Genomic DNA, 117,566 nt, shown 5'->3' on the forward strand with positions numbered 1-117,566 from the left:
TGGCCGGTCTTGGAAGGTATCTTTCTGTCGCATCTGCCACCTCTCCTCGTGGCCTTCCTTGTGCTTTCCTCGGCCAAAACGTGCAATCCTGGAGCAGCGGCGAGGCGCCTTGGTGTGGATGCTCGACGGAGCTCAGTGGGGGTGCTGCTGCTGTGGTTCTCGTCGCGCATCCATATCAGAAACTAGACCTTCGATTTGGGCGGAGCTGAAGCCTGAAGCTGTTAGGATTTGTATGTTTTCTTGTGAAATCGGCTCTGCAAACCACTGGTAACCTGTAGTATACTGGAGAATGAGTTGCATGCTTCTTTATGAACCTGACGAAATGTTTTGCAGTGCCAATGGATGTAGGTGCTTCTAGCTTGCCTGTTCATGTAGGTGGCAATGGATACAAAATGCAGACGGCATTGGCATCTTCAGTCGGAGTGCTCGGCTATTTCACTGCATTTACTGAATCAAACAATGGCAAATAAAGTACACTAGAAAGACGCCGTATTTCATGTCGTCGGATCATAGTTAGATACAGACTTTAGTTCATGCACAGAGTATTAATTATTGTATAGGTATCATAGTCTGCAGCCCGTTATTATATTTGGTACATATTTTGTACTCTCTGTTGTCGTGACGCTGCTAGTAGGATATTATTTTTATGGAAATGGAACTATCTTTTTTTTATATGCAGTGTTTTGGGTTATAGTATTTTTGGTTATCATTTATTTTAAAAGTTTGTTGCGTAGCAAAGCTTTAGGTTTTGAAATTTTAAAAATTTTTGTATTCAAAACTTTTTGACGTAAAGACGTTTCGGTGTCCGAATCGTAGGTAGAATGGATCCTAGGTAAAGATTTATGCGGATTAATTCTAAAAGCGTTTTGAATTTGAAATTATACTATATAATAAAGCTGTAGATTTTGAAATTCTGAGCAACTTTTGTATTGAACACTTTTTATTTTATTTGAAGATGCTTTGTTGTTCATATTGTTGGTACGACAGATCACATGCAAGCATTTGTGCAAACGAATTGCGAAAGCATTTTGAATTTTAAAATTTGCTCTATAATGAAGTTGTAGTTTTTGATTGTTTGATCAAATTCTATATTGAACAACTTTTGATTTCAACGTGTTTTGGTGTTTAAATTGTACCTATAATGTTGCTCGTGTAGAAATAACGGATGGAATGGGTTGTGGTTTGATTTAATTAAAATCCGATGGTTTTTCTAAAACAATTTCTCAGAGACGACCGGTGGGTTGATTTTATAAAAACTTAATATTTTTTTTGCAAATTTCCCTTAACCGGGAAGCTTGGACTGCGGGTTGATTTTAAGAAAAGTTGTAGATTTTTCGCAAAATTACTTGAGAGGGGGGTTGGACTGCGGGTTGATTTATATAAAGTCCGAGAATTTTTTTGCAAAATAACCGGGACTCGCACGATCTGGACCGTCCGGTCGGCTGATCCGACGGTCGGGAATTGCCGGCTGCGTGGCCACGCGAGATTCATCTCTTTTGGTGCCAGATTCGTATATAGAGATTCAGAAGGGGAGAAAATAAAGAGAGGGAAGTATTTACCGGCTGTTAGGTGAACACATTTCTTTGCAATAGTAGGAATGCTGAAATTGAAGGCAACAAATGGGTCAATAACTTTGCTTTCTCTGTGGTAAGTTTCTGCACATGTTCCATCATATATGCATCAAAAATTGTTTGGATGATGTGCACGAGTGCCTAGTGTAGTGTTGGGTTCAGATCCTGCACAACTTGATTGCTATATCATCTTCTCATTGCACCGACGCCTTCATGCTTATAGAGTCGGTTTAACCGGTGCTACAATATTTTCTTCACTTGATCGCCATATCAACTCACAGAAGCACCGATCCATTAGTTCATACGTCGGCGTCAACCGACGTATGTAATCATGCTGAAACTTGTCCAAATCATCCTAGCATGTCAATATGATTCTATTCTCTGCAATTGGTCAACCACTTCTGTTATCAAGACCACGGCCATCCTTTTCATGCCATCTTGGTGTGATTTTGAAACTTTACCATTGATTCCCAGCGCCTCTCGCTCCAAGTTGATCTTGTCCAGCAACTCATGGTACCCTTTTTTTTTGTTAGGCACCATTTTCAGTCCTGCTCAACAGTTGCTAAAGAAAGCACATTGCTTTCCGTTACCACACGAGGAAATATATACTGTATGCCATAAATCAACTAGGAGCACTCCATTTATTTTCTGGATCGACTGTTGCTACAACCAAGAGCTTTCAATAAGCACTCGGAACCTCTCTCAAAGGCCTGTATGTGCCCATCGAAACAGTATTCAATTTCCTGCGTACGTACAGTAGGTGCATGCGTAAATGATACTAGTTGTCTTCTTTTTTTTTTTGCCTAGGTCGTCTTCCAGTTCCAACCTGAACAACATTGTTAACCCTGTTTTCGTGCTTGTAACAATTTGGCATATCTGTGAATTAGTAGTAGAATTCAAAGATGAGTATTGTCTAACTACAGATCTACAGTCGACTCGCAGCTGACTAGTATTATGAAAAGACAAATTGTATGCATGCAGCAAACAATCTATTCTCTATGTCAGATGCCAAGATTTGATTGGATATTTATTTCAGATATCTGTGGAGATTCATGGTTCGCAGAAAAATTTCTCAAAACTCCGATGGATGTGGCTACAGTGTTGTTGCTGCTTCTTTTCTTGAGTAGATTGAATTTCAGGTGCCCCCTCTTCCTAGTATACTGAGTTCCTGCAATCGGTTCATGTATACATTTTCACGAACTGTTAATCCGAGTTGATTTCTGGATCCCGAACAGGTGAGAGCTGACTCCGTTGCCGCGTTGCAGTGTCCAGGCAATACCAAGCAGGCGAAAGAAAGGAATATGATCTATCTAACATCTTGGCTTCAGTAAATTGCCTTGACATTGGAGTTTGAACCTTCAGTTTGGATTACCAACGCCTCCCATTTCTAGTCCAGCAACACCTCGCATTCTTCACCAGCTAGGAGCTTTGCTACAAATACTAACAACAGGTTACATGAATGAATGAGCCGAGGAAGCATGCTACCTATCCTTGGGTACCTGGTGAAGTGACTGCGACATAGAAATCTGTAACTCAGGCATGAATGATACGACAACCACATTGACGAGCTACATACGCAGGGACAACATTCATTGTGGCTGCAGGTGTGACTGTATCATCAAATCTTGTACTGCTGTGTCAGACAAAACAAAATGACAACTGATAAAAAAAATGTGAGCATAGTTCTCCAACATGTGAATGTGATGTGGATGTCACGAAAGAACTAACAATATTTTTTTCTCACAAGATCAAACCGAGCCGCTCGGTCCACTCTTATACAATTATTCCATTAAATTGGTTTCCCGGTATCTTCTTCTGTGGAACAATCTTACTTGTCTAAGTACCACATTGCACTAATTAAATCATCACCAGTTTGCTGGGGCTAAGGGACTTGTTACCCTAGGTCTCGTTAGGGTGCCAACTTAGTGTGGATGGTATTGCTGGTCCGGTCCTATGTGTGTTTCTATGTAATTAGTTTCACCTAGACACCGGCATCCTCCACTCTAGTCTAAGGTGGGGGTTGTTACTTTGTAATTGGATCATTTTTCCCTCTTAATACAAAGATACGCAGCTCTCCTGCGTGTTTAAGAAAAAAAATCATCTCCATGCCTGTCATTATCTTTATCAACACTTATTATGGAAGACATATTGTGGTGATCTTGTCTAAAATCAAAGGAATCATGAAAGCATCCTTTATATTATGATTCTTCTTATATGGTGACTGGTATTTTGCTTATCTATCAGTCATTTTTCTTGACCATTGGATCGAACAATACTGATCAACTGATAGAAACAAAACAATTTTATTCAACCTGAAATAGTTTTAAGAACTTTTTTCTGGAGCAAAACATACACAAATATATCCAATTGGCAGAACATTTCTTTTCTAGAGGGATTTTCCCCTCTCTCTTGAGCGCAACATTCACAAATTCAGCTGGGAGAACAATTTACTCTCGAGTAGAAAATTCACAAACTCATTTGACGAGCCGAACATTTTGTCTCAAGCACAACATTCATATATCCGACTCATGGATATGCAAAATATGGGTCAGGTTGGGATCGAGTAAATCTGTTAAATCAGTTACTGTGCACTAGCAAAGTGGAATCTCACCAATCAACAGCTCTTTTCCTTGTACAGTTTACACTTTCTATACCACATGAGCGAGCTCACTGGCTGTCCTGAACCTGAACACAGTTTAATAACTACAGTGCCATTGTAACATTCCGTGATCTACTGTGCCAAATTTATCAACATAGATTTAGACTTGGTCTCCTAGAACCGTGCGTAGCGTCTATCTTGCACAAACGGCACTGGCTATAAGAGAATTCACCATGATGCTATGGCAAATGAGGTTCCATTGACGTGGCAACTTCCCTCACTCTGTTTGCGGACAGAGCAGTTTCGATTCCCGACGCCTCCCTTTCCGAGGTGACAATTGAGATCAACCGTAAGTCGGCTCATTTTTTTTTGAGCCCATTGTTTACTTGTGCAGTTTCTCTTCTCATCTTTGTTCTAAATATACAGGAGAAGAAATGAAGAGGCTGCTTTTTTATAGCTGATGCAGTGCAGACATGCATGTCTCTGTTGGTTAATTTTAAGCTTGAGCTAGTCACCAACTGCAGATTACGATGCATTTATTGGCCAGTAATGTGAAAAACAAGATCATGGTGGTTTGGTCGAGGACTCCAGCAACAGAGATACTGCGGTGGCCTCTGCCTTTTGTAGATGTGGCTGACAGAACTGCTCCTCATCCAGAAACAGAGGAGCGTCTACAACAAACAGATGTGCCAACAACCGTGCATGATGAAGCACTTACACGGCAGAGAAATCGTACACGCGGTCGAGAATGACACATGCAGTTTCTTTTATCAAATATTGAAGTAGGTTGATCAATCAAAGACCTGACAGGGCAGAAGCTCTGACCACCAGCTATCAGTTTCTTTCATCACAGTGTTTGGTGGTGCCAGTACTTTATTAGCAAAGACATACTCAGGCACATTTTGCTTTAGTTGGTCGCTAGGTTGTTGGTACAGTTAGCTTTAAAAACATAGCCACCTCCAGGAAATGTATGCAAAATAAATGATAATGCTCGCTTCGATCTCAGGCTTGGAATGAACCAAGGCAGTGTCCACAGAGATCATACGAAGTGGCTGATCGCTGATATCCATCCATGCACGGATAAGGAGGATCGTTTGGAAGCTTCCATTCACGCAGATGCTAGTCCTGGCCAGGCATAGCAAGCCCTCATATCTCCACACAACGAACTAGGCATCAGATTAAGCTGGCACTGCAACTTTCTGTGAATATTAGTGCCCCGATCTGAATGGTCAAATCTTCAATCAGATGCCTCTTAGCTACAGCGTCTCAAGAGAGCGCTCTCTGCGTGCCTGAATATTTGGTGTATGTTCCCAGTGTATCCCATTCCATGTCGAGAATGTCTCATTCGCAGAGGTAAGTAGCAGCTCATGTCATCACCCGGTGTCACCTGCAGCCACTTACTAAGATATGAGCTTCACATATGCAGAGGTAAATAGCTGAAGAAGCAGTGAACTATTTATAAAGTAAGGTGGTCTAGTCAATGCACAGTTACACAGAAATTTATAGGTAACCCATGAATGGCTTCCCAATCACATTGCTGCAGCTACATATTGAGTAATCTTGTAGTTTTGCACCAGGAAAAAAAATAAAGGCTATGTTAACAAGCCAGGGGTCATAAAGTGGCACAAGTGCTGATAGGAGTAGTTCTTGGCTATTGTCCCTGGCGGACATTTTGTTGCATGCATTGTTGTCTAGACACATATAACCACTAAAATAATTTATTCATCATTGGAAATGTACAATAATTTTTGAGGAAAGAAATGTACAATAATTGGTCCCATGTAGAAAATAAACTGTGTGTTCACCTTTGCAATGTAAGATATTATCAGAAAATGAAGTTTGGAAATAATTTACTACAATAATTGTTGGTCCAATGTATAATCAAAACTATGTCTGGATAATCTTAATTTTGGATTCCTGTATAGAGCTTCATTCTCCGACCTAGTCTCACAGAATCGCTGGAAGGGTCTACCTCACGTAGAGGGCACTGGCTACAGGGCATTTTTCCATGTATCAAGCGGCGCGGCAGTTTCAGTGACATGGCTACCTCCTACACTCTGCTTGTAATAAACAAGACAGTTTGGATTCCCAAAGCCTCCCTTTCCGAGGTGACAACTGAGGTCAAAATGCAGTTTTTGCCCATTGCTTACTTGCCAAGAAATACAGTCTCTTCTCCGCTTTGTCCTATACACGCGAGAAGAAATGAGGAGAAGAATCAGGTGCTTTTTATATGGGTGACACAGTGCAGACATGTATTTGTTGGTAAATCAACGCAAGCGTGAATTAGTCACCAACTACAAATTATGCTTCTTGGGTGCGAGCTATCGCATATTCGCATCTGTGCTACTTTTATTGGCCACCAACATTTGCCTAACGTTCTGATTACTGCTTCTGGTACTCCAGTTGCGTACATATATAATGGAACGCTCTGCTTAATTAGGGCATAAATATCCCACCCAACAGATAGCTTGTTTCAGTTTCCATGTTTTGGTATCAAGCTATGTAACTGCGAACTAGCAGCTGTCACAGCCCAACTGCGCATGACCTGAAGACTCGGCATGCCCATAACGAAACAGATGAACGGGATCGGAATTATGCTGACAGTAATTTGCGCCACCCTTCCTAAATGGCTAAATCGAGCTTCATGACGCCTCTCTTTCCTAACGTGTAGCACGTGATTAACCTATCTGAACAAACTAACACTTCTATATAGTCTTATACATTCCAAAAATGTGGACCTCGCTGAAGATGGGACAGAGAAGAGGCATTTCAATTTCCAATGCAGGCGTAGATTGGCGAATGGGCTGCCCATTTTTATCGTGGAGTAGGATGTACATCAAGTTGATGGAAACAGCACTAAGCACATTCAGACGGCTGTGGTGCCAAAAGAGTAGAGCTGAATGCAACGGCTGGGGAGCCATGCAGGACGGCGTGTTATCATCGCACGCCTGTTGGGATTCTCTCAAGTCTTATTAAGAGTACTGCTGCAACAGATGCGTGCGAAAAGCATGGAACTGTGCGATGATTCAATGTCAGATGAATAATAAGAATGGTAGTTCCGTGCCAGGAAGAAAATAGTAACCGATGTTGAGAAAATGTTCAGACGACTGGAGGTGATGTGCATTAAGGAAGATGTGCATTAATTGATTGCTTGAATATTGACCTATTAACAGCACGAAAGCATAAGAAGTGATAAAATTTTCATGCAGCAAACTCTACTAAGGAGGCACAACTAATAAGTTACTGGACTTAATTTTGTTAAGAAAGGTGTCTGCCCGGACTAAATTTGAGAAGCTGAACCCCACTATATATGCTATGTATAACATTGAATTGAATCCAACTGATGTCACTTTTGCATAAACATAAGATCCTTAATTATTTTATGCTTGTATGTAGTGCATAGCTATTTTTTATCTAGTTAAAAATCTGTACGAATTACTAATGGTAATGCTGTACACCAGTATGATGCTGCACTGCCAAAAGAGGAGAGGGTGCAGATTTCAGGAAAACCAATGTTTCGGAAAAACGGTGACTCAGATATGCGCAGAGAGCACTAGCGACGGCCAACTTTGGTGTAGTTTCTTTGGAGAGGAGTTATACCCAATACAGTCTGAACCGCTGCTCTCACATTTCTTCCATGCTGGTAGGTTCCTCTCGAAGAGACTAGCACATGTTGTGAACCCAAAGTGTATGCTCTGAACAGAGGAGTCACTCCAAACCTTAGAATCCTAGCGAGCCAAGACTTCCAACCAGCAAGCCTGATCGCCCCAAGCAGCCAGGCACACATTCCTGGTGCCTCCCAGGCCCATGTGTAGCAAGCTCGGTCTCCCTTTTTCATGGTCCGTCAAGAGAAAGCTTAGGTTTTGTCGAGGGTGGATGATGAGTTGATGACTTTCCATGCGTAGGGGCAGGCTGTAAATAGTGACAAACGATAAGGTGTCCATGGCTCATATATTTATGGACGATATATAATAACTATATATGAGTGCAATCATGACTTATATTTAATTAACTGCGAGTATGATTTTACCAACCATTTATGCTCGGGTTGGATGCTCACAGCAGTGATTTTGCATCAAATGAAAAGTAATAATCTGGTCACCTACCTGGTCTTGGCATGTTGAGCTCGCAGCAATGACACTATTTAAGCAAAAAAACATATATTATTTACTGTCTCTACCAGTCAAGTACAAGAAACACGGAGGGAAACAAGCTTACGAGTTTTTTATTTGGCTGGAAAGATCCTTTGCTTTTATCTGGATTTAGCCACGTTCAGAAAAGTATTTACAAGGTAATTTACTTGAAGGTATAAATCGATTGAAATATCTAGCAGCGACTTGGGCACCGTATGGCTGTGTCCGCAGGACAATTTACTCAGATAATTCAGAATAAATGTTGCTAATTTGCAGTATATGCCCATCCTGCAAATGCCCCATTTTAAGCTGCGAAAAATAGCCCTACAAATGGCGTTTCAACCGCCCCTAGAAACACTTTCTACAGTAGTGGGTGTCTTGACAATTGACCACAGACCTCAGTTGTACTCTATGTAAAAGCACACTAGAGCAGCCGTTGTTGTCTGCATCATTCAATCTATGTCACAAATGGCTCAAATGCACAAGAGGCCCGCCCATACATACAATAGCCAAGCATTCGTGTCACGGACCACATAACTCATCCCATGCAAACATGAATCTTGTAACGCGGAACGTAGAGACACGGATAATCTCCTTTGTACTGATGGTTGGAAGGCTGGTAAGCTTAAGCTCTACTTGGGTTCGGTAAGCTCAAGGCACGCAGAGCGAAAGGAAGCTCCTTGGCTTTGATTAGCTCAGCAGGTTGTTTCAACCCAACTGCCCAAGGGCATGCTCAACAAATAAGGCCAACGTAAAGGCATGGTATCCTTCAGACCAAAGATTGCTAGCCAGGTGTGATTTACTTAAGACGCATGTCACACACTCCTGGTTCCTCCCATGCCCATGTGGCCATGTGTGTTGGTAAGTTCTTACTCTCGATTGCTGGCACGATCCTTTGCTTGCTCTCGATTTGTTCACTTCCAAATATTTTTTTTACAAGGTTAGCATTTGCCAATTTACTTAATTAGAAAAAACATGGCATCTGGAGCACGGCGTCACGAGAAAACATATGAACGATGGCAAGGATGTCCGAGCAGCGAAAACGCCGTGACGGCCGGGAGAGGCAGAAAAATGCTAGACGTCCGTGTCTGTGTGTCGGCGCAACGTACTCTGAGCGGTGGGCAGGCCTTCTCATCTGTCGCGGGGGTGTCAAAGGGATCCTCAGATCTTCTGTTGAACGCTATCTCCTCAGCAATTTCTCAAGCTTCACCAGTTGGGTGTTCCGTTCCCTCCTCGTCTGTGTCCATGTTGACTTTAGTTTGGCTTCCTGACGCCTCTCAGCCTCAGTTCTCATGGGAAATAAATCTCCTTCACCTAAGTTTAGCATTTTCGTTGTTTCTGTTTATTTTTACCATGAGCTTAAGGTATTGTATTTGCCCTGGGCTTTGCTTATATGCGATGAAGTTATGAGCTGAGAGGCAGCATGTCGTCTTCTATTTATCAAAGGAGGCAGTGAACTATTTCTGTGTACTTCACAAATCCATGGTATTTTTCTTTTGGCACAGAACAAACCCATAATGATTGGCATCAAATGATTTCACCAAGCCGGATAAAAATCAATTTTCACAGACAAATTTGTTAAGAGATTTATTGCTAAGGTAAACATATACTCACTTCATTCTATAATATAGATTATTTTAATTTTTTTCTAGATACATAGCTTTTGCTATACACCTAGATATACGCTATATCTAGGTACGTAGAAAAAACTCTATATTCAGAAAAGCCAAAACGATAAAACGGAGGGAGTATTTACATGGAAATGTTCCATCAGCATTAGTTAGCAGATAAAACTTTTGTCAAACTAATGACACGGTCAACATACAAAAAGTAAACCAAAACTGAGTTTGACCATTCCATTACATCCTGGTAAAGACACATGCTCTTGGTATAAATACAGAAATAGGTCCCGTAACAAGTTCAGAAGTATGAAAACTATAATGATTCATTGCTGATGTCAAATTTTCTATGACGGGTCAATCTAAAACCGGTACGGATATGTACAATGGTAACTCAATAAGCACCAAAAATATAAATTGTCACCAAATCCTCCAGCATATATATTGTTATCCTCCGAGTTGTATAGGTTGCTCTGCCTTTCTCAATTAGGGTAGCAGAACCGAAAATCATGTTACAACTGAAATAACGAAGTTGCTGATTAATCACTGTTAAACAAGAAGAGCCTTAGGGTGTCTCTCGGCAATTGACCACAGATCCCTGTTGTACATCTGTACTCAATGTAGAAGCAGACTAGATAGCAAGAGTGGCTGCTGTTGTCTGCGTCATTCAGTCTATGTCACAATGGCTCGAATGCACAAGAGGCCCTTACAATAGTCGAGTGTTCTTTCAGGCACGCAACTCATTCCATGTAAACATGCATCTGATAACGCTGAACACCAAGACGTGCAAACGCTTGTAGTGATGGTCAGATGGCCGGTAGCCTAAGCCTCTGACTCCTGGTTCCTCCCATACCCATGTGTGAGCATGAGCAAGCTTCACTTTGCTCATTGCACTGGAGCACTTGTGTAACCTCTGTGCATCGAGTTGTGCTGCACATCAATGACAGCAATGAGCGGCCGTCCATGGCACGTTCCTTATCAACGACAACGATGGATATGTTTCACATTTACTGGTACTGTGAATTTACCGACCAGGTTACAATCAGATTTGCACTGAAATGTTTTAGCATTAAACAGCGTTGGGATGATTCTGAGGGGAAAAAAAGATGGATCGCCGGACGGTACAAGATTGCTTGATTTGACTTTATTTAATCACTTCCAGAAGACTACACACAAGTTTAGCATTTTATTTCCAAATTACTTGAGTTAGTAAAAAGGTATAACCAAAGAAGCCGGACATGAACCTTCTGAAATATCTAGCAGAAACAAGGAAATGTGTGTTGTTTTTATCCAACAACACCATAACAGAGCACTTTGAAGTATATATGTACCGTGTTTCCAGTGTTAATTATTGCATAAGCACCCACATAAGCTTCCTAACACTATGGATGAAAATCACTAGTATATTTTTTGAATTCAAACATTGCTACGACAGCCCCTCAAAGTAGAAATTTGTAAGGGTTCCTTCTTTGATGACATCATTCACTCGCTGTTACCACCCTTCAGTATACTGTGATGGATAGCCCTGGGGGGAACAAGCAAGAACAGTGAAGTTTTGCCGAGGGAACAAGACTGCTCCAAGTGCAGTGCGACTCACCCTGAAGTGCATGATTCTGAAAGATTCGAGAAGAATACAGCGGATTGGGAGGTCTCATATTTTTCCACATGAAGTCCTGCTTGTTCCTGGTACAGGATACTGAAACTGCTGCCTCCCAATCCCATGGTGAGGAAGCAGAGTGGTGAAATCCATCAGCCAATGGTGCAGCATGGAGATGCGTCTCCCAGGAAAGCATTGAGGAAGGGAGCTAACGATGCATAACTCTCTTCATGTGCCTAACTAGCTGAACGGTAGAAAGTACGCACTGTCGGCAGCTACCAAGGAGATGGGATGCTAAAGTAAAGGCATAGGCGTCAGCGAGTTTGAGGCACCGGCCATTCTTGAAACTGAATTCTTGATGCCGCCCATGCCGACTTGAACACATCAGGTTTTCCTTTAATATAAGAGAGGGCTGGATTACTTTTCTTGCTTTCCAATAGCGCATTAAGAGGTGTTATCTCCATTTTCAGAATACCAAGACAGGCCATATATAAGGAGCACTGAATATTGAGAGCATTTAGATTTGCATCACACCAAGGGCCCGTTTAGTGCGCCTCCGCCGGCAGCTCTTGCGGGAGCCGCACCAAACGCGCCGCTCCGTGAAGCGCTTCTGCAGGAGCTCGTGGGAGAGCAGGAGCCGTTTTATGAGGTGGACAAGCGGAGCCAAAAAAGTGGCTCCGCCTGCTTCAGCTCCGGCTCCGCTGTCGCACGGAGCGCTTCCAAACAGCCCTTAATTGAGATAGCATGTTGTAGTCGCACCTAACAGTTGGTGCTATATATATGGTGGTCCTTACCTAGTGAAAAAAAATTTGCATGACTGTTCATTGCCACTGCAAATGTACCCAATTGAACGTGAAGATTTTTCACAATGAATTGCGTACACAAATATTCTGGTCTTCGCATCAAAACCTTCATTGTACATTGGTGTATCCAAAAAATATTCATACGTACGGGAGTAACACAAAAGTTGTCCATAACTTGGTCCTCACATGCAACCTGAATTAATGAATGTTTATCACCTGTATTGTTTCTCTTTCAATTTGTTTTTGACTAAACCTATTTAGTGTTTGTCGATGAATGGGTTTATCTTCCTGTGAGATAAAACACAAAAGCAACAATATGGAGATAAAACACAAATACAAGCGATTTTGAATGATATATGGTGCATACACAAAGAATTTGCCTGCTCATCTTATGATTATTTTTCATTAATATTTCATCCCACGGGATATCTTGTGGATATACACCGAGTATACCATCGCAGGGAAGTTTCATAATCTGAATCTTCTAAAGATGCCAGAACCTAGCCACTTTGTTTGACCACACCACTGAGCTTAGTATTAAGCTGTCCCAGTAAATATCAGCTCTCAACTGTCCTGTCTTGCTGCAGTTGGAACTCCAGGTGCATCCCATTCCCATGACCCAAGAACTTATTGGACTATAGGTATGAAATTTCGCTACTGCAAATGCCATGCCTCCTCTCGCAACGCACTGCTTGTGTGTTATCGGTTGATGGATGCAACAGATGAGGCGGACTCTCTATATGTCAGTATGGAAGCAGAATGGACATAGGCACACTCTGCCTCACATAAATGTTTCACCGGCAAGGAATGTTAATGTTTGATGGTACACAAACGTACGTTCTAATGCCAACCAAACAGGCACAGATAATAGATGCCCTAATTTTTGCAATACTTTTTAAGTGACTGTTTGAAAATCGAGAAGAAAAGAAATTATAAAGGATGGATTAGAACATGAATAAAAGTGCATTATGTTGAGTGATAACGTTTATCTATCATGCTTCAACCGACCAATTTTCTCTTATAGGCTCTAAGCCTCAGAATATGTTTGCATCAAAATATCATAGATTGTCTTGCTCCTAGTTAATTCAAGATCTGTTTGTAAGGAGGAACTGAGTGGTCTGCTCCTGTGGTGCTCTCCGAATCGCTCAGCATTCAACCGAAGCTGGGTGCCATAATTCCTTGGTGCTGCAACTACAAGTTGGGCGCCATTCTTAGGACACATTTCACATAATAAAACTAGCATGCGTGCATATAATTTTGCATTATCTCAGAGTCCTGCTATACATGGAGGATAACACTTTTACTTGTGTTCTATCGATACAGAAGCAGAGTCTCAAAACTTATGTTGAGCTTCTTCCATCTCTATGTTTACCGAATCGTAGGATGTTAGTGAGAGACATCGAGATGCACGCAACAGTTGTTTTGTATTTATTCTCATGTGATTCATATACGGTTAAATGAGCACAACAATATCAATTCGGAAATGCTACCAGCTTTTGCACTGAGAGAGGACACAGAGGGTGGAGCCTTAAGACTAGGGCCAGCAGTTGCAAGGTACAAGAAGCTGCCAGCGATAATCAGTGCTATAGTCCCGCAAATGGAATTCCTGATGCTTCCCACCCCATATAGGTTCGTTATCCAATTGGAATAGCTCTCTAGAATCAAGCATCGCCAGGTTGTTGTCTCCGCTAAATCTATGACCAACTGAAGAATCAAGGTGTCTAGCTCCTGCCAAAATTCAAAGCCTGATTTCATCCTTCAGGCCTAACATGAACCTTGAAACTGAGGTTTCTTCCTTGAGCACTTTCAGAGGGCCTAGAGGTGTCTAGTTCCTTTGCAATACAGAAAAGGCCATTTGGAAGGTGTCGAGACGAATGCAGAGGGCCTAGAGGTGTTCTCACTACAGCACCTTCAGCAGCAATGTTCCTGATGAGGGAGCGATTTGCCACGTCATAGCACGCCACTGATCCCGGTGCCTCCTAGTCCCACAGCTATATATCGAGTGATTTTAACTTCTGTCTAATAGCGAAGCACAGAGTTGGGAGAGCTTGGATCACTAGAAGTGGAGTCATGTTAGCTTCTCTATATGTAAGTGTTTGCCAATAAGCCAAGGCAGCCAATGCTTATACACTTCTGACTCTCAGCGACAACATTGAAGCGTCTACCAGTCGCCATTTATCAATAATAGGAGCTCATGGTTCTCTTTAAAAGTGCAACTACTGTTGCAAACAATTTAGCAACAACGATGTCTGGAAGTCGCATAGCAGATTCCAACCAATATAGCAAGCAATTTGCCAGCAACCAAGTACCATGACAGCTCCCAGCCCACTGTATAGATGAGCCCAAATGGGAGAGCGCATGCAGATGGCGGCCACTCAAGGCCAACAACACGCAGGATGGGAAGCAAGAATCTGGAAGTAACTTGGCAATGCCTATGTTTACGAGCACTGTTGAGTGTTGAGTTTGCAACTCCTCTACCAGATCAACAAGAGAAAAGGTGATCAAACTGTAATTTGACTTTATTGTAGACAGAGTTGTCCATGCTGCCTCAGAGCCAATGCTTTCTGCAGCATTTTCGTTCCCGTTCCAATACTGAAGCCAGCCAGCCAGCCAGCCAAGCATTCCGCCGAGGAGCATGCCCTTTCTATGTTAGAAAGCAGGGGTCAGTAGTGTTCCTGTGTTATGCTTGGACCCATGCATCCCAACTATGCATGATAAATGTATACACAATATCAGCTCGATGTGCAATTCCTGAAACCTCCTATACCCAACCCAATATGCAAGCATCATACGATGCGTTTCGAATGGCCTATAAATGTATACTATGCCTTGCCCTTGCATGAAAGGATCGTAATCTAACTACTAATAGGATCCCTAGCCAGACACAAGGCATGGAGGGCCATGTTGTCTATCAGTAGCAACAACGAGAGGCATGCATGGCATCCAGGCCTCTTCTTTTATTTATGCTCATCCTGCAATCCCCAAGCTCCTTTTTTTATTAATTCCTGTAACATTAATTCAGCGTTTTCTAGGTATCAATCAAAACTAACAATCATGCATGTCAGTGAGACTCAGGCATCAGCACTCTTTTCTATATATGTGAAACTGATATTTCAACAGAGCTCATGTTTACATATATACCACTCCAATCCAAGTCGCATATATATATATATATATGTATGTATGTATGTATATATATATATATATAACTGTTCCACCAAGCATGGACGGAGCAGCGGTGCACAGGATCTAACTACTTGCTCCTTTTTTCTATTAATATTTTACTTTTTAGATACGAAGTTTCTCTCTCTACCAAACCTAATTTGTTACTAAAAAGATTGACTAGAGTAGGTGAGTAGCTCATTATCCCATCTTAAAAAGTTGGGTTTGTACCATGATGCCAACTTGTAGCATGCAAGATATGGAGGTGCTCAGGTAGATTGCAAGAACAGTGTCTCAGTATCCCCATTAACAGACAGTTTCAAAGAAGGCAACACAGCACTGGAAAACAAGAACAATTCACCTAATCTACGGGGGAAAAAAGTTTATCAGGCCGGGAAGAAGACCCCCCAGACCAAGACCCAGCAATGATTCGCTACAAAGATAAACAGAGTACACGAGTGGTCATGAAACAACGTGCTCAGGTAGATTGCACGTACAGAGCTTCATTTTCCGTATTAGCAGACAGTTTCAAATTCAAACAAGCAAATACATCACTGGGAAGCTCCAAGTGATTGTTGATTGTCGTGTGATCCGTTAATAATAACAGAGTGCATGTGAGTACATCGAGTTTGCAGCACGAGTTAGCCTCATCCTTCATGTGATATTTTATATTCCTCATCCACTTTGCAAAATTACGTCGGGTTTGAGGGAATCGAACTGGGCGCAAAGTAAAAAACAAGAATCTGAAGGCGAGCTCTGCTTTTACTGCTGCAGCATTGTTATCCTGTGAGCTATAACCAATTGGGACTTAATGTAACTGCTGCAGTGTCTACTAGTGCCAGTGTACGATACAAGGAGAAAATCACCACCGTTGTGTTTAATCTGAGATAACTAGAGATTGATAAATGAGTACAGCTTGCCAAATAATGTCAGCGGCTTAAACTCTAGTACAGCTTGCCAAATAATGTCAGTGGCTTCGTCTTTGACTGTAGTCTCCGTAAAATGCCAAGCACTCGCCGAGCGAATAAACCTGCTCCAAGACTCAGAGGAATACTGGTCGTGCTGTACATATCGCCATCTATGTCAGCATTGGGCCAATATCTGACTTCATGTTCTGTGAAGGGTCGGGACGAATGCAGAGGCCTGGAGGTGATCTCACGATAGCACCCTTAGCCCCAATGTTCTTGATGTAACCAGCCTATTTCATGCAGCACGACGCTTGATCCCAACGCCTCCAAGTCCCACAGCTACCGAGTAATTTTAACTTCTGTCCCATAATGGAGCACGGAGTAGGGAAAGCTTGGATCACTGGGGCTGGAATAATACTCCTAATCTGTCCATAAATGTTTGCCAATAAGCCAATAAGGAAGCGAATGGATATATAGAGAGAGAGACGCATACTGTATGTCTATAATGCACCTAGGTGCATTCTGCACAGAGAATGCACCCACAGGTCAGCGGGCGCACCAGGTTAGACCAATTAGCGCACCCGACCAAATATTTGTGCGTACTTTCCATACTAATTTGTGTTATCTACCTACCATACAAAGCTATGTAGCATAAAAATTCAACCAGACTGCATGCATGCATGGATAGAATCTGTCGATAAGTGTTTGCCAATAAGCCAAGAAGGCAGCCAATGGATATATAGTTCTACCTCTTAGAGACAACATTCTTCATTCATCAATGTTCTTAAAGTGCCTGACCAACTGAACAGCAGAAGTCCAACTACCGTTGTGAACCATTTAGCAACCAAGTCACACGACAGATCCAGCTCACTGCAGGCATGAATGAGCCCAGATGGGAGAGCACTCTTGGCGGCCAGAGCAAGATGGAAATCAAGAATCTGGAAATAAACTGGACCATGCCTATGTTAGCAATATCCGTCGAGTTTGGAACTCCTCTACCAGATAATGATATTCAGTCAAAATCAACAAGAGAGTTTCATAAAAAAAAATCAACAACAGAACTCAAATTAACTAAAACAGTACTGTCCTGTCTGTGCTGCCTCCAAGCCAGCGTTGGCTGCTGCAGGGCTTATATACTTGTACTATAACCTCATACTTAATTGAACAAAAACTAGGCACACCTGTTCCAGGTCACGCTTCTATCAAGTGGTCATCAGAATGTTGGGTGTTATCTTGTTACTTAGGACTTTAGGAGCACCACAACTTCCATGCATTCCTCTGTTTGACCGTACCACTTAGCCTCTGAACTGAGTTTTCCTAGCTGGTAGCTAGCTCTCAACTTACCCATGCTAATCATGTTTAGTGGACCAGGGATTCCTAATGCCTATCGCTCCCACTGCTTAAAATTAGAACACCTCTCCTACAGTACTTCAATTACTTGTTGATTGTTCGTGTGCCTTGTTGAGCATAACAGAGTGCATGTCTCCGAAGGTGAGACAAGATGAATTTTTTGACGCCAGATTTTTGCCTCATTCTCTTCATGGTCAAAAAGCATGATGCTCGATCCTGGTGCCTGCTAATCTCACAGCTACTGAATGATTCTAACTTCTGTCTCATGACAAACTGGAGTGCCTACGACTTCTCAGTAAGTGTTTACCGATAAGATGGTAAAGCTTGTATCACGGGAACTGGCAAGCCTTTCTTCATGTACAGAGCTAATGTTGCAGGCCAATAATCTGAAAACCAAAACGTGCAGGCTTGCATAGTTGCATCGACGCTCACATAAAGAATAGAGATTAGCATTATATATTGGTGTGGAAGCAAGGTAGGACCACACTGTACCGATTCTGACTCTGGAGATATTAAAAACATTTCACCAACCAAGAATTATATATTTGCATAGAAACATGTTTTATTAGATTCGATTCGACTTTATATATCTGAATTCCTGGTCATTTGTCATCACCTCATCTAATCGAGAAATTTTACAGTGCTCGGAGGTTTAACGAGCCGTTGAGGGGTCCAGATCCATTGGTTAAAAAGAGGGAGGAACCAGTTATGAAGAATTAAAGACGTGGACCAGTACCTATTATTCTGTGGGCTAGGAACCACTTATGGGAATAAGCATAAGGGTATTTTAGTACTTTTCCTATCCTTTCAGTCGATAAACAATGTATCGGTTTGGAGAATAAAAAAGGATCGATTGAAGTCCCCTATGTTCATCTTCATCGCTGCCGCCGCAGCCGACGTCCACAGGCCCCTGACGCCTCTACGACGATCAGCTCCTGTCCATGTTCTCCGACGACCTGCCGCCGCCACAGCAGCAGGCCGCGCCCGCGCCCGTGGCGAGCTCGTCGTCGCTGTCCAACCACAACAGCATCAATGACGAGAAGACGGACAGGGGCGAGAACGCAGGATCCTGGCGAACCGGGCAGTCCGCGCAGGGGTCGAGCGTGCACAAGCTGCAGTACATCTCGGAGCTAGAGCGCAGCGTCACGGCGCTTCAGATGCGTGTCGAATTATGCATTTTCAGCTGAGCTCTGCCAAGAACCGTGTTGAATTATGCATTTACAATTGAATTTCGACCGTGCGTGGATTGTGTTGCAGACGGAGGTGTCGGCCTTATCCCCGCGCGTTGCCTTCCTCGACCACCAGCGCTCGCTGCTGACGCTGGGGAACAACCACCGTCCTCGGCAAGCAGCCGCCGTCCTCGGTGCTCTACGTTGCCTGTCCGTTGCGGCGGCGTTCATGAGCCACTGCGTGTGGAATTCGACGGTGGAGAGCCTAAACCACTGGAAGCCCATCGGCCCATCACAGCGACCAGCCCTGGGACGCTGAGCTAGTGTGCAAGTACCTCAGGGCCGTCGTCCTCGTGTGGCCGTGGGAGCAGCGCCACGACGTCAACGCGGCGGCGTCGATCCGCCAGGCGATCGAGAGGGTGATGGCCCCGTGGTTGTCCAGACAGGACCTGGAGGAGCTCGTCGCTTACATGACGAGGTGATCTGTTCGGCAATTGTGCTGCATGGCGCTGTTCGATGTAACGATGATTTGTTGCAATTTAAGACTCGATTTGAGTGGTGCTGATGAAAGCAAAGGTCTAGGAAGAAGGGCCAGGCTATGTTTTTCATTTGGCACTTGTCAGGTGTCATGAGTTGACTCGAATCGATCAGCGACTTATCGAATTAGGATGAAAGCCAGAGCGCAAATTGCAACGTGACTTCTGAAACTGCAATCTAAATGTGAGAGTATCGTCCTGCAATGGAAGCGATTCTCAACAGAGGGCCGGGGGTGTCCCCGATATACAGACTACCTGCTTGACCTGAATATGACAAACGCAGATAATGATACTAGCAATAGGTTACCAACGCTCATCAGGAGACACTGATAAGTTGTTCTGAAAAAACAAAATCTGAATTTATTGGTCTATCCCAAGAACACCTCAGTGGACAGTGATGCCACCTTTGTACAAATTTTAGGAGGTGGTGATCCTGATAATTGTGCTAGCAATAACAACATCAAAGCTTTAAAGGCTTGCGAAATCGCTAGATCCATATGTCTGATCAAAGTACCTCTGACACAGGAAATACATCTTTGTTGTTTCTCCATCAGTCACGATACCAATGTGCTAAGATGGTAATCAATCATTCTTCAGAAAAGATTAAAAGATATTCTGACATTCGTGTTGGAAAAATGAGCTCTTGAAGGATGAAAATTGAAGTCCCAATATAACTGCAAGAATCTTTTATGTAAAAACATTAAAAAGTAACAATGTAATCACTAATTTGACTTCATCTCTACAAGTATAAACTAAAGCACATGATGCTCCTAGCCAATGGAAGCACAAGCTTGAACTTTGTTGGTGTGTGTATATGTAATATAGTTATATATGGAGGGTTAAAATGTAAAAAAGCAAAGGGATAAGAAAAGACAACGGGAGTGAAAAAAATCTCCTGAGTTGATTTCCCCAAAAATATTCTACATGGTATCAGAGCAGGAGTGGCCCGACGCGCGTCTTGTGGTGGCGGAGGTCCGCAGCGGAGAGCAGAGCCGGTGCGCAGCAGGCGGAGCTAGCGGCGCAGGCTAGGAGCAGGCAGCTCGGAGCGGATCCGGGCGGAGAGCGGAGCGCAGTCGAGCCAGAGGCGGGGCCGTGTGAATCTTGAGGAAGCGAGCGGCGGCGTGGCGCGGAGCTCGGGCGGAGCAAGCAGCGGCCGGCGGGCGCGGCCGGCCCGGGAGGAGCAAGCAGCGTCGCGGCCGGCAGGGGCGAGCGCGCGCGAGGCAGCAGCTACTCGGCAGCGGTGTGTGTGGCCAAAGGCTGGAGCCAGGCTGAGCTCTGTGAGGGAAGAAGAGGCAGCGACCTGGTGGGGTAACAGGCTAAGCAAGCTAAATTGGTCACTGCAAGAGGCGATTTGGAGTCTAAAGCCACTAAATTATGGCAGAGAATCAAGGAATTGAACAGGTTCTTAGGAAATTGGTGGAATTACTTACTGCAAAGAAGGATGATATCTCGTCCTCAAGTAAAGAGATTGACATGGTACAGAAATTGGAGTTGATGCCTGTTGATATTAAGCTGGAAGGCATGAAAAATTATTTGGCTTGGTCCAGGAGAGCATTGTTACAGCTGCAATCAAAGAAACTTGAGGGCTTCATCAATGGGGACATAACTGAACCCAAAGACAAGTTGAGCAGTGAGTGGAAGAATTGGAATGCCACTAATGCGTTAGTGGTTACTTGGTTATTCAATTCTATGACTCCAACAATTGCAGGTTCTGTTGACACTATTACTTCTGCTTCGGAGATATGGAAGGCTCTTGCAAGCATGTATTCAGGTGTTGGGAATGTGATGCTTTTAGCAGATACAGATGATAAGATATATTATCTGAAACAGGGGGAGCGGACTTTGATGGATTATTGCGCAGAATTGAAGCGACTGTGGGCTGATTTAGATCATTATGATCCTATTGAGTTACCTCACCCTGAATGTGTGGCTTGGGTGAAAAAGTGGGTAGAGAAAAAAAAGTGTCCTTCAGTTTTTGAGGGGTCTAAATCTAGAATTTGAAGGAAGACGTGCTGCATTATTTCATCAAGCTAATCTCCCTAGTCTTGAAGAAGCTATTGCTGCTATGGCATAGGAAGAGACAAGGCTGAAGATGATAAAGGATAACTCCTTAAATTCACCAAGTCCAGCTTATGTGGTAGCGGGGTTCCAAGAGACCAGAATCTGTTATAATTGTGGTGAAAAAGGGCATTTGATTCGTGATTGCTGTCAGCCACTCAAACCAAATCGTGGTAGGGGTCGAGGCAGAGGTATGCTGAGAGGTGGTACTAGCCGAGGTGGTGCTAGTCGTGGTGGAAGAGTAAGCTTTAGAGCTAATCATGCAGTGTTAGATGGGTGTGCTACAGAATCAGTTACAATTTCGCCAAATGAGCTAGATGAGTTCAGAAGGTGGAAGGAAATTGCAATGGGTTCTCAATTGAACAATCAAGAAACAACATCCTCGAGTAATACTGTTGCTGATGCGGTTCACACAGACTCAGGTATATTCAACAAAATTCATATATCTAATTGGATATTAGACTCAGGTGCATCAAGGCACGTCACGGGTAAACTAAATGAATTTACATCATATACGCCATACTCACATTCTTATAAGGGGACAATTAAAACTGCGGATGGAACCCCACGTTCTATTAGAGGCATTGGGACAGTTCAATGCACACCAAATATTACCTTATCATCAGTATTACATGTTCCATCCTTCCCTTTGAATCTTATTTCAATAAGCTCGTTAATTGATCAAATGGATTGCCGGGTGCTTCTTGATCGTGAAAATTGTTTAATTCAGAAAAGGAGGACGGGAAGAAATCTTGGAGTTGGAACTTGGCATGATGGGCTCTGGTATCTTGATAAAAGCAAGACAAGAGAAGAAGTCTATTTTGCTCTATCAGCTAGTGAAGATGAAGCTAAGGTGATGTTGTTGCATTGTCGTCTGGGACATATATCTTTTGATATCATGAGCAAAATGTTTCCTCATGAAATGTCTAAGGTGAATAAGAGTAATTTAATATGTGATGCATGTGAGTACGGGAAGCACACTAGAAGCTCATATGTGAGTAGGGGTTTAAGGAGTTTATCACCTTTTATATTAATCCATTCAGATGTGTGGACTTCCCCAGTCACAGCTATAAGTGGGGCAAAATATTTTGTTATCTACATTGATTGTTATTCTCGTATGACATGGGTATATTTAATGAAGCATAAAAGTGAGGTACTTGAATTGAATGTTTTAAGGCTTTCTATGCTTATGTGAAAAATCAATTTGGCACCTCTATTCAAATTATCCGGAGTGATAATGGAACTGAATATGTGAATAAGGAATTTCAGGGTTTTCTTTCAAGAGAAGGAATTTTACACCAGACTCCATGCCCCGATACCCCACCACAAAATGAAGTTGCTAAAAGAAAGAATAGGCATCTTCTGGAGGTAACTCGTTCACTTATGCATACAATGAATGTGCCTAAGTTCCTTTGGAATGAGGCAGTTTTGACTGCCATTCACTTGATAAACCGTATGCCATCAAGGGTACTTGGTATGAAATCTCCTTGTGAGATGTTATTTGGAAAAAATAAGTTCTTAGTTCCACCCAAAGTCTTTGGATGCACGTGCTTTGTTAGAGATCATAGACCAGGGGTTGGAAAGCTAGATTCTCAAGCTATCAAGTGTATTTTTGTGGGGTATTCATCTGGACAAAAAGGATATAAGTGTTGGAGCCCGTCTGAGCGCCGTATATTTGTGAGTATGGATGTAACCTTTAGAGAATCAGTTCCTTTCTATCGTGAGAAGACTGATTTAGGTTCTCTGTTCATTGATTTAGATCCTTCAAATGGATCAGAAGAAGGTGAGCAAATGGAGTCTAATGTTGAGACTAAAGCAAATGAGAAGAGTGTTATGGTTGCTTTAATCCCGGATTCAGTTAAAGTGAATGACACTATACAGGAAAGGAGAGTACAACCGTTTCCTACAGAAAGGAATCTACGAGTATATACGAGAAGAAGGAGAGAAAATCCCATACAGCCCACCACTATTGTTGATAAAGTTGAGAGTGACCAAGCTCGTTCGAGTGAAAATGAGAATGACCAGCTATCTGAGTCAGGGGGGGAGATAATGGATCACTTGAATGATTTGCCTATTGCTCTTAGAAGAGAAACAAGGAGCACTGCAGGTAAACCTCCAGTGAGATATGGCTTTGAAGATAATTGTGAAGATGACCATAGTAATGAGGAAAGTAATTATGTGTCATATGAGTCCTTACCATCTGAGTTCCGGGCATTTGTGACGACCCTGCAATCTGTACAAATTCCAAAAAACTGGAAAGAAGCAAAGCAAGATCCAAGATGGAAAGAGGCAATGCTTGAAGAGTTGGCAGCACTTGAGAAGAATGACACATGGGAGCTCGTACCTTCTCCTCCTGGGAAGAAGGTGGTTGGTTGTAAATGGGTATATACTGTGAAACAAAACCCTGAAGGAAAAGTGGAGAGATATAAGGCAAGACTGGTAGCAAAAGGGTATAGCCAGACATATGGGATTGACTATGATGAGACGTTTGCACCAGTTGCAAAGATGAGTACCGTGAGGACCTTGATTTCATGTGCTGCTAACTTTGATTGGCCATTATATCAATTAGATGTTAAAAATGCATTCCTTCATGGTGATCTTAAAGAGGAGGTTTATATGGAGATTCCACCTGGATTCACTACTGCTGAAACAGAAGGTAAGGTACTAAGATTGAGGAAATCTTTGTATGGACTAAAACAATCGCCAAGAGCGTGGTTTGATAGGTTTAAATGTGCAATGCTTGCTATGGAATATAAGCAGTGTAATGGAGATCATACTCTGTTCTATCTATGTTCCAAAAATCGTATAACTATTCTAGCGGTCTATGTTGATGATATTATTATCACTGGAGATGATACTTTAGAGGTGGTACGATTGAAGGAGAATTTGAGAAGGGAATTTGAAATTAAAGATCTGGGACAACTTCGATATTTTCTGGGGATTGAAATAGTGAGATCTCCTAGAGGGATTGTGCTCTCACAGCGAAAGTATGTTCTGGATCTACTAGATGAGACGGGTATGCTTGGGTGTCGTTCAACCACTACACCAATAGAGCAAAACCACAAATTGGGTGCTGAATCTGGACATCCTGTAGATAAGGAGAGATATCAAAGACTTGTGAGGCGCCTCATTTATCTATGCCATACAAGACCAGATATAACATATGCTGTGAGTGTAGTAAGCAGATACATGCATGACCTAAGAAGTGATCACATGGATGCAGTATATAGAATCTTGAGATACTTAAAGAAGAATCCAGGCAAAGGTTTGCTGTTCAAGAAAAATGGACATCTGAATGTGGAGGGTTATTGTGATGCATATTGGGCGAGTTGTCCTGATGATAGAAGATCAACTTCGGGCTATTGTGTATTTGTTGGTGGCAACTTGGTGATTTGGAGAAGTAAGAAACAGCCTGTGGTATCGCGCTCTACTGCAGAAGCTGAGTATAGAGCTATGTCACAGAGTTTGAGCGAATTATTGTGGATTAATAATCTTCTAACTGAGTTAAAACTTCATGAGGCCAGTTCTATGAAGCTTTGGTGCGATAACAAATCAGCTATTAACATTGCCAACAACCCAGTTCAACATGATCGAACCAAGCATGTGGAGATCGACCGCTTCTTTATTAGAGAAAGGATTGATGATGGGACTTTAAGTCTAGGGTTTATAACTTCTGAGGAACAAATCGCTGACTGTCTAACAAAAGGGTTGAGTGTTAAAAGGTGTGTGTCTTTATGTGACAAGATGGGCATGATAGATATCTACATCCCATCTTGAGGGGGAGTGTTGGTGTGTGTATATGTAATATAGTTATATGTGGAGGGTTAAAATGTAAAAAAGCAAAGGGATAAGAAAAGACAACGGGAGTGAAAAAATCTCCTGAGTTGATTTCCCCAAAAATATTCTACAAACTCCATGCTTGTAGAACTGAAAGGAAAAAAAAGGGAAGGATTAGTTTAAATTAGTTAGGGTTTGAACTAGTGATGACACCAAGCTTAAATAAGTAGGTTAATACCCAGTTATTTGTAAACATACTCACCAAGCTATGTTTGAACTAGTGATGACACTCTATAGGGTTTGTTCTAAGGACCCTTTTTGTACTGGCTTGGATTGGAGATGATTTTATTAGCACCAGGATCACGTGCAACAGTTGTCATCTCACTTTTCTTGGTTACAGTTTTTGTGACAGCCTTGGTATTCTGCCCGTCTTTCCTTGACCGTACCCGTTTCTTCTGGCCTTGTGACGGTTTTACTTGATCTTTTATGTTATCTAAGGAGAAATTGGCCTTATTATCTGACTTTTCCCCAGTCTTGTGGTTTTTGTTACCAGTTGTTGTGCTGATTATGCAGACTTTGCCATCTGATCCACCATCTTTTGGATTTGCAGCCAAGTAAAGTTCCCTCTGAAGAGAATTGAAACAAAAGGGATCAAACATGTTTCTGTAAAAAAATTAATTTAATAAAAGAAATCTTAGGTAGGTAGAAAATTGCACAAACCGTGAGAGGCTCCTTGTATGATGCTTTTCGACATTTGTTGTTTTCTAGGTGTGCTCATCAATAAAGTCCTTGACATACCACTGTCCTATCTCCTTATTGCGTGCAATTACCATTTTGGCTGCACACCCACAACGACTAATGTCACGTGGCTTCCTCTTCTTATTTGTTTTCTTCGTATGCTTAGCTGCCCGGAACCCTTGACGACTACAAACAAACCTCCTTAAGCAAATTTCTTTAGTGGTTTCATCTCTTTCCAAGTAGCAGTTCCTTACAGAAAATCCCACCCAATAGCATAGTTGTTGTAGAATTTATAACCTTCTTTCTCGCTGCCGAATGCCTTGCTGACAATTTCTCGATACTCTAAGGCTGACTCCCCATTTCCGAGAGCCATATCGCCGTTTACATAGCTTGTCCATTTTACCGGCCCGGTTTGCATCCCTGCTTCTCCAACGCACGCAGCAAAAAAGCATCAGCTGGCCCACCACGAAGGGTTGTGTTCTCCCTTGCCGTGCTCTGCAGCGTGGGTCCACGGTCGTACGGAGGCGCTTTGCATCGCGACCAGGGGAGCTCCATTTTGCACGCTCTCTTGCCTCAGATTCATTTTGCATCTCTTGTTTGCATGTCCGATTGGAGAAGATGCCTCCTGCTACAGTACCATCGCGCCATCCATTCTGGGTTTGCCTCGCCGGCTGCCTTCCCCATTGGAGTCAGCCTAATAGAGCCTCTATACTTGGATCAACCATATCTTCCTGCACCATATCATTCAATCAGTAAAAGAAAATTGCCAAATAAAGATAATAAATCTAGCCAAAGGGGATCATATCTGATTATTATTCAGAGAAATTCAATAGCAACTCGGTTCAGTATTTAAGGCATGCACTCCAAGTCTCCAACTCTGATGTGTGATTATTCCCTGAACCATCAATAATGGTTTATGGGATGTACAGTCTCCTTGATTCAAAATATTGGTCTTACCTAAACTGAAGTTATTCTTATGGCTAAGATGTCAACCAATTGTTAGCATAAATCTTCCAGTACGGTCACTAGCCGCAAGTCAAAACATAAACTAGCAAACAGCTTACAACAGCATCTCATCTGGTGACATTTTTATTAAATAATCCAATTAGCATTTGAAGTTTCAGAGGCCAGCCATGAACCCATCATTATTGCAGTTATTTGTGGCATAGGCCGCACTCTGAAACTTAATCTTTGCTTTGCCAAAAAGCTTTGCCCAGTTCCTACGCTTTCCTAGATTCCATTCATTCCCATATTCGATAAGTGCTGTAAACATTCATCTAGCACATCGGACAAGAACAAGACCAGGTAGACAAATTAACCATATCAATCATTAGGACAGCACATGATCTAGCCCAACAAACTGAAGATACCTACCTGCATCGCACCAAATCGGAATTAATCCACGACTTACCGGGCTGTTTGTCTTGCCCTCCTGATGGTAGTCGACGACAATCCGAGATAGGGTGCGTCCTGTACTGAGCGGAGCGGAGGGGGATTCCACAGGCGGAGAGGGCTGACTTCGTCCCGGCAACCAATCGCCGTAGAGCGCTGGCCGGCGAGCCCCGACGCAACGAAGCCCTGGCCTACGAGCCCCTCCGCAGCGATGCCCTAGTGGGAACCCCGTCTCCAGCACCAGGGAACTCCGATGCGCTGCGTGATGTGCTTGATGGATATGGGGGAAGGAGCATGAGGTAAGCTTCAATATATAATTGGTATCACAGGTTACAATTGTACAAGAGCTGCAGGCAATTACGAAGCAAAACCGATGCGTAGTTAATGCAAATACAGTGATAACAAGCATAAATATAATATGCACTGCAACCGCGAAGAAAACTAATGCGACTTATTAATCCTCATAGTTTTTATGAACTTTGGTTAATCGATCAATCTCTAGCGCATGTTATTAGGATGAGTATATCGGTCATAATTGTTTTCTTGAGCCACCCTGTGTGCCTCATAAAAATTTGTGGAGCAAGTTTTCTCTATTCATTTTCGTTTGGGAGCCCCTTCTGTTGACTCACCTTGTCAAGAGAAGTGCAAAATTTTCGGACCAAGAATATGCTCACATTTAGCACCTTTCATGCCCTAGATTTAGCTGGGATTATTGCAGGAGAACCTATCATGTCCCAGTACATTCCACCATGCATGCATGTAGCTAGCTACATTGAAACATTCAGGGTCCATCCTGCTCCAATAGAGCCTTTGCAAATAGATGGGGTCCTGCCAGCACAAACATCAGGAAATATTTTTTCCTGGACTTCTATAAAGCTGAAGGCCAATGCTACTGCAGCTCTAGCTACAGTGTCTGTGCAGTAAAGTGTAATGTGGCGTCATAATGTAGTCTGCCTTCTGCCATGGCAAAGCTCACCCTCAATGGTTGAGGCTGATTGCTGCGAAATGCCACGGCGGTCTCAGCAAATTGAGTGGACAATTGTGCATGATGAAGCTTCCTTGTCTCTTGACTCTTGAGGTCAGCATGGCACCCGAGAGAGTGCAGCAGTCTGTACACCTGCAGGTAGACCAGATTCCCTGTGCATCCCATTGCCATGACTGATGATGACTCCATGACAAGCATTAATTCCGTAGCACTCGTCTATAGAAATCACAGAAATTAAAAGTACAGCATGCATGCATGCATTCGTACTTGCTGAATATGATTCTCACAGAAGTTGAACATGCGTTATATATACAAATTTGTTTATATACACAAATGTGGAAGAAAGATGTACAAGCCATACTATCATTAAGTATTTTGTACCAACCAAGAAATAGTACACATTCCATTATTAACTAGTACTCCCTCCTTTCCTTCTTCGATTTTTAAAAATGCAAAAGAGTATGTTCGCCCTTTTTTACACTTCTGCTGCTAATAAAAGCACACGTCACAATACTAGAAAAATACAGCATATGAAGAAACCAAGAGTATTTTTTTATCATTAAATATTGTGATGATCTTTCTTCCGCCACTAGTTAATGACACCTAGTTTTCGTCATTATCAAACCTCGAAATCGTCATAAAAACTTAGCATGGATTACTATGCAAGGTGCCACGTGGCAGTTGAATTATGACGATTCTGATTTGTCACAAAACCCAAATGACCATTGAACTTCATTTCCAAATGCACTACAGAGCTTCTGCACACGAGCTATTGTTCAGAATATATTGACAACAGCAGTGGTAGCGAATTGAACCACATTTAATTTTTACCAAGGATTATCAGCCAACAGCTAAGAGGTTGCGACTTCTAAAATGTTACCATAACGGACTCTCAGCAGATAATGGAGTAGCCACACCGATGGCGACCATCATTTTGAGTTGAAGTATGCTCCAGATGCTGAGATGCACGTACTATATATAAGCCCTTTTGGTCGTCGGTAGGAAACTGAACCGCTCGAATGGGTAGAAAAACGGTGTGGCCCATTAAGCGATCAGATCCGAACAAGCAAAAACAAAACTGAAAACAGAGTAGAATAGACGCATATTGTCACAGCCCACCTTCATAATGATGACAATTTTAAAGAACTCATCTATATGATGCAAACTAAAGTATCCATTCATTATGTAATGAGTTTTGCTCCGGTGGTCTCTTCCATGAAACTGCACACATTTATAAAGCAAGCAGATAATTCGGACTTAATTAATTTCGTCTTGCGTCATATTTGGATCCGACTCTACCCATGCCCACATTGAGTCCCACCCATGATGCAACCAGTTGTTTTCGCGAGCGGAGAGGTTTCATCGGGACGGAGAAACCAGGGAGTAGGAACAAACTCCAGCGTGCAGTCCGTGTACATCAGGAGCCTCTATATATATGATTGTGAAGCTGCCGTTTCATTTCAGCTCATCTTGGAATCTCTGGGCGTGCGATTTTCATGCAACTGCAGCTAGGATTCCCGTTGCATCCCATTTCTATGACAAGAACTTGTTTGGTCTCTACATCTAAAAATCAAGACTCGCTTTCGTGCATACATGTACTGGTGTCTACAAGGCAGTGGGGAGTGGTGATCTTTACAATATGTGTCAGTGTGGATTGTGGAAGCAGGGAATATATAGGAACACCAATCCTGACTAAGAAAACAACAAATATTTCACCAACCAACAAAGGGTACACTTGCATAACTACAGGTTCCTTCTTCATTATTTGACACTCTTTAGAGTGGAAAAGTCTATTTGTTACTTTTCGGTGCTTCATTTGGTTTGGGAAACATGTTCGGTTTAACAGGATCATCTGCCAATCGACTTCAGAAACTAGTTTCCTTAGTAGTTACAGTGGCCACCTAGATTTTTTTAAAAAAAAAGGTAGTTATATCAAGTATTATGATATTATAGATCAAGTATTCATCAGTACAAAGGACAAAGTAAGTAGAAGACAAGAGGCCCTGAAGTAAGCTAGTAGATGCTTTTGTGCTGAAAGAAACAATATGGTAAAATTGGGCGCTCCCAAAAGGCCACCGGCAGCCCTCGCCAAAGCTAAAGCTTCGGATCATGCAGAGGTTTCATTGGAACGCCCAAAACGGACGACATGACTCAGCCTTGTTGTTCCTGACATCCTGTGCCTTGTCATTTCAAGACCCTCTTCGAGCATTCAAGCAGAGCATCAACCAATGGCTAGCCTTGAGCTTAACATCCTGGTGTCTCCCGTGTCCATAGTTGCGTCTCATGAAAGCAGCTTCATTCCTCTCGATATCAACCAATGTTCATAACTCATCAGTGTGCAGCTTTCTTTATGTCTTTGGAGCTGTGAGATGCTAAATATGTATTCATACAACCTAGGGGGAGGTAGGCGCGTATATAATTTTTTTTGAAACGAACCTGCAGGAGATCTGCCTGTTATATTAAAAAGCCGGGAGAGCCTGATGGACCAAAGTACAGAAGTGGAAAAAGTCCAGAAAAAAAAAGACAAAATATATAACTTGATTGCATTGTACTCACAAATTGACGCAGTCCAGGTGATGTGACAAATAAAGCAAGCTTTTAGGATATTTAATCCCTTGGATTTATCTGAAAATTGGAAGTCCTCAATGTAAGTAGGTTTTATCAAGATTAGTCTGATGAAAGTTGGGCAGCCATCGTATGCCAGACCAAACCGTGTACTTTCAAAATAGATCGCACGGCTATACCAACTCGCCAAAATACAGCCAAGGATTTAAATGCACTCACCTCGACTTTGACAGATCTATTGATATGGAAACATTTTTTTTCTCCTTCATGAAGAATCTGCATACAATAGGGAATCCATGCGTACAAGATGCTTCATTGGAGAATGCAAGGGCATAACGCATTGAACTTCAAAGATTTGGAGGTAAACTAAGAGATACAGTGCAGATTAAAAAAAAATCGTATGGTCCGCTGATCACATCAAATGGGTTGAAGATACAGCTTTCCATGACGATTTCAAATGCCTGTTATTATAACATTGGTAAGCTCAGGAGTTGGGAGCATTCTCGAGTCCGTGTACTGTACCTAATCTACAGAAGAAGGATTTACAATTCATTGGCATGTCCAACTGTGTTTCACCTGAATTATCAGCCTAAGAACCTAAGACCTCTTCCATGGTCACAAACCGGCCTTGCTCAATTGATAACTGACCAGCCACGCCGATGGCAACAGATAGTAGACCGTCGCTTAAGTTGACAGAAGGTCCGCAGGCACCTTGAGCCCTTATAGCAGACAAGAAGTTGAGGTGCTCCAAGTAGCTGGATCCATGATGAAGACCTTGATACCTATAAAACAAAGTCTGCTAAGATACAAACCAAAACTTCCAAACTGCTAAGCTATGCATTCTGCATCTTAACTTCAATTGTTAAACCAAAATTAAATCAATCTTCTCATTTTTCATTTCAGTTTGTCACAGAGAAACAAAATAATATTACTTTAGAAACTGCCATTTAAATTATAAGTGTTCCTTAAACTGTAAGTACAAAGGAGAGCAAAATGCTGATGATATGGTACAGCAAAATAGAACATACTTGATCCGTTCATCTTCGGCCATTATTGTTACAACTCCATCTCTGCCTTCTGTTCTCTTTCCAAACCTGACAATGCTCTCTGGAACGAAAGCTTCACCCTGTTTGAAAACAAATAATGTATCACGCACCCTAGAATTGCAAACTAAACAGAGACAGGATAGCATATAATCAAAATCCAGGTAATCAGATTCAAGCAATAAACAGAGGAGAAGAATACGCCAATTTCTTTCACATAAAAGAAACCTCAAGAAGAGGGAAAGAACCGCGCATGGTGAGCTACCAGTGATCATATGGTACAAAAAATTGGCCGTAAGGCTCAACGAAGTGCAGGGGTATTTGCAAAGGCTCCCTCACAGCTCACATTTTAAATGAAAATCTAGCTCTCCCTCTCCCACATAACAGGAAAAGGTAACTGATGAAGAATATCATAGAAGGACTAAATCTCTTAGGCCTCTTCTAGAGATAATAGATGTGCAGATTTTAAGGATCTTCCAAAACAATGCAGTCCAGATGCTTCTGTTTCCTAATTGATTCGACCATGTATCTATCTATATCAGAACCTCCAGTTTTGATCTTCATCCTGAACAATGATTTCAATTTTCATACAACAACAAAATGCAAGCGTGTGCCTTTTATCACCAAGCCTTTTGTCAACTGACACAGTCATAAATGATTCACCATCCAAATTCAGCATTTGGAATACTATACAGGTGGCATTTGATCATGATATCTCAACTAGACTCTAGAGGATGGCATGTTACCGAAAAAGGTGACAAAAAAAGAAGAAGAAATATTTTCGCTAGATTTTCCTAGACCTCCTGGTACTACAAGGAGGTGATTATCTCATCATTAATCATTGTAGTTGGTACAGAAAAACACAGCAATTTGTTGGATTTACGAGTTCACGATTTGTATAGCTATTATGAGCCTACACGGTTTGTGCTTCTGTTTTAGGCATATCCACACACTATAGAACAATGCATAGTTACTGTACCTTCTAATCTTACATAGTTATGTGCCAAAAGCTAATTCTAGAGCCCAGTGTAGCTTTAGCTTTACCCACTTGAACAACCTATTGTGTATTTCAATATTTACCTCCAACAACAAGGATGTAAAAAGTAAAGAAAGATATTAGCAATAGTGATAATAGTAAACGGAGAACTAGCCTAGGTCATGATTCAGACACATATATTGCTGATTCCCCCGCGCTCCTATCTAAGGATAATTATTTTGGGTATACATATTTCATTCTTTGATATGTCCAAAGCATCTCAACTGATGTTAGACAAGCTTTCCTTTAGATTGGGAAACCAAATATTTTCGTAAACACTATTTCGAAGAAAAAACATGTCAGTCAGGGGAACATGTGCTTCTGTAAAATGGTGATCTTTTTCCTAGATGTTTTAGGCCATTCTTCTGACGATAACATACTTGTAATCTGTACCTACACAACACTAAAACAGACACCAAAACTGTAAACTGAGTCAACTAGGTATAACTGAAGTGCCCTATATTCATATCCACAAAAGGTTACAGTTTGTCACAGCACTACATGGAAAATATAAAATCCAGAAGAATCATGTAGCTGTATTTGTACCTTCCCAGTGTCACCAACCACAGAAATTTCTTGCTCATTTCTACTTCCTTCAGCAAACATGCAGAGATCAAGCATGCCACGAGAGCCATTATCAAATTCTACAATCACATATGCATTATCAATTATATCTGGGACCTGCAAGAATATAATCAACTTTTAGCCACTACTAGGAAATTTTAAACACTGCGTTCAGATTGTTGTTTGTTTACTGTTACGGCGTAGGAGTTCCAGCTGCAACATTGCACAAATGCCAGAGAAGGGCATATAATAAGAACTCAGGCTTTTACATTAATATAGAATGCATGTCCTTGTGTAGGAAGACAAACCGAACATTACTATTCAAAATGGCATGGACATGACAACTAAGCCACACAGGTGCAAATTATGCATCCAATGAAATATTTGGATCAAACAGTGAGACATCCTGACCTTTCCATCATACTTTTCATCCTTATGGTTAACATCGATGGCTCCAGAAGCCATCACACGAACTGGGTTGGCAGCTGCAAACAATCTCATCAAATCAAAGAAGTGGCAGCACTTTTCTACCAGAGTTCCCCCACTGTTGCAATTGAACCTGTTCCAGTTATTTACCTGCAGGAGTTGTAGCAGTTAGAAACAGTAAGAAATGAATCTGTAACGTATTACAAGTAATGAAACCTTTTATGTACCTTAACAAGGAAAGGAAAACGGTGTTCACGTATGGCCACCATTCTGACTTGCCCCAGTGTACCGCTCTTAACGATATCTATCAGCTTTGCCACTGGTGGCATGTACCTGTACTCCAATCCAACTTGCACAATTATGTCTGGTCGCTGTTTGGCCGCTTCAATTACCTGTATGGATAGCCAATACAAATGTCATTACAGCCTGAGCTAAGCTACCAAAGACAATACAGTACTTTTGTATATACATTGTACTATTAGAGAGTATGGCTGCTGATCCCTCCAGGAAGACGAAATGTCAGAGCTTATGCAAGAGGCAGACTGCATTGAGGCGATACCGACAAACAAAACAGAGTAGCAGACACTAGTATGTAGCAGCGCATACGAAGATCACATCAGACAAACAGACCAGACCATGGCCTCCTCACCTTCTTGCAGTGCTGCACCGTGGTGCACAGGGGCTTCTCGACGAGGATGTGGTGCGGCTGGTGGTGGCTGATGATGTCCATGAGTATCTCGTAGTGGGTCATGTTCGGGGACGACACGATGACGGCGTCGCAGAGCCCGCTGTCCAGCAGCTCGCGGTGGCCTGAAAAGGTCTTGCATTGAAACCTTCTGGTTGTTAAGGATTCAGCAGTCTCTCAGTAATCGCACTCCACGGAGAGAAATTTGGGTATAATTTCCATAAGCAGCCTAGTGTTGCTAAGTGTAATCGCAATGCGATGAATCGAATTAATGGAGGACAATAAGACAGGTTTATCAAGAGCATCAGGCACTAGAGGTTTCACCTGTGGAGCGGGGAGACCAAGCTCGTCGGCGAGCTGGAGGCCGAGGCGGAGGGACTCCTGGTGGGGGTCGGCGAGGCCGGTGACCCGCACCTTGACGGACTGCTCCCGCCCGACCTCGGCGGCGAGGTGGGCCAGGTTGTGGAGGTGCTCCCGCCCCATCATCCCGACCCCGACTATCCCGTACCTCACCTCCGCCGCTGCTGCCTCCATCTCCCTCGTCGCCGCCGGCCGCCGGGTCTTGGTTCGTTGAATCCAGACGGGTTTGGAGCAGTGGCGGATGATTTGACTGGAGTGAGTGGTGACTGGTGACTGGTGACTGGTGGTTGCTGCGTCGCCACACGCGAATCAGACCGAATCAGGCTCGGTTTATCCTCCGTGTCATGGGCCTGTTCGGCCGTGTCTTAAAGATGGGCCTTATCTTAAAATGGGCTGACGTTAAAAATCTTCTGATTTTTTTTACATGAAACTGCAACATGAATGGTTTTCAACCCTCCCAGACCTTTCTTTTTCTTTCCTTGTGTACTTTTCATCAACTGCGGTGCCGTTAATGTTGTTCGCGTAAAACAACATTCAAGGCATAGTTAGCTAAGAAATGGAATCCCCATTTTCAGACTCCACCAAATGCTCAATGTTATTGTATTTCACGACGCCTGAAAAAGAAACCAATCTCCGTGCTAGTGTCTAGGGATGGAAATAAAAAAATTCCAGTAACATAAAAGTAAAAAGTATATAGGCAAGTATATTGGTACACGTTAGTGATCTCGTAGGTTATCTTATACATTTCATGTACAATTTTTGATGATGTGGAGGAGAGAGGGGAGGAGAGAGAACAAGGCTATTATTTTATGAAACAACCGTCTTATGAGCTAAAATTAAGAACTATAAAACCGTTTTCTCACAATTGTACAAGTTGTTGTTGTTATACTACTCATAATATTACTATTTTTCATTCCACAAAATTAAAAGATATTATTCTACTAGTAATACAACAAAAAGACAACTTATTGTAGAGTTTGTCTGTTAAGTCATCTTAAAATAACGTATCATTGCATCAGACCACTTATTAGACGGCTTCATTGTACTTGTCCTATCGGTGGCAGATAAGAAATCATTCAAATATAATACATTCGGGCCACAAGGATGACCGTGTTTATGGTTTGAGCGGAAATGTATTTATTCATCCATTAACCAAGTAGCACAACTCAACCCGTAACACGCTTAGCGAATGTAAATCAAAGACCCATTTGACATCCACCATACAAAGATGTTATGGTCCAAGAGAAAAGTTCTAAATTTTGTGGATACATTTGTAAAATTGTGGTGGAGAAATTGGACTTTTTTTAGTTTTTGAAAGCTGGAACCGCTACTCTCAATTCGAAATACATGAGTTGGCCAGTCTAAATTTTCAAGGTAACAGAAAAATATTAGGTTACAGTTATCAAGATTTCATTGGATTAGAGTCTAATTTCTAGGTGAAGCTTAAGATTCATTCAAAGGGCCTTAACGATTGCATATAAGCAAATTAAGTGGATTTCTTCATGCTTTGTTGGATTTTTTTAGCCAAAACTTGTCTTTGTTGTGGAAGATATAATTTCTCTTAAATGAAAATTGCTCCCAATCAAAGGGGAGAGAGAGAGAGAGAGAGAAGATTTAAAGATAGATAATTAAAGACAAAAGATAATTGCACATGCTTTGTTCGCACTGATTGACGCTAATGAAACTTAGCATGAGTGCTTGTATTTATAATTTAATTATTCTTTTATCAGTAAGCGATGTGTTCCTCGATAATAAGATGTATGTGCAGGTATTCATAGGGGTAAGAGCAACTCCAGCAATAGCCCCTAAATCATACCCTCTAAATATTAAATGGGGGCTACCTTTGTTAGGGGCTTCTAAATTTACTTCAACTCTTGCAATAGTCCTCAATTCTAAGTTTTAATAGAGGGCTCCCTAGAGACCCTCTAGAAATTAGAGGGTGGAGGAGGGGATTTGGAGGCCTCCCCAAAATAGAGGACCGAGTAGAGGATCTGTTGGAGTGCATTTTTTTATTTCACCCTCTAAACTTAAGATAGAGGGCTGTTTAGAGAATCTGCTGGAGTTGCTCTAACACGTACACATGTGCGATCAACTTACATCCTTCTTCAAAGTAACGTGTGCTCATTTTGGATTTTGAGTTTCATCCATATTTTTTAAAAAAGAGTCTCATGCGAAATTTCCGTCCACAATCAGAGGCGGAGCCTAGTCAGGGCTATGCTGGGCTCCGGCATCGCTTGACAATCGCAAATTTCTAAAAAATTTAGCACGTATGTGTTGTATGCAAGCTAATTTTGCATGGTTGCATGCACATCTCACACGCTGACACACATCTCTCTTCTATTAGGTCTGCTAGAGATGTGGAAATTAACTCAGCTAATGGAATCTGTGAAATGCCTTGCCAACTGCCCCCTTGTCTCTGTCACGCTCCGTCACTGTCCACAATGGCTAACTGGGCGTGCCGCCTCCATTCAACAAAACGGCCTGAGACGGCCACGAATCTGCAGCTAGGCGCTAGCCGCACCCGTGCTGGAGCGTCTGAACTGCTGAACTCGACGACGACGAGAGCACACTCCACTCCCACCGGACAGCTAAGGATGAAAACGGATCGGAACATGCAGGAAACCCTTTACCCATCATTTCCGTTGCCAGACAGCCGGAAACGGGACGGAAAACGGAATCGGCGGGTATACGAAAATGAACAAATACAGACGAGAATACAATGGGAATGGACGGGAACTGGAAACTTACATCGGGATGACACATTACAACTTGCAGGACATGAGTGCATAGTACACATTTGAAGCAACCAGCAGACGTGCTGCTGCATAGAGCATAGGCGAGGCAGCACACCAGATAAACAGAATAGCACTGGCACCAGCACCTTCACATGTCTCTCTCTTTAATTCTGTAAAAGAATCAACAGAGAGCAACCATGAGTCTAACAGAGCATCACATCACCACTAATGAGATACCAAGTAAAAAAAATTCAGAGAGATCCAATCAGACAATCCATGATGCTAATCTGCTACTAACACTACTAATCCTACTGCCTAATTCACCTAATGCTACATACTAGTTAATGTAATTGACTAATTACTAGTGCTACTGCCTATTTAACTACATGTGCAACAGTACAGAGCGTGCATACCTATTGATCCTCTGCTGCTGCCCTTGACGGAAACAGAAGAGGCTGCCTTCGGCACTAGCCGTGCAGGCAGCATCCATCCTAAGGCAAATGCTTCTACGGCGCCGGCGGTGTGGAAGCAGAAGGCCGATGGCCACCTCCATCTCCATTCTAGGAACGTGGCATCTTCAGGCTTCAGCACGTCGAGGATGGCGGCGTCCGGATCAGCAGCTTGGGGTCGTGGCCTCGTGGGCACCGGGAGGCAGGCAGAAGGGGTGGCGCACGCCGTCACGTAGCGATTTGGACGCGGCGGCCGGCCACCGGCAAGCGCGTGGCGCAGGAGTCGGGCGCGGGCGGCCGGCGGCCACCAGGCGCCAGGGGTAGGGCAGGGAGTGAGAGTCCCTGAGGGGTCTGGTGGGGGGTAGGGTGTAACGTGGATGATGGGCCTTTTGGGCTTTGTTCGGGTATTGCATTGGGCTAGGCTGGTACATGGTAGTATTTGGGCTATCCCGTATACATAAAAAAAAGGGACGAATACGGGTTCATCCCGGTCGAATACGGGATCCTGGAAATACGGGCGGAATATACCGTCCCGTTCCCGGTCACCTTCGTTCCATTTCCCGTCCTGTTTTCGGAACTTTCCGTCCTATCTCCGTTTAGCTATAAATATAAAATAAATATAGAAATACGGACCGACGCAAACAGAATTTCTTCCGTCCCTTTTCATCCGTAAACACAGCCAGGCCGCAGGCCGGGGTACAAAAGGAAGCTTCTCTTTCGCTCGCTTTCCGCCTAAATTTCCGAGCTAACTAAAGCACACAGCACCAGAGCGGCCGGCCGGCCGGCATCGACGGATCGCCTGCCAAAAGCACTCACCACCACCACCGCTGCCGCCGGCCGGCAACCCCAACCCAATCGTGCGACGTGTCTCATGCAGGTGCGGCGGAGGAGCCCCATCGATCGGCTCGACGCACGCGCCCATCCTCCTCTTCTTCCTCCTCCCCGGCCGCTTTAGCCACGCCGGGCTCCCTACTCAATTCGTCGGGCTCCCACCGCGTCCAAAGGCTGCCAAAGTCTCATCATTCCATGCCCCTCCCCTCCTCTGAAGATCGGCAGGCCCCGTTGAAAAGTTGCGGCACCTATCATGCAGTCTTGCAGTTGCAGTTAGGCTCTGAAACACACGCAAACAGGGGGAACATGAACAGTCCGGCACTAGTGATCGAGATTCGGGATGACGATCGGCTAGCTCCGTTCTCCATGCTGATGCTCCTGTAATCGCCTTCCATCAGCACGGCGATGATGGCACACTCTCGATTAACCCTAGTCCCGGATCTCCATCAGCTGCCCCTACTGCATGCCGTTGTAACCGTGTTACATTACATCATGCTTACTCGCTGATGATGGCAGATCTTTGCACGCCTTGGGAATGAGGACTGCTACTATGCTGCTTACTGATGCGCATTTAGCACCGCCTTTTCAGCATTTGTTTACTCTTGACGCTAACGGAAAGGGGTCGGCAAAAAGGCTGTTGCATACGGCATGACCTGCTAATCATCCCGTTGTCTTAATTAGGAGCTAGGCCTCCCTGCTTGTTCCAGCAATTTTAATCCCTTCTTCAGAGATAACTATACTGCTTTAGCTCTGCAAAGCGGCACATGATGGCACTACTACTACTACTACTAATGCCCTAATGCAGCGCACATGCAACACAGTAAAAAGGCAAAAGAGTTGCAACAAAGGTCAAGGGAATAAGAAAATGGGTTCACGTTGCATCCCAAAGAGAGGAGGAGGAGGCCTGGCAGGGGACCGATGAGTCTGAACCCTGAAGAAAAATCTTGTGCAACATGCATGTGCGTTGAAGCTCCTCGATCTGTCTTTGGTCCACAGTGCCAGTGGTTCAGTGAAAGCTTTGGTCTCTGAAATCCATGTGCGTCCCTAACTAAACGTTAGTTCATGTTATTTCAGGCATGCTCCATGTAATTTATGATGCTTACAGGTGTTGCTATGAGAATGATGAGACTTGAGGTAGAGCTAGCATCAAGTACTGCGTGCTTCAATAGGGTTCTGTCTTTATATCTCTGCCTTCAGTGAAAAATACTGTGAAAAACTGAAGTTCTCAGTTCATTGTTAATACAAATCTGTACATACTTTAATTTACTAGCACTCATCGTCATCCGCACAAATAAGACAAACTGGATTAAAATATCATCTTGATTATGACCACTAACTGACTAACTATTTTAAGGTCAATCATTGCATAATTCATTATATATGCTTTGGATCCAAAACTTCCAAATAAAAAAATTTTCTACTCTGCTTTGACCTACTACTATTCAGTTCAAAGGGTGGGAACTCTGCTAGCAGTTGTGGCTTCAGGTCACCAAAGCTTCGGCTTGCCATGTCATGTCGCCATGAAGACTTTCTTCTTCCTTCGGTGCTCTCTGAGACTCTGACTTGCTCGGCTTTGTCTCTCTGCTGCTCCTGCCGCATCCATTTTGCCGGGCACGGTGCAGACATCGGGCATCAAAATAAGCTCAAAACCTGCAGTTGGCAAATGGCAATGCTTAGTTTACGTAGTTCAAGAAAAACAAGATTGAGTGTTCGTACACGATGTTCTTGGTATTTCCTTGGATCATCACCTAGAAATGGCCCATAAGATCTATTTCAAGACATGATTTGTCCTGTTTTCTTCACCCAAACTCCATCGAGAGCCAAGGACAGTTGACAGTTAGTCACTATCTGTAATGTAAGTAACTTTGTCTCAAACACCCTTGATATGCGATCATTCTTAGTGTTGTATGCATCTTTTCATGCACGTAAAACTTTGTCTGTGATCATTCTTAGTGTTAATTTGCCACAAAAGCTTTGCTCTTCTTCTTTCAGAGCAGACTTGTTTGCATGGTTTGCCTCTGCTTGCTGCCGTGCACCATGCAGACAATGAGCATGAAAATAAGCTCAAATCTGTAGTTCCTAGTGCTTAGTTTATTACTCGGTTCAAGAAAACAAGATGGATGTTTGTACAGCAGAAAGATGATGATGATCGATCTTGGTAAAATTTGGGGAACAGCAGTGGCCGATCAGATCTGTTTCAAGACATGATTTGCCTTGATTTCTTCACCCGAAATGCATCGAGAGGCAGGGGCACATGACAGTTTGGTACACTCGAGTGCTCCATCTGGTACTACTGGTATCTGGTGAGATGAGTAACTTTTACTTAAACCTAGGACATGATCATTCTTAACGTTGTATGGTACATCTTTCCACATGCAGTTCAGTGCTTGAACATGATAAGAAATCAGGATATATGTGGCATGATTAAGGTATGATGTACGTACTTGTGCTGGTATAATGTAGATTAGCATCACCAAATGATCTTATACTTAATTACAGAACAAGTACTTAGCTGCTATCAGAGAACTCAATGCAAACATTATTACAAGACAACAAACAAACTGTGCAGAATTCAGAGGGGCCAGCAGCAGAAAGATCTTTGAAGGAACACAGGTTGCCCCACCTGGATGGGAATCTGCACCAACAATTGAGCATGAGCTGACACGCTCACTCAACCGAGTTGGTGCACTATCAGTCAGCCTCCTCCATACCTCAAAGTTACAAAAAGAGCACGGCAGCATGAGCATCCTGGAGGAGGAAAGGAGGAACGAAGGATCAGCACCTTGGCAGCAGCAGCAAGCTACTCGAGTGCACTCCCCCGTGCCTCGCCCAAAAGCAACCGGAGCGGCATCATCTCCCTCACTGACGCCGCGGGCCCGTGCGCATATGCCACACCGTTCACCAGCAACCCTCGAGGTGTAGGAGCCCTTTGAGAAAGGGAAAGGGGGAAAAGGGCAGCAAACCCTAGCCTAGCGAGGTAGATCGATGAATTGGAAAAGCGAAAGAGACAATGCCGGGCAAAAAGAGGTTGCGGATGTTGCCTTATTGTCGCGTACAGCAGCATGAACTGTTCATTCAACATCAAAGCCGGCTAAAGGCCATGATCCTCACTCTTGGTCTCTTGCTGCTTCAAACAGTTCATTTTCCAATGGAATCTTACTAGCAATTTAAATTTTCGTGAATTTTGAAGCTTAATTTTTTGAATAGAACCATCATTTAATTTGAAGATTCAAACTTTAAAATGTTCTCTTATTTCTTTTTTTTAAAAGATAGTGTTAGAAAACTGTCTCATGCAGGACGAGAGAGAGAGCGCACTAGTGCTAGTTGTGATCAATTTTTCAAATAATCGGCTAAGATATTTAGCTATCTATGTTAAAAAGAGACTATGCCGCCTATAGCGGGCTATAGCGGCAGATAAGAGCTAAGTTGTATATGAAAAAATTTAGCTAAAATTTCTCTCAAACAGCTATAGCCGGAGATAGCGGAAGCTATAGCCGGAAATTTAAAATCTCGGTTGTGATGAGAGGCAATAGGCATGTTCATGCACGGTACAATGAAAAAGCCTAAGCTTCCATTGCCGCAATGGTGAGAAAGCAGAGCTATGCAAATGCAAAGTCGCCGCTTGCAGTTGCAGAGCCCGGCCCGACCAGACCACCGCCATCATCACCGCCTCCACCACCACCACCATCCCTTCCTCTCCCTCCTGGAGCTCCAGTCTCCACTCCGCGCTTCCACAGCCCACTCCTCATGTCGTCCACCACCACCACCTCCTCCGCCTCCATCTCCAAGCCTCTCATCATGACCTTCACCAGTGCGCCACCGCCACCTTTCCCGCCTCCATTTTACCGCCCCCTCCCCCTGGCACCACCACCGGCACCATCTCCCACTCGGCCACTCCCCCGCCATGGCCGCCGCCACGGGCACCTCCTCCTCGTCGCCGCTCCCGCTCCACGGCGGCCTCCTGCTCCTCCTACCTCTGCTGACCATCACGACCGCGGCGTCGTCGGCGCCGCTGCCCCTCCTCGCGCTGCTGTCCCTGAAGTCGTCGCTGCGTGACCCGGCCGGCGCGCTCCGGCCGTGGACGTACGCCGCCGCGGCATCCGCGGGGGCCACGCGGTCGCTGGCCCCGCCGTGGTGCGCGTGGCCGGGCGTGTCCTGCGACGCCGCCACGGGGGACATCGTCGGGATCGACCTCTCCCGGCGAAACCTCTCGGGAACCGTCTCGGCCACGGCGGCGCGGCTGCTGGCACCGACGCTCACGGCGCTCAACCTCAGCGCGAACGCGTTCGCCGGGGAGTTCCCGCCGGCCCTGTTCCAGCTCCGGCGGCTCGAGGTGCTCGACGTCAGCCACAACTTCTTCAACGGGACGTTCCCCGACGGCATTGCCGAGCTCGGCGCGCTCACCGCGTTCGACGCCTTCAGCAACTGCTTCATTGGCGCGCTCCCCCGTGGCCTCGGCGCGCTCCGGCGGCTGGAGCGGCTCAACCTCGGCGGCAGCTACTTCAACGGCAGCATCCCTGCTGAGGTCGGGCAGCTCCGGCGCCTACGGTTCCTACACCTCTCCGGGAACGCGCTCACCGGCCGGCTGCTACCGGAGCTCGGCGTTCTCGCATCCCTCGAGCACCTGGAGATAGGGTACAATGCCTACGACGGCCGCATTCCGCCGGAGCTCGGCAACCTGACGCAGCTCCGGTACCTCGACATTGCCGTGGCCAACGTCACCGGCCCGCTGCCACCGGAGCTTGGCGAGCTCACGCGGCTTGAATCGCTGTTCCTGTTCAAGAACCGGCTCGCCGGCGCGATACCACCGCAGTGGTCTCGCCTCCGCGCGCTGCAGGTTCTTGACCTGTCGGACAACCTGCTCGCCGGCGCCATCCCGGCCGGGCTCGGCGATCTGGCAAACCTCACCACGCTGAACCTCATGAGCAACTTCCTCTCCGGCACGATCCCACCGTCGATCGGCGCGCTGCCGAGCCTCGAGGTGCTACAGCTCTGGAACAACTCGCTCACCGGCCGGCTGCCGGAGTCGCTCGGCGCGAGCGGGCGGCTTGTCCGGGTCGACGTGTCGACCAACTCCCTCTCTGGCCCGATTCCGTCCGGGATGTGCTCCGGCAACCGTCTCGCCCGCCTCATCCTCTTCGACAACCGTTTCGACACCGTGATCCCGGCGAGCCTCGCCAACTGCTCGTCGCTCTGGCGAGTCCGGCTCGAGTCGAACCGCCTCTCCGGCACGATTCCGGCCGGGTTCGGCGCCATCCGCAACCTGACGTACCTGGACCTGAGCTCCAACTCGCTCACCGGCGGCATTCCTGCTGATCTCGTGACTTCTCCGAGCCTCGAGTACCTGAACATCTCCGGCAACCCGGTCGGCGGCGCGCTCCCGAACGTGTCGTGGCAGGCGCCGAAGCTGCAAGTCTTCGCGGCGAGCAAGTGCGCCCTGGACGGCGAGGTCCCGGCGTTTGGCGCCACCGGGTGTTCAAACTTGTACCGGCTGGAGCTGGCAGGCAATGATCTGACCGGTGCAATCCCCCATGACATTGGCAGCTGCAAGCGGCTGGTGAGCTTGAGGCTGCAGCACAACCAGCTCACCGGCGAGATCCCGGCAGAGCTCGCCGGCCTGCCGTCGATCACCGAGGTCGACCTGTCCTGGAACGCACTCACCGGCGCAGTCCCGCCGGGGTTCGCCAACTGCACCACGCTGGAGACCTTCGACGTGTCCTTCAACCATCTTGCGCCGGCCGACTCGACGTCGGCGCCACCAGGCGACGCCGAGGGCAGTTCCGCTCGGCACAACGCGGCAATGTGGGTTTCCGCCGCGGCGGTGGCGTTCGCGGGGATGGCGGTGCTCGCCGTCACGGCTCGCTGGCTCCAGTGGCGGGACGACGGCACCGCCGCGCCGGACGGCAGCGGTGGTGTGGGCGGTGCGCGGGCCAACGTCGTTGTTGGACCGTGGCGCATGACCGCGTTCCAGAAGCTCAGCTTCACCGCGGACGACGTGGCGCGGTGCGTCGAGGGGAGCGAGGGCATCGTCGGCGCCGGGTCGTCGGGCACGGTGTACCGGGCAAAGATGCCCAACGGCGAGGTCATCGCGGTGAAGAAGCTGTGGCAAGCAGCGGCGCAGAAGGAGGCTGCAGGTCCAGAGCCGCCGCCGCCGCGGAAGGACCAAGACGACGCCGACGCCAACAAGAGGGTGCTCGCCGAGGTGGAGGTGCTGGGCCACCTCCGCCACCGCAACATCGTCCGGCTGCTGGGTTGGTGCACGAACGGCGAGGCGACGCTGCTTGTCTACGAGTACATGCCGAACGGCAGCCTCGAGGACCTCCTGCACGGCGCTGGCGCCGCCGCGGCACGGGCCAAGCCGAAGGCGCGGCTGGGCTGGGACGCGCGGCACAGGATCGCCGTCGGCGTGGCCCAGGGCGTGAGCTACCTGCACCACGACTGCCGCCCCGCCGTCGCGCACCGCGATCTCAAGCCCAGCAACATCCTGCTCGACGCCGACATGGAGGCGCGCGTCGCCGACTTCGGCGTCGCCAAGGCCCTCCGCGGCGCCGCGCCCATGTCCGCCGTCGCCGGCTCCTGCGGCTACATCGCGCCAGGTGGGTGAGGCGCGTCTCTGGTCGTGCCATGACTCATGACATGGACATTTTCGACGCAGAGCTTGCTAACTGAACATTTGGTCATCATGAATTCAGAGTACACATACACTCTCCGAGTGGACGAGAAGAGCGACGTGTACAGCTTCGGCGTGGTGCTCCTGGAGATCCTGACCGGGCGGCGGCCGGTGGAGGCGGATTACGGCGAGGGGAGCAGCATCGTGGACTGGGTGCGGCACAAGGTCGCCGGCGGCGGCGAGGGCGGGGCGCGCGACGTGATGGACGCGGCGGCGTGGGCAGACCGGCAGAGCGGCGAGGCCCGGGAGGAGATGGCGCTGGCGCTGCGGGTGGCGCTGCTGTGCACGAGCCGGAGCCCGCAGGAGCGGCCGTCGATGAGGGAGGTGGTGTCCATGCTGCAGGAGGCCAAGCGCGGCCGGAAGCTCGCGGCGAAGAAGCCGGCGCAAACAAAGATCATTTAGCCGCTGGCGACGAAGACGCGTGTGTAATGTATACTCAGTAAACTACCTACTTTGTCATGTAGACATGTAGTCATGTCATGTAAAATGTCTCCACTGTATGACGAGTAACAACCCTTCTTTGAGTTCACAAGGTTTTTTAAGTTTCACATGTCATATTTCAAATTCATTAGAGTCTAAATTATATCACATTTCTTGAACTTTTGCAGAATGATATGAACATGTCCACCTGGAGTATATATATGAGTGGTAGCAAGAGACTTATAGGATGTGTAAATTTCTTTTTTCATAAAGGACAAACCTTTCGTCATCTACACCAGCATGAGCGCATACGGCCACTGTTACGGACAAAGTTGCACTTAGACTACAAGGGCTCAAAACAAGAAAACATCGAGAGAAAGCTAAGCCTTAATGCTATTACTAAACTTCCAACCAAATTTGTTGAAGAGTTCCATGACGGTAATGATCTCCAACTTCCTGCTCTCAATGTCAAAGCATCTCCCTCTTCCTTTTTAAATAGTAGTGAACAAATTAAACTCTGATCTAGTAAGTCCTCCTGAATGGTAACCTGAAAATCACATCATTTCTTTTTTCTTTTAGTTTAAGGAAATGAATCCGGTCTCAGCAACGTGGAATGAGAGCTTACAACCGATCAAACAAAACGACCCTGCAGCATTTAAACTGATAAAACAGGTACCAGACACGAAACTGAAAGAAACTTGAGATGACTACAAGACTGAAAACAAAAACACTAGCTCTTGATTCTCCTCATCTTACTGAAAACCTCCATGACTGCGATGATCTAGTCAACCAAATAGCCAGACATAAAGTAGGTAGCTACACCCACTAAGATCTGGATTCTAACCTTAGAAGAACAACACTCTTGAGAAAGTATATATCCATGCATATTAGATACATTTGAAGGGTTTCAGACAAGAAAACATCGAGAGAAAGCACATGGCAAGCTTTGTCGTCCGATCCATGTTCTTTGCATGATGATGATAATTAATAATATTCCATGTCCTATTATTCCTTGCTTACGAGATAGTCCTTGTGTCCTGACAACCTTAACTTGGTCCGATCAGAAGTGGTCCAGTGGTGGGAATTAAGTGCGGCAGCTCCATTTCAATTCGTTGTCTTGGGCATCCTTTCATTCTTTGGCACGCACTAGCTGCCACCCAGCTCATACCGGGGTCTTTCTTATCTGGTGTCTTACTCTATCATTAACGAATATACGGTTGATGTGCCCAGGTATCAATTACTTTCTCTGTTTTCTTTTCCTTTCTAAACTTTTTTCCTTTACCTTCTTTATGTTGTGTTTCCAAGATGTTCTTTTGACAAATACTCCGTACAGAGTATGCTAAAATGTTATCTCGAGAAGTTGTATTTTTTACAAGCTATATGGCGAACTTATGCATTAAAGTTGTGTGAGAATTTTTCCTGATAATATTCTTGTGGAAGTAATGTTATGCGTAAAAGTTGTACATGTCATGAAAGTTGTACTAAAAAATTACCCTATAAAAAGTTGATTGGAAAAGTTTATAAATAAAAGTTATATGTATTGTAAATGATGTGCTAAAAAATTATCATCTGGTAGTTTATTCTGAAAAAAAATATCATCTCTAATAATTATTTGGAAGAATTTATACATGTACATAAGTTATAACTTTCTAAAATACAAAGCCGTGGAGAAAGATATTTTCCTGAAAAGCAAAATCGCATGTTGTCCGAGATCGAGCGCTCATAATCACCCTACCGCACGCGCCAATTAGAAGAGCCCGAAACATTATGTTACATTGTATTTGTGACATGGTACATATTATTCCTGACTTGAATTTGGCAGGAATAGTGGTCTAGCCTACTCGTGCGCTCATTGCATACCCTGGACTTTCGGGCAGCTAGCGTTCACCCGTCACCTTACGGGTGACGGGCAAATTAACAATGGGTTGAAGCCTACATATAACACCTAATTATAGGTGACGGACTTCTTCACTTGATTAAGGGATTCGGAGCCTAGTAGGTACTTATTTTTAATGACTGTTGCCAAGTTCCTTACTCGTTAATGATCTCAAAAAGCCATTTGTCTAAGAGACATTTATTTTGGATTTCTAAACCTATAGTTCCTTGTAGACTTGTATTGTAAGCGATGTTGGAGCTGCATGCATGTACGTATTAGAGGCACGCCAGAAGCTTGGGGAAGAAAGAAAGATGCAGGAGAAGCTCTAGCCTTTTATTGTCCCCCATGCTCTTTGCGTGATAGGCGATAGTATTCCCTGGTCCTATACACTAATTCCTTGCTTGGTTCTTTAGTTACACGAAAGGGACCATGCCAGCTCCAGACCACTGTAACTTTGGACTGATGCTATCTTGCTTGTTAATTCCCAGCACGCATGCGGAGCTATATATATGCCGCATGTGTTCGCAGCTCTTGCTAGCAATGTCACTGATCAAACCATTCGACCATTATTAATACATGAGCCTCTCTAGCGCGGTGCAATGGTGGGAAGAGTGGCAGCTGCGCGTCCTTGTCTTAGGCAGCCTCGCCATCCAGTTGTACCTCGCAGTACTTGCCCCCGCTCGCAAGTGGCCAGACCTCCGTTCCTTGTTCAGATTTCTTATCTGGCTGGCGTATCTTGGTGGCGATGCTCTTGCGATATACGCCCTAGCCACACTCTTCAACCGTCAGAAAGAGCTACAATGCTATTCTTCTTCTGCGGACGCTGGTAGCCACGATCTCGAGGTGTTATGGGCCCCTATATTGCTGATACATTTGGGTGGACGGCTGTCCATATCGGCCTACAACATTGAAGATAATGAGCTCTGGCTGCGGCACCTTGGGGTCGCAATCTCTCAGGTACATACCTAGTTGTAGTTACTATTATACATCTTTTTCTGCTTCTCCACTACTATCTATTACTCCAACAGTCCCTAACACCACACACACACACACACACATTGCTAGTACAAATAGCCGTAAGAGAAGCGAATCGGGTTATATTAAAAAGACAAGTGTTTCTTCCTTTTACTATTTCGAGTTATATCACCTTTATCGGTGGATCGCGGTGAGCTAAGGTTGTTTGAGCCCGCTATTGTATAAAGTTTTTCTTGTTTTATTGGAATTAGGCCAATGGAGCATTGCGGGCTGAGTTGAAGTTGTCTCAGCTCATAACTATTTGATGTTCTTTCTCTTATTTAAGCAAATCCAAACTTTGTGCTAGCAAATATACTTGTACTTGTTCTATGTTTACTTATAGTTTATCAGGGAAGAACTAAGTTACTTGTGAAGTTTGCACCTCTATTGCTAATGATTCGAATTGCTTTTCCCCAGAGTTCTAAAATTATATGTCTAGATTTTTCAACGTATTTTAGGGTATTCGTTCAAAATGTAGTATGGTTGCTCAAAATCATCAAATGATAGTAAGACAGCTAAAAACATTTCCCTCATGTTTCCACATATTGTTGGTATGGACAAACTTTGCATGAATGTTAATTGCGCCGCAAATTTGATATCTTCTTATTTTTTCTCCCCTTGTAATGCCCAAGCATATTTGCTAGTTTCTATCTATTTTTTCCATAATACTAAAAATAGAGTTGGCTTTCTGTTGTCCCATATCTCTTTAGGCCGCACTTGCGAGCTGGCCATGCATTGTGGGACTAGCCCTACTCTATGCCCGAATCGCTATAAAATGGTAAACCACTAGATCTAGTGGTCAATTCACTTGCACAGCAAATTTATACCAAAAATGAAAAGGCAAAGAGAGAGAAAAAGGGGAAGATTTGTACTTGTGGGCCGTTGCTGTCAGTGATGGTGATAACACCTGGTTAGGGATTCGGGGGTTTGGATTCCTAGGGTGGTTTTCCCCTGAATCTAAAATCTAATGGTGAAAGGGGAAGTCCATCACAGCGGAGCGTTGTATGCCATCTGTGGTAGCCGAGGGAGGGGGCATCACGACAGTGAAGTTCGCGGATGGCTAGGATGAGGCATCAATGGGTGAGCAAGGAGTGACTCGGTGAGACGCTGCCGAGATAGTGGAAGCGGGTTGCAGCACACTAGGTGGAGCTAGGGCAGTCGATTAGAGGGGACAAGATGGGGCAGCAAGAGGAAGAAAATCTCATGATCAACCACTTACAGAACTTTCCCTCCGTCCAATCTAATCCTACCAAGCCCGGCAGTAGGTGCACCCCATGTGGGACCACATACAATATCGGGACCATGAGCCGTGGTTGCCCAAGGGCACCTGCAGCGATTGGCAAAAAAATATACAGTTGTCACTACCCTTCTCCTTCCTTCACTCTCCATGTCTGAGTTTTACTGACATATGACGCATGCACCTAGCATTCATTCATGCACGTATATAATCTAAATGATTTATTTTATTTTCCCTGGTATTTTCTCACTCCGATTTCTGATTTGAAAATGGTTTTCATCACTACATTAATGACATTTTAATGCAAATTTTGAGTTCCAGCATTAATGTATTTTAAAATATTTTGAATTTATAAAAATCAATCCAAAACAAAAATATTAAGAATCGACTGCCAATCTATATAACCGTTTACGACATATTTTGACATGTGTAGATTCTATAGCGGCCATTGTATGGTTGGAATTTCAAAGAGGATAGTAACATTCATGTGGTTTTCTCTTATATACAAGAAAATCCAAAATTTGTGCCAGAAAATGTAAACTTTGTGCTATGTTTACTTATAATTAGTTAGGGAAATTTAACTTACTGGCAAAGTTTGCTTTTGCCGGTGAATTGGGTTGTTTTTCCTCGGAATTCTAATATTATATGTCTAGATTTTTCAAACTGTTTTTGAGTAATCATTCAAAATTTAGTTCCATTGCATAAAATCAAATGGTAAGAAAACAGCTAAACAAATTTCACTAAAGCTTACGCAGAATATTCTTAAAGACTAAATTTATGCGTGAACTGTGATTGTGTCACATATACAATTTTCTAAACTTTGCTAGTTGGCTATCTTTTCTCCTGTTGCACCGGAAGTAAAAATGAGGGAGTAATTTTAGCTTTGATTCTGGTTATCCCCAAACCGTTAGGTTCACCACCTCAATCTGCAACCTACCAGACTTTGAGGTTAGCTATATGGTTTCATTATAGCCTACAACGGTCGTTTTTTTCTATGACAAATAGCATGGTAAGTTAGATGAACAAAAATTAAATCAGCTTGGAACATAAATTTTTTTATATTGCAGTTAGTTGGAGGCAGATATAATTTTAGTGTCCTCGAAAAAATCTATATCTAACTTAATATGTGTGTAGATGCACCCGCACATAGACTTTATTATATATTATATATACCTTTTCCATTCCAAATTATTATATATATATGGAAAATCCATTCTACATATGCGTATAGCTATTCCCACATGTGTATTTCATAAAGTACAAGGTATCTGATCCAACAAAGAGCATGTACATGGAGTATGTGATCTTACTAGACCATCTATGATGCTATATACGTTAGGTATGTGACCATACATAGAGTATGTGGACATATGATTTTTACATACTAGGTATATCGAGGTGCATTAGAAATAGAGGGGGGTAATATTGTTGTGCCTCGTACCTTTGCATGTTTGGCATGATGTTAGGTACCAATGCTAATATTTTTGGGCACTTTATTTCTCAGGTCGCGGTAACTCTCTACGTGTTTAGCAAGTCGTGGTCGCCCGCAGCTGACAAGAGGTTATTAGCTGCAGCAATTCTGCTTTTCATCCTTGGGGTTTTCAGATGCTTTGAGAAGCCCTTTGCTCTTAGGAGGGCTAGCTTTAATAGTTTAGTCACCTCTTTCCATGCGGTCCCGATGACTAAGAGTACCAAAAGAGAAGTTGTCCTTGAAAAGTACATACAACAAGCAGCTGATTTTGTCCAGCGCAACCAAGATCCTCCAACATTGGACAAGGCTAGAAAACAGAAACACTTGAACGGGATCTCTATGCCTGACATGATGTTTGTGGACTTTGCGAATGCCTATGATTCCCGTCTTGAGAAGCTGGAATTCTTGTGGTCGCTGGATTTCGAAACAGCTTTTGACGCGCTACGCCTAGGGCTCTCCCGCACATTCAATCTTATTTATACAAAGCTTTGGCAATTTCATGATGAAAACAGAGAAATAGATGATTGGGCTAACTTCTTTTCGATCCTTTTGTGGATTAGTACCTTGATATTTCCAATTGCGCCCATAGTCCTCTTCCACATCAGCCATAAAGAAGGTTACAAGGGAAGCGACGTCAAGGTTACATATTTGTTGTTGTACATCACATACTTTTCAGAGATTCTCTCCTCGCCTGGAAGATTATTTTATCGTAGGTTGACAGGCGGTCTTTATGCCTGGTTATTTGGTTCCTCGGGAGCTATGGTTGCCCAACATAGCCTTATAGAAGGAGTCTTGGCTGGTAATAAGAAAGTGTTCTCAATTCTATTGTGCATTGGAAAACGCTTCCCAAGCTTCCAGGATTTTCTTCACCACTATATCTTCGGGTGGCACTCACCCGCTGGCGAGAGCATTACAAGCTTGGTTCATTGTCATATCAAAGATGGATGGATGTTTCATATAAGGGATGTTGAGAGTTATTGGGAGTTCAATGATTCCAGGGGCCACCAGACGCTTGAGCATAATGGATGTGAAGAGAACCTTGGATGGAGTATAGAGAAGCCATTTGATGAGAGCATCTTGCTCTGGCATGTGGCCACAGATTTTTACTTCTATCGTAGGGCCAAGGGCAGGTCTATTGATTCTATAAATGCTTCCGTGTTGCCTAGAGAGATCTCCAACTACATGATGTATCTGTTGTCTACTAAACCTGAGATGTTGTTGCCTGGAAGTAGAGCCACTCTGTTCAAAACTGCCTACAACGAACTCAATGAAATCCTTCAAGGTGACGGTGGTGCATCAACCTCCAACGAGAAACAACTTGTGGAAAAGATAATAAGTAAGGCAGATAATTTAGATGAAGAGGGTTTTCTTCGTGACGCTTGGCTGCTTGCTCAAGCTCTGATGCAATTAGGTGATGATGACAAGATGTGGAAAGTAATCAGAGGTGTATGGGTTGAGATGCTCCGCTTTTCTGCAGGTAGATGCAGGGGTTACCTGCACGCCAAGAGCCTCTGCGACGGCGGGGAGTACCTTTCCTTTGTCTCTCTCCTGATGTCGCACGCGGGATTGGAGATCTTCCCGGACAAGCAGCAGAGGGTTAAGCTTCGACTTCCGAAAGAGCTGAGGGTGTGCATCGCAAAGCAGATGATTGAAGAAGCTGCAGGTAACCAACCTGCTGCCATGGTTCGTGTGTTTGGAGAAGAAAATGCTGCTGCCACTCAGCCATCAGCTTCCCATGAGATTGTTATTGTTGACGTATAAGTGAATTGTTCCGTCTATTCTCATGAACTAGTATCAAGGTCTCGAGTGGTTGTGTCTGTTGCCGCCAAATTTGAACAGATCTTTGCTTAGCCTTTTTTCGTCTTGTTGTACTATTCAATAAAGGCTTATTATGTGATGTCTGTGTGGGCCGATGGTGGCGTATATGTATGTAATGTAAATGTTTTTGTAACCTTGTTTGAGATTTCAATAATTCACTACTACGAGAACTGTCACGTCTCACGGATCCGTTGCAACCACCGTTAAAGATTGTGTTGTTTTTCATAGTTCAAATCAAATTGAAAACTATCTAAGACAAGCTTAAAGGTTGGAATCATGGGAGATAGATCTTATGCCCAGGGTTCCAAAAAAGATTCATGAGATGGATCCGATTAAGAACCGTGGGGATAGTTGCATTATCTTTGACGGTTCTAAAATAAGAAAAAAAAAAGAGAAATATCATGTAAATTATCCCCATAGTTCAAACATATATCTTAGACGGTTTCTAAACTCTGAAAGATAATATTTTCACAATTAATAGTTTTGTCCAAAAGTAATTTTTGAAGTCAACAAAAATAAGACAATTGTTTAGAAAAATCATAACAGGCTATGTATCATACTGAAAGATTAATATTTTATTTGAAGTATAGTTATGATATATGAAGTGGTTAAGTACAATCTAACTCTTGCCATATAAGAACTAAAATGATAATACCATTAGGTAGCCGCGTTCTTACTCTAATAACAGCATAGTATAAATGATAAAGTTCGAAGTGGTTCAATAGTGTCTCGATAACCTTGGGGCTGTTGCATTCCGGAGGAGGAACATTGAAGGTTTGATTCTCCCTCATAGAACATTTGTATCCATGCCCTTGAAGAAGCGTCCAATAGCAGGCGCTCGTTATGAGACCCTTGCCCTCACTTTGGTCTCAGTGCTCTGCTCTCGGCTCTCTCCTCTCTCTCTCTCTCTCTCTCTCGCCCATTACATTTGTCATTTGTTAGCTAGTGAACGGTGGTCAGACCATCATGGACGAATGAGGCTGTGTGGATTCAGGTCTAGCTTCATCCCTGGCATGGATGATATGGAGGGCCGGGATCACCGAAAATAATCCAGATCGCACGCGCGACCTGGAGGCGGAGCATCACAGAAGCTTGCTCACTTTCCTTTTCGGGCTTCGTTTTTCATTTTCTTTCTTTGGTGCTTCCAGCCCATGACTTGTTAATCAATTGTTTTACGGGCTGCCGCTGCTGCAGCAGTGTATGGTCCATGGAGTTCCGTGCAAAGGAAGATCAAAGTGAAAAAAAAATCCGTAGTTTTCAATTCATCTATCCAAATTAAATTCTGATAGTGTCATTGTCAAAACAAGACTACATTTGACAATATTTAAACGGTTTTTTAAAAAAATTTAAGATAGAACAATTTCATTGCGAAGCTGGAACAATTGTTCCTCTTCAAAAAAGTATTCCACCTTTAAAAAAAGATCTTAATGGTACAATCTGCATTTGATTTGAACATTTCATTTAAAAGTTATGAATTTATTTTACTTCACATCCTTCTTATATGTACATTTTTCTGCTTGGGAAGTGTGCATTGGGCCGGCCCACGATACCTTCTGCGACGGCTGCCCTGGCAGTAATGTGCGTTACCACCAAAAGCGCCCGGGATCACCGGAGATGGAGAAGAGGCGTTACTGCAACAGGAAGCAAGGCAGAGTCGGCTGGCGGGCCAGATTGGGTTGTGGGCCAACCAGTGACCGTCTAAGTGGGCTGGCTGGGCTGACCAATCTTCTGTTCTGTACGAGGCGTGCTCGATCTCCGAAGAGCTCGTGCAGAAAACACACTCGATCCCACCGACATGGTCCTCAAAACAGAAGATCGATCAAGTCAGAAGGCACGGTGTTTTTCACCGTGAGCGTGGCCGGCCGGTCAATCAATCTTCATCGATCAAACAGAAGATCGATCGATCTCGCTGACGGCCGGTCGCGGGTACGGTGGTTTCGCACGCGCGCCATGCAGCAGCAGCCGGTGACGGACGCGGAGCTCGTGGAAGCCCTCGCCCGGCGGCGGCTGGGCCTGCCGCCGCCGCCGTTGTAGTCCTTCACCGTCCACGACGTCTTCATCTTCAACCACAGTCCATCCTACTTCTACAGTACGCCCGAAACAACCTCCCTCTCTGAAACTTGCCTCCGCCGGCTTGATGGATGAGTCATCGGAAGTTAGGCTTGCCTGCCGCGGGGCAGGAACCGGAGCTGATAGTTCTTGGTGGGGAATTTGGAGTTTGGCTTGGATGATTTCTAATCCATGCGCAGTAATTAATTTTGGGGTTAAAGTTGATTGATCTCAGCTAATCTCGTCATGTTCGACCTCATGTATAGTAGTAGCAGTAAGAGCGTAGTAACATGCGGCACATGTTCTGAAGAATACTCAGCTTTGCATAGCAACAGGCCAAGCCATTAGATGCGAAGCCACGAATTTGCCTAGAGATTTTCGGATTATTGGTAGCCCAGCTCACTAGCTAATGGCCGTCTACTCGGGCATGATATGAAGTTTTCGATTCCCCACGGCATTCATGTCTTTTCTGTGGCTGCGCTCAGTAACAAATAAAGCTAATAAACTCCTCTCGCCTGTTAAAGCTAAGTTTAACTGTTGTTAGGCTTGAAACCTGACGATCCGATGGGAAAGATGTCCAGGACATGCATGCAATTAGTGGGCGAGAGAGAGCATGCAGTACTACAGAGGATCTTTCTCCGCAATCAGCTAGGCGCAGGGACTGCGACGTTGGTCCCTCAGAAACCAGCAGCATGCGCTTTTGGGCCACTAAATTAGTGATGCCGGAGCGCAAACTAGCCTACGTGGCAATACCAAGTAATATACAGAGCATCTCCATCAAATTACTCGTACCTCACACTAAAAACACACTCTCTCTCCTTTACCAATAACTATTTTTATATTTTTGTAATAGTTGCTGCAGCAGACTACCGAAATCCAATCACCAGGAATAAGGTGGACGGGTAAATTCCCTTCATTTAGGGTGGAGGGAGGCGTGTTTTGGTAATTGCTAAAAACGTTTAGGTATTAGAGATTGGATTGGTAATCTGCTGGAGCACCTTTAATTATTAAAATATTATCTTGTGTCCATTCCCCAGCAGAGCGAGCTAGCTAGCTATATATACAGCACACACATTGTTTCATCGGTCATCACTATGCACAAATTAACCACAATTAATACAAGTGCCCACACGGGGAGGGAGAGCGCGAGAGGGGAGGAGGGACAAGGCCACCCGGGAGAGGGCGATGGTGATCTCAAGAGCGGTGGAATGGTGGAACGAGTCGCAACTGCGCATCCTTGTCTTAGGTAGCCTCAGCATTCAGTGCTAGCAAGATATTAATAAATCTTTATCTGCTTGTGATATGTATCGGTTACCAATTACACTATATATTTTTCATCCTATTCATATTCTTTTATTTTAGTGCCGCAGCCTCCATGTGTTTTTAAAATGTGTTTAGTTCAAATCTTAATTGAGTTATGTATTTAAAGCAGAAATAGATATGTGAATCGCGTCCTACATATATGTATATTGTATACATATTCTATATGGTGCTACACATCATGCATCTATATCTTGGGTTAGCTCTTTTATACTAATAATGGCAGAAGTGGGTATAGAAGCATATATTTTATAGTGATACAGGTAAATTTAGATAATTATTTGGGGATTACTTTAGATTATTTTTAATGACAATAGAGGTTGATTAGACACCAATTTAGGTTATATTTAAATGAAAATTAAAGATAGGTGTTTTAGATGAAGATTAGTGGTTATTACTTTAGATAATTTTTATATTGATGCATGTGGGAAATTTTAATATATATTTAGGGACTTTCTTTAACTCCTTTAATTTTCATAATGACAAAGGCGGGTAATTTCGAGCCGATTTACGGGGTTACGTAAGACTATCTTCGTAATGGTGGATGTGAGTAATTTTTTATGAAATACAATAGAACCAACGGCTATTATTATTAATGATGATTGGAGTCTACCAAATTGATGGCCAAATATTTTTGATGTTTTGACAATTTCTGGATTTATATATTTATGTGCTAGTAATTTTGGCAAGAAGCAAAGGTGTTAGAAAATTTGGTCCAAAACTAATCGAAACCTATTTATGCTCTCTTATGGAACAATACATATTGGTAATTTGTAAACTTCATCTACATTTGATGGAATTAATCTACCACTTACCGGATATGCTTTTCCATCCCTAGCTATTCATAGTTTTTCCTCTTTGTATCAAACCTCCATGTTTGTTTGATAGGTGTTCAGTTATGCAGATTTAGGGGTTAGTTTAGCTTATCTTTCTAACCGAGGTAGGTGTGGGTGTTTTACATATAAATTTAGGGCCGTTTCGTAAACGTTGAGGTGGGTACTTTTCTCAGAAAATATAATGAATCTAACATAATTATTGTCTACATTGGATTTTTAGACAAGCTGCAGTTTTTTTTTAACGTAATGGCAGGAGCTTTGCCTTTCATTTAAGAGAGGAAAAAGGAAGGGGTTTCAAATACAAAGCGCAGCAATTCTCTTTGGACAACATGAACTACCACAACTTTGAAGTCCCTTGGGCGACCAGCAAGCTCTTTGCGTGACAGTGATGATATTCCAGGTTCTTATATCCCTCACCTAGTCCATGGATCAGAGGATTCCTGCCCTGTCCTAGTGACCTTAACTTTGGATCGATGCTAGCTTGAGCCATTTGGTTCAGTACCACTTTGTTTTCAGAAAGCTAACCACGTGCTTTTCTTAACATACGAGATGTGGTTAGCTATAAATTGGTCATGACCTGGTGTACATCAACCAGCGCACTTAGACACACCCTGCGAGGAACGGAGAGAGTGAAAGAGTGAATGGGCTTCTCAAGTGTGGTGCAGTTGTGGGAGGAGTGGCAGCTGCGCATCCTTGTCTTGGGCAGCCTCGCCATCCAGTGCTTCCTCGCAGTATTTGCCGGCGCTCGTAAGTCGCCTGTACGGCCCTTGTACAGGTTTTTGATCTGGCTGTCGTACCTAGGCAGTGATGCTTTGGCGATTTACGCCCTCGCGACGCTTTTCAACCGCCAAAGCAAGGTGCAGCAGAGTTCCAAGTATCCTAGTCGTGACCTAGAGGTGCTATGGACACCTATCCTGCTAATGCACCTTGGAGGACTGGTTACAATTTCGGCGTACAACATCGAAGACAACGAGCTCTGGAGGCGGCACATTGTAACCGCAATATCCCAGGTCAGGCACCAATATAGCATCAGTGACACAATTAGCAAATCTATCATCCTTTGGCTCTTATGGTGCACAACTAATCATGTTACTATGTCACGGTTCATAGATCCATTTTGCCTATTTTTTCTACTTTTGAAAATAAAAATATATATTTCCTATTACCGCCTAGGAGGTAATATGCGATAGTAATCATCTAGATCTATCTAAATGGACGGTCCACAGTCACTTCGGAATACCGTAGCAAAACCCAGCATATATAGCTCTGATGTCTTTTTTTTTTTTTGCTCCACTTGACTGCCGCAGGTCACAGTGGCTCTCTACGTGTTTTGTAAGTCATGGCCTCCATCAGCTGATAAGAGGTTACTTGCTGCAGCAATTCTGCTTTTCATCCCTGGGGTTTTCAAGTGCTTTGAGAAGCCCTTGGCTCTCAAGAGCGCTAGCTATAATAGTCTGGTTAGCTCTTTGTTTGCTGGCGATGATATTAGCAGGACTACAACCACGAACAGGGAAGTAGAGCTTGAAGAATACATACAAAAGGCCAGGGATTCTGTTAAACGCAACAAGTATCCTCCAGAATTAGACAATGATGGAGCTCGGCCCCACTTGAGCCATCTCAGCAGACCTGATAAGCTTTTCACAGATGTCATGCACGCCTACTCTGACCGTTTCAGTAGCTTGAATTCCTTCTGGTCGCTCGATGACAAACGAGCTTATGAAGCGCTAAATGATGGGCTCTCCAATCTCTTCGATCTTCTTTACACTAAGGACATGCTTGTCCAAGTTCGTTGGCACTTGTCTTATTTCTGTTGTGCTGTGTATACACGGATATCTACTATAGCACTGCCAATTGTGGCCATTGGTCTCTTCCATAGTAGCCATAAAAAGGATTATAGGGGAAGCGATGTGAGTGTCACATATCTACTGTTGTACATCACATTTTTGTTGGAGATCTTTTCATTCTTCGCGCTTCTCAAATTTTACTTCGAGTGGCCTGAGACGATCCCCCAACATAGCCTCATAGGATTCTTTGCCCGCAACAAGAGGCAGACCTGGTTGATGAGCATCATGGGATGCTTACAGCTGAAAGACTTTTTTGACAAATACTGGTGTACCTGCAGCTCAGCTAGAGCCATTACAAACTTAGTCCGTGGTCATGTCAAGGATGGATGGCTGGATTACATATTGGATGCTGAGAGTTACAGGGCATTCAGCGACAGCAGGGGCCATTGGACACTTGAGGGGAAGGGATGTGGGCAACTCGTCAGTGAGAGCATAGAGAAGCCATTTGATGAAAGCATCCTTCTGTGGCACGTGGCAACCGATTTTCGCTTTCATAGTAAGGGCGCATCTCCTGATCAAGAATGCGCTAGGCGGTGCAGAGAAATCTCCAACTACATGATGCATCTACTGTTTGCTAACCCAGATATGCTAATGCCTGGCAGCAGAACGAACCTGTTCACAGCTGCCTACAAAGAAATAGAGGGCTTCCTGCATGGTGAAGATCTGACTCTAGCGGACGAGAAGGAACTTGCGCAGAAGATAGCTGATAAGGTGGCTTCCAGTTCCAGTTCCAGTTCCAGAGAAGGTTTTGTTCATGACGCCTGGGTTCTTTCTCAGGAGCTGATGCGATTAGGAGATGAGCAGAGGATGTGGGAGGTGATCGAAGGCGTGTGGGTGGAGATGATTTGCTTTTCTGCTGGAAGGTGCAGGGGTTTCCTGCACGCCAAAAGCCTTGGCTCAGGCGGGGAGTACCTCTCCTTCATCTGGCTCCTGATGTCGCACGCAGGATTGGAGACATTTGCAGAGAGGCAGCAGAGGGTGCAGCTTCGGCTTCCGAAAGAGGAGAGAGTGAAAATTGCAATGCAAAGAATACAAGAAGCTGCAAGTAACCAAGCTACTGACCCATCGACTGCCAAAGGCACGGTTCCTGTGAAGGAACAAGAGAATGCTGCCACTCCAGCAGCTTCCGAAGCCGACGGGCCACTAAAACAAGAAGGGAACTATACAGCTACTACATCGGCTTCACAAGGTGAATGCGTTGCCCCTACCTCTGCCCCTGCCGTCGAGATTGTGGTCTCACCGTGAGAGCAAATTAAAGTCTGCACCCTTTTTTATCTACTCTGCATGATGGTGACCTAATAGAAGTCTTGTAATGTCTGTTCTGTACTGAAGTTCATCTGCATCACGCACACCATGTGCGGTGTGCATGTAACATTCTATGTCTGGCCATTTTGCTACAGATCTCAATGGTTCAGTTTACAGTTTCAGGAATCAAAAGTTTCAGCCTTTTCTTTAGTCGAGTCAGCAGTCAACATTGAATATGAGGACATGACGAGTTTTAGGTGTTCTTTTGGATGTCTGATTGACTGACACACTGACTCCCAATTCCAAATCGTCGCTAGTAAAAGGGATCTGCATGTTTCTGTGACAGTCAACAATCTCTGATGTGCCATCAAGCTAACACCTTGACGTGTGCGTTCTTGCTAATGTGCAGAGTAATCGAAGGTGTGTGGATAGAGATGCTCTATTTTTCTGCCAGTAGATGCAGGGGTTACCTGCACGCTAAAAGCCTCGGCTACGGCGGGAAGTACCTCTCTTTTGTCTCACTCCTGATGTTGCACGCAGGATTGGAGAGGTTCCCCGAGAGGCAGAAGAGCGTTCAGCATCAGACACCGGTTATTGACAGAACTAGGTGGAAAAACTGCATTCTGTTTTAGTATTTTATACCACAATGACATGTTGAACTATTTGTTTTTTTTTATGGAACAGGAGGGGATAAATCCCCTACTGATTAAAAGAAGCTAAGTTACAAGGAACAAAAAAGAATGAGAAAAGAGTTATAGCAGAAAGTCTAGCCAATCAACTATTCCTGGAAAGTATTTCTTGAGTTTAAAGGCTCTGGAGTGGAGTATATCTGTGTTCTTGCTCTAATCTTCTCTCCGGTTCTAATTTAGTAGCACGATGCAGTTACTGAGTTCTAGAAAACAAAAAGGCTAGCATAAATTACTCGAGTGACGATCTGAAACCCTAGGGAAGTTCCCAAGCACAGCTTTGGATTTTACTTGAGAACCACTGGGCTAAAATGGATGGATTAGCTACAGAAACTGGTCAGGAGACCAGGACCAACGAATCAGCTAGGCAGCTCAGGTCGGGCCGTAGAAATCAATGAAAGCCTGAACAGCAGGTGCTTAGAGAAGCTGGAGAAACAAACAAGTAGATCAGCTGAGGCTTCAACAGGCAATTGCTTGCACTAGAGGTCATACAGGCACTCGATCGATCGATGAGGCCGAGGTGCGTGCAGAGGAGCCTGTCAAACTGAGAACCCTAGGCTGAGGCTTCAACACGCAATTGCTTGCACTAGAGGTCATACAGGCACTCGATCGATCGATGAGGCCGAGGTGCGTGCAGAGGAGCCTGTCAAAATGAGAACCCTAGGCTGCGTACAATAAGAAAAATACCAGTCATCATGCATGCGCTTTTCTTATTACTAACACACTAGAAGGCAGAGATGTGGTTAGTAGTGGTAAATTGATCAGCGTAGCTGTTGCATATCAACCTAAGCTATGCACAGACACACACCACTGCCAGGCACGGAGAAAGCGGATGGACCTCTCAAGAGCTCTGCAATGGTGGGAGGAGTGGCAGCTGCGCGTCCTTGTCTTGGGCAGCCTCAGCGTACGTCCAGTGCCACCTCGCTTTCTTTGCTGGCTCCCGTAAGACCGACATCCGGCCCGTGTACAGGTTCTTCATCTGGTTGTCGTACGTAGGCGGAGACGCTGTAACGATCTACGCCCTCGCCACACTCTTCAATCGTGAGAAGAAGCGACAGTACCATTCTGCAAACGGCAGCAACGTCCTTGAGGTGCTATGGGTCCCTATCTTGCTCATGCACCTTGGTGGACAGATCAGCATATCCGCCTACAACATCGAAGACAACGAGCTATGGAGGCGTCATATTCTAACTGCAGTGGCTCAGGTCAGAAACAATCAGCAACTTCCTCTGTTCCATCACCTCCATGGATCCTGCTCGTTCCACCTTGAGTGCTATTAGCCATATTTTACTCAACAAGCACCACAAGAAGGAATGTACATTTGTACAACTCATGTTCACAAATGGCACGTCAACACTTCGAATTCCTCATCTCATTATAGTTCCCACCGTCAGCTATGATCTTATGTTTCCTTAGAACAACACTACTAACTTTCAACATATGTTGCAACGAGTTCACTTGCAAGAAGTTATGCAACCAACCCAAGACATCCGCATGTCGCATCTATAACGGATTTCTCACAAATGTATCCATATACTGATAGTGGTTTAAGTTACCTCGGAGTCACACGTTTCCTAGTTGACTAGTTCTAAATCCATTGCCATGATGAATTATGCTACTGACTAGTCCTGAATCTATCCCTGCTTTCAACATCATAGGATCTGAAGTTAGACACACGTAATCTAGCTGTAACCTAAAAATCTAAGATTATAGCTACCTAAATTTATAGCCTATAGAGTTAAACACTACCTATCTCAACCCTATTTTCTTACGTACCTAATACACAATTAATACACAGTACCTAATAAAATTTACACTGCTATATATCGCATCTACAAACTAATACACAGACTAATACAAAATTTACCTACTACACTAACTAACTAATAACCTACATTGACTAAATAATATTAATTCAATTTACCAATACTAACTAAGACTACATTAACCTAAGACTAACCGGCTACACTAACTAAATAATAACCTACATTAACTAACTATGTCTGCACATCGAACTAACTAACTTAAGAATTCCTAACTAAGACTAAATAATACACCAACAAATATTATTCTAATCTAAAATTACGTCGAACCTAAATAAATAAATACCTACAAATTGGGGGGCGTGTGTGGAGCCGCGTGAGGGCGCGATAGGCGGATGGTGGAGGCGCGCTCGCCGAGCACCTAGGCGCAGGCGTGACGGCCGGCAGCGATAGGGACGACGTAGGAAGGACGGCGGGCGGTGGGATGGCGGGGGAAGGAGGGCAGATGCCGGCGGGGGCGCAGGCCACGGCCAGTAAAATCAGCCGCGGTAGAACCGCGGGAAAGAAGCCGCCTGCTTGATAAAAAGCGACATGTCGCCCAATGGACAACCGACAGACCTGTCGGCTCCCTAAAAGGCCACAGCTCCCTAAAAAGGCAACAGGTTGCCCTATCGTGCCGACAATCTTGTGGTCTATTGCCTAGCTGACAAGCCCGCCTCGTAGCCGACAACGACACGGCACTGATAGGGTTGATTCGACCATGGTAGACCTGACAAACTTATTGTCGGCGGCTCAGTTGCCGACATGCTACTAGATTTACATTTTTTTCTTTTTTACACAATTTCTGCAATTAATTATTAAAATAATATTATTTAAACAAATCCAATTACTTAGTCCTACCATTATAAATTTAGAGAAACTAACTCAGGCTATATATCTCTGATGTCACGGTGCAGACAACATGTACTTGCTCGAAAAAAGTAACCAGCATATCAATTTTGTTATTATCAAACATACATAGGTCAACCTATTCAGCTAAATATATGTCAAACACACATACATGTGATGCAAAGGAGAAAAACTATGAATCAGGACGAAAAAATATATAATTGGTAAGTAAAGTGTACAACAGATAAACACAAGAAAGTATCAACATGAACAGATGAGAGAGAGAGAGAGAGCAAAGATAAGAAATTTTGCCAAGGACCTCACATTTAGCGATGAATTACTAACATTTATGCCTCTTAGAATTACTAGCTCACACAGGAGCACGGGTTGATAGACTAATTTATATGCAAATTTATATGATTGATTTAGATTTTTTTTTTCATAATGACATGGTGAGTAATTTGGTGAATATTAGGGGATTGCTTTAAATTATTCTTTATAAAATGGCAGTGGTGCTAGTTTAGCTAACATTTTAGGGGCTATTTAGGTTATTTTTTCCTAATGACATGCACATGGGTGAGTAATTTTGAAGTATGCTATAAGCAATAATTATTGAGTTTATAAAAATCAATGGTATGTTTTGCTTTGTTACAAGAATTTTTAGGATTTGTCTATTTTTCTAACGAATCTCGTGGGCCTTAAAAGATGCTATAAAAGTAGTCATTAGTAACAATAATAAGAAACCAATGCCACAGGCACCTTTAGCTGTAACGTGTTTGAATGGATTCCTCCACTGTTGTCTCAGGTCACGGTGGCCCTCTACGTGTTTTGCAAATCATGGTCATCCTCAGCCGACGAGAGGTTATTACTTGCAGCAATTCTGCTTTTCATCCTTGGTGTTTTCAAATGCTTCAAGAAGCCCTTGGCTCTTAGGAGGGCTAGCTTTAATAGCATAGTCACCTCTTTCCATTCTACCCCACAGACCACAACTGAAAAGGGAGAAGTTGAGATTGAAAAGTACATCCAAGAAGCAAGGGATTTTGTGCGGCAACTCAACGAGCAAGATCCCCAAACATCTAACTCCAACAGTCTCTCTCTCTCTCCGAGAAAATAACCACTTACGAACACAGGGAGCTGCTCTCTAAATCTGACAAGCTATTTGTGGACTATGCATATGCCTACCATGACCGTGTAACTAAGCTGAAATCCTTATGGTTGCTCGACAAGGAGAACACTTACGACGCTCTACGTGTAGGGCTCTCCAAAACTTTCAATCTTATTTACAGCAGGTTGTTCAAAGTGGATGATGGAAATAGAGCCGCACCCGGTTGTCGCAATCACTGCTCTTCCCTTGTACATTTGCTTAACCTACTATTGCCGATCGTGCCCATTGGCCTCTTCCACGGCAGCCACAAAGAAGCTTATAAGGGAAGTGACATCAAGATTACACTTTTATTACTGTACATCACATACTTGTTGGAGATTTCAGCCACACTTAGAACGGCATCCTTTTACACGGAATGGTCAGACAGGGTTGCCCAGCACAACCTTATAGCATTCTTAGCTTGTAACAGAAGGCACTCAAGGCTACTGGGCATCGCAGAATTCTTACAATGCAAAGGGTTGCTTGACACATATCTTTGCTTGGAGCCTTGCTACTCGTCCAAACACATCACAATGTTAGTTCGTAGCCATGTCAAAAGTGGATGGTTGAGTCGTATAGTAGATGTCGAGAGTTACTGGAGGTTCAGCGACAGCAGAGGCCACTGGGCACTCGAGCGCCATGGATGTGAAGGGATCCTTTGGAGTGCAGAGACGCCCTTCGATGAGAGCATCATTCTCTGGCATGTGGCCACGGATTTGTGCTTCTATAGTAAGGGCACATGTCCTGGTTCTGAATGTGCAAGGCTGTGCAGACAAATCTCCAACTACATGATGCATCTACTGTTTACTAATCCTGAGATGTTGTTGCCTGGCAGCAGAAGGAATTTGTCCGTAATTGCCTACCGTGAACTCGAGGCCATCCTCCAAGGCGATGATGCTACTACATCACTGTTAGACGAGCATCAGCTGACGCAAAAAATATTTAGTATGATGGAGTCTAGAAAAGGTTTTGTTCGCAAAGCCTGGGAGCTCGCTCAGGAGCTGGTGCAGATAGTGGATGAGAAGATGTGGCAAGTGGTCAAAGACGTATGGATCGAGATGCTCTGCTTTTCTGCTGGTAGATGCAGGGGTTATCTGCACGCCAAGAGCCTTGGCTACGGCGGGGAGTACCTCTCCTTTGTCACGCTCCTGATGTCGCACGCAGGACTGGAGACGTTTGCAGAGAGGCAGCAGAGGGTGCAGCTTCGGCTTGCAAAACAGGAGAGAGTGAGAATTGCAAAGGAAAGAATACAGGGAGCAGCAAGCAGTAACCAAGGTGGTACGGACCCATCGACTCCCCAGGGCATCAAGGAAGAAGAGAATGCTGCCACTCCACCATCAGCTTCCGAAGCCTGCAGTGGGCTAGCAGAGCAAGAAGAGCGCGCCCCTACTACATCGGCTTCACAGCACGGTGAATGTGTTGCCCCTGCCGTCGAGATCGTTGGCTCACCCTGAGAGCAAAGACTGCGCACCCTTCTCTGCATGCTGCTGCCCCAATAGCAGCTATGTAGTAATGTCTGTCCTGTGCTCAACAGAAGTTCACCTCACGCACGCTGGCTGCAGTGTGCATGCATGTGACGCTCCGTGTCTGGTCATTTTGTTTCAGATCTCAGTAGTAATTTTTTCTTTGAGTGAGCAGCCAGCACTGCTGTTCTAAGTAGTAGGTTCCAGTTTTGTGTATAATCAAATCAATCAGCTGGAGACTTCAGCTTAAGTGGACTCTCATCTCAAGTGTACTGCAATCGTCTTGGGCAGCCCGATGCTGTGTTCTTCAATTCGCCAGCAGCCGTAAAGTCCCATCTTGGGCCAGCAGCTCCACCTTGGGCCAGAATGTGCGGTGGAATGGAGGCCCAGAAGGAGAAAGGCTCAATGGTCTTGGAGAGGCGGTGCCAAACAGCCCACCAGAGAGCAGAAGCGTAGCACCATCGCAGGAAGTGTGAGCAGAACCGTCTGTACTTTTCGAGAACGACGATGGCCCCCACCAGTCCTCTTTTTTTTTTTTCCTCCCTCCTCTTCTGTTCAGCTCTCTCTCTCTCTCTCTCTCTCTCTCTCTCTGCCTCTGCGGCTCTGCGTCTTATCTCTCCGCCCGCCTCTGCCTCTCCCGTGGCCTTCCTCTCCTGGCGGCGCCGACTGGGCGACCCGCGGCGCTCTTCGGCACCCCTTACCCGGCGACGGCCGCCCACCAGGTACGCCCCGCCCCGCCCCCTTCCCTTCCCTCCCCGCCGCGCCGAACCCTAAACCAAGCTATTTCCTCTGCTCATTCGGATCTGACCCCGTTACGAGTACGTAAACGTATCGCACCTACCACCTCCGATTCTCCTTGCAAAAGCCATCGTCGGGTGGTCCGCACCTGCGTGGTGGCATGCCGGTATTGGTTTAATTTGTGGGCTCTATTGAGCTCCCGTTAGTTCCTGGGTTCTGAATTGTATTGATTATTAGTGAAGTTGTTGGAGATAGTTTGTTGTGCGGCAGTCATCGGTTTAGTTGGTACCTGTGTTCTTGGAATGCCTAATGCAGCAAAACCCTTAACTCTGCCTTCTGTGATGTTGCAGCTGGTAGACTGAAGCCCTGCAGTTAACCCAGGAAACATTGAATGGCACTGGTACAGTTCAGCGGCGCCTTGGTTCCCCAGCTCGGTGAAAAGCCTCGGCTGCCACCCGCGTCGCCTGCGGTCGCAAGGGCTGCCTATGCTGCTGATGCAAGATTCCTGGCACCAAAAAATGGGTATGTCTGTGCACGATTGGGATATTATTTGTTTCTAGGTAGTATGTGATTCGCTTTAGGAGGTCCTTGGTGGAACCGGTAGCCGGTTTCAAACATTGTTGCCACTGCGGTTGGTTTCTAAGCTTCCACATTTATTATCAGTGCTTGTCATCTAATCAATTTTTCACATGGACTCGAAGTAGACCAAACAACCTTATGTGCCATGTAGTATGTACTGCGTTTTGGTGCCCAAGGCCTGAGCACACTCACAATGGGAAAAGGATACAAAATCACTGTCATCCTCTGTTCAATGTTTTCCCCTTGCTGCCTTGATAAATCTGTTTATCTCTAAACCGCCACTTTAATTTCTGTCAACAATGAACAAAAGAAATAGAGCTAGCTAATTAGTAAAATGTAACATACACCTAATAAGGTGGAGGGAATTAAGCAAGATGCACTTAGATATTTTCTCAAAAATCCTGCAGCATGTAACAACAAAATTTTATAAGAATGTTAAAAAATATATTCTACTAACCATGCACATAAATTTTCCCAGCAAACTGAGTTTGTTTTTACTGTCTCTGTTTGTGCAGTACAAGAGGCAGAGGTAAACACCTGGTGTCATCTAGTTATAGTTTGCATTCACAGACCTCGTCCGAACGACTAAACCATGTCCCATCATCAAGATTTCGCCAGAAAAGGGGTTCACGTTTCATTGTCAGAGCTGAAGCTGTGAGTGGCTATCCTTTTGTCTTTCTTCTTTGCTTATGTTATTGCTTAAAACTGTCTTCCGTACTGATATGGGTTTAAATATCCAAATGACAGGATTTCTATTCCGTACTTGGTGTCTCAAGAAATGCTAGTAAATCTGAAATCAAGAGTGGTTAGTATCTTGTATTTGGTTGCTCATGCTCTGAATGTTTTCACTTAATTCTTCTTTTGTTTGTTAGTTATGTATTAGAGGAATTTATTACCTGTTTTTTATTTGGTTTTAGTTATCCTGTAATATGTCATACAAATCCTTCCAATTGGCGCTTGTAACTTCCATTTTAATGTGGCTTCAATAATATAGTGCACTTATAAAAAAACCCAACACTTAATATATGTATCACTTGTAAACTACTTACTCTGTTCATAAATATATGACATTTTGGAAAAGACTCAGTCGAACTTTTGAAGCTTGGACTGCCAATCAATCTTAAAATGTTTATTGAGAACATAAAATGGCATGTGTGGATTTGTCTTCAAAGGCACTTTCATGTAAGTAAATAAGTATGCCTATGTGTAATCTAGGCGTAATTGAACTGTAGGGTTGTTTTCCTAGCACTCAGAAGTATAATGCAGTTCTTCAAAAGGCTGAATTGTTAGATGCAATTGCATGAACCCCACTTGAGGCCTAACTATGAGTTTACCTCCTCTATTTTCGGTTTGCACCATTGCCCCTGATTTGTAAAAAAAAAATAGTGGCACTGGTGCAAACATTTTGGAAACAGTAGGGGTAATGGTGCAAAATGAGAAAAGGAGGGGAAACTCGTAATAGGCCCCAAGTGGGGGCAACCATGCAAAATCTCTGAATTGTTACCATTTCATCTAATTTAAGATTATCGTAGCATGCAACATCCCTTTGATCATTTGAATCTACAAAATGTGATGTCCTTGGTGTCATTCACTGCATCTGATTAGCTGGTATTGTTAGCCTTTTATTACCTTTTTTATATGAAAATATCTACTATGTGGCTGACCATTAAGAAGTTTTTGTAATTTGAAAGCATCGTGGTCAGTAGTACCTGATACTAATAGATATACATGATGTTGTATTGTTTACGTTCTGTTTTGGTCCTTTTGTTTTCCAGCCTACCGGAAGCTTGCTAGGAGCTATCATCCTGATGTGAACAAGTAAGTTGGCTATCGCAATGCAAGAATCACTTTTCAGCTACAATAATCATTTTCTGGATTTCAGTTGCTTTTAGCCACCTGTACATGACTCATGATACCTATCTGTTTTGTACATTAGATCTCTTTCTCTTCTAGTTAGTCAAATAATAAAAGCACTAATTTCTTGTTTTGTTTTAGAGATCCTGGTGCTGAACAAAAGTTCAAGGATATCAGCAATGCTTATGAGGTCAGGCCCACTGGCCATACTCAACTCCCAAATTTCTGTTTTTGGTAGTAGGTTACACAGTTCTCTAAGCTTACATAGCAAAGATGGCTGTTGTAGGTTTTGTCTGATGATGAGAAGCGAGCAATCTATGATAAATATGGAGAAGCAGGTCTGAAGGGCGCTGGCATGGGAACAGGAGTAAGTGTTCCTACATGGTTTCTATATCAAATGTTTGACCAGCAGGATCATTGAATTGTTTTGACATATCAATTTTGTTTCCTGCAGGATTACTCAAACCCGTTCGATCTCTTTGAGTCACTGTTTGAAGGGTTTGGTGGAATGGGTGGAATGGGCGGCGGTCGTGCTGCTCGGAACAGACCAATGCAAGGTGATGATGAGACCTACAATCTGGTACTCAATTTCAAGGAAGCAGTGTTTGGTGTAGAGAAAGAGATTGAGATAACCAGACTGGAAGGATGTACTACCTGTGATGGAACTGGTGCCAAGCCAGGTACAAAGCCAACGACGTGTAAAACTTGTGGAGGTCAGGGGCAGGTGGTCTCCTCCACAAGAACACCACTTGGAATTTTCCAGCAAGTCTCCACCTGCAATACTTGTGGTGGCACTGGCGAATTCTCCACTCCTTGCAACACCTGTGGGGGTGATGGCCGAGTGCGAAGGACGAAGAGGATCAGTCTGAAGGTTCCTGCTGGAGTGGATTCTGGAAGCAGGCTGAGGGTCCGGTCTGAGGGTAATTCTGGCCGGAGAGGAGGCCCTCCTGGGGACCTTTATGTCTTCATTGATGTCCTCTCAGATCCTGTTCTTAAGAGAGATGGGACAAACATTCTCTACACATGCAAGGTTTCTTACATTGATGCAATCCTTGGGACAACCGTCAAAGTCCCCACTGTTGATGGAATGGTTGACCTTAAGATACCCTCAGGGACTCAGCCGGGCACAACTCTGGTGATGTCCAAGAAAGGTGTTCCCCTTCTTGGGAAGTCAAATGCTCGTGGAGACCAGCTGGTGCGAGTCCAGGTTGAGATTCCGAAACGTCTGAGCAGTGATGAGAGGAAGCTGATTGAGGAGCTTGCAGACCTAAACAAAGCTCAAACAGCCAATAGCAGGAGATGATTATTTCACAAGGCTTGGTAGGACACCCTGCTTGTGCGATAGGCAATTTTGATGCAAACTGCAGTGATGAAAATTGAGTTGGTAGTGGTAAACACTTCTGCAAACTACATACAGCATGGGGTGCACTGGAGCAAAATGTGTCATGCCATATATGTAACCTCATCTTTAAGCTATTGAAAGTTTTGAGTCACTGCAAGCAAAACACCAAATGAACTGGATGTTTTGCAATAGCTCTAGGCAAGTTTATTAGCCATTTTTTATTATACGGCTTTTGCATTCTTGAAAGTCTTAGGCTAAATCTCTGATGGTGGGAACAGGCATAAGCTTAATGTTTCTTGCAGAAATGCTGCACCATTCCTGGTGTTTGTAAGCTGTAGCATGGAAATGTAACTGTAGTTTTTACGATTTATGATGCGTTGGGTATTTATTGGTTTGCTTTTCAACTATGTTATCTAGATAATAAATATTGCCAATGCCAAGCCAGAAGCTTGTTGGAAGTTGAAATAAATCTGGTGCAGAGCAGGTAGATTCTGCCCTAGGCAGCTGTTGCGGCTGATACACGCAGGATGCGGCTGCCGATCGGCTGCTGACTGCCCTGCAGCAGCAGGAGCTGCAGCCCAGCCATTCACTGGCCAGCCGAACAGCGTGAATCTGTTTGTGGGTGGAACTGTGGGAGTAGTTTGCTTGGGACTTAAATGTGATATTGTTCTTGTTTGGGGGGTTTTAGTAAACAAAATAGTTGAATATTCTGACATGTACCCCTTTCAGCCTTTCTGTACCAACTGGCATAAATCCAATGTTCTAGGTCCTTGACCTGCCTCGCGGCTTGCCACCCATAAAATGAAACGCTAGAACTTTATAGAAGAAAGTACTGGAGGAAACCATGGTCCATTATGCAGTGGGGTAACGTTCTATCTGCAGGCAGAACTTCTATCATAACCTTTCTTAATTGCAGATTAGTAAAATTTGCCCAAAACAGTAACTGAAAAAAAATTAAATTTTCAATTTCCAGTTAATAATCTATTCATACTGCCGTATGACAGTATATCCATATGTAAAAGTTGATGCGTTTTATACCAATAGTCGAAGATTTAGAGCCTGATTGGTTGATCATGGGCATGCCAAAATATAAAATATGGGCATGCCAAATTTACTTGCCAAAACATGGGCAAGAATAGGAATTGGTTGGGCATCAAAATGTGATTGCCAAAATTTTGACCATTGATTGGTTTGATGCCAAAATACAAGTACTAGAAGAGGGAATTGGCACGAACCACCAAAATGTGGGCGAGCTGAGCATCACCAATATAAGTCATGCTAATTTTTTGGAAATCAACTAAACGAATACCAAAATTTATGGAATTGCCCATATTTTGGTGGGATACATTTTGGCACTCAACCAATCAGACCCACGGTGTGTGAGCACCGTCGAGGGCTCAGTATAACTCTATGTCGACCGATGGTTAGTCGGTACAGGGGCTTATACCGACTCCAACATAGTCCGTACTGTGGGGCTGTGGTACAGTGAGCTGTACTTACCAAGTCGAGTAAAAACAAAGAGTCTGCATCGTTATGTCACATAGGTAAAGGTGGGAAGTCAGACGAAGGCAAATTTTAGCGGGGTTTTGCAATTTTCTGTCTCACTAATGCAGGCAAACTCTTTGATTATGACTTGACTTAGCACAGTAATCCAGGAGCAATCCATTGCATTGACTTGGGATCGATCGAGACTCCCAAGGTCACGGCTCGATTGACGAGAGCCGCCCGGCCTCTGAAAACGATGACGATGAACATGGGCTCACATATAGCCTGCACCTTTTAAGCCGGTCGATCTAGTGCGTTTATACGACTCATTCTTTTTGCTAGCTAGCTATGGGTAGTCATCGCTTCATACAGTATTTGGCTAGCTAGCTAGCTAGTTCTCGGCCTCCTTAACCTGCATGCATCTTAAAAATAAACTGCATCTTTAGACTTGTAACTATAGCAAACTAACATATATAGGACAGTTATCTTGAAGTAGTATGTTACTACATGCATTATCACCATCTACTCAACTATGCTAGCTAGCATAGTGAAAAATTATATTAAGACCACTGAGACATCACGAACAATTAGGGGGAAAATCAAATCACCTCGGAATAGAGGCGTGTGTTTTTGCCCCAAATGACTTATAGAGGGGAAGGCCAAAACATGGCTGACATGTATGTATACAGTGTGTTTATGCAATCGTCGGCCCCAGATAGCATTTATTATACTTATTATTATCATGTGGCTATACTTTTTATATTATGGGATGTGATTATACTTTTGTTATATTTAGTTTAAGCAGCAGTCGTAGTACTACTCCGATCCATTAAGCACCAGCACCAGTTGTCGCTATCCCCGGGAGAGGCAAGATAGCTAGTGCTGCTAAATATAGTACTTAGGATCGGAGTTGTTGTCAGGCAGCCGTGCCGGAAACACCAACAATGCCGACGACACCTTCCGACGACGGCCGGATTGTCATCGCAGTAGATCCCATCACTGCGCTTGTGGACGCTGGTGGTGGCGACGATGCGCAGCAGAGCGAGAGCAGTGTGAGTGAGGTGCTGCAGAGCGAGACCATCAGTGCCGATATGGTGAGGAAGAAGCTGAAAAAGCTGGATGTCATCATGTTTTGTGTTGCCGCCTTGGAGTGGGCGGGCAACGCTGTCGGCACTCTGGGCTTCCTTTGGGCTACTGTCGTCATGCTTGGCGGGTTCTGCTCTCTTCTCAGTCGATTGGATTTCTGGTTTTCAGCAATCATGGTCTTCATAGAAGGCTCCAGGTGCGTAGCTTCATCTCTTTAAGAATGGTTAACACTTAAAAAGGCTCTTACGCCATTATTTACATCATCTAGTTAATTCTCTACCTCGTGGCATCTTTCGTCAGGTCATTCTGTTTCATCTGACTCTGACTATGCACACAACAGGGTTTTCATCCGCGATGATGCCTCGGTCAACCAGTGGTTATTCGGCTCCACAAGTGCATTTAGATGGGAAAATTTCTCGGGAGATCGCATGTTCGGTATGTCAGATAAGGAGAAAGTATTTGCGATGATGGTGGGTGTGAACATTAGCCTCACTCCAGTAGAGACTCGGCCGGAAATGGTTGCAGGCATATTAAAGGTAGTCGTTCTGGTTATTAGTTTGAGCCTGTTGATATTTATGAAGCGATGGATGGGTTCCAAGTGGTCGGATGCTTGCACTGTCTACTGTCTTTCGGTGCTTGGTCTTTCTTCTATCGGAGGCGCAGCTGGTGTTTTGAAACTAGGACTGCACTATACAAAGAGATCCAAGGCTAATCGCGTAGTTTCTGTCCTAAAAGTTATTGGTATTCTCGCTGCTTGGCTAGGGGCAACGGGGCTTCTGGCACTGCTGGCCATTTTAATCATGGCCTTCATGGCCTTTGTGCCATCTATGCGCAAAACCGTACCACTACTTTGTTTAGATATCATTATAGCCTCAGGGTTGTCATGTTTGCCCTTCCTCCAAGCAGTATTTGGTTCTTTTTACAGATTTTTCAGCACATCAGTCACTTTAGCTCTACTAGTGCTTAGCAGCGAAAACCTTCGGGGAGAAGAAGATGATAGCTCCTTATCGAGGTCCCACTCCGGACAATACAATAGCCCCTGTGGCCTCCTCTTGAAGGTCCTTGATAAAACAATCCTGCCCATACTCTTCCTTTGGAGCGTAGTCTTCCCAGTGCTAGGCATCTCCCTTAAAATATCATTCTATATGTTGTTCTCGGTGATAGCAGCGTTGCTGCTTGCCAACCTGCAGATCCCAGTGGCATTCCTGCAGATTCTGCTATCAATTATGCGCCTTCGCAGCCTGCTAGGTCATCACAACCATGACTATCGCCCCCTGCCGAAGGACGCTAGCCCAAACTTGGTGCCATCTATAGTAGTCTTCTTCATGCTGGAGCTATGCCAAGGGTCATCCTATATCCTGGCAACCATCCTCGGGCTCATCTCCCTTTTCCGTCGCAGATCGCTTGCCCGTGACTTGGGATTCAAAAGAGTAAGACAGTTCTGGGGAGGATTCGAAAACGAGTGGGCTGAAAATGCAGTCGACCTGTACTGCCACAAAGCCTACGAGGCACGCAAGGAAAAGGGTCTTTTTCCATCGAATAACTCCATGCCCAGCCTCACCAGCCTCGCCATCGAGTCCCTTGACAGCACCTCAACTGAAATGCAAATTGCTGGCCTTCATGTTCTTGACAACTTCCTGGAACGATTTGACCACACATCCAAAGAGGTGCTCATCGCAGAGATCACTTATGCAGTGCCCACCTTGATTGACATGCTCGGCTCCAGCTCCACATCCAAAGATATCAGGCTGTTAGCTGCCAAAATCATCGAAAAGCTCAGTGATCGCCTCAAAATTTCTGAGTTTCCTAGCATGGTGAAGCTGATACCTTCTCTACTTGAACGCCAACCTTACGCGTTGGTGGGCTTGTCGATTCTTCAGAAGCTTGTTTGCAATCCTGATAACTGTGCAGAAATTGCCAAAGACGCTACAAACATCATCACCAAGATCAGAGGGTTTATCAGCTACGTCGAGGATGAGGAAAACAGTTATGGCCATCAGCGGGTAATAGGGGTATATTATTCTGCTTTCAAGTTTTTGAGGAGGCTTGCTATCATAGGTGGCAAAACAGGTGCACGGTTTCGCCAACAGCTGTTAGAGAACCCCTTCTTACTGAACAGACTCAAACGTATGTTGGACTGTGAGCCCGTGATGGATATCGTAGCAAAGCTGGCCTTGGATGAGGCTGCAAGGCAGGAGATTGGGGGCACCCACTCCATTATGCGCAAGTTGATGGATTCGTTTCTCAGGTCAGATAACAATGATCGTTCACTGCAACTAGCTGCAGGGGAAGCACTGGGAAATCTTACAATAATGAGCACAGACAATTGCTTGGCTATCTTGTTTGCAGGCAAAGATCATAATCTTATCGAGAAGCTCATCAACATGCTTAAAGATGAGTACTACATATGTGTTGCAGCAAATCTACTGCATAATCTCTGTGCAAACTCCAGAGACAAGCTGATAGACCTTGATGCAAAGGTGCACCTGGAATCTGCGCTGCCAAAGGTAAAATCTCTCGATCACCATCTATTATTATTAGATAAACAAGCATCATTTTTCCTTCCTCGTATGTCCTTCATTACGCTGGCTCGCACATCTGCCCTTTTTAGTATAAACACACATGTATGTGTGGAGCTTATTGACACACAAGACCTATATAGAGGGTTCATTATGTTAGCTTGCAATGAATTGATCCTTCATTATTTAACAAACACCTTGCAGGTGATGGAACTTATACGGACCAAAGAGGGCGAACAATTGGAGGCCGCACTCTGTATTGCTTCACAAATTGGTTATGTAATCCCTGAATACTTTGCCCAGGTGCTTGAACCAGATATCGATGCAGCATCAGCAGAAAAACTTGTTGAAAAGCTTGTGGTTACTCTCAAATCCAACATGGAACCATGTCTTAAGTACCCCAGGATAAGAAGGGTCCTTGTTGAGGTGGTAATATCAACCGTGGTATTGTGTCCTGGGTACATAAAGATCTTCAGAGCAAAGGGGGCAAAGGATGCCCTGGACATGGTCAAAGGAACCCCATCCAGATTGGAAAAGTACAGGGTCTTCCTCGATGGCGAAGGAGTAGTTGCGGAGAGCTTACCTATGCGCGACCTAGTGGACAAGGCCAAAAGGCTAATTGATCAGCCAACTTCAACTCCAGGTGCCTAAACCACTCGCATACCATGAATGAATAATGTTCAAGAGGTTTATATATAGAGTCCATCCACTTATTAATAGATATGCATTCAGGCTGCGGTGCATCTGAATTCAAGTGCCCAATGGATCAACGTTGACTGAGAGGGGAGGAACTTGTTGTCTTCATCGAACTCTCTCCTCAGCTCCATCCTTCCCAAACGCTCATCTTTTTCAATAAAAAAATCAAACAAAAAACAAGGAAAGAAACTCGAGGCACACGCATCGGTGATCATTGTGAACGAGCCGAGATCCTGTTCCAGTTTCCTCGATCGTTACTCATCGGCGGTGCCCTCACGGCATGATCAGAGGACCTGTTCCGTGACTGCCTGCGGCCAACAGCGATGCCCAACCGTGGCCGGCGAACGTTACGGGCATTTTCAACCCTAGCTGCTGTCACCTAAGACCTCTGCTATGCTTCCCGATTCTTCCTAGCTCTCTTTATTACATAGTCCAACCTGCATCCGCATGCATCTTATAACCGTTGATGCGTTCGTTAATTACTTGTGTCAGAAAACCATTAGGCGACAGGCGTGGTCGGTCCAACGCAAGGTTGGCAACAAAATAAGGAACCTGCTACCAGATTTTCGCGTCACTTGGTAACTCGGGTGCAGGTGCTCGGGTGTTTCTTTGAGAAATGTACTACCGCCCACTTTTATTTGATTCGGGGAACGGAATAAGTTGAATAGTTGATTCTTTCTTTAAGAAAACGAATATGAGCCGTGCACTAACCAATATAAGTGTGTCATGTATTTTATATGGGAAAATATGCAAGCATACACTAAGTACAGAACACGACATTAGTCCCGGTCGGGAAATTCCCTTATAGTCCCGATTTTCCAACCGGGATAGCCAATACGGAACTAAAAGTTCCAGCCTTTAGTTCCAGTTGTAGAAATCAGAAAAAATAATTAGCAAGCACAATCAACCCCTCCGGTCCATAGGAATTTAGTTCCGATTGGTGTCATCTTCCGGGACTAAAGATGGACTTTTAGTCCCGATCGGTGGCTCCAACTGAGACTAAAGGTCCCTGCCCCCCCCCCCAGCCGTTGGAACTGGGACTGATGTTTTTTAGTCCCGGGTCCAACCCCGGCCAGGACTAAAGGAGTAGATGAAAGGTCCGTCCTGTACTAGTACTAGTGATATATGACACATATAAAAATAACTAATATAAGCATGGGATTTGACAATTTGCTCACCCCGTTAAAATTTCTCGTACAAAACCAACTGACTAACTGGTGATGGACCAGCTCATTTAGGATAATCCGATTCCTCTAGAACAGGACTATATGTCTTCCTCGGCGGTTTCCTTGGTCCTGAAAGAAGGTACAGCCGTGGATCTTTTGCACGTAGTACGTGATTATTGACTATATTAGATCCCGTTTGGATCATCTTTTGACTAAATTTTAGTTTAGACTAAATATTAGATGACTAAATATGATCTGATTAAATTTTAATTAGTCTAATCTATTTGGATTTATGGACTAAATTTTAGGTCGAATACCTATATAAAATAGAAATATTTTTTTCTCTTGGATTATGCTGCTGCTGGGCCTGCATGCTTACGGCGAGGGGTAGTTTGATCTTTTCGCAGTTTGATAGTTAGTTTAGTCTAAATTAGATAAATTTTGAGGACTAATAAACTAAATTTTAGTTGGGACGGAACTGAACTTTAGTCTACATTTTAATTCATATATTTGCATTATCTAATGGACTAAATTTTTATAGACCCAAACGGGACGTTAAGCAGAGTAGCTAGCTAGCGAGACCGACTATTTCGACACGATCACGATTGCTGACTGCGTGGGACTTGATTGATCGCCCGTGGTGACTAATGCTCCGGCCGGGCCGGGAACAGCTCGATCAACTTGCACGCTGCGCTGACCTTGACATGGATGCATAGATGTGGCCCTTTGCGATGCAAACAACGCACACGTAGAAATATATCACGCTGAACCGGCAGGAGGCGACCCGGCCACCATGGTGGTGTTTTTTTTTGCTAAAAGTGAAAAACAGAATTTAAAAAAAATCAAAGCCTCTACTTATATTCTATTTGGATCCTTCACAACTAATGATTGGCTAGCAAATTGATAATAATTTTTATTAGCTAACTAAAGATTAGCTCACTAACCATTAGCTGGGCGTGTTTGAATCCATCGGCTAATTACTAATTTTTAACACGAATGGATCATGCTACTTCTATATTTTTTGGCGCCGAATTCAGAGGAAAGAGGCGAGTGGATCAGGGTAAAAGGACTTTAAACACCATTAGCTACTTATTAGCTCGGTTCAATCAACTAATAAAATATTATAGTAAAAATTAGCTGAGATAATTAACTATTTCATTAGCTGATTTGTTTGGATCCTTAATAGCTAATTTTAGCTAGCTAATCATTAGATGGAGGATCCAAACCGGACCTCACTAGTACTAACCTGTAGTAGTGACTAATAAGCACCTTGGATGGTATGGCCGACAAGCCTGGACTTCGGAGCAATGCGTCTTGTTGTTGCATGTCTGAAACGGATCTTGTCTCGGTCGATGCTCGATCGTTTGCCTGCATGTAGACGATGATGTAGCTAGCTAGCGAGCGTGGGCGATTTGTCGGTATGTGTGACAGGCCGACAGAGGATGGATGCATGCAGAGATGGGAGCGGCAGGAAAGGAGATCCGGTTGCCTGCAAGCGAATCGAAGCGGCGGGCCACCCGTCGCCCCCTCCCTCCGGCCTCCGCCTCCTCCCGGCGGTGCGCGGAGCATACCGGGATCGCGCTCCGACCTTCTTCCTCCCGGGCCCGCTTGGACACACGTCTCGTTTTCCGATCGGGCACGGTCAATGGTACTCCTACTAGTTGTATAGTATAGTAGTGGCGCACAGTGCACGCAGCCGCACGCACAAGAACAGTCGCCGGCCGTCGCTGTCGCCGGCCCCGCGCCCGCGCGCACCAGATCAAATCAAATCCCACGACAGCATGTGCTCCCACTATATAAAGCTCGCCGGCGTCTAGGATGCCCGTCGTCGGTGCAGGCCGGACCAGAGCCACCACCACCGCCACCAACTCGCGACGCACGTCGTCCGTCAGCAGCTATCCTGTCCCCGTCCGCCCCGACCTCATTCGTAGTTACAGCACCAGCTACCGCATCCACCCATCGGCGATGGCGGCGGCCGCGGAGGGGGCGAGGGGGCGGGAGACGCAGCTGGGGGACCTGCCGGCGGACTGCCTGGCGCAGGCCATCGCGCTCACCTCCCCGCGCGACGCCTCCCGCTGCGCCGCCGTGTCGCCGACCTTCCGCGCCGCCGCGGACTCGGACCACGTCTGGCAGCGCTTCATCCCCAGCGACGACGCGCAACTCCTCCTGGCCGCGCTGCCGGCCAAGGGCGGCGGCGGCGGCGGCGGCGGCGGCAGGAACAAGAAGGACGCCTACCTGGGCCTCTGCGACGCCGCCAGCGCCGCCGCCGTCGGCGGGGACGGCGGCTGCCGGGTGTGGCTCGACAGGGCCACCGGCGCCAAGTGCTACGCGCTCTCGGCGCGCAGGCTCAGCCTCCCCTGGGACGACGGCGAGTTCAGCTGGAGGTTCACGCCGCACCCGCTCTCCAGGTATTCCTCCTCTTGTCGTATATTCTTGATCAAATCTCTCACACTTCAGTTTCCAGCATGCATCCACTATGATACAGTAAGAAATACTCAGCAAAATTAGCTAGGTGCATATCATATATACTACTAGGTAATTTGGCAAAAAAAATAAAAATAAAAAGACACTATTTTTCACTTTATAAAGATCCAAAAACACTGAACAAAGATCAAGTGTTTGAGCTAATGAGCTTGTTAGTTGTTACTGTCACGATTTAACTACTCGGAAGCTTTTAGAAAAGCTCAACCTTAAGCCTGTTCAACCACACCGGAGAAAACTACGTGGCACCACCTGCCCACTAGTCTCAGTCAATCAACTCCCCGGACGATCGATTCTTCCCTGCCATGGCGCCCCCATACGGTTGGCAGCTGATTTTTCTTCAGGCTGTCACTGTTTGTTTGGCTTCGAGAGCCCCACCACGTCGCCGTCGCGAGCAACATGCCGCGTCGGCATCGACGGCGACGCGACGGACGACTTGTTCTCGCGCCCGCGGGCGGCGGCGCCATGGGTCACACGAATCGCTAATTGAACAACCTTATCCTGGCACCAACCAACTGCAATATAAAATACTTGTCGCGTATCCTTTTGCGTTTGGGGTCCGATTTGGATCGGATTATTTTCCTGACGACGAATTGGATCCGCAAATTAATCAGCATCCATCCATGGCAGGTTCGGGGAGGTGGCGGAGCTGGTGGAGTGCACGTGCCTGGACATCTACGGGCGGCTCCCGGCGGCGGCGCTCACGCCGGCGGCGCCCTACGCGGCGTACCTGGTCTACGACACCGCGGCGGGGGGCCGCCACCGCGGCCTCAGCTTCCCGGACCAGGAGACGGCGGTGTCCCTGGGCGGCCGGCCCGCGGCGCGCCACGCCGTGTGCCTGCGGCCCGACGACGCCGAGGCGCGCAAGTTCGGGGGCACCAGCGGCCCGAGGCGCGGCGGCGGAGGCCAGCAGGTGCTGGTGCGGCAGCCGAGGAGGAGGGAGGACGGGTGGTGGGAAATGGAGATGGGGCGGCTGCGCACGGCCGGCGGCCGGGAGGAGGAGCAGGAGGAGGTGGTGGCCAGCTTCGAGGCGCTGGGATGGTACCCCAAGAGCGGGCTCGTCCTTCATGGCATCGAGTTCAGGCCACTCCACTAGCTGCAATGCTGTATAGTTCTATCGGTTTTAATGATCCAAAGGCTTTCCAGTTCTTTTGCATGGCGAGTCAAAAAAGAAAGTTCTTTTGCATGGACGTACGGGCAGCGAGAATTTGGACACCGAGTTCGCCACCTTCTGGAATTTGTAGGAGGGCGGCCATTGTCAATGATAATAATATAGTGATAGGTTTGATATGTCACTTTAGTCAGCTAGGGCGATGAGGCCATGGCCAAGGCTCGTTACATTGGTCATGTGAGAATAATAAATATTTTATGATGGTAGATAAATCTAATAGAATAACTTACCTGAATGAGAATAAACACGTGTTTGCCAACTGATAATCTACAAGTTGTGTTTTTCAAAAAAAAAAATAAACTACAAGTTGCCTCTAGGTATATGTATCGCTTGCTATTGTTCTAGTGTAGATTCGTACAAAATCGATTCATAAACTTTTGGAGTTTGCCACTTACCTTGAGATTGCTTAGGAACAGATCTATACGCGGAGGGGACTCAAGGCCCCTACCCCTGAGCTTAATGGAGAAATGAGAGAATGAAGAGTGCTTCTAGATAGCTATTAAACTGCATATTGGGTGTTGGGGCTGAATTCTCTCATCCAATGTATTAAAGATTTATTGTATCATAAGCACTCATGTTCGAGCTCGGGTTCTTCACCTCGGTCGGGCGACAGCGCCGACGGCCGCTCCGGCACGTACCTCGCCATGTGGTACCGTGTGGGTGGCCAATCGCCGGAGCCCCCTCCTCAACTCCCTCCCCACGTTCTTTGGCTGAGGTCCGACGGCCGCCTTGTCATGCTCGATGTCCAGAATGCCACCATCTGATTTTCGATGATGCCAACGAAGGACGTGACCGGCGGCGGCACCGCGCGGCTGCTCGACAGCGGGCGCCAGCCCGAGGCGTGGCAGAGGAGGCAAGCAGGCGGTGGTGCAGCAGCCGAGGCGGAGGGAGGACGGGTGGTGGGAGATGGAGATGGGGCGGCTGCGCATGGCCGGCAGCCGGGAGGAGGAGGTGGTGGCCAGCTTCAAGGCGTTGGGATGGTACCCCAAGAGCGGCCTCGTCTTCCATGGCATCGAGTTCGAGTTCAGGCCAGTTCACTAGCTGCAGTGCTGTATAGTTCTATCGTTCTTCAGGGTCCAAAGGCTTCGCTGTTCTTTGTGCATGGACGTATGGGCAGCAAGAATTTGGACACCGAGTTCAAGCCACCTTCTGGAATTTGTGTTCACTATGCATGAAAGGAGGGCTGCCATTATCAATGATGATAACATAGCGATAGGTTCTTATAAAGGAGATGTCACTTTGGTTAGTTAGGGCGATGAAAAATGTGGAGACCATGGCCATGGCTTATTACATTGGTCATGTGAGAATAATAAATATACTATATGATGGCAAATAAATCTAATAGAATAATAGTGTTTAAATCTCAAGCAAATCAGGAGGATAGACCAAAGTTGATTCGATCACATCCCAACAACTTACCTGAATGAGAATAAACACGCGCTTGCCAACTGATAATCTACAAGTTGTGTTTTTCAAAAAATAATTTACAAGTTGCGTCGCTTGCTATTGTTCTAGTGTAGATTCCAACAAAATTGATTCATAAACTTTTGAAGCTTGTGACCTACCTTAAAATTGCTTAGGAACATATCTAGAGGGGGAGGGGGCTCATGAGAAATGAGAGAATGAAGAGTGCTTCTAGATAGCTATTAAACTGTATATTGAGTGTTGGGGCTGAATTCTCTCATCCATAGTATTAAAGATTTATTGTATCATAAAACCATGCCACTATTTTTGATGAGTTGAAGAGTGGGCTGTAGCATTGCTTGATCAACAAATTAAAAGATTTAGTTAAAGGGTAACTTGCATTTTCCTGCCCTGCAACTTGCTACCTTCTTATTCAGTTCTCTCAGTGTCGATGCATTGCATAGATGCAGATGTGTATGTATCCATATTATTTTTCTAACAATTGATGATCTACATGCAGAGGTTAGTCTTGTCACCTACCTTGAAACTGCTTAAGGATGGATCTAGATGGGCAGGGGCTCAAACCCACTACCCCTGAGCTCCATAGAGAAATTAAAGGAGGACAGGAGCAGTGCTTCTGGACAGCTACTGAACTTTAAAAAAAATGAGTTTTGAGGCTAAGTTATCTCATCTAGTCCGTTAAGATTTGTTGTATGACTAATAAATCGTACCACTCTATGACTTGAACGTGTGAGCTTTTGCATTGCTTGATTAGCAAATTAGAAGAGTTAGTTAAGAAAAGTGGGCAACTTGCTACTTATTCAGTTCACTCAGTATTGATGCATTGCATGTATGCCAACACCCATGCGTCCATGTTATTTTCTTTTATTTTTTTCTTTAGGCTCCGTGAACTTGACATTTTTGTCATCGATCAAAATATCACCTAGGGTTAGTGATTGATTGTGAAAGCAACAATTGAATAGAAAAATAAGTCACACTCGTTTTCTTGCCATGCCTTTGACTCACAAACTCGAGTCGGATTCCTTCACTGCTAACTGAGGATCGTTCGTTCTTCACTCTCTTGCTATTACCCGCGCGGAGCGCAGCAACCGACGGTGCATATTATCGCATAGAGAGAAGCGATCGTACTACCGGAAAAGTGCCACTAACCACTAGGAAGAAATCACCTTTGGAAACTTATGGCGTACAAGTTGTGCCCATGTGTATCTATCACTTGATGCATATCGTTCTTTTGATGCTATAGAGCCCCAAAAGTTGGTCCGCGAGTTTCTGAAACTCACCATCTGGTTTGAACATGCTCAGTGGCGAATCTAGCGGCAGTGGTAGCTCAAGCCCTCCTACCCCTTGGAGCTATATCGATACATCGCGACATGGCCAGAGGTCGTAGCTATTGCTCCTGCACAAGTAAAGATGAAAAGTGCATGTAGAGGTTGGCAATATCAAATTGCAACACATAGTCAGCTGCCAACTCTTCTTCTTGATGTTCCATCTTAACACGTCCATATCCGAGCTATAGGTATATCATATATAGCACCACATATTATTGCTACGTACTGCTTAGTTCAACTATAAGGTCAGGCAAGCAGTTAGTCAGTGCCAACCATATTAGAATCGGGTTTAACTTTTCTTAGAAATGAAAGAACCGAGTTAAACCGACGGCTTCTGCATTGAACCGCTGTCGATTCGACTCGATGTGCTACAGAATGTGAAAAAGAAAAATTAATGTGCTAAGCCCACCAAAGCCAGCAGAAAAAGCGGCTAGACTACAAAGTTCCTTTTGTGATGATAATAAAAAATTACTTAACATCATTATGTTTTTATCTTTCTTTATGAACCGGTGGTTGAACTCGTCAATTGGTGAAGAACCGGTTTTCTGACCAGTACGAGATCCAGCGAACTGGTAAGCTCACCGGTTGCATCACCAGCCCGGTATCTTTTTTTTTCCGTTGTCTCCAATTACACCCCAAAAGAGTTGGAAAGCACGTACCACTAGGACAAAGGGACGTGGTGCTACCCAATCTCCAAGAGCCCCGTGCTTGTCAATCACCGCATTTTTCCACAGGCTGTGTCATCACTGTTAAGTTCAAAGTCCGCTGAATTTTCACTGGCGATTTGTGGTCCTGTGTCTGTGATTTTCTTTCAGAGAGAGAGAGAGAGACCGATGGTTGAACTGTTCTTGCGCTTGCAGCAGGGATCACAGGAAGAATCCTCAAACAATCTTATCATGCCACCAACTCCATATCACTAGCTGCATCATAGCTTTGGATTATACTAAAAAATCTTATCATTTCTTTTGGATTACATTTGTCGTGATGCATTATGATCTGCCCCAAGACTGGCAGTTTTTGCGTGCACTGGCAAGGAGGATTTTTTTAGAAAAGAAAATAAAAGGCAACGAGGATTTGGACACCTGTGTTTGGTGGCTGATGTCATCATTTGTCAATTCCTTTTGTTCCGGAATTTATATTTTTTACTATAAAAATAAGCAAAAAAATGTGAGAGCTAGAAGCCCCCGTTTGGGCTATAGTTGGCCATCTGGGTCAGGCCAAACGGGTGGCACGAAATCCGACCCAAAAAAGCCCGGCACGAGCCTGGCCTAGCACGATGCCAATCATGCCCGGGCTGGCCTGGCACGATGGAGCAGGCCGTGCGTAGGCCGTTACCTTAGCCCGTAGTACCGGCCCAGGTATGGCTCAACTAATGGCCAGGTCCGATGGCGGTCCGGTTTCCCGGCCTACTATAGCCGTTGGCCCGTTGCCCCCCCCCCCCCCACCACCACCAGCGAGTCGTTGGCCCAACCCACTAGCCGTTGGGAGGGGGCATATATGCCCCGCCGGCTCGCCCTCCCTCAGCGCCCCAAACCCTAGCCTCCAGCTCCCTCCACTCGCCTCCCCGACGCCTCGCCTTCTCGTATCTCTCTCTCCGCTCTCCGCTCCCCTCCCAAAACCCTAGCTCTCCGGCGGCTGGCAGCGGCCACCGCCGGCCTCTCCTCCACACCCTAACCGACTCCTCGCCTCCAGCTCTCACCCCGCTCTCTCCGTTCCACTCCTGCCACTGGATTTCGAGCGAGCTCGTGTTCTAGATCTAGAGCTCTCATCCTCTCGTCGACTCGGCGGCCGCCATGGTGCTCCGGTGATCTGGTCTCACAGATCTGTTGCCGATCTGTGAAGCCGTGTTGAACCATGGTGCTCCGGTGATCCGGTCTCGCAGATCCTTGGTCTTGTTCTTGTGTTCTTGCTCTGGCGCTCCTTCTCGTGGTCTTGTAGATCCTAGTGCCCTGGTCCTAGTGCTCCATCTATCGGCCGCTATGGTGCTCCGGCTTCGCAGATTGGTTGTAGATATGTGAAGTCGTGAGGAACCAGTGGGCCGTTTGGTCGTTGACTCATCGACTACTCTAGTGCTCCGATCTCGCAGCAGGTAAACCCCATTTCTTTGGTCTTGTTCTTCTGTTCTTGTGCCTCTGTTCTTGTTCTTATGTTCTTATTCTTTTGCAGGCCGTTGAGGGATCAGAGCAGCCGCGATGGCCGATGACGATGAAAGGCACTCCATCAATGATGATCTTCATATGATGGGGCTCCCTGGAGATGACGAAGATGACCTTGTGGCGGACCAGGAAGCCCTGTTCGGTCGTAGCGCCACCTCGCTAATCAATCTTGCTGCTGATGACAGTGACGGCGATGGCACGGGTGATGCAGCTGGTGCTGGTGCCGAGCCCGACACCGTGACCACCAGCACCAAGAGGAGGTGCCCGTGCACCTCTGATGTCTGAATGATTTCAACAAGGTCTACAAAATTATGGACGGTAAGAACATTCGCTTCCAAGCTATGTGTAAGCATTGCAAAACTGTCTACTCTGGTCTGTCTTCCAATGGTACTGGTCATCTGCAACGGCATAGAGAGAGATGTGAAGTTCGAAATGCTAAGTCTCGTGAGTCTCGTATGTCTCAAACCATGATTCAGTTTAACCCTGATGGTAGTGTGCGTCAACCCAGCTCTGTTGTTTGATTGTTAGACTTGATCTTCCTATCTGTTTGGGTGAGACCCGATGCTTTTGAGGAGTACATTAAAATTGCCCACAACCCTAGGTTTGCTTTTGTGTCTAGGCAGACCACGACTAGAAATATTGTGAAGTATTATGCTGATTGTCGTGCTAAGCTTATTGTGACTTTGGGTGATGGGGTTTCTTCTGTTGCTCTTACATCTGATATGTGGTCTGGAAATGCTAAGGAGGACTATCTTAGTGTGGTTGCCTATTTTGTTAACTCTGATTGGCAATTAGAGAAAAGATAATTGGTCTTAGGCTCATTGAGGTGTCTCACTCTGGTGAGAACATTGCTGAGCCTTTGCTTCATGTGTTTGAGGAGTATGCTTTGGCTGATAAGGTGTTTCCTATTACTTTGGATAATACCTCTGCTAATTCTAATGCAGTGGAAAGACTGGCCTCTAGATTGTCTGCTTATGTTGGTGAACTCTTTTTTGCATCAATATTGTGCCTATCACATAATTAATCTAATTCTTAAGTGTGGCTTGAAGAGGCTTAAGCCTTACCTGGAGGCATTCACAACTGCAATTTTATTCTTGAACTCTTCTAACCAGCGCATTGCTACATACAAAAGCTATTGCATTGCTACTGGTACATGACCTAGAAAGTTTGGCTTGGACATGGAGGTGAGGTGAAACTCTACCTACCTCATGCTTAAACATGTCATCCCTTATAAGAGCACATTCAGTGTGTTCCTCCAGCTCACTATCCCTGGGGACAAGGTGATCATATACTCTTGACTGAAGCATAATGGTATGTTGGTGAGAAGATTTTAGAATTTCTTGATTTTTTTATAATTCAATTGTTGCACTCTCTGGTGTTTATTATCCTACATCTCCACTAATACGGCATCATCTAATTGAGATTGTTGGCTACCTAAATTCTTATGAGAATAATAGTTTGCTTAGAAATGTTGTAGTCCCTATGAAAGATAAATACTTGAAGTATTAGAGAGACATTCCCATATTTTATTCTGTTGCATCCATCTTGGATCCTAAAGCTAAGTTAAGAGGTTTCAACAATGTATTACTGCTGTTAGCTAAACTTACCGGTACTGATTATTCTGCTTACTTCACTAAGGTAAGAGCTGAGCTTGCAACTATGTTTAACAAGTATGATAGTAAATTTGGTGCAGTGAGATAACAGAAGCCTGCACAACAACCCTCTACTGGTAGGAAGAAAATAGCCTGGGATAAGATTTTTGTATCAAAAGGTGCTGGTTCTTTAAGGTCAAGTTCATCTGGTATGGCTTCTTGTATTTCCTTCACCCCCCCCCCCCACCCTCTCTATCTAGAAGGACCTCAGCAAGTGCCTTGCTGCATGCAGCAAGCACTACTGGTCTTGGTATTGGATATGAATCGTCGTCATATTTAGATAGTGACACTATGGATCAATATAATGATGATGATGACCTCAACATCTTAACCTGGTGGCATAAGCACAAACTAACCTATCCAGTGCTTTTAATCTTAGCTAAGGATGTTTAACTGTTCTTGTTTCTACCATCTCTTCAGAATCTGCATTTAGTCTTACTAGCAGGATCATTGAAGAAAGGCGGTGCCGACTGAACCCGGAGATGGTAGAGATGCTCACCTGCATCAAGGATTGGGAAGCTGGTGGCCCAACACTCAGTGGAGGATAAAAATCTTGAAGAACTTTTTCTTGATGGTTCAAATTTATAATTATAATATTGGGGTGTAACTGTACTGTAACGTGGTTGAACTTGAACTATTTAACTTGAGCTGGGCTGTACTTTTTTCCTATCTATAGTTTTCGCATGAGGTGTGAGTTTTTACCTAGATAGGTTTTTAATGAGGTAGCTATTGCACTAAAGCTCAATAATATTCAATATTTTGGATCATCTCTTATTTCTATGCCTGTCTTTATTTCTTTTCCTTCTGAATTATAAGTTTTCTTGATCTAGTACTGTGAAATTGCTTGAAAGATTCATGTTTTCAACTTGGTACATAGAGAATGAGTTGAATGAGTGGTAATTTGTGGTACAGTGCCTGGGCCGGCACGGGCACGTAGGGCCCGGCCCTATTATGGACGCGGCGTCGGGGCGTGCTAGCTCCAAAACAAACCGAACCTCAGCCAGAAATTCTTCTACCGGCGCGCGCGCAGGGGTGGGGGCAGGTTGCCGCCGGGGGGGGGGGGGGGCGACGGCGGGGGGTGGGGGCGAGGCGGGAGGCGGCCGGGCGCTAGCGGCGCGGGGGGGGGGGGAGGGGGGCTGCGGGCAAGGTCAATAGAACGAAACGTTTTTCTCCATAACCAGTGGCAGGTGGGTAATTTTTTACCTCAAAAGTTACTGAAAGCAGGGAGAATGTGCTTTTGCATTTGTATTAGGGTGAAAGCTGTTTTTGGGCAAAAGCAACTAGGGCGTTTAAGCCCTTTGGTTGGCTTTTGGCTTTTGCAAAAGCAAAAGCAGATGTAAAAGTCCAACCAAACACACCCTATGAGGGTTTAGGGTCGTGCCTGGACCGCTGAGTCGGCACGCCGGGCGGCTCAGCCCGGCCTGATTAACTGATGAGGCCAGATAGGGTCAGGCCGAAACATGCCTGGACCAAGCTGTGCTAGGGCCGGGTCGTGCCGGACGGCCCATTTGGCTAACTATAGTTCGGGCTGCAAAATGGTGGCCCACAACAGAAACAAGCCTATATTAGGCTTACCACCGTTTTGCCAACAAGCTCGTGCTGCAGCAGGCTCATTTATGGGCCCAGGCCATTGGCTTGCCATTTTGCCTAGGCAGGCAGCGCCAAAACCTCTCCCTCTTGTGCTGGGTCGTCGCCTCCGGCGCCGTCATGTGTGTTCCGGTACCCGAGTCCCCGGCCACGGTGGCCGGAGCTCTAGTCCCATGGTCTACCCGCTGCAGTGGGTCGACCTTTCGTCAGCCCGCCGTGGACGTTGAGCAGCTCAGTCGCTCGCTCCTGGCGCCTCCGGCCGTCAAGCATTTCTCGGGATCAGACCGAAGAGCAGCAGGGAGCCGGTGCACATGCCTATTTCGCATTACTTCCGATGCTAACCACTTTCTTATATAACATAGATCAGGCGACGATTAGGTTAATTAGGCTTCTCTTTTGGGGGTACCAATTAGCATTTATTAGTACACTGAACTGGTTAACAGAAGTCTACTATTCAGTATGTCACCATGGCCATGAGATCCCTTTTTGCTCTGAATCTCCTAGGAGCAGTGCTCTCTTCTGCACCCCCTTCCTCCCAAATTCAGTTTGTTAATTTGCTCCATTTGGCAGTAGTACTGAAAGTGCTCTTGTAAAATTTTGCGGTTTTAACTTGAATATAACTTTGATCTGTCTAAGTCTAACATGTAGTAAAGTTACTGCTAAAATTCTGGGCTTTACCAAGAGGTTCTTGTTGAATAAAAATGTCTGAATTAGGACAATTGTATGTCAGAAATACAATATTTTTCCCCTTTTTAGGATCCCCAACCGATTCTTGAGGATTAGGAGAATAAATGAGCATCAACATAGAGCTGAAGGATGTTACATTATGTACATCTGGAAGAAACCAATAAGAGAAGGGGAGAAATGAACTGTGCAAATGATGAAATTAGCATTCTGCAATGCATCTACACTTTAGCCACTCCTTCGAAGCTGAAAAAGTCATAATCCAACTTGCTACTTGACCATGAGTCAGAAGAATTGTAGTGTATTTACATTCAGGTAGTATCAGATATTCAGAATGCTCCTAGAAACACTTGCTCCCTGCAAAAGCATGATTAGTCAGACCTACACAGACAAACAGGATTTCTTATTGTTAATATTTACTACATTCCTTAAAACTTCTTACCTGTTTTTAATTACAGCTTAATTGCAACATAAGCCCCAGTTCCAGCTATAGCACCCAGAGGGGTTGCCACCATATAGATCCAAATCTGAGTGTATCTCCCAGTGGCAATTGCTGGACCAATTGTGCGTGCAGGATTCATTGATGCTCCTGTTGATGGCCTGCTCATAAGATAAAAAATGGAAATATTCTTTTAGAAAAAAAAATCTGAAAGTTTAAGTCCACAAGACAGCTCCTTATGAAAAGTGTTTCTGAAAATTCCATATTTACATACCCTGCGACAAGAGCATTCATCATTATTGTTGCCCCAACTGCCACTGCTATCAACTCTTTCACCTGAAAATAGTGGTGAGAATATCATTAGTATATTGCATGCAATTGAAGGGAAAATGCAAATGGATGGTGGAACCAATAGAAAACTTACTGCATGGGGATCAGTTGCAAGAGCGGTGATGATGAACAAAAGTACAAATGTCATGATGAGCTCAAGGAAGAACGCTTCGACAGTCCCAACCTTGGGCACGGTGGTGATCCCAGGGTTCACTGGATGGTAGATGCCCTTGACGGTGAAAGAAGCGGCGATAGAGCCAAGAACTTGTGCAGTCATGTAAGGCAGAAGGTGAGCAAGTGGGAGGTGGCCAAACACGGTCATGGCGATGCTAACTGCTGGGTTCAGGTGGCAGCCAGATATGTGGATGAGGGACAACACGAGAACAGTGACGGCTAAACCTGCAGATGTTGCAATGCCAAGTAGGCTCTCAACTCCGTCATGCTGCTCATTCATGATTATGGTGGAAAGCACGGTGAAGATCAATATGAATGTGCCAAGGAACTCCGCAATCACCTGCAACAACAGTAGCCGAGACCTGCAAGATTATACATCTGAAGAAAACTGAAAGATAAATGTCTGTTAAACTGTTACGGTTTGTAATTTACCTTCTTGATAAGAGGAACTGCTTTCATCTTTGGTAAGCCGTGATTCCATTGATGATAACGAGTTGCATGAGCATCAGAGGATTCGGCAGGAGTAGCATGAGGATGTGAGCTGATACTGCCAGCACCGATCAGCTCAAATGGCATGACCTTGGAGCTTGCAGCCCTTGGGGAAATGATGATGGAGATCTTGTTGCTCTCACTTGTCTGCAATGGTGGGACTGTAACTGCAGCCGCATCCATGCCGCGCTTTCGCTCTTCCTCTCAAAGGCAAGCTACTGAACCTCACTAATAATGGGTACTTAAACTGGATGATGATGCTTTACTCTGCTGTTTTGATCTCTGAAGACCAAAGGAATTTCTGTTGCCGATGCTTGGATGTGATATGGAGCATGGCAGTGGAGTGGAGGGGTATATATAGGCATCTGATTTTGCTTGGTTATCGTGTGCACAACATGCGCCGCAGCTGCTGTTGTGGAAACCAGCTGCCTCCAAATTTGCAGCGGCACGGGTGCTGAGTTCATGGGTTTCGAAAGGCGGAAACAGAATGCTGCGGAGAAAGGATCGTGCTAGAATGCTACAGCAATGTAAGTATAATAACAACGTCAACGCGCCCCTTCTGGGCCAGTGTTCAGTTATCAAATGAGAGCTCTCAACAGCTGTGTTTATTCAATAATACTTGTTGCCATCATCTCTGATCTCTGGCTCAGAATGGAATATTCTGACCTAGCTCAGTTCACCTCTTGTTCAGCTGTTCATATCGGCAAAACGTGCTGATTCTCTTCAGGGATTTTTTTTTTCAAAAAGAAAAATCTGTTGAACGACCACGATGTTAGTTAGATACTTCCGCATAGAGAAACGGGAGTAGAGAGATGACGCAGACAAAACCTGGCGGTTGAGGACAGGAAGCTTGTTGGAAGAATCTAGATGAAGGATTGACCTTGGCATTCCTGCGTTGCTTGAAAAACAGGGTGCTGATCCCGGCGCACACCCCTGCCGCAGCAAATCTGAAGCCGCTGGTATCAGCAGCAGCACATGCCACAGGGGCGTGTGAGAGTCAAGGTAAATCAAATGACAGACAGTCCATTGATCCAACTCATACCTTGTTGTGGAAAATATTATAAGAACTTTCTCAACTCACTATATAATATAGTAGTACCCCGATATTCGAAATTTTCTTCTGATCGGCTCCTGCCTAGTGCAACAGGCAGTTCATAGCTGCATTCACTATTTTTAACAAAATAAAATCCCACATACTCAGGACACTTCTTCTTACAAGAAATGAAAAAAATTATCAGCATGTAATGCAGTCTTGTACCTTTTTTGTGCTGTTTTACTCTTCACTCTTGGTGCACAGTTGCAGTATTAGTTAATCAAAAAGTTTTGTGCGCTCCATTTTGAAGTTCAATCATCGTCTCAATGAACAATTTCTGTATTCATCGACCTACCTCGCCCGTCCGTGAACATTGAGGAGCTCCTTCTGACATACCATGCAGTGGGGAACTGGTGGACACGGACATGCCTACTTTGATTCCCTTCTGAATTATATTAATTCAGGAATAATAAATCCACTATGCAACATTGTGTTTGTGCAAAACAGGTCAATATGGCACCTGTTACAAGTTTACAACTTAATATAGTAGAATTAATGATCTTTGGATCTTATCTGCGGGGCTTTGGAGTTTGGATGTTGGAAATGCTAATTTTTTGGTAGGGCGATGCTACTGAATAAAAGCTGGGGCCTTCCAAGGAGTTCCTGAAAGGGCGGGGCAGAACGCCAAACGGCACGGAGAAGGAAGTTGCTACGAGCAATAATGTCAGCATGATAAAAAAATGTCAACGCCCTCTTCTGAAATAGTTGAGTTCAGTTTTCAATTCATTGGTCAAATGAGAACTTAAACACCTGTATTTATTCAGTATATAATACTTGTCATCGTCTCTCATCCCTGGGCTGGACTAGAGAGATGATGCAAGCAAAAGCGTCAGCTCAACTTTGCAGTTGGAGGGCACATGCACAAACAACTTCTGCGCCAAGACCAAGATAGAGGAGTTGACTTTGGCGTTTCTGCCATCCCCTGAAGACCATGGCGCTGATCCGGTGTCCACGCCTCCACGGGCCACGGCTGCCGCTGCAATTCTTGAGTAGTTGGTGTCCCGCGCGCACCTGAATTTGACTTGGTCTAGGTTATCTGATTTTCTGCCAGACCAAGCCTGCTTTTTTCTATAGAAAAAAGTCTCAACATCTGGGAGACTTTCTTCAGAGAAAGGCAATGATTATGAATAGCAATGCAAGCATCTCTTATGAGGGCGAAAGGCTCTTGGATGTGATGATTGAAGCGATCTGATTCGATCTAACTAAGCTCCATCGATCCCGGCCGGCTGCTTGATGCCATTCTCTACCTGGAGTGATCTGAGGTACCTGGCATGCACTTGTAACCATTTCAGCCAGTCAGTGTCAGCTCCAAGACACCAGCTGACTGACATGGTACTGATGATATGGTCCAGTAATCTATCGTCCATCAAGAATCAAGCAGCTTCCAGATACTGTATGTGCTCTCGACATGTCAGGAATAGGATATGATGTGCGTTCAGCAAAGAGGCAAAATTTAGAGGGGACGGCATGAGGCAGTAGCGAGCACCAAGAGATGCCCATGGAAAGAAATAAAGTATCTCTGCAGTTCCCATCGTTGTGCAGTGGTTTGAACAGGTAAAACATGCAAGAGATTTGCACCATCTCATACTTCCATTTGGCGATTTCTGAATCATCGCCCGTGAGTTCATTCATTCTGATGAAATGATTTTTTTTTGTTTTGTTTTTGGACAGGTGCATGACATCTACTCGCTTCCATAGTTCCATGACAGCCAAAAAGCATGTCTCTTCCATAAGAACCCATCTATCTCTCTCTCTCTCTCTCTCTCTCTCTATATATATATATATATATATATATATATGTATACACACCCTCAAATCTACACTGTCATTCCCATCGTTGCAGAATTAGCTCGCGTCACAACAGAGCTCATCATTTGGTCAGATAGAGTCTTACAGAGTAGGTAGCTGTTTGACAGGCAGAAATGGACCGTAGGAGGAGTGTCTCCATGGACGTCTCCATGAGCATCCCACCACCGGCAGCAGCAGCTTCCATGGAGACCATGAGCGATGACAAGATAGCAATCTTCATCCCCCCGAGGTCTCCTTCCAACAAGATCCTGCCACTAGGGTTCCAACACACCGAGCCATCCCATCCGCCTCCCGGCGGCTCCGCCGAGAGGGTGGCGCTCCCTCTCATCAAGAAGGTGGTGGCGGAGCTGCTGGGGACGTTCCTGCTGGTCTTCATCGTGCTGTCGGCGCTGATCACGGACGCGGCGCACGGCGGCGCGCTGGGCCCGCTCGGCATGGCGGCGGCCGCGGGGCTGGCCATGGTGGTCCTCGTCTCGTCCCTCGCCCACGTGTCGGGAGGCCACATGAACCCGGCCGTCAGCGTCGCTATGGCCGCGCTCGGCCACCTGCCGCGGCCCCACCTCGCGCCCTACGTCGCCGCCCAGCTCCTCGGCTCCACCGCGGCCTCGTTCGCCGCCAAGGCGCTCTACGGCGGCGGCCCCGCGGACCTCGGCGCCGCCGTCGCCACCGTGCCGGCGGTCGGCGCCGCGGAGGCGTTCCTCGTCGAGTTCGCCGCCACGTTCGTCTTCCTCTTCGTCGTCACCGCCCTCGCCACCGATCCCAACGCAGTAGGTGCTCGATTGTAAGATCCTGCGGCGTTCGTCCAGCTGACATGAGCACATGACACGGTGTGATCTCTGACGATGCATGCAGGTGAAAGAGCTGGTGGCAGTGGGAGCTGCGGCGGCGGTGATGATGAACGCTCTCGTCTTCGGGTACGTGGGGGGGAAAAAATAATATCGATCGAATTGTTATTTTTTTTGAACGATCCAGTAACTTAATTAAGCTTCAAACGTCTCTGTTGGTTGAACACGCATGCAGGAAGTTGACAGGGGCGTCGATGAATCCGGCGAGGACGCTGGGGCCGGCGATCGCCACGGGGACGTACACCAAGATCTGGGTCTACATGGTGGCTCCGCCGCTGGGCGCCATTGCTGGATCAGGGGCTTACCATGCGCTCAAGTGATCAATCGTCCATGGATCAAACTACATGTACACGGTGGGGAGTTTAACTGTTTAATTAAGCGGATGTTCGATCGATGTATCGAAGCAGGTTGCGTGCTTTCTTGAAAACCACGCAGGCACATTGGACATATGTCGGTTCATCTTGTAACAGTTGTGTTGTCTGATGATCTCGTGCTCGATGAGCCATGAGCATCTCTAACCAGCTGCGGTGCATAGTGGCCTCCAATCCACCTCATCGTAGAACTAAATTAAAGATCCCTCTCTTAAAACCTCATCCGGTCTAATAAGTTTTTACACTGACAGTGGATCTTACACATAGATTTATTAATTGATTAATTGTTTTTTCACATCTCCTTGTTAATTTAATTTCCTGCCCCCTTATTTCAAAATAGCATAAAAAGAGAAGCTTGAGGAGATATTTGCAACAGTGCTAGAACTACTCTGGGGTGAAAAATGCAACCTTTTTTATTGCAACCGTATGTCAGAGTATTCTTTCCCTACTGATGAAACAGCGGTAGGGGGGATGGGAAATGCAGTTTTTTTTTTTTTTGAGGAAATGGGAGACGCAGACGCCCACGCTCGCCAGTGAAGGAAAAGTTGTTTGGGCCGGGTCGTTGCCGACAGGCCACAGACACAGAACGAACGGGCCTGGTCGCGTCCACGCATTTCGGCCTACCTAGCCCAGAGACACGGACGGCCCGGCCTAACGAGATTGGGCCACCGACACACGGATCCAACGGCTCCCGAGTCCCGGACCCCACCTGTAAGGAGCACGGCTCCATCCTGAGCAAAACCCTGGCCGGTGGCCGCCTCCCACACCCCCGAAGCCGAAGCCTACCAAGCAGCCGCCGCCGCCCTCGCCCTCGCCGGCTCCCAACGAACCCACCCTTCCACCGCTGACACGGCCATGGACGCCACGCCGGCACCCGAGGCGGCGCCCGGCGCCTCCTCCTCCTCGGCCGCGGCCGCGGCCGCCGAGGATCTGGCGGGGGGCGTGGCGGCGCTGACGCTCGAGGAGCGGTTCGCGACGCTGCGGGGGATCGGGGAGGAGTGCATCCAGGAGGACGAGCTCATGCGCCTGCTGCAGAACAAGCCCGTCCCCATCTGCTACGACGGCTTCGAGCCCTCCGGACGTATGCACATTGCTCAGGTTCGGGCATATGTTAGCGTCTCTAGCTGCGACCTCTCTGAAGTACTAATTGCTTCGAGAGCGCTTTGCTTGCGATGATTTCACGGGTTGTGGAGTAACCGGAACTTAGACTAGTTTTGCTCCCAGAATTTCTGAGGTAATGAGCATGTGATTGACTTGGGTGGTATTTTTACCATCTACTCCCCCCGTTCCAAATTATGGTCGTTTTGGCTTGGGTAGTAGTAACTTGGAACGGAGGGAGTAGTAGTTTGCGTTCCCAGGTAGACACCCAAGTCAATATCCACAATTTTCTGAGATAACGAGCAAGTGATTAACTTGGGTGGTATTTTATCGTCTACTCCCTCCGTCCCAGTATATAAGACGTAATCACCTCTGGTTCAAAGACCAAGGAATGTATTTAATTCTCTCTATCAACACTAGTATTACTGCATCGATATACGTGCGTATAGAGAGAGTGCGCCTTATATTATGGGACTCGAGTAAAAAGTGGTTACGCCTTATATATTAGGACGGAGGGAGTAGTAACTTGCATTACCAGGTGAACCTAGTTAGACACCCAAGTCAATATTCAGGATGGTAGCACTTAGACCTAGTTGTTGTTTGCACTACACATGTGCTCTATTGCCCCAATAGATTTCCAATGAGCAGAAAAACTAGGAGCAGTGTGGTTGAAAAAAAAAATTAAGCCTGCAGGTTTCAACAAAGAGTTGGTTGTAATATATGTTATCATGTACCCCCCAGGGTGTTGTCAAAACCATCAACGTCAACAAGATGGTCAGGGCTGGATGCAAGGTGAAAATCTGGATTGCGGACTGGTTCGCACAGCTCAACAACAAGATGGGAGGTGACCTGAAGAAAATCCAGACAGTCGGGCGCTACATGATCGAGATCTGGAAAGCGGCTGGGATGAACCTTGATGGTGTGGAGTTCCTTTGGTCTTCAGAAGAGATTAACAAGCGTGCGCACGAGTACTGGCCACTTGTGATGGACATTGCTCGGAGAAACAATGTCAAAAGAATTACCAGGTAATCACTTGTTAGATTGCATTTTGCATTAAAAGTTGGTTTTCACCTAAAAAACTTCAGCTTGGACATGGTATGGTTCCCCATTTTTATATGCTTATAAAGTTTAAGTGATTCTATTCTTTTCCTTACTTGCAGATGCGGCCAAATTATGGGCAGAAGTGACCAGGAAGAATTGACTGCTGCCCAGATTTTCTACCCTTGCATGCAATGTGCTGATATATTTTTCTTGAAGGCAAGTATTCCATTCTGACTGTATTTACTTTACCGAATTCGATGGTGACAATTCATTTTTCTTATCCTTTTCCATTTGTAGGCTGACATATGCCAGTTGGGGATGGACCAAAGGAAAGTGAATATGCTAGCTAGGGAGTACTGCGATGACATCAAAAGGAAGAACAAACCTATTATTCTGTCACATCGTATCCTGATCTTCATTTTTTTTCCTTTACATTCCTTGGACATATGTGCCTAGTAATGGAACTTGGAACAAGTGATTATTCATTCCTGGGTTTGTGTAAATATGTATTTTCCCTTAACCTTAAATGCAGATATGCTCCCTGGTTTTAAAGAAGGCCAGGAGAAGATGTCAAAGAGTGATCCATCCTCCGCTATCTTTATGGAAGATGATGAGGTATATTTTCTCATGATATGTTTTTCCAAACATTGTTTCGTTGCCTGCAATGCTTGTGACACCTAATGATGCAGAAATACCAGCTTTACCATGTTATAGACTTCTTAGCATATTAAATTGAGACCAACGCAAAATGCATTTATGCATCAATGGTTGCTGAAGGCAGGGTGCAAGTGCAGCCCTTTTGTTTGCATTGGTGAGTGGAGATGGTAGCTTGGTGAAGGATGGCTAGGATGTATAGGATATGTTATATATTTGCTATGCACTGCAAAAGTTTGGTCTTGGCCAGGTTTAATCTGGAAAAGCTGTCGTCACTGACTCCTTGTAGCCTTAAGTGCTGATTTCTCGTGTATTCAATTTACATATTCCAGTGAATGGATTAAATTCTTATTTGTATTTATGTGTCTGTCATTTGCCTGGATTGTTTCTTTGCGCTCATTATAGGCGCAGTACAGTCATCAGTCAAAAATGGCTCGGACAAAATGCGCTCTTCTGCATTTATTTTCTGTTGTGTCTCTAATTCGTACCTGGTGTCATATTTATTTTAGTTAGCAATGTACAGTAGCATCATTCATCCATGGAGACCCTTTGTTCTTTCCAAGCTAATATAGTTTCATAACTAACTTCATTGTTGCAGGCCCAGGTTAATGTGAAGATAAAGCAAGCTTTCTGTCCTCCCAAAATTGTTGAGGGAAATCCTTGTTTGGAGTACATTAAATACATCGTCTTCCCCTGGTTTGGAAAGTTTGAGGTCATCCGCAAGGAAAGCAATGGTGGTAACAAGTAAGTTTCATATTTCTGATGTGCCAAGATTCCATTTTCTTCCAATAATGTGAGAGAATCAGAGAATTTATATAATTCTGTGACACCACTGTCTATATTCAGCTGCCACATGAGCACATGCAATTAATTCTGTATCAATTAGGTTATTTGAACTTCTAGCATGAGATGTGGCTTATAAAGTGTTTGCTTCAAACAGGACGTTTTTAACCATGGATGAACTCATTTCTGAATATGAGAGTGGTGCTTTGCATCCTGCCGATGTTAAACCTGCACTGGCAAAAGCAATAAATGAAATATTGCAGGTAAAATTCTCTCTTCATTCAGCCTTCACCTTTTTCAATAAATATGGTGCAATCATTCCCTGGTCATAAACTTATATATGCTTCACCGATTTCTAGTCTTTGTACTGTGTTGCCGTGAAATTGCAGTAGCTGCTATCCTGACAAAATGAATTGATGGACCATTTTTTGTTGCTGCATCGTTGGTCATGTTTCTTGCCAATGCAATTTTGTATGAACTTTTCCATCATGAACCCATGGGGCACCTTTGTCTAGGAGGAAGTATCATGCATTTCCCTCAGTGTTGATTCACACATTGGTTTTCTCTGAGTAGCGAAAATTGACTAGTTTCCTTTTTCCAGCCTGTTCGTGATCACTTCAACAACAACAGTGAAGCCAAAGTTCTGCTTAACACTGTTAAGGTACATTTTCCGACACTTCCAAATAGTAGACCTCTAGCCGTTATCTGCTTACAAACCTTTGCCAGACACTTCTAAGAGAGCAGCGTGCATTATCAGTGATTGACTCAAATCTATCGCTGATTTGTTTACATGTGCTATTACACATTTGACTCGTTAGGTATACTATGCAAATCTCTTCTAAGACGGAGATAAGCTTACTCACCTTGACTTGCAATTTCATAACAGCTCCCCATAAGATCGGTCTACCTTGACTTGCAATTTCATAACAGCTCCCCATAAGATTGGTCTGTTGTATTTTATATCTTCAACATTATTTGACTGACAAAATCGATCGGAACATTTATTTCTGCAGAAGTACAGAGTCACCAATTGAGCGGCGTACTCTTCCCAGGGTGAATTTTGCCCTTTGCAATTTTCGAATGCTGATCTATTTACTGAAAGCCACCGGACTCTTGGCGTTGCTCAGTGTACAATCTCAGATTCAGGCACTGTATGGTCGCGGTGGCCTTGTCTTTGGTTGGCCGCGACATTGTAGAGATATTTAATTTTATATTGGGCATATGATACTGAAGTTTACCCTTCGAGAACTGAGTTTTGTTATCCTTTCACATGACTCATGTTGAAAGTACAAGCGATAGGTGCACAGGAAAGTAGGGATGGCAATGGGTCGGGTTCGGATCGGGTGGAGCCAAAACCCGACCCATGAGAAAATGATATCGGGTCGAAAACTAAACCCACACCCGCACCCATGGGTGGAATTTTGCACCCACGCCCGAACCCGTCGGGTTTCGGGTCGGGTGCGGGTGCCCGTCGGGTTTTGCAATTAAATATGTGATGAAGCAAAAATCAAAGACTATTCCATAACATAGATCCACAACAAGCACTATTCCAACATAAATCCATAACATAAATCCATACAGCCACATAAATCCATAACATAAATGACTATTCCAACAAGCACTTGACCATAAATCATTAAATCCATAACATAAATGTTGTAACGATTAGAAATAACACGATTACAGGAACAAACAAACATAAGTGCTAGTTACAAAACGTGGTCTAGCACTCCATCAGAATTCAGAACCAACAAGGCATGACGCAGGGGGCCGGACGCAGGGGGCCGGAGCAGGGGGCCGGACGCCGGGCGCCGGAGCAGGAGGCCGGACGCAGGGGGCCGGAGCAGGGGGCCGGACGCCGGGCGCCGGCCGCCGGAGCAGGGGCCTGACGCGGGGAGCCGGACGGAGGGGGCCGGAGCCGGGGGCGGACGCAGGGGGCCGGCCGGCCGGACGCAGGGGGCGCAGCCGCGCAGGGGGCCGGAGCAGGGCGCCGGACGCCGGGCGCCGGACGCCGGGCGCCGGAGCTGGTGCGCGCGGCGCGCCTGGGCGGTGGTAGCTGGGGGCTGGCGCCTGGCGGAGTGGCCGGCGGCGGCCGGCGGCTGCTGGTCTGCAGAGTGCAGACTGCAGTGGGGCGTGACCGCGTGACTGCGTGAGGGACTGAGGCCGGGAGAGGGATGCTGGCTGGCGGCTGCTGCCTGCTGGGATGGGGAAATTGGGGGAAGGGTCGAAGGGGGTAGGGTTTCTTGTTGGGCTGGGCTAAAATTGCTAAAAGGCTTCTTTTCGGGCGCCCGATGGGCATCCGCGGGTCCAATTTAAAACCCGAACCCACGCCCGAAATTAGACGGGTCGGGTTCGGGCGGACCCATGGGTGCAAAACAGCACCCAAACCCACCCCCGTCGGGTCTGAAACCCGACGGGCGCCCGAACCCGCGGACCCGATTGCCATCCCTACAGGAAAGTTTACTTGTTGACGACTTGACTTGATGTGCATCACGAGGCCCAATCCATACAGAAATCAATCTTACTATTGGTGAAGTTATTACGGGTGTCTTGATGTCAATGAGCATATGTGCCTGCCAATGAAAAAAAAAATAGCCCCTTGTGCTAATTGGTCCAATTTTGCACACTACTAAAAGTTCATCTTAACTGTCTAAAACTAAAATCGTGTCTACGGGAGTGAACAACCTATAGGCAAATGGATGGAGCAACTCTAAGATACATTATACACATAGGAATAGCATCTTATGCTAAGCAACCTCGCATTAGTCAGTGGCAATGGTTCAAAAAGGGATAGATAGATAGCATACATTGATTCTTTAGTAATTGGTTGACTCTTTTTTTTTTGTCAAAAAGGGCTAGCCAGCTCCTTAGCGATGTAATCTTTAGCCAAAATTGGCATGTAAACTAGCAACTCCTTGATAATATGCTGTTGGGCAGCCTTGCAAAAGTTTATTCTAATGGTCCAAAAACTAAGATCTTGCCACAGACGTTTCTCAATATATTTTCGTCGTTAGTCAAGAACATCTTAATGGAAAATAGACAGTACAATACTAGCTATGCATACTAAAAAAACACATGTTTTTGTCCTCTTAATGAAAAAATTTAAGAAGGCGTGTCGCAAAAAACAAGTTTAAAAAGAAACACGTTTCCGCGGAGTAGCCGTCTATTGCTCATTTGAAGACAAACAAAAACAATCTCAGGTCAGGGAGTCGTGACAACTATAAAATTAAATTGGTGCTAATCTTAATCCTTGGTATTTCCGGTTGAGGGACAAGTGATGACATATCTTATGAAAAACTTATGTGGATTCTTTAGTACCGTCGCCATCTCATGAAAATCACAATCCTATGTTTAGACAGATTAGTGTTATTGAAAAATGATCATACTACCCTTAGTAATTATCTTAATCCCCTTGGTTTAGGAATAGAAGGTGTCTGATTTCCATAGAGTTAGTTACAGTATGCAGATAATTAGTTCCTAATAGATATATTTCAAAGGATAGGGCAGGTAGTTATTGCTAGAATTGCACTCTTTTCTAGGACTTTTTTTGAATCTTAGAATTGCACTCTTCTTGGGACCGTCAAGAACATTATTTAGAAAACAGACAGTAAAAATGCTAAGCTATATTATCTATACATTAAAAATCATTTTTCATTGCAAAGTGTCAATTTTTCATTTGAAGTGAAAAGATAATCAAGCACATTAACTCGTTGAAATGGCTCTAAATTAAATCATGCTAGTCTATGTTCTTGGTTGTTCTAATTGACTGATAACATATGATGAGGAAAACCCGCGTCAAATTTTAGCTAAACTGAGATACTCATACCAAATTAGTCTCTTTACACTATGTAATTCTTAACCTAAGTTAGAGCGATACCTTGTATAGAGTGTAATGCGTAAAAAGAATGCACAAGGATTTCTTTGTAGAAGTCCAACCTAGTTGTAAAAAATCAAAGTTATGTGTCAGGATTTGTCAAATTGTTATCATTACTAAGACCGTCAAGTGCATTCTTTATAAAACAGACCATAAAAACACAAAGCTATATTGTTTATACATTAAAAATCATATTTTCATTTGAAGTGAAAAGGCAAGCAAGCACATTAATTTATTGTAACAGCTCTAAATTAAATTCATGCTAGCCTATATCCTTGTTGATTCTAGTTGACTGGTGACCTATCCCGAAGAAAACTTGCGTTGATTCTTAGTAGTGCGTAATTTTTAGCTAAAATGAGATATTCATACCAAATTAGACTCTTATGCGGTATGTAATTGTTAACCAAAGTTAGAACAATGCCTTGATCTGAATGTAATGCATAAAAGAATACAAAAGTAAGGATTTCTTTGCATAAGTCCATTCTAGTTGTAAAAGAAAAATTAAAATTACGCTGTCAAGATTTGTCAAAATGTTATTACCTTTCGTAAGACCATCAAGAACATAAAAGTTGTGTCTTATCTAAAAAATATTTTCATTTGAACTTAAATGTTAAATCATCTCGTATCCGTCCGATGTAACTGCTCGAGAATTAAATTGGTGGTAATCTTGATCCTTGTTAGTTGTCTCGTATCTGTGTAATGTAACAACTCAAACAATAAAAATTATGGTAATCTTGATCCTTACTATTTTTGGTAGAGTGACAACATATTTCGAAGAACATATTTGCAAAATAGATTTATAAAATAAACATGCAGAGATTGAAATTTGGAACAGGAAATTAAAACCCGCTACTTGAAGGACCATTATGCTAAAATTAAGGAGGAGGAGAGAGAGGACAGACAGAAGAAAAACCGTGTCCGATAAATAACTAGCGCTGTCTCTATTCACCCCCTCCGACGCCTCCCAATAAAAACGCCACCGCCCCACTCGCCGGAGCCCGGCCGCCGGGATGCCTCAAGATTCGCGCCCAGCCGGGATGCGCCTCTTCGGCGTCACCATCGCGCCGGTGCCACCGCCGGCGCCCGAGGCGGATCCGCCGGACCGGGATCCGAGCCCCAACCCGCCCGTGGCGGTCAGGGAGGACGTGATGCGCAAGTGCAAGAGCATGGGCAATCTCGCCGCCCTTGGCGCTGCCGCGGACGGCGGAGGAGCTGGCGCTGACGGTGGAGGTGCCGGCGACGGGTATCTCTCCGATGGCGGGCTGATGCAGTCGTCCGGGAAGAGGCGGAGGGCGCAGGAGAGGAAGAAAGGTGCCGCCTTTTGCTCTTTTCTTTTGTCTATGAAATCTTTGTTTTGATGCTGAAATGTGCACAAATACGCAAAGATCTGATGAGTAATAGTCCCATTTCCGCGGTAGGAATGTTTATTTTGGTCCTAGCGTGTTTGGAAGTAGGGAGGTGCCGCACTTCTGAGTTTTTTATACGCAGAAATGCTATTCTGTGCATGCTTTAGAGGTAGTGTTTCCGAGTATTGCTTTATTTTTCATTGTACAAGTGATTGGTTTATCTGGATGGAGCTCTAGATTTATTAAAAGCGTCAATCTTTTTTCCTTTCCTAGTATTGTACCTTAGCCTGTATGTGGCATCCATTTATTGCGTTTGGCATATGGATTCATTTAATGTATAAAACATCCTTTATTTTGTGTTAGGTTATGAGTATATCTTGGTATGTACCTTCCATGTCACAGTTATTTGTGTAGTTGTTCATGCATATTTGATCCAAATGTTGTAGACTAGCGAGTTTGTTTTGTTCATATTCATTCTGGTGGATGATTGAGAAATACAGAAGTGATCAGGAAATACAAGTTTGTACTTTGTCTTCTAGACTAGGAAACGGAGACGTGATGATGTCAGACACGGTGTCAAACACTGAGACGCGACCTCAGTGACGTGTCCATGCATCATAGCTTCTAGTGACATTGGGTGATGTAGACTTATTCAATAACGTAAGGATCAGTTATGAGCTTGCCTTGGACTTTTTTCGGTCACCAGACATGTTCTTGATTTGTGGCATGATGTGTGGCTATGCTGGACTGTATGATGCTTATATACTTCTGCTTGCATCATCATAGGCATAAGGAAGAAAACTTTGATACTTTTATTCTGGTGATTTGTGGAATTGGAGATTGGATTGATTCTAGCTATATTGGGGTTAGAAAATTAAGCTAGTCTTTTATTGGGGAAGTACTGACATGTGATGCTGAATGCTGCTATTTACAGTGTCTAGTTGGCTCATATACTGTCAGCTAACTGAATGGTTCTATTAATTGAAAACTCTGTTCGTGCGTTACCCTGACGTATGCAGCCCTGTTTGATGCCATCATCTGTCCATCATCTGTCCTTTCCGATAGTTCATGACTTATGTGGTTGTAGTCTTGTAGGTAGTCTTTTAGGAATCCATTTTTCTAGTGACTGAAGCTATATGGTGAAATCCAAGCTGAAAGTTGTTGACTGGCTGCAGTTATTGTTCTATTTGATGAGTTACTATATTAGTTTGTTAGTCTGATTCTCTTATTTTATTAGATATATATGGGGCTATCATTTTGCAATCATGCCCAAAGTTTCCAGTGAGGTATCTAGTACCTTTTTAAATGAATATAAAATTGAAAATGCACCAGTTCTTGTTTAGGCTTTGTTGTTGTTGGTTATCACCAGTTTCGACTCTGGAAGTGTATCCAGTTGTTTTGCTTGGCAAAGCAAGTGACCATGCTTGGTGCTTTGGAGTGATGATGAAGTCTCTCTCATATGGACTTACACTAAATACACTTGACTAAATGATGAATAATATAGATCTTTATTTACTGCCTGTATTACATTTTAAATTGGTCTGGAGCTTTTATCAGAGCTATTAAGTAATAGTTGTTTTGATGATCCCTATGTAGAATGAGTAGATAATGCACATTTGAGAACTGAGGCACCCTGCAGTGAACCTGATTTCACAAACTGATGGTGATGGTAAACTTTTGAAAATTGAAATATTTTGAAGCCTACAGTGATGAAATTTCTCCCTATTTAGTTTGTTATTTATAAAATTATTTACTGCATTTTTATGCTTGTTTGGTTTCTTCTGCAAATTATCCTCTTATTTAGAAAAAACACCAACTTATATCAAAAGCACCAGAATTAAATTTTTTTAGATAATGGAGGTATCTATCTCCCACCTATGCATAATCCTAAATTAGATAACATTTTGTAAATCATTTTGACAATTCTATAGGGAGAGCCAATTCAGGAAGAAGTTTTACCTTAGCCAGTTAAAGATGAGATATGTATTCATCTCCATTTTCCAGCTAGAATTTGTAAATGCATAACATCTTTCTATATCTAGTTCAATTCATTAAAAGTATTATTGCCACTTTGCAGCTGTTCCTTGGACTGAAGAAGAGCATAGGACATTTCTTGCTGGTCTTGAAAAGCTAGGGAAGGGAGACTGGAGGGGTATAGCGAAAAATTTCGTTACTACCAGAACACCAACTCAAGTAGCAAGTCATGCTCAGAAATATTTTCTTAGACAGACTAATCCAAACAAGAAGAAGCGCAGATCTAGTCTTTTTGACATGATGCCAGGCGAGCTGGTACTTCCTACCAACCAATGGAGTACTACACTGACACCCCGAACATATTTCTAACCCATGCTTAAAACTTGTGAGCTGCAGTCACCAGCACCAAATTGCCCCATCTTACCACCATCAATGGCAAAAGTACATGATGTCGTAGCTATGACGAGACAACTCCAAAATAGCAACTTGGTATGCTCATGATCCTCATAGTTTAATATTGACACGATTCTTTCATAACTGAACCGGAATTGCCACTCTCACTTTCAGGAAGGAGGCTCATCTTCAAACACAGCTAATATAGCACCTCAAGTTGGAAGAGATCTTCCCCCAGTTCCATCTTTTAGGGCAACAAATATGGACTCAAGTTTCAGCAAACTGAACGGCATGGTAAAGCTGATATGATACCATTTCTATCACTGATGTATTTTGTTTTAATCCACTCCACAACAGAGTTCCTAAAAGATTTCTAGGATAGATTATATTATTTGTTTCCTTTGATTACTTATGGTTAGCAACTTTTTTTTTCATCTTTCATCTATAGCATGGGGCATAATTAGCTCACCACAGTGCCACAGGCCACAGTATCAGTCATGATATGAACCTTAGGTGTAGTACAGAAGGACAGTAGTACACTAGTTTTCCCTTAAAGTAGCAAAAAGGAAAACCAAAAGCCTATGTATATTTACCAAGAAGACAGGTTACGGGGAAAGTGAAGTTGCCTAGGTGTGCACAGTTTCTCCCCATTTGAGGACCACCCAAATGGTCACTAAAAAATTGAACTGGAAATGCAGATACAAAAATGCCCATCATCATTCAAAATTCATGTTCAGTAGACAAGAAAAAAAGCATTCGGTTGCAAATAAAAAGTAAAGAAAAGTAAAGAAAAGCTATTACTGTTTAGTGAGCTTTGTCTTTGTTTCTCATGTGTAAACCGACCTGGGATTCTTCCATCAAATTGAGTACCGCTGTTCTGGCATGTACCTTTGTCAGACAGTAGACCACCCTAATCCTTAACTTTAAACTTTTTAGAACCTATTGTGATGATGTGGATGGTTTCTTGTCAGAGATATTGTTGAGCATGGAATAGGCGGGTTGCACAATGGATATCTTCCATAGGTGTTGCATACCCATTGGCCATTGCACTTTAGTGTGACCTATTAGCCTTATGTTCCAACAACTAGCAACTTGAAAGCCCCCTTCCCCCTTGTCCTAAGATATTTGTAGTTAACAGCTGTTGCTTTTCATATTGAAATACGCAACTTGCGAAATATGAAAAATCTTTAAACATGTACCTTTTAAACCAAGTTTATTTGGCACCTTAGCCTCTACAGGGGGACTACACGGTTTCAGAAACTTTTATTATTAAAAAACACGTAGCATTTCTTCTTTACTATTATGCAGTGTTCAAATGTTTATCTTTTTATGAGCTAGATTTAAAATTTGCATTGCTTATTGATCAACTCATGATTTTTTATCCTTTGTCAGGAGCCCTTCTGGAGAACACCCTATCCATTCAGACCAATTCCAAGGTCCCCTGACGGGACATCTCCGTCAACTCCTGTTGCTGCCAATATAGCTTCTCCGGTTTCCAAAGCTAACCCGACTGCATGTACTAGCACATTCTTGAGCCCGCGAAGTGATACTTCGTCATTGCCTCCGAAGGCAGATCCTCCAGCAGAGACAAAGGATTTGGAACTGACTGTTGCCCCACCCTCCCAGCAAAACATGACCAATATGTCTTCCCAGAATGCGGTAGGCGTGATTCAAGTCATCTAAACTAATATTTTTTTGGAAGTTATTATGTTTATTGACTGTTGATCAAATAATCATTAACATTCTATTAGCAATACATCAATAAAAAGCATGGGTTATAAGATTGTCTGTAATTTTGCTATGCTCCCATCATTTCATACCTGCTGCCTGCCTCTCTTTAGCCACTGAAGTTGTTGTGGGCGTTGATGCTGTGTTAATGCTGGACCTGTTTTTTGTTCCCCTTTTTACTTATGTTACTTCTATATATGTTTTAGGAATTGGCGCAAGCTTAACTGATCATTTTCGCTGCGTATGTATGCCGGTTGGAATTGAATGCAGTTCATGTGCATGCATGGTTCTCCACATTAGGTTCAGACAGAAGGTATATTATATTATTCAATGGAGAAAGTGACTGAAAAAAGTGAGGAAAACAGAATGCTGTCTGGCACAAGCACCATTATTGGCTGTCCACCTGACCCTGATGTTTGGTACTCTAGTGTATCTGAAAGTGTTGGTTTAGGCACCTGAATGCTTGTCTCCTTAAGTTTCTGGAGAAGTAATACTTGGTGCGGTGCAGATTGCAGAACTGAAAGCTATGAACAAGGGAAATCCTTGAACAAATTAAATGTAAGTCTCAGCATCACCGGTTTAAAGGAAAGCCTGAGGCCTGGATGGATGTTAGTAATTCAGCATAGAAAGTTAGAAACTAGTCTCTAGTGTAGTGCAATACTCTGACGCTCTGCAATCTCGCATGTACCCCAACACTCCAGTCTCCCCTTGGAACATTGGAATTGAAGTTACCAATACCTGCAGGAATTGAATTTACCCTATTATACTCTTGCTACACAAATTTACAGAAAGTTGGTATTGTTCCATGTACTGCTGGTCCTTATTCTGTTTCATATTTGGTGTTCACAAGTTCTGAAAATCATATGAAAAAATTAATGCTTGCAGCGATCACGTAACTTCCTTAATTGACAACTCATCCAAATTAAACGCGCGAGCAAAAGTAAATAAATCAAAAGTGAAACAAAACCGAGGAGCGTCACTCACACTACTATATATAGTCTGGGCATGCATCAAGACTGCTGGTTGTCGCCAATCAAGAACTAGAACAAAAAACAGAGAGCAAATAGTCTGGACAGTTAAATTGAAGGAAAACTAAAGAAAAGCCAAAGGGAGTAGGATAACAGTAAATTGTCGGCCTGCAGTGCCATGGCCACTACTGCATTTCAAACCCTAACAAACCCTGATGTTGGAAGGACCGAAAAGGAAGTATCCAGCGACGAATCGGTCGATCTTTCATACATGTCAAAGTGAGCAAAGTGATGGAGGAGCTGGAGTGATGCCTCATCCAATTTTGTGCTTAGCTGCATCCTTAAGGAAACCACACACACCACAGTCCACATAGACGACAAAATCATGACCCTACTACTACATGCTCTAGGATAGCAAGATCACAATGCAAGGCTCATCTGACCTCCCCACTTCAAAATTTTTATTCATGCTATTTTTTTAAAAAAATACACGCGCGCGCTTTCCATGGAAGCAATTGGCAATAAGGAATTGAATAATACACATGTGAAGAGGAAACTAACATATAAAATCAACGAGAAAAGGGTGCTTTAATCCGTCGGTCCACAGGGACATGCGATGGATCGTATCGATCAGCTGCCTGTGACGCTCCAGCTAATTCCTTGCTTTGCAGAAGTCCAACCCCACCTAATGACCCATACAAGTGATGCAAAAGGTTCTTGCTTGTTTCACCGACGGAATTCAGTTATGTTTATTCACTAGATCATGGACGCATATATAAATGTTGGGTCGTCAGACTAATAAATAAAACATTATTGCTCACTTGCGTATTTTCTTCGGCGAAATTAACCAGACAGCAGTTATGAAAAAAGTGATGAAAGAACACTTTATGAATTACTTTATTTGCAGCAGTAGTGCACCACCACTAGCTGCTTGGAATCTTGAATGATTTTCTTTTCTCATGCAACAACTATGACAGGAATACAATAGTATCTGTCACGGGAACTACGGATGACAAATTATGTTTTGATTATTTTTAGGCTACCGAAAAAACTCACACTAAAGGCATACGTACGGAGCATGTAAACTAATCCTGAATGCGACATAGAACGAGAAGATGCCTATATGTATATAAGCACCACTGCATGGGTTTCTTTCATGTCGTTATCTCTCTTGGACGAACATAGTTGTCAACATGGGCCTATGCCTGCTGCCTAAGCTTTGTTTCAGCAGGAAGCTGCTGTCCATTATTCTTATTCAGACTTGTTGCTCTCAGTGTTTAGCTAGGATTTGCACTGATCGAGCTAGCAACTAGCTAGCAATATTGTAGAATTGGACCTCATTGTGCCCCTGCTGGCTAACGTTGCACCTAACAATATTAATTCACCGAAGAATGAACAATAATGTGTTGGAAAATTAATAACAGTAGTGTTATTATTGTTCATGGAGAACAATGCCATCCATCTCTTGCGCGCGCCCGCGCACACACACTGGTCATCAGTGTGCGGGTGTGTTGGCGATGATGTGACACATTCAGGGAACATTCTTGGGTGGCCATGATGCAACAAGTCTCGCCACTTGATCTCCAGGATCCATTGACAAATTAATTTCATGCTTGGGTTCTAAGGAACCATGCAATATGCATGGACAGATAGATGCTTATATGCATGTTGTACTTGTACCAGCTCATGTGTAACAGTTGGAGGTTCGGTTCTGGGGGCACCATGCATCAAAAAATTGCATTGATTAATATCGTAGTACTCTTGATTAGAGTTTAAGCAAGAGTTAACGGCACTAAGCAAGCTATACTCTACTACTATATAGGTTGCCTTTTTGTTAAGCCATCTCCCTTGGTATTAATCAAAGTGTATATTATATATCTCCGATTCTCCAATAAGTTGTCAATATGCATGCATCATACTATTGGAGGGTTGTGTGATAATAGATGCTTTAATTTTTGAAGTTATCATGAGTGTTTATTTGTACGAGTGTTAATTCTTTTCAAGTAATGAATCTATTAATCTATTTTTTAGAATCACATGAGGGTTGATATATATGAAGGTGTTTATTTTTCAGGAGAATAATTACATATTACTGCTACAAGATGGATTTGTCTCAAGGTGGAGATTGTTGAATTGTGATCCAAATCCCGTTTGAGGTGGCCAGGTTGGGAGTGCAGCGGAGGCCCATCGCCGGAGGCTTGGGTGGGGGGGTGGGGGGGGGGGGCGGAGCCCCCTGCGGTACGGTATATGATATAAATACCGTGATTAGGGTTTTGGATACATCATTATCTTGTAAGCCGCCGCCATCAGTGCGACGTTCCTGTAAAACACTCCAGAAATAGTGAAGTTGTGACTGGCTGGTGCCCGTGGTTTTTCCCTTCGCTTTGAAGGGTTTTCCATGTAAATTTGCGTGTTGTGTTCTGCATTATTGGTTGATCGTTTTTGTTATTCGCCTGTTATTTTCGTAACAGAAAGTGATGTCATGGCGGATAGCGGGGCGGGGGTTGCGGGGGGCTCTCCCCTCCCCCCACATCCGGTGCGTCAATGGAGACAATAGGGAGGATAGGAGAAAAGAAGAACGGAGAGGAGAGAAAGAAAAATAGAGGGTAAGGAGAGCTCAGCCCTCCCTCCAACTGTGTGCTGCATCCACCATTATGGCTGACTGACAATTAGATCAAGCACTACAAGAATCTAATTTCGCATTATCTATGCCTATTTCTCTCTCCTCTATGGCTTTTAGATGATCAAGTACTACAAGTATCTATGTGTGTGTACACATAGACGACAATAAAGTCAAGCATCACCAGTTTATTATCTGTTCTTACATGAAGAAAACAAAAACAAACAAATTACGAGCAACAGAAACTAACAAAAAAGTAGTTGATAACTAGATACATCCATCCACATCGACATCATCCACATGCGTGCGCAATCTATAGCACAGACAAACACAAGAATCCAAAGGGGAAAAGAGCATGGCTCCCTTTCTTTCCTTTTTGCTTCTCTTTTGTGTCATCTTGCTTATTATTTTAAATTCATTTGGATACATCAATCAAATTACACTCCAAGCGCAATGCCATGCATGAACATATGCATGCATGCATCCATGCAATATTTCTTTACAAAAAACCCAATTAACACACACTCTCTCTTTAGTATTCACTCCAAACAAAAAAAAACACATGTTAAATCAAAATGGAAAAAGAAAAAATAAAAATCAAACAAAATAAATTATGCGCCTTGGAAAACCTCATTATTTCATGTATAGACAGATCAGATCAGGTGAGAGCTAGAAAGGGATCAGAGATAGATCAGATCAAGAAAGATATCAAGGAGGGAGATGCATATGGACGCACACCAGCTTAGTATCATGCATGGTCATTTGGTCCCATAAAAAGTAGGGAGTGAGCACCGCTTTCCATGGCTTCCAGGTTGGACGATGTTAGTTCTTGGTCATCGTCCCACATCAGCAGGTGCTGCGCCGACTCATCGTCCCACTGATCCTGCCCTAGCTGCTCCTCCTCCTGCTGCTTCTGCTGCTGCCCGTAGCAGCAGCTGCCGCCGTTCGCCATGCCGGCCGCGTGGCCATTGTTGCCTCCTCCATGATCATGACCTCTTTCCTCACCTAAGCCGCAGTCCATGGTTGCCATGCCCATGCCGATGCCGTCCACCAGGGGAGGCAGCTGGAAGCTCGGCGCGTCCATCGCCGCCGCCGTGAAGGTGAGGAAGGGGTGCTGCAGCTGGGCCACCGTACCCGGCGACGTCAGCGACGACGGCGGGCTGACGCTGGTGTCGAACATGAAGAAGGGGCAGTGCGGAGGCAGAAGCGGCGCCGGCGGGGAGTCTTGGCCGGCGCCCAGCTTCGGCGGCAGCGCTAGGCTCTGGCTGATGATGGCGTCGAGCTGGTGCTCCGCCGCGCTGAACGGTGTCTGCAGGTGGCCAAGAGCCGCCGCATCCGACGCCGCCGTGCTGCATGGAGGGCTCGACGTCGTCACCGACGAGCTCGTCGTGCTCACTACTGGCTTGCGGATCTTCTTCTTGATCCATGAATTCCAGTAGTTCTTGATCTCGTTGTCCGTCCGGCCAGGCAAGTGGCTGGCAATGTGAGCCCACCTGCACAAAGGAGAAGGTCATGTACACATCAACTAGGTGTCTAGGTGTTGCATTCCTTCGGATTAGGCCTTCGTTTTCAAGTAATGCAATCTTAATATCTTTATTATATATATACACCTCGATTTGTTCTAGTCGTGTTCAAGTTAAACTAGTTGAAAACGACTTGCGAAAAAATGGCACGAGTAGTTGCCATACATGTATGATGTCAAGCTGATGTATGTACATATCATAAATAATATTAGTTTGTTTGGAAGGACAAATGAAAACCTTGGAAAAATGTGTGATAGCTAGATAAAGACAAATACCATCCTAAGACACTTCAAATCACAATAAATTTTGTAGAAATTTCATATCAGATTTTGTTGTCTGATGCTGCCTGCAAGACTGCCACGTCAATGTCGGAAGAGACGCGGATGAATCAAGGAGAAAATTTTGCCGTAGGCAATGACGAAGCATCTAGTAGTAACTTGAAGCCAAGTCAGCATTGCCAAATTAAGAACACAATAATCGAGCATGGAAACTCATCGAGTCACAACGAAAAACACCAATGTTGGGGGTGGACAATGGAAATTCTTGCTAGCAATTGACAGCCAAATCATTTTGCTAGCAATTGGCATGCAAGTACTTAATTTGCAGGACTTGGTAACTGGGTGGTTTGGGGAGAACTTAATTAAGAAGCAAAGAATGAAGAAAGCTCCATTTGGTACTAACAGAAAGCACTAACACACTTGCGGCCTACCTGTTGCCGACAATGGCGTGGAGGCTGATGATCAGCTTCTCCTCCTCCGCCGTGAACCGCCCTCGCCTGATGTCCGGTCTGAGGTAGTTGATCCATCGCAACCGGCAGCTCTTCCCGCACCGCTGAAGACCTACAGAGCCATCACATTGCAGAAATTTAATCAACCAAAAATCACCCAATGCTCAACCATCCAAGAACAAGGATCCAAATGTTCATCATCATCAATCAAGTCATGGAGAGTAGTCAAGAGAGAACCTACATACCGGCTTTCTCCGGGACCTCGCTCCAGCACCCGTAGCCATGGGTGGTGATGTATCTGATGAGCTTCTCATCCTCCTCAGGAGACCAGAGCCCCCTCTTCACCTTCTGCTGGTTGCAGCAGGAGTGATGCCCCATGCACACAACACAAGCTTGAAAATTCACTAGTTATAGCTATATCTAGCTTAACACTACTAAAGCTGCTGGCTATGCACACGAACACAGAAGTTAAATGCTGATGCAAGTTGTGTTATAACTATCAAGCTAGCAGTATATGCATATGACATATCATGGGTGCAAATGGTTGGTTGGTGTTTAGCAGCCCTTTTAACATGAGCTCTCTTGGCTTGGCCCCTTCCTCTTCTAGCTCTAGCTTCTGCCTCCTTCACTCTTCTTCGCCGATTATTAATATTTAATCGGATCATCGATTATTTTTCTCTAATTGCTTCCTGAGGGATCCTCCTGATTAAGCAAGCATGCAAGGCCTCACCATGACTCTTCCCTTTCATATTGCATTTCCATGGTGAGGGCCCTACACTGGTTCCACTTTAATTGGTGCTTTCTATCTAACACTACAGCGACATGGCATCAAACATATAGCTAGCTAGGAAGAATGGTTGCTTCACTTTTATACGTAACAACCTCCAACTAGCTACACAAACACTTGCATGGGCACTTACTTGTGCTATACATGGCATCAGTATGAAGCATGATGGAACCATAACTAACCAGAAGATATCTACATGACAGATACTGTTGTGGAGTATTGTATGTGTATTATACAGCATGTGTGGCATGAAAGCCGTTGTTGTTGTCAAGAGAAAAGTGCATAGCTCTATGTGCCTTTGGGTGCTCCTGTTGATAGTTAGTTAGCAAGCAAATCTGGAGTTTGGTATGTAATCGACGCAATATTGTGCGTGATCTTGATGTCAACCTACCTTTTGATGTCCTCAGAAATGAACCTTGAGGTACATCTTGATTGGGATTCGAATTTGTACATATATGTTCGCATGATCTCAACAGCCATCATTGCTAATAATTTTGCTTGGTTATTTCTCAATTTAAGTGGGATATGCACCTTCGTCCATTCTAACCAAATGAAGCAATATAGAAAACTGAGTTCCCCTGCAAAAAAGGAAGAGATTGTGATCCATTTTTAATGGTACATAAATACCATATGAACACGTTATATATCTCACTGATATAATCATTTATAATTATATAACAAAATATCCAATTGTGTGAGCTTAAAACTAATTTACTAAAAAAGGGAATGCATTTTGTGCTATAGTTCCCGCAAAAAGGAAAAGTACCCAGCCTGAATAATTTTAACTAACACTGCAAATGTATTTAAACGATAAGAAAGAGTCTATGAGAAACGACGTCCTCATAGTACATACCCTAACTCAGTTTTGAGATTTCTATTATGAGCCCAAGGAGCATATATATTCTAGGTTGTTTCTGCAATTTTGAAAGAACTTTTGTTACAAATAAATGCAGAAATAGCTAGTTCATGAGGGTTGTTGAGAATGTGATGTCGATGAGAAAAGTCGAGTTCGATCTAGATTGTGCTATGATTTGCTATATATAGTCGTTTTATAGTATGTTCTAGAATCATGATTCATTAAGTGACCTCTTTTGTATGGATTTCTTTTCATTGGACCAATCAATTCCAAACATACGAGGATAAAAATATGATGATGGATTTCCAAAAATTATTTTGCATTGCATTTGAATGTAGGCTCAACATTTATTTGGATATGCATATATTGGCAGCCTTGCAAGATATTGCCAGTTTCGCTGCATAAATATATTGTTCATACATATAAAAGATGATGTTAAAAGATTCTTTTCCAAGGTACGTATATTTCCAAGACTTATAATATTTTCATTATTTTATACAGTACTATATATATTCTTTAATGAAAAATGAAGTCAAAGTACCATATTGGAGCAGGGTATCGTTGTCAGCTGACAACAACGGATTTTAGAAAACTTAGTGTAAAATACTGTTCAAATACTATATCCAAGGTTAACGACACCAGTAAAAAAAGGGTCTGACATCGGTGAATCAGGAGGCTGCCCTTGTATTGGAGACTATGTCGTCGATATTTGGAATCAGATGTATTGTTCGGTCTCGTCTTGTTTTTGAACTTTGTATAGTAATGCTTTGTAGATTTGAGGCAAAGGTTTAGGTGAAGGCACACAGTAAGTTTGATCCCTTTTTTTTCCAAATATGCAAAACCTTTGCATTTTCAACTAG

The 117,566-nt window shown here is 44.5% G+C and overlaps 13 protein-coding genes across 16 annotated transcripts; 9 read left to right on the forward strand and 4 right to left on the reverse strand.

Moving 5' to 3' along the window:
• Window positions 1-31,295: 31,295 nt before the first annotated feature.
• LOC112897488 (inositol 2-dehydrogenase 2) lies at window positions 31,296-35,367 on the reverse strand. Of its 2 annotated transcripts, none has more exons than XM_025965790.1 (7): window positions 35,041-35,367; window positions 34,681-34,851; window positions 34,259-34,423; window positions 34,017-34,181; window positions 33,588-33,722; window positions 31,991-32,088; window positions 31,296-31,744 (listed from the first exon to the last, which is right to left on the reverse strand). In XM_025965790.1, the coding sequence occupies exons 1-7, from the start codon at window positions 35,248-35,250 to the stop codon at window positions 31,552-31,554; spliced, it is 1,137 nt and encodes a 378-aa protein (XP_025821575.1). In that variant the 5' UTR covers window positions 35,251-35,367; the 3' UTR covers window positions 31,296-31,551. The 2 variants fall into 2 exon arrangements, with proteins under 2 accessions (XP_025821575.1, XP_025821577.1); XM_025965792.1 differs by having other exon boundaries at window positions 34,681-34,864; window positions 35,041-35,197.
• Window positions 35,368-37,743: 2,376 nt separating this feature from the next.
• On the reverse strand, window positions 37,744-42,873 carry LOC112896850. The gene is made up of 3 exons (XM_025964974.1): window positions 42,744-42,873; window positions 38,225-38,602; window positions 37,744-37,981 (listed from the first exon to the last, which is right to left on the reverse strand). The coding sequence occupies exons 1-3, from the start codon at window positions 42,871-42,873 to the stop codon at window positions 37,839-37,841; spliced, it is 651 nt and encodes a 216-aa protein (XP_025820759.1). The 3' UTR covers window positions 37,744-37,838.
• Window positions 42,839-46,303, forward strand: LOC112897659 (leucine-rich repeat receptor-like protein kinase TDR). Its single transcript, XM_025966010.1, has 2 exons — window positions 42,839-45,687; window positions 45,784-46,303. Exons 1-2 carry the CDS (start codon window positions 42,996-42,998, stop codon window positions 46,161-46,163), a joined length of 3,072 nt encoding a protein of 1,023 aa, XP_025821795.1. The 5' UTR covers window positions 42,839-42,995; the 3' UTR covers window positions 46,164-46,303.
• Window positions 46,304-48,621: 2,318 nt separating this feature from the next.
• Window positions 48,622-53,739, forward strand: LOC112897739. 2 transcript variants are annotated; one of them, XM_025966133.1, is made up of 3 exons: window positions 48,622-49,014; window positions 51,813-53,115; window positions 53,257-53,739. In XM_025966133.1, exons 1-3 carry the CDS (start codon window positions 48,634-48,636, stop codon window positions 53,538-53,540), a joined length of 1,968 nt encoding a protein of 655 aa, XP_025821918.1. In that variant the 5' UTR covers window positions 48,622-48,633; the 3' UTR covers window positions 53,541-53,739. The 2 variants fall into 2 exon arrangements, with proteins under 2 accessions (XP_025821918.1, XP_025821917.1); XM_025966132.1 differs by having other exon boundaries at window positions 51,813-53,739.
• A 4,704-nt stretch (window positions 53,740-58,443) lies between these two features.
• Window positions 58,444-60,972, forward strand: LOC112896851. The gene is made up of 2 exons (XM_025964975.1): window positions 58,444-58,812; window positions 59,110-60,972. The coding sequence occupies exons 1-2, from the start codon at window positions 58,444-58,446 to the stop codon at window positions 60,889-60,891; spliced, it is 2,151 nt and encodes a 716-aa protein (XP_025820760.1). The 3' UTR covers window positions 60,892-60,972.
• Window positions 60,973-67,400: 6,428 nt separating this feature from the next.
• On the forward strand, window positions 67,401-71,736 carry LOC112897005 (chaperone protein dnaJ A7A, chloroplastic). Its single transcript, XM_025965167.1, has 8 exons — window positions 67,401-67,557; window positions 67,924-68,095; window positions 68,668-68,806; window positions 68,900-68,957; window positions 69,928-69,970; window positions 70,148-70,196; window positions 70,293-70,373; window positions 70,461-71,736. Exons 2-8 carry the CDS (start codon window positions 67,965-67,967, stop codon window positions 71,307-71,309), a joined length of 1,350 nt encoding a protein of 449 aa, XP_025820952.1. The 5' UTR covers window positions 67,401-67,557; window positions 67,924-67,964; the 3' UTR covers window positions 71,310-71,736.
• Window positions 71,737-73,777: 2,041 nt separating this feature from the next.
• LOC112896852 lies at window positions 73,778-77,369 on the forward strand. Its single transcript, XM_025964976.1, has 5 exons — window positions 73,778-74,115; window positions 74,260-74,354; window positions 75,087-76,426; window positions 76,643-77,081; window positions 77,171-77,369. Exons 1-5 carry the CDS (start codon window positions 73,778-73,780, stop codon window positions 77,212-77,214), a joined length of 2,256 nt encoding a protein of 751 aa, XP_025820761.1. The 3' UTR covers window positions 77,215-77,369.
• Window positions 77,370-80,078: 2,709 nt separating this feature from the next.
• Window positions 80,079-81,956, forward strand: LOC112896410 (F-box protein PP2-B10-like). The gene is made up of 2 exons (XM_025964369.1): window positions 80,079-80,708; window positions 81,412-81,956. Exons 1-2 carry the CDS (start codon window positions 80,119-80,121, stop codon window positions 81,875-81,877), a joined length of 1,056 nt encoding a protein of 351 aa, XP_025820154.1. The 5' UTR covers window positions 80,079-80,118; the 3' UTR covers window positions 81,878-81,956.
• A 9,280-nt stretch (window positions 81,957-91,236) lies between these two features.
• LOC112898596 (aquaporin NIP3-2-like) lies at window positions 91,237-92,399 on the reverse strand. The gene is made up of 4 exons (XM_025966947.1): window positions 92,160-92,399; window positions 91,648-92,067; window positions 91,498-91,559; window positions 91,237-91,384 (listed from the first exon to the last, which is right to left on the reverse strand). The coding sequence occupies exons 1-4, from the start codon at window positions 92,397-92,399 to the stop codon at window positions 91,237-91,239; spliced, it is 870 nt and encodes a 289-aa protein (XP_025822732.1).
• A 2,844-nt stretch (window positions 92,400-95,243) lies between these two features.
• LOC112898530 (aquaporin NIP3-2-like) lies at window positions 95,244-96,283 on the forward strand. Its single transcript, XM_025966868.1, has 3 exons — window positions 95,244-95,885; window positions 95,971-96,032; window positions 96,139-96,283. Exons 1-3 carry the CDS (start codon window positions 95,256-95,258, stop codon window positions 96,281-96,283), a joined length of 837 nt encoding a protein of 278 aa, XP_025822653.1. The 5' UTR covers window positions 95,244-95,255.
• Window positions 96,284-97,077: 794 nt separating this feature from the next.
• LOC112898520 (tyrosine--tRNA ligase 1, cytoplasmic) lies at window positions 97,078-101,179 on the forward strand. Its single transcript, XM_025966861.1, has 9 exons — window positions 97,078-97,432; window positions 98,174-98,457; window positions 98,593-98,689; window positions 98,771-98,876; window positions 99,006-99,088; window positions 99,726-99,871; window positions 100,068-100,173; window positions 100,512-100,571; window positions 100,924-101,179. The coding sequence occupies exons 1-9, from the start codon at window positions 97,190-97,192 to the stop codon at window positions 100,942-100,944; spliced, it is 1,146 nt and encodes a 381-aa protein (XP_025822646.1). The 5' UTR covers window positions 97,078-97,189; the 3' UTR covers window positions 100,945-101,179.
• A 3,534-nt stretch (window positions 101,180-104,713) lies between these two features.
• On the forward strand, window positions 104,714-109,989 carry LOC112898000 (transcription factor MYBS3-like). Of its 2 annotated transcripts, XM_025966407.1 has the most exons (6): window positions 104,714-105,095; window positions 107,208-107,419; window positions 107,501-107,593; window positions 107,672-107,791; window positions 108,890-109,156; window positions 109,432-109,989. In XM_025966407.1, the coding sequence occupies exons 1-6, from the start codon at window positions 104,795-104,797 to the stop codon at window positions 109,447-109,449; spliced, it is 1,011 nt and encodes a 336-aa protein (XP_025822192.1). In that variant the 5' UTR covers window positions 104,714-104,794; the 3' UTR covers window positions 109,450-109,989. The 2 variants fall into 2 exon arrangements, with proteins under 2 accessions (XP_025822192.1, XP_025822191.1); XM_025966406.1 differs by lacking the exon at window positions 109,432-109,989 and having other exon boundaries at window positions 108,890-109,290.
• A 3,125-nt stretch (window positions 109,990-113,114) lies between these two features.
• LOC112898001 (myb-related protein 308) lies at window positions 113,115-115,630 on the reverse strand. Its single transcript, XM_025966408.1, has 3 exons — window positions 115,309-115,630; window positions 115,046-115,175; window positions 113,115-114,306 (listed from the first exon to the last, which is right to left on the reverse strand). Exons 1-3 carry the CDS (start codon window positions 115,439-115,441, stop codon window positions 113,562-113,564), a joined length of 1,008 nt encoding a protein of 335 aa, XP_025822193.1. The 5' UTR covers window positions 115,442-115,630; the 3' UTR covers window positions 113,115-113,561.
• Between the last annotated feature and the right edge of the window lie 1,936 nt (window positions 115,631-117,566).

The sequence above is a fragment of the Panicum hallii genome, chromosome 6, assembly GCF_002211085.1.
Source record: "Panicum hallii strain FIL2 chromosome 6, PHallii_v3.1, whole genome shotgun sequence".
In the NCBI taxonomy this organism is placed as follows: Eukaryota; Viridiplantae; Streptophyta; class Magnoliopsida; order Poales; family Poaceae; genus Panicum; species Panicum hallii.

Bases quoted from the DNA above. Each gene is read 5' to 3' on its own strand.
- LOC112898000 (XM_025966406.1), top strand. From the start codon at position 104,795: ATGCCTCAAGATTCGCGCCCAGCCGGGATGCGCCTCTTCGGCGTCACC. The intron at 105,096-107,207 runs GTGCCGCCTTTT...GCCACTTTGCAG, and splicing joins GGCGCAGGAGAGGAAGAAAG to CTGTTCCTTGGACTGAAGAA. The intron at 107,420-107,500 runs GTACTTCCTACC...TGTGAGCTGCAG, and splicing joins ACATGATGCCAGGCGAGCTG to TCACCAGCACCAAATTGCCC.
- LOC112897659 (XM_025966010.1), top strand. From the start codon at position 42,996: ATGGCCGCCGCCACGGGCACCTCCTCCTCGTCGCCGCTCCCGCTCCAC. The intron at 45,688-45,783 runs GTGGGTGAGGCG...TCATGAATTCAG, and splicing joins CTGCGGCTACATCGCGCCAG to AGTACACATACACTCTCCGA.
- LOC112896850 (XM_025964974.1), bottom strand. From the start codon at position 42,873: ATGGAGGCGGAGGAGGTGGTGGTGGTGGACGACATGAGGAGTGGGCTG. The intron at 38,603-42,743 runs GTCTGGTCGGGC...CAGACCCCTCAG, and splicing joins AGGCGGTGATGATGGCGGTG to GGACTCTCACTCCCTGCCCT. The intron at 37,982-38,224 runs GTATGCACGCTC...ATTCTTTTACAG, and splicing joins CAGCAGCAGAGGATCAATAG to AATTAAAGAGAGAGACATGT.
- LOC112898001 (XM_025966408.1), bottom strand. From the start codon at position 115,441: ATGGGGCATCACTCCTGCTGCAACCAGCAGAAGGTGAAGAGGGGGCTC. The intron at 115,176-115,308 runs GTATGTAGGTTC...ATGGCTCTGTAG, and splicing joins CGAGGTCCCGGAGAAAGCCG to GTCTTCAGCGGTGCGGGAAG. The intron at 114,307-115,045 runs GTAGGCCGCAAG...TCCTTTGTGCAG, and splicing joins CACGCCATTGTCGGCAACAG to GTGGGCTCACATTGCCAGCC.
- LOC112897739 (XM_025966132.1), top strand. From the start codon at position 48,634: ATGAGCCTCTCTAGCGCGGTGCAATGGTGGGAAGAGTGGCAGCTGCGC. The intron at 49,015-51,812 runs GTACATACCTAG...TTTATTTCTCAG, and splicing joins TTGGGGTCGCAATCTCTCAG to GTCGCGGTAACTCTCTACGT.
- LOC112897488 (XM_025965790.1), bottom strand. From the start codon at position 35,250: ATGGAGGCAGCAGCGGCGGAGGTGAGGTACGGGATAGTCGGGGTCGGG. The intron at 34,852-35,040 runs GTGAAACCTCTA...TTTCAATGCAAG, and splicing joins TTGGTCTCCCCGCTCCACAG to ACCTTTTCAGGCCACCGCGA. The intron at 34,182-34,258 runs GTACATAAAAGG...CAACTCCTGCAG, and splicing joins GTTTTCCTTTCCTTGTTAAG to GTAAATAACTGGAACAGGTT.
- LOC112898596 (XM_025966947.1), bottom strand. From the start codon at position 92,399: ATGGATGCGGCTGCAGTTACAGTCCCACCATTGCAGACAAGTGAGAGC. The intron at 92,068-92,159 runs GTAAATTACAAA...CTGTTGTTGCAG, and splicing joins CAGTTCCTCTTATCAAGAAG to GTGATTGCGGAGTTCCTTGG. The intron at 91,385-91,497 runs GTATGTAAATAT...TCTTATGAGCAG, and splicing joins ATGAATGCTCTTGTCGCAGG to GCCATCAACAGGAGCATCAA.
- LOC112896851 (XM_025964975.1), top strand. From the start codon at position 58,444: ATGGGCTTCTCAAGTGTGGTGCAGTTGTGGGAGGAGTGGCAGCTGCGC. The intron at 58,813-59,109 runs GTCAGGCACCAA...TGACTGCCGCAG, and splicing joins TTGTAACCGCAATATCCCAG to GTCACAGTGGCTCTCTACGT.
- LOC112898520 (XM_025966861.1), top strand. From the start codon at position 97,190: ATGGACGCCACGCCGGCACCCGAGGCGGCGCCCGGCGCCTCCTCCTCC. The intron at 98,458-98,592 runs GTAATCACTTGT...CCTTACTTGCAG, and splicing joins AATGTCAAAAGAATTACCAG to ATGCGGCCAAATTATGGGCA. The intron at 99,872-100,067 runs GTAAGTTTCATA...TGCTTCAAACAG, and splicing joins GAAAGCAATGGTGGTAACAA to GACGTTTTTAACCATGGATG.
- LOC112898530 (XM_025966868.1), top strand. From the start codon at position 95,256: ATGGACGTCTCCATGAGCATCCCACCACCGGCAGCAGCAGCTTCCATG. The intron at 95,886-95,970 runs GTAGGTGCTCGA...CGATGCATGCAG, and splicing joins TCGCCACCGATCCCAACGCA to GTGAAAGAGCTGGTGGCAGT. The intron at 96,033-96,138 runs GTACGTGGGGGG...ACACGCATGCAG, and splicing joins ATGAACGCTCTCGTCTTCGG to GAAGTTGACAGGGGCGTCGA.
- LOC112896410 (XM_025964369.1), top strand. From the start codon at position 80,119: ATGCCCGTCGTCGGTGCAGGCCGGACCAGAGCCACCACCACCGCCACC. The intron at 80,709-81,411 runs GTATTCCTCCTC...CATCCATGGCAG, and splicing joins ACGCCGCACCCGCTCTCCAG to GTTCGGGGAGGTGGCGGAGC.
- LOC112897005 (XM_025965167.1), top strand. From the start codon at position 67,965: ATGGCACTGGTACAGTTCAGCGGCGCCTTGGTTCCCCAGCTCGGTGAA. The intron at 68,958-69,927 runs GTTAGTATCTTG...TTTGTTTTCCAG, and splicing joins TAAATCTGAAATCAAGAGTG to CCTACCGGAAGCTTGCTAGG. The intron at 70,197-70,292 runs GTCAGGCCCACT...TGGCTGTTGTAG, and splicing joins ATATCAGCAATGCTTATGAG to GTTTTGTCTGATGATGAGAA.
- LOC112896852 (XM_025964976.1), top strand. From the start codon at position 73,778: ATGCCGACGACACCTTCCGACGACGGCCGGATTGTCATCGCAGTAGAT. The intron at 76,427-76,642 runs GTAAAATCTCTC...AACACCTTGCAG, and splicing joins TGGAATCTGCGCTGCCAAAG to GTGATGGAACTTATACGGAC. The intron at 77,082-77,170 runs GTGCCTAAACCA...ATATGCATTCAG, and splicing joins TCAGCCAACTTCAACTCCAG to GCTGCGGTGCATCTGAATTC.